A 121,896-nucleotide genomic window follows, 5' to 3' on the forward strand; every position below is an offset into this window, starting at 1 on the left:
AAAAAAAAAATCTTATGCTCTAGATAAAAAGTCACAGGAAGAATTCTGTGCCTTCCTGCTCCTCTCCATTTCCCCACCAGCATTTTTAAGTACCTGACCATAGCTTCCTAACCAAAAATCAGAACTCGTAGTAAGACAGCAGGTGGGAATATCTGAAATCGAGACAATTTTGAAAAAAAGCTGTGACTACGGTTACTGTAATACAGATCTCATTCAATGAATCTACTGAAGTCATTATGCCTATCAAATCAGGAAGTTTTAACTTGAAAAAAGGCCTTTCCTATTTTTTAATCCAGTAACCAATAATGGCAAAGTTAGTTCCTTGTGATCAGTTTCAGTGTTTTTAAGGGAGAGAGGAAATGGAGATTTACTGAATCAGGGGGCTGAAAAAGATGCTTGGGGGTCATCTGTTCCAAGCCCCTCGTTTTGCAGACAGGCGAGACTGGAGATGACAACATCGGGGGCTGAGAAACTCAGGGCCCCCCATTTCCAAGCTTGCTGTTATCTCAACCACCTTCTGCTGCCCATTGTATATCTGCTTTATGGGGGCCCATTCTGGTTCGAGGGGTTCTGCTCCCGGCCGTCCATCCTCTCCCATTTCTGTCTGTGATGGGAAGACAGTGAGCTTCTTCCTCGACTCCCAGACTCTTAGCGGCATTGCAGGTCAAGTGGGATCCCAAGGAAGGAAAATTCTGAGTGGGGTCTGGCCTTGGTACAAGTAGGCTAATCACGGCGAGTGGCCGGTAGGAGCTGGGAGAAAGACGTGAGCTCCCAGCAGTACCATTTTCCTCCCAGCCCCGAGCTTACCCTCCCAGTCTCCTTTAGGTCATCTATTTATTCCCCGACAAAAACATCTGGTTGTTTCCAAACTGAAATTTTTATGCATTTCAACTCATGTAGGAATGTCGAGAAGCTGTTCTGAAAAACACAGCTCCTCTCTGTGCCAAACCAGTTGGGCTGGAATGAACAACTGTTGTTATAAATCTCCACTCTGCCTCTTCGATGGCCCCAGAAGGTACAAAATAGAATGTTTCATGAGACTGGCCAGACGGTTCGAATGAGACCTGCCCAGAGGAGCCCTGTGCGTGAAGACTATGGAAACACCCCTTTTTCTCCTCTCTCCTCCGTCCTCAGACTCTCTCTTTCAGACAATTTCTGGAATGGCTGGCAAGAGGACAGCATGTCAGGGTTCTCTGTGTTCACCACAAATTCTTTTGTGTCCTTAAGTGGAAAAATATTTTATGACATGGCAGAACAGCTGCTTGTTCTATGAGTGATTCACAAAGAAAACTCAGCGACCTAATGATGTGTGTCCTCGCCAAGACCCAGACAGGGAAGGGGATAAAAAAAAAATTTTTTTTTAAAAAGTGGCTCAGAATCAAAGGCTGAGAGGTATTTTGGAAGTCACTGAGGCTACGAGGCCACCTTTCCACTGAGATTCCCACTGTGGGCTGTGCAGCCGCCCCACTGGCTGCCTGTCATTTCACACCAGTTCTAGAGGGATCCTCGTCCATGGTGTGACACACCTTCCCCCGAATTCCATGCACAAGACCTCCTGTCCACTTGGGCCTTGTTTGTGTGGTTTGCTCACCATTTCCTAGCAATGTGTGCTCTCATCAAGATGGTCTGTTGAGCTCTTAAGGGCTAGAAATTAAGGGTCCTCTCGATCCTAGAATCGGAAGGCATGGATCAGATGGAGGACACTCAAGGAATCATCTAGCTCCACTTACCACACACTGCAAAATATCTGTCTGCAAAGTATCTGTCTGCAGATGACTGACAGGGTCTCGCCCCCACAGGGAGCTTGCTACCCCACAAGACAGCCAGTGTCATTGCTAAAGGGCTGTATTGCCAAGAAGCGCTTCGTTCTCTTGTTGAACAAGGCTGTCTCCCTGTCCCTTGGGCTTCCTTCTGCAGCACGTCCTCCTCCTTTTGACAAATGGCCCTTTCAGCATTCGAAGAGAGCACTCACAGTTCTCCAGCTTTATTTTCCACGCGACATATCCTACTTTTGCAGCCGTTCCACGTGTTCTTCAGAACTCTGCTCAGTCTTCCATCTCTGCTTACCTTCTAGTCATTCTTAATTCTCTGATCTCTTTCCATAGGAAATCACGCCAGCACAAATCTCCTGCATTCTGTTCTTCTGTAATTTATTTTTGGAGACGAAATCTATGGCTTTACCTTCTTTACCTCCCCTAAGGTTCATGCCACCAGTTTCAGCCAATATTCAAGATGTTTGATGGTGTGTTGAATCCTGCATCCATTGTCTACGGCGCTGGCTATCTCTCTTGATTGGTTTTCACTTGCAACACTGAAATTGTCTTTCTTCATGAAGTCACTGATGAAAAGAGTGAACTTTCTAGATGCTGTCAGGCCGTTACTCACTCTTCAGATTCAATTGTTCACCAATTTCAGGTCCAGCCAGCATTTTGTTCTCATCCAGCCTCCATCTCACTGTCTTTTCTTTTCTTTTTTCTTAAAGGTTTTATTTATTTATTTGAAAGAAAGCACAGAAGTTGGAGGGGCAAAGGGAGAGGGAGAGAGAGAAACTCAAGCAGATCCCTCAGCGAGTGGGGAGTATGTCAAGAGGCTCAATCTCGGGACCTTGAGATCCTGACCTGAGCTGAAACCAAGAGTCGGATGTTTAACCGACTGCGCCACCCAGGCACCCCTTCACCATATTTTCTATACAAATCTTGCTGGGTGTTTTGTCACATGTTTTGCTGAAACCACACAGCATGTCCACTGCAGTTTCCTCTTCTATCAGCCCAGAGACACTGTCAAAAATGGAACTCAATCTAGCCCAGGAACCTGTCCCATCAATGCCGTAGAAGCTTTCCCTTCTAAACGCCTTTCTTGTGAGACTGTTTGGTTAGCTACCTTTGCTGCTGCTCTCCTCCTTGAATTCCTTTTGGGGACCCCTTTCTTCTGCATTGAGAGCACCAAGACGCCTTTTATGGACCATCAAAAGAATTCACCTAACCCATCCCCTAAATCCACAGTGGGGTTGCCTTCCAGGAAAACATCTGCATTTCAAGGGCAGCCCTCTGTGCCTCAACCCAAGAGAGAAAAAGGAAAATTTGTGGTGACACCCAGGACTGGTGTGATCATACCTGGAGTCTGCTGACTCTGTAAAGCTGGCCTTCACATCACAATCTCTTTGTGCCTCTGGCAACTCTCCCTGTACAACCCAACATGGCCAACAGGCACACTGGCCACACAATGGGAATCTTCCATGAGGCTCAGGACAGGTTTCTTTTAGCCAGTACTGAAAATGGCCTCAAGGGATTATTTCCCACCCGCCTCAGTTCTTTTCTAAATCATGCTAAGCCAAGTTAGGCCAGTAGGGTTTTAAAAATCTCCCCCTCTTTTTTTTTTTTTTTTCTTATCTTTTCCAACACTCTTTTTCGTTAGCTGCAAGCAGAGGGGTTGTTCATTCATTCATTCATTCATTCAATCAAAGAGTTGTTAAGCCCCTACTATGCGCCAGTCTGAGGTAGGCACTGGGGATTCAGAGGGGGCCATGCACAGTGAACCCTGCCCACGGGGAATTGCCAGTACGACCAGGAAGCAACCATGTGAGATGGGTTATGGGAAGGCTAGGGCTACCTCTCAGTCTAGAGGTCAGGGCAATGATGTGGGCCAGAATAGGATGGTGATGACCTGAGTGCATCTCAAAGCCCAAGAGAAGACAGCTATCCCTGGGAACCTGCCCAGAGTTATGTCCCTCAAAACACCTCCAAATTTTTCCAAAGTTGGGGGTCCTGTCTGTATTTTGGGAAAGGAATCTAATTGGATCTCATTGCATCCCCATCTCAGTTTAAGCCCCGGGGCTGTCACGGCCTCTGTTTAACTACAGAATATTTACCTCCCTGCGGGGTGGTTTATCTCTGTAGGGGATGGTGTGGACAGCGTTTCTCTCATTGCTGCAATTGCCAGTTTCCCCCCTTCCCGCCCACAAGTCTCCCCTTCCTCTTCAAAACACCAGCTATGCCTACAAGTGCCTCAAAGTTGCCTGTTGGAATTAGAATTCCTGGTTGTTCTATCCCAAGGGCTTTGGATTTGAGAAACTAGGGCCGGAAAATGTGCTTTCGACCTCCATAAGCAAAGCTCCATTCCCAAGGCCCAGCAGGACCGCCTTCCAACCCTGTTTTCTGGGGGGCGGCGAGGGGTCCGGGTCTGGCTGGCCTCCTGGCACATGGGCCTCTGGGACCTGCAGAGCCTGCACAGCCAGAAGAAAGGAAGGTGAAAAGCAGTACAATGAGCAGCGTGTTCTCAGTCTCGTCTGTCTTGGGCAGGGGGGCTGCACTCCTGAGGACGAGCCTCGGCCCTGTCCTGCCCCTGCCTCCATCCCTTCCTCCCCCTGCACAGGGTGCATTGCTGGCACAGCCCCTCTGTCTTCCTGTGGGGTGTCCCTTCATTCCCCCGTCCCAGGCCATGCCAGGGCTCCTTCCCTCCAGAAGCCCCTCGAACGGGAGTCAGAGGGTTTGCGGAGGTTTTGCACAGCAACTTGGAGCTGGAGCACGCCGGACCGCCTCTGCAAACGTGGAAAATTTCCCTGTTGCCTTCTCCCTAAACATTTGACAAGAATTAAAGCTTCCCCCGGGGGGACCCCATTTCACATATTGAAACCAAACTTTTTTCCTTCTTAGAGTCTCTCTCTCAGCCCCAGATTCAGAAGGAATGATTTCCTCGGAAAGAAAGCCACTGGTGCTCACGGGGCCGTGGTCAACCCCGCCTGCCCGGGCTGCCCGGTTTAAATTAGGGCGCCGCGGCCGGCGTTCACGTTCACTGTTCTGAGTGTGTTTCAGGGCTGTCACAACTCATATCCTACCGGGGCCAAACCTGTTTTCCCTGGAAAAATAATAAAACGTGGAGCCGGTTGCTTTTAAAATGGCTTCTGTTTCACAATTCAAGTTGAGTTTTCTGTCGGGAAATGATTAGACATTAAGGCTTTTAAGGTGGAGGAAGGGGGAGGGCAGGCGGGGGGGAGGGGGCAGGCGGAGAAGGCAGAATGGAAGGGGTCTGTTCAGTCCTCTGCCCCGAGTCAGGCTGGGCTGGACCGGGGCGGCAGGCCCTTCACGGGTTCCTCGGAGTCTGACAGCATGGAATCATCGAGGCATGGCCCAACCTCGGCTCAGGACAAAGAGGCCGCTCGCTATCCTACTGTTCTGTCTGCGGTAGGGTCATTTCTGCAGCTCTGGGCAGGACTCCTTCCAGAAGGGCAGCATAACCAGACGGAATATACATCTGTAATGAAGCCAAGCAGCCACTGGATGTCAGCAGCCGGTGTCATTTTAGGACCACGGGGATGGGTCCGTGAAAATCCCAGGCGGCCCTAGACGTGTGTTGGCTGCCAGGAAAACAAGAATGGAAATAGGGGGTATGGGACTGAGGAGGGGGGGCCCAGGCAGCCTGGAAAGGGGGCGCAGCCATAAATATGCATGTCTGGCCAGTGCGGAGTGCAAATTGAATGTTAACGGACGGACACAGGGTGCACTGGGGCATGTCTGTGAGCATCCCCTCAAGGGTGGGGAGCTCAAACACACACTTGGAATGTTCATTGGAAACACATGCACAATTAACAAAAATGAAAGCATAACTTAGCAAAAGTGAACTTGCACCTAGGCAATTAGCAACCTGGTTCATTTTGATTTGCTCCGTTGTGGGGCTCGAATCACCCACCCCTGATGCCACGGCAGGAGGGGCAGAAGTCTAGCAGGTTTTCAGATACATTTAGGCCTCCAGAAGGCTGTCCGGATTCATGCTGCGGCTGGAGGGTGGGATGAAGGCTGGGCTTTTCAGATTTAACACCTTGTGATTCCCAAGTTATTCAGTTTGGAAAAAGGATTGAGAAAATATTCATCATATTTTTAAACTTTTTATGATACACATACAGAGAAGCATGTCTCCCAGCTCAGCGAGTTTTCTCAAACTGAACACATCTGTGTAGCCAGCACCCAGCTTGCAGGAAGGCCCCCCAGCAGCCCCCCAGCAGCCCCCCAGGAGCCCCACTCAGCTCCCTTCCTGGCCCTGCCGTCTCCCTCTTAGTCATTGCAGTTTAAATGACACATTTCTTGTCAGCCCCTAGGATGATGATGATTTATCTTGTGCCCGAACTTCAGGGCAGAGCACGCCCAGGTCAGGGACAGGCCATGTACCCCAGAGCCCTCCTCACGCTCCCCTGGCTATGCCTCCACTTCCCTCCGACTCCCTAGTATTACCCAGAGTCTGGTTCAAACATCATCTCCCTCAAATCTCTCCAGATTTCTACCTCGTCGATTTCAGTGGCTCTGGGAATTGTGAAGTCACTCAGCTTAGATAGCGACTAAGTCCACTGGGGCTCCGGTATGGATGTCATAGACTGGGTGGCTTGTAAACAACAGAAATTTATTTCCCACGGTTCTGGGAGCTGGGAAGTCTGGGACCAAGGTGCCAGCATATCTGGTGTCCGGTGAGGACCTGACTCATGGTTCACAGATGGTTGTCTTCTCCCTGTTTCCCCGAGTGGAGGAAGGAGTGAAAGAGGTCTCTATTACAAGGCACTAATCCCATTCATAACGGTCCCAGTCACGTGACCTAATCACTTGCCAGAGGACCATCTCCTCATGCCATCCCCTTGGGGGTTAGGATTTTAACATATGAATTTGGGGAGGATACAAAAGTTCCGTCCCATCCAAACATATTGAGAGCCAACCAGTACCAGGGTCTCTGCTCCTGAAGAGCTTAGGAACCCGTGTGGGGGGAAGAAAGGCTCGTCATCAATGAGGTGTGGTCACTGCTAAGGCCATAGTCAGAACAGAGGGCGGAAGAGGATCCAAAAGGGAGCATTTAGCTTGGTCTTAAGAGGTCTAGGAAGGCTTCCTAGAAGAGGAGGAGCCGAAGCAGGGACCTGGAGGAGCTCAGAGCTTTCCCCGTGAAGGAGCAGGTGGTAAGGAGAATGACGCTCAAAGCAGTGAGAACACCGTGCAAAACGGGAGAAAGGGGGGAGGTGACGTGGGAGAGATGAGCCGGGATCGGCTCATGAAGGTCCTTTATGCTCTGGGTGACCTCATGTCCCAGTCTGTCCTCAGGTAATCGCTACCTACACGTGTCGCCCCAGCAGGAAGGCCCCTCGGCCCCTCCCTCACTCTCAGTAGTGATTGGCTTGGACGAAAATGTGAGATGGTCCCCCGATGAAGCCGCATCAAAGAATCCAAATTCCATCCTGAAGATCCAAGGAGTCAGCAACGGCCTCTGAGGAGGGCGGAAACATGACCCCATCTGCAGTTTAGAAATACTACTTTGGTGGCAGTAGAAGAATGTTTTGAGGGAAAAAAATACCGGAAGCAAGAGATGCTTTAGATTACTGCTTTAATCCAAGGTGGAGATGAGGGTGTCCAGGGTTAAGAGACTGATGGTGAAGAAGGATGAATCCATGATACATGAGAAGTGCAGAGAGGAAGGAATCACAAGGGCCGGGTAGTTTTATTTACTCTGTGCTCATTAGTCATTTATACGCTGCCTTCGGAGATTTAAAACTGGATTCTGTTGGCAGCCTGGTGCTTGGGTTCCAGGAACACAGAACCCTTTGGAAAAGCTGGAAGAAGCGAATGACCACCAGCCCAGCGTGGTGTTTTCCCTCTCTGGAATGCAAAGCTTTCTTGTGCTGAGCCGGGTCCCAGCAGTGGCCTGGGGTGAAGCCAAGGTCAGGGCTGGGGCAGAGCGGAGCTGGTTTGGGGTGGCACAGACAGCTTTGGTAGCAATGGGGTTCTCCGCAAAGACTTCGCAGGTTCTCTGCAGGTTCTCATCCATAGGGCTGAGGAATGTTACGGGCTTGTGCATTACATTTTAAAAAATATTTTATCAACACCTCTGACATAGAACAAACTTCAGTCAGTGCCACATGTGTTTTCCATGTGTTGCGACTGTAGGAAGTAACCAAACAACTCGGTATTGAACTTGTCAGAATATAATCAAAAATTCCGCTAATTACTTCAGCATGAAGCCTACTGAGCGCTCTCCCTTCATCATCAGAAGCAGGTCCTATTAGCGAGCACCGTGGCTCAGAAACACCACTTTATTGTGTTTCTTGGACAACTGCAAAAGTTATCTTTCACCGCAAGGTTTTCTCATTTTTGGAACCTCCGTCCCCATAACAGTCATCATTACTAACTACATCAAGAGTGTAGTTCTGGGAAAAGTACTGTGCAAAGAAATTCCTGAAATGGGAATGGACATTCATGTTGAAGTGGTGGTTTTGCCAGGAAGTTAAACTCTAGCAAATGAATTGATTTTTCTAGGCAGCTGGCTTCATTGCCCGAGAGAGCAGCAAACAAAACTCTGCAGTGCGCACATGCTAGTTAGAGCCTTGGTTTTATCTCTGAGAAGCCAATAATAACCACAGAACAAAGTTAAAGCTCAGAGCCCAGGCAGAAGAATTAAGAGGTTTGTTACTTTTACAAAGAAAAACATTGTCTCTTTAATCTTTCTTGTCGTTCAATTTCAGCTCCCTTTAAGCATCGTTGAGGTCTGAGGCTAGAAAGAAAGAGAAAGAAGGAGAGGCAAGTGAAACAGGAAAAAAGAAAAAGCGAGTTCTCAAATAGAGAGAATGCCTAATTGTGTCTGCGGATAGGAGAGCCTTAGTGCAGAGTCTGTAAATGTTTATATTTGGTTTTTAAATGAAATATGGTAAGCCCCATTTACTATTCAGAAATCCAAATTTATAAAACAGATTTTTTTGTTATTGTTGTTAGCAGGGAAAGGAGGTGGAAATGGGCTGGGATAGGAGTTTGTTCACATTGCATAAAAATTCTTTACTTTGCAAAATGATTCACTGAAAGCTTCCTTTAAATAACAACTCTGCTGGTGCATTTAATTTACCAAAAAAAAAAATCAATTTTAAGCAGAACTTTAGGAATAAAGTCTGTGTTATGTGGTGGAAATGTAGTAGGCATTTAAAAATAAAAACAGACTGGGGTGAATATTAAAATAAATTTGCATTCTTTGAATAAACTCTTACTAGGCAAGTATCAGGATGTGGCTTTAAAGCGTGATGGGAGGGTCAAGGTGGAGAGGGAGCGGAGAAGGTTGAGGGAGTGAATTAGGTAGGATTAGGAGAGAAAAGATGCATTTATATTTAAAAAGTGGACATGAAATCATATAAGGAATGAATTTTAAGAAGAGATTTTGCTTTAGTAAATTTAAACAAGTGTATTTCTAATTCAAGATGCAGGTAAGCTCCCCTCAATTTAAGCATGCTGGTGATTTCCCCTCCTCTGACAAATTCCCATTGAAATAAGCAAATAAATACACAACCAAGAAATCTGCCTCAGAGTTAACCTGGTTTCTACAAAAGCAGGAATGACAGAAAAGAGCAGTGATGGGAAGGGTGATGGACCCTAATATTTCTAGGTTGCTACTCCTGGTCAGACTGCTAGAAGTGACTTGAAAGGTCATGTACCTAACGTTAAAAAAAGAATTAAGATTAGTAATTTGAGGGCACCTGGGTGGTTCAGTCAGTTAAGCATCTGCCTTGGGCTCGGGTCATGATCTCAGGGTTTTGGGTTGGAGACCCACGTCAGCCTCCAGGCTCAGCGGTGAGTCTGTCTCACCCTCTCCCTCTGCCACTCCCCCGGCTCGTGCTCTCTCTCAAATAAATAAATAAAATCTGAAAAGAAATTCCTAATTTGGGTCTAAATTTTGCATTATTTCAACAGTAATGTGGATCTGGGGGATACAAAGTAATAGGCTGTTTCAGGTCCTGTTTTACATGAAGGACAGCAAAGACTTCTTGCCTGTTCGTGATCAAGAATTTAGGTTGAAATATTATTGAAAGGCAACCTCCTGTAAAATAAACAGGGACGTATGGAGAAAAAAACATTATAGCATAAGTCATGCCAAAAGGAAGAGAAGTCTTCATAACTGGTCCTTTCAATATAGGGAGACAATTTGGGAGAAAGACAAAATCTTAATATTACATGCAAACACTTTGATGCTGGTAATCATAGGATCAAGAAAACATATGCCCCTTTTCTAGCACACCATGTTAATGAGTTTTGGGAAGGCAGGCAGGCTTGAATAGGGGTGAGAAGCTAACATGTTACCCAGGCAGAAGTAAAGGTCCAGTGAGAGAAAGAAGTCAACTTTACATGTTGGAGAATAGTCACCTGTGGAGACAGGTGGCTCATAAGAAGTGTTGACTGTCATGATGATCACAGAACTCTTTTTTTTTTTTTTTTTAGGATTTTATTTATTTGTCAGAGAAAGAAAGAGCGCACAAGCAGGGGGAGCGGCAGGCAGAGGGAGAAGCAGGCTCCCCACTGATCAAGGAGCCTGATGTGGGACTCGATCCCAGGACCCTGGCTCATCAGTTAAGTGGCTACCTTCGGTTTCCATCATGATCAAAGAACTTTTAGGAAAAGGTTTGTCCCATCTGATACTATGTTTCTTAGGCTTCTGTAATTCACCATCCCTTCATCACCTAGAGCCTTCCGTAACCTTTGCAGAAGGTTTGGAAGTAATTAGAAGCTTGTGTAAGGTCTGGAGTGACAAGAACATTGAGGAGATTAAAGGCAAAGGGATGTGAGAATGCATCTGGGCCAGAATGAAGCTGTGGGTGTCACTCAGCTCCTGGAAGTGTTGCAAAAGGTTTTGAGGGTGGAAGACAGATGATCTGAGCACAATTCACCATGAGTATTTAAGTTCCTAGAAATCTGCCAACTGGGAAAGGATGTTCGACTTCTCACTGAATGTGGTAAAAAGGGTCCATGGCTTGTTTTTAGATATCAAGGAACCTGGTGCCAGCTGGGGTACACAGCGTCTATATTACTGAGGTTAAAAAGACACATCTATGAGAAATTAACATGAGAAACAGCCACAATGCATTAAATAAGATACAGAAGCTTGGATCAAATAAAGCAGTTACAATAACTTAACTTACTATGAAATGACAAAGACTCAGAGACTGGGCATCATGGCAGGAAATAGTAGGTCACAGAAGCCCGATGTCCTCCCTGCAAGAACTAGAAGTATCCAGAAAATTTCTAAGATTTTATGTTTTTTTTCAAAGATTTACTTATTTTTATTTAGAGACAGAAAGCAAGGAGAGGGGCAGAGGGAGAGAGAGAAGCTCAAGCAGACTCCCCATGAGCACGGAGCCCACCGCTGGGTTCAGTCTCACCACCCATGAGATCAGGACCTGAGCCGAAATCAAGAGTCAGACATTTAACTGACTGAGCCACCCAGATGCCCCTCCAAAATTATATGTTTAAAGACATAGCAGAGTTGTGGAAACAGAACTAGATGGGTTGAAATTCCACATCTGGGGTGATCTGGCAATTACCAGCTTTTCTCTTTGCTGAAACCATTTGCCAATTTGGCCAAAAATAAACCATGTGCCGTTTACAAGACACACACTTTAAACAAAATACCGTTTGGAAGAGACAATTTATAAGGACACAAGAAGATGGAAAAACAGGAAGAAAAAAAGATATGCCATACAAACACTAACCAAAACCTAGCTGTCATAGTTGCGTTACTAGCAAACAATAGGATATAAGACAAGATATGTTAAGAGACAGAGGGATTTCCAAAATGACACAACAGCCAGTTCATCAAGGAGATGTAATAATTTCAACTCTGTGTTTACCTCATAGTTATAAAAGATATAAAGCAAATATTGATAGAACTAAAAATAGTAATCAATAATCCATGATTTTTGTTGGAGATTTTAATACATTATTCTTGGCAACTGATCATAATTGGTAGTAATGTGTAGAGAAAAAAAAATGAATGAAAACATGGAAGAACTGAACCTAACTGACACATTAGAACATCACACACAACAACCACAGGACAAGCATTCTTTTCAAGGTTACATAACATTTACCAAAATAGACCATAGGCTGGATCACAGAGTAAGTCTCAAAAAATGTCAAGGGACAAGGAGACACAGAAAGCATTTTTGGACCACAGCAGAATTTAACTTGAGACGAATAATGGAAAGATAAGAAGAAAATCTCCAACTCTGAATAACACATGTATTGAAAAAGAAATCACAGTAGTAGTTATGAGATATTTTAAACTCAATAATAATAAACATGGCATATCAAAACTTGTGGAATATCATTTCTGACCAAAGAGAAACGTACAGTTTAAATGAATATATTAAAAAAGGAAAAGAGGAAAAAATCAATGATTTAAGCCTCTGATTTAGGAAATAAAGAGCAAATTAAACCCTCAGAATATGGAAGGAAAAATAATGGAAGGGGAGATGAACCATGAGAGATTATGGACTCTGAAAAACAAACTGAGGGTTTTGAAGGGGCGGGGGGTGGGAGGTTGGGGGAGCCAGGTGGTGGGTATTATGGAGAGCACGTATTGCATGGAGCACTGGGTGTGATGCATAAACAATGAATTCTGTTACGCTGAAAAGAAAAAAAAAAACTAAAGCAGAAATCAGTGATGGGAAGGAAAGATACAGTGGAAAGGAAATCAACAAATTGCAAGTACAAACTACTTAAAACGACTTAGCAATATCTGTTGAAGCTAACTGTGCATATACCCCAAGACCGTGATTCCACTCCTGGGACACATACCAAGACAAATGAGTTCTTGTGTCCTCCAAAACAGTATATATACAAAGCATGGAATAGGCAGGCATGCATAAGAATGGATCCCTTCCCTGACCTCACAGGGTCATGTCTCTACTTCTCCCTATTTTCAACAGAAGACTCGAGGTTTTCTCTTGGGAGAGGGTGAATCTGACAGGTTCTGGATTTGGGCACACCAAGCACAGCAAGAAAGTGAGAGTGAGGCACCATATTGAAAATAGAAGGTCACAGGAAAGTTGACAGTGGTGATGAGATTTCCGGTCCTCTTTCTTCATTTGGATCTCAGAAAACCAACAGCCGGTGTCAACTCTAACAGAAAATTAATTGATTCCTTCCTGAGAAAACCTCCAAGCTCAAATGAAAAGACTACTCTAATCTTTTCTTGCAAGAGCCCTGTGTTCTTAAAGCCTGAACAACTGGCTTTCATGGGGACCCCAATGAGTCGGTCAGTTGGAGTCTAGGCTAGTCTAGTCTAGGCTAGGCTAGTCTCAACATTCTGCAAGTCACCTGGGGGGCTCATAACCAGTATCCCAACCTGTCTTCGAGGGCTCACCTAATCTGGGGTTCCCTCTGCATTTGCGGGAGGAGTCAAGACAATTTAACTTGAAAGGTATAAAAATGAGGAGAGTGCAGTCGACATCTGGATTATATCCATATGAAGAAAACAGCAAAAAAAAAAAAAAAGGAATATTTAAAAAAATAAATAAAATTGCAATGACCTTAAGTGCACCCTAATTTAATAAATAAGTCCTAATACAGGTGTTTAACAAAATCAGTCCAATGGTTCTAAATTTCACTGAGTGGTCTCGTCACTACTGTCAACTTGCCTGTCACCTTCTATTGTCAATATGGTACCTCACAATAAATATAAAAGACCATGATTTTTAAAAGGGTAAGGAAAACAGACTTACTATATAAGATATAAAAATTAATCATAAATTTATAGGAAGTGGTATTTTACATCAGGAGGGAAAGAATTGATTGTCCAGTGAATTGTGTTGATGGCCACTAGAAAAAGAATAGAGTAATGATTGTAGGTCTTTTTCAATGGTTAATTAATGAAGAATTTATGAGGACCCTGGGCATCCCCAGTCGAAGTTGGTAACCATGACTGCTCCCAGTTCTCTTACTCATGAAGAACCTGGATTGAAATGGCTGCCTGGTAAGATCCCTCTCAGCTCAAATCTAAACTAAGATGGTTCTGCATTTGTTTGTCTTTTTCAAAGCTCAATTGAGCGGTGGCATTTGGTAAATCAAAATAGAAAGACAAAAGTAAAAATAAACTCGGTCTGGCTTTCTCTCTTGAAAGAAGAGGAAAGATGTCTGAGATGGCCCATTCCGGCCTCGGGGGCCTGAGGGACTCCTGGAGCTTTCTGACATGCACTGTTTGTTTTCAATGGGAAATTACTCAAAATGTAATAAGGAAATATTTTGCTGAGTAAATAGATTCGTTTACATCTTGTGGTGTGGACGGTTAAAAAGAATCCTGGCCTTTAAGCTCCCTTGGCTGAAATCCCTCGTGGAAGAGAGGGATTTCTCTTTTCACTAGTATTTCTGTCTTTCCAAGGGGTTCTTCCTCCTCCTTCTTTTGAAATCAGATATTTTAAGACACTTGAAATCCAGGGAGGGAAAAGAGACTTTACTCTACTGTAATGGGGAAGAAAATTATTAATGTTTTGTGGTCACAGCCCTTCCCGGACCTCCTGGGCCTCTCTTAAGAGAATTCTAGCTTTGTCAGCTCAGAGCCTGGGTTTAGGATGCAGAGTGGAGACAGAGACAGACACACAAGTAGACAAGGGAGGACAGGAGGTTGACGCTGGAATGGACAACATTATTCCTGAGAAAGAAAGTGGAGATGAAAGGGAGGAGGGGTGGACAGGGAAGATGAGGAGTAGCGGCCACTGGACCATGGAGAGTTGCTGAGAGGGAGGGAGCGGGGGGGGGGGCAGTTAGCTGCCATGGTCGGGGTGAGCACTGAGAGTGGGGCAGCTGCCTGGACGGGGCTCCAGGCTCCGCATGACCGGGCGCACTGAGAGTGTAAGCTCTCTCCACGTTTCTTGGCAATTTTTCTGTAAGTGAAAGTTGGAACTGATTTCATTTATATTTTTCAGCGGAGTGTGGTTCTTTGAATCAAAACGTATGTGCCGAAGTGGGGCCAAGTGGGTTCCAGTTATATTTGGGTTATGCCGCAAAAGCCAAAGGTTGGATCACTCTTGGCCCCTGCCGCTCACTTTTCTCTTGGCCTAGCCCCATCTTTTTGCCTCATGTAAGGGTTCTCCTGTTCCCTGCTCATGGGCCTTCTCTCTGCTTTGGGCTGCCCTTCCCTGATTCCTTTAATCCCAGGACAGGTAAAAATACGTTTAAAAAATTTAATCTCAAATACTACCCATGTCACCTCATCTTTGTCATCATTTGCAGTCTCTGAAGAAAATTTCTGTTTGGAAATGATTCGTCATTCCAAAGTGACATCAGGGTGCTCCCCACCAACTGGCTACCTATGGACAAAATGGTACTATTTTTGCATTGCAAAACCCAAGCCTCCAGTAGAAATGCACGAGGCTGGGTCCTTGCTTCCTCACATAGCCTCCCTCTGCTTTCAAACACACAAGCTCTCGCTTAAAGGTCCTGCCAAGTCCGTGCTATGTGCACGCATCCATGCAACAAATAATTACTGGATGCCTGGTGCCAGTTGTGAGGATACAGCCGTACAAAAAGACGTAACAAAATAGGCCCAAGGAATCCAGCTTTCCTGTGTTTACAATCCGGTGACTACATAGGAGACAGATGGTGGAGGCTGCTGAGACTTCCGGCTGAAGCAGGGGTAAGGCTAGAAGCTATCAGGATGGAGGACGGTAGTTGAAAAGTTCGATGGGGTGGCCAGGGGCGTTCTCACGGAGGAAGTGATATTTGAATAAAGACCTGAGGGAGGTGAGAAGGAGAGCATTTCTTCTTGGTGGGGGACGGGGGGAGTGGGGGAGGAAGGTGCCTGCCAGAGGAGCTGGAGGAGGCCCAGGGAATGGGGGTGGGGGGCAGGGAGGAGCGGCACAAGATGGTTTCTGAGAGGTTGTGGGGGGCAGGGAAGATCACCCAAGGCCCCGAAGGTCATAGTGAGGACTCGGGCTTTTAATTTATGCAGGAGGGGAACCCACTGGAGGAATCTGAGAAGGGACCTGATGTGGTAAATTGTAACAGGATGGTTTTGGCTTCTGTTTTGAACACAGAGTGAAGACGAGGGGAGGAGGAGACCAGCCATGGGGTTACTGGGGGAAAAAGAAAGAAAGAAAGAAAGAAAGAAAGAAAGAAAGAAAGAAAGAAAGAAAGAAAGAAATGCAACTGACTTTGTGTGTTAATTTTGTATTCTGCTGAATTTATTTATTTATTTTTAAAGATTTTATTTCTTTATTTGACAGAGAGAGAGAGGTCACAAGTAGGCAGAAGCAGGCAGAGAGAGAGGGGGAAGCAGGCTCCCTGCTGAGCAGAGAGCCGGATGTGGGGCTCGATCCCGGAACCCTGAGATCATGACCTGAGCTGAAGGCAAAGAGGCTTAACCCACTGAGCCACCCAGGCACCCCTCCTGCTGAATTTATTAATTCCAGCAGTTTCTTGTGGAATCTTTAGGGTTTTACATACATGATTATGTTTTCTGCAGAGATAATTTTATTTCTTCCTTTCCAGTTTGAATGCCTTCCCCTTTCCTTTTTTGCCTAATTGCTCTAGCCAGTAGTTCTAATACTAAGTTGGACAGAAGCCAAAAGCCAAAAGCAAACATCTCTGTCCTTGTCTTAGAGGGAAAGACTTCAGTCTTTTACCATTTAGCATGAGGTTAGCTGTGACTTTTTCATATATGGCCTTTATTATGTTGAAGTGGTTTCCTTCCATTTCTAGTTTGTTGAGCATTTTTGTCATTAAAGGGTTGAAGTTTTTCAATTTTTTTTTTCTGCCTCAGTGAAATGAACATGTGGATTTTGTCTTTCATTCTCTTAATATTTTATACGGATTGATTTTACTGTGTATTACACTGATTGATTTTTGTATGTTTAGCATCCTTATATCCCAGGAATAAATCCCACTTGGTCATGCTGTATAATCCTCTTAATATATTAAGGATCTGGTTGCTAGTACATTTTTGAGGATTTTTGTATCTGTATTTTTCAGGAATATAGGTATGTGGTTTGTTTCCCTTGTAGTGTCTGTCTGACTTTGGTATCAGAGTAATGCTGGCCTCCTAGAATGAATTAAGAAGTATTTTTCCCTCCTCAATTTTTTTTTTTAAAGATTTATTTATTTATTTATTTGTCAGAGAGAGAGAGAGAGAGGAGCGAGAGTGAGCACAAGCAGACAGAGTGGCAGGCAGAGGGAGAAGCAGGCTCCCTGCCGAGCAAGGAGCCCGATGTGGGACTCGATCCCAGGACGCTGGGATCATGACCTGAGCCAAAGGCAGCTGCCCAACCAACTGAGCCACCCAGGCGTCCCGTTCCCTCCTCAATTTTTTTAGGAGGACTTGAGAAAAATTGGTGTTAGTTCTTCTTTATGTTTGTTTTACTTCACTAGTGAAGACATCTGGTGCGGGGAATTTTTTATTACTGATTTTATTTTCAAGCTAATTATAGGTCTATTTGGCTTTTCTTTTCCTTATGAGTTAGTCTTGGTAGGTTTTATGTTTCTAAGAATTTGTCATTTCATCTAGGTTATCCAATTTGTTGTTATACAACTGCTCATAGTCCTCTCTTATAATCCTTTTTATTTCCATAGAATCAGCAGTAATGTTCTTGCTTTTCATCTGGATTTTAGAATTTCAGCCTTACCTCTTGTTGCTTAGTTGTCTAGTTAAAGTTTTATCCATTTTATTGATTGATTTTCTCTATTGTTTTTCTAATCTCTATCTTATCTTTCCCCATTTTTTGGTACAAAGGACTTTTTTTATTTCCAAATTTTCATTTAAATTCTAGTTAGTTAACATTAGTGTAATATTGGTTTCAAGAGAATTTAATGATTCATCATTTACATATGACATCATGTGCTCATTATAACAAGTGCCTCCTTAATACCCATCACCCATTTACCCCATTCCACCCAGTTCCCTTCATCAACCCTCTGTTTTCTATTGTTAAGAGTCTCTTACGGTTTTTTCTCTGTCTCCTTTTTTCCCTCTTCCCATATGTTCATCTGTTTTGTTTCCCAAATTCCACATATGAGTGAAATCATATTGTATCTGTCTTTCTCTGACTGACTTATTTCACTTAGCGTAATACACTAGCTCTAACCACATCATTACAAATGGCAAGATTTCATTCTTTTTGATGGCTGAGTAATATTCCATTTTACATGTATACCACATCTTCTTTATCCATTCATCAGTCAAGGGACATTTGGGCTCTTTCCATGGTTTCACCATTTTTGATAATCCTGCTGTAAACACTGGACAGCAATGTACCCCTTTGGAGCTGTATTTTTTTATCCTCTGGGTAAGTACCTAGTAGTGCAATTGTTAGGGCATACAGAAGTCCTTTTTTTTTTTTTTTAAGATTTTATTTATTCATTTGACAGAGAGATCACAAGCAGGCAGAGAGGCAGGCAGAGAGAGAGGAGGAAGCAGGCTCCCCGCTGAGCAGAGAGCCCGATGCGGGGCTCGATCCCAGGACCCTGAGATCATGACCCTAGCCGAAGGCAGAGGCTTTAACCCACTGAACCACTCAGGCACCCCAAGAAGTTCTATTTTTAACTTTTTAAGGACCCATATTATTTTCCACAATGGCTTCACCAGTTTGCATTCTCAACAGTGTAAGAGGGTTCCCTTTTCTCCACATCCTCACCAACATCTGTTGTTTCCGTGTTGTTAATTTTAGCCTTTGTGACAGATGTGAGGTGGTATCTCATTGTGGTTTTGATTTGCATTTCCATGATGATGAGTGATGGCAAGCATCCTCCCATGTGTCTGTTAGCCATCTGAACGTCTTTTTGGAAAAATGTCTGTTCATGTCCTCTGCCCATTGCTTAACTGGATTATTTGTGTATTTTGGGGGTGTTGAGTTTGATAAGTTCTTTATATATTTTGGATACTAACCCTTCACCCAATATGTCATTTGCAAATATCTTCTCCCATTCCATAGGCTGCCTTTTAGTTTTGTTGATTGTTTCCTTTACTGTGCAGAAGCTTTTTATTTCACGAAGTCACAACAGTTAATTTTTTATTTTGTTTTCCTTGCCTCCGGTGACGTTTCTAGTAAGAAGTTGCTCTGGTTTAGGTCAAAGAGGTTGCTGTCTGTATTCTCTAGAATTTTGATGGTTTTCTGTCTCACATTTAGGTCTTTCAACTACTTTGAATTTATTTTTGTGTGTGGTATAAGGAAATGGTCCAATTTCATTCTTCTGCATGTTGCTGTCCAGTTTCTCAACACCATGTGTTGAACAGACTGTTTTTTTCCCATTGGATATTCTTTCCTGCGTTGTTGATGATTAGTTAACCATAGAGTTGTGGGTCCATTTCTGGGTTTTCTATTCTGTACCATTGATCTGTCTATTTTTGTTCGAATACTGTACTGTCTTGATTACTACAGCTTTGTAATATAGCTTGAAGTCCAGAATTGTGATGCCTACAGTTTTTCTTTTTCAAGTTTGCTTTGGCTGTTTGGGGTCTCTTGTGGTTTTGTACAAATTTTAGAATTGTTTTTCTAGCTCTGTGAAAAATACAGGTGGTATTTTGATAGGATTTACACTAAATAAATGTGTAGATTGCTTTGGATAGTATAGACATTTTAACAGTGTTTATTCTTCCAATCCATGAGCATGGAATGTTTTCCCATTTCTTCATGCCCTCTTCAATTTCTTTAGTAAATGTTCTATAGTTTTCAGTGTACAGGTCTTGTTTATCTCTTTGGTTAGGTTTACTCCTAGGTATCTTATTGTTTTTGGCGCAGTTGTAATCAATTCCTTGATTTCTTTTCTGCTTCTTCCTTATTTGTGTATAGAAATGCAACAGATTTCCATACATTGATTTTATATCCTGCAACTTTGCTGAATTCATGTTCTAGCAATTAGTTCTAGCAATTTTTTGGTGGAGTCTGTCAGGTTTTCTACATGGAGCATCATGTCATCTATAATGGTGAAAGACTGACTTTTTCCTTTCAGATTTAGATGCTTTTTATTTCTTTTTGTTGTCTAATTGCTGAGGCTAAGACTTCCAGAACTATGTTAGATAGTAATGGTGAGAATGGACATCCCTGTCTTGTTCCTGACAGAGGAGGAAAAGCTCCCGGTTTTCCCCATTGAGGATGATATTAACTGTGGGTCTTACATATATGGCTTTTATGATGTCGAGGTATGTTCCCTCTATACCTACTTTGTTGAGGGTTTTTTTGTTTTGTTTTTTAATCAAGAATGAATGCTATACTTTGTCAAATGCTTTTTCAGCATCTATTGAGAGGATCATACAGTTCTATCTTTTCTTTTATTAATGTGGTATATCATATTGGTTTGCAAACACTGAACCACCCCTGCAGCCCAGGAATAAATTCCACTTGGTTGTGGTGACTAATCCTTTTAATGTACTGTTAGATTTGATTTGCTAGTATCTTGCTGAGGATTTTTACATCCTTGTTCATCAGGGATAATGGCCTGTAATTCTCTACTCTCTTTTAGTGGGGTCTTTGTCTTGTTTTGGAATCAAGGTAATGCTTGCTTCATATAAGGAGTTTGGAAGTTTTCCTTCTGTTTCTATTTTTTGGAAGAGTTTGAGAAGAATAGGTATTACCTCTTTTTTAAATGTCTTGTAAAATTCCCCTGGGAAGCCATCTGGTCTTTGACTTTTGTTAGCGGGGAGATTTTGATTACTGATTCAATTTCTTTCCTGGTACAGGTCTGTTCTTTCTTTTCAGTTTTGGTAGTTTGTATGTTTCTAGGAATTTGTCCGTTTCTTCCAGACTGCCCAGATTGTTGGCACGTAATTTTTCATAATATTCTCATATAATTGTATTTCTGTAGTGTCGGTTGGGATCTCTCCTCTTTCATTTGTGATTTTATTTATTTGGGTCCTTTCTCATTTCTGGCTAAGAGTTTATCAATGAATCTGGCTAAGGGTTTATCAATTTTATTGATTCTTCAAAAAACTGTTCTGTCCTACTGGGTTTTTTTGTTTCTATATTGTTTATTTCTGCTCTAATCTTTATTATTTCCCTTCTTCTGCTGGCTTTAGGTTTAGTTTGCTGTTCCCCTTCTAGCTCTTTTAAGTGTAAGGTTAGGTTGTACATCTGAGACATTTCTTGCTTCTTGAGGTAGGCCTGCATTATAAGATACTTCCCTCTTAGAACTGCTTTTGCTGTATCCCAAAGATTTTGGACTGTCATGTTTTCACTTTCATTTGCTTCCATGTATTTTTTAAATTTATTCTTTAATTTTCTGGTTAATCCATTCGTTCTTTAGTAGGATGTTCTTTAACTTCCAAGTATTTGTGACCTTACCAAATTTTCCCTTGTGGTTGACTTCAAGTTTCATTGTGTTGTGGTCTGAAAATATGCATGGTATATTCTCAATATTTTGTACTTGTTGAGGGCTGATTTGTGACCCAGTATGAGATCTATTCTGGGGAATGTTCCATGTGCACTTGCAAATGTGTATTCCACTGCTTTAGGATGAAATGTTCTGAATATATCTGTGAAGTTCATCTGGTCAAATGTCTCATTCAAAGCCACTGTTTCCTTGTTGATTTTATGCTTAGATGATCTGTCCATTGCTGTTAGTGTGGTGTTAAAGTCCCCACTATTATTGTATTATTATCAATGAAGTTTTTTAATGTTTGCTATTAATTGATTTGTATATTTGGGTGCTCCCAAGTTGGGGGCCTAAATATTTATAATTGTTAGATCTTATTGATGTATAGACCTCTTAATTATGAGGTAATGTCCTCCTTTATCTCTTGTTACAGTCTTTCACTTAAAATCTAGTTTGTCTGATAAAAGTATGGCTACTTCAGCTTTTTTTTGATGTTCATGGGCAAAATAGATGTTCTCTATCTCCTTACTTCAATTTGTAGATGCCTTTAAGTCTAAAATCAGTCTCTTATAGGCAGCATATGGATGGGTCTTGTTTTTTTTTTTAATCCATTCTGAACTCTATGTCTTCTTATTGGAATATTATATATAATAATTGTGTAGTTTTTAAAGAAACTATCTAACTTTTCCAGATTGGCTGTACCATTTAGTTCCCACCATAGATTTATGGGAAACTGAGTTTCTCTTCATTCTCACCAGCGTTTGGTATTACCTTTTGTTTTTATTTTTGAGGTTTCAAGCTGTTCTACAAGATGTGTATTATTAATTCATCATGGTCTTAGCATTTCCCTAATGGCTAGTGGTGTTGAACATCTCTTCATGAGCTTATTGCCACCTGTATATGTTCTCTAGTGAAATATCTGTTTTTTGTTCATTATGTTCTAATCAGATTACTTTATTAATGTTAAGTTCTGAGAGTTCTTTATTCTGGATATCCTTAATTGAATATGTAGTATGCAAGTATTTCCCCCTCTCTGTAAGTTGTTTCTTCATCCTTTTAGTAGGGTCTGTCATAGAAACAGGTTTTAATTTTGATGAGGTTCACTTTATCAATGTTTTCTTTTATGGGTTTTTGTTTTTTAAACTTTTTCCCCATATTTATTATATTTTTAATCTTATTTTTTCAGTGTTCCAAGATTCATTATTTATGTACCACACACCGTGTTCCTGTTTATTTTAGAGAGAGAGAGAGTGCACGGGGAAGGGAGGGGCAGAGGGAAAGGGAGAGAGTCTCAAGCAGACTCTGCGCTGAGTTTGGAGCCCAATGTGGGGCTCGATCCCATGACCCTGAGATCATGACTTGAGCCGAGACCAAGAGTTGGATGCTTAGTTGACTGAGCCACCCAGGTACCCCTTTATTTACTAGAGATGGATTTCTGGAGATTCCTACTCTACTCTCTTCTCTGACATCATTCCTCCACCATCAGGTTTTGTACCATTTCCAGCAATATCATCACAAAATCAGGCTTGATTACTGTATGACTGAGCAAAGAAATCACTCACATCATTAATGTTGGTTGATATTTTTATTTATTTTGGTTAAGAAGAAAGTGAAGGAACATAGAAGTATGGCAGAACTTCACTTGTTTGGTAACAATGTGAAAGATTTCTTTGTTGGATTGGATAATAGTTTCCAAATACTGCAAAAATATTTCCTCATTTTTTGTACTATTCATAATGTAACTCTAAGAGACACAACACTCTTAATTTTAATGTTTAAGAATCTGCATTCTTGGGATGCCTGGGTGGCTCAGTTGGTTAAGCCGCTGCCTTCGGCTCAGGTCATGATCCCAGGGTCCAGGGAAAGAGTCCCGCAATGGGCTCCTTGCTCGGCAGGGAGCCTGCTTCTCTCGCTGCCTCTGCCTGCCTCTCTGCCTGCTTGTGTGTACTCTCTCTCTCTCTCTGGCAAATAAATAAAATCTTTAAAAAAAAATTATAAAAAAAAAGAATCTGCATTCTTAACATTTCCTTCTCATTTTCCTAAATCTAGACCAGATCAGAAAACTATTTCTGTAAAGAACCACATAGTAAATATTTCTGCTTTGCAAGCCATACTCTCTCTGCTGCAATGACTCAACTTTGACAACATAGCACAAATTAGTGATAGACAATACATAAACATGGCTACATTCCAATACAACTTCATCTATGGGTGCTAAAATTTGAAATTTTTTGTAATTTTCGCATATCATGAATATCACTCTCTTCCATGAAATGTATGAAATAAACATTCCTGACTATTCTTCTAATTGCACTCCTTGCCCCAACTCCTAACATTCTTCCATAAACCCACTGTTCATAGTTCTTCATACTGCTCAGCACAAACTGAAATTATTTTGTTCATTTCTATGTTTTCTTGTTTACTCTCTTTCTGTCCACATAGAATGTGAGCTTGAGACAAAGACCTTATCATTTAGCTTCTCATCTCCAGCACCTGTAAAGGTGCCTGGTGTCTAGTAAGTCCTTATAATTCCCTTTTTTTTTTTTTTTTAAGAAAGAGTGAGATTCAATAGTAAATTCATGTTCACCTCACCATCACTTTTATTCTGGTATGTATTTTCATGTAACAGAGCCAAAGAATATTTCGCATTACAAATGATGTGGAGAATTCCCACTCTATTTTCCTCCTAGAAAAGCTGTAAAGAGCCATGCCCTGAGAGCATGCTCATCTCTGCAGGAGGTCCTATAGCTCCTCATAGAACGAAAGCAGTGTTTCAGTCAGGGCAGCTGTATAAGGCAATGCTCTGTTGGAAGTCGGTTAAAAAATATTTGTGAGAAATGTTTTCCTTAGTGTTCACAGCTTAATGGAAAGTTGTTATTTTAAAGGTGCTGTACGAAGCTAGTCATGTTCCTCGAACGGGTTCTCTCTGAACCAGTTCTAAATGAGTTTCAGGCTCTCTGGGGACTTTTTTGATAGAGACCAAATTTCACAGTTCCTGACTAGGCCGTGTTTGCTCAGGGAGACAGTCTTGTTTGTCCCGCTCAGTAATTGTGAGGCAGGCCTTCCTGAGAAACCAGCCAGTTTCACGAAGGACTACTGTGCGTGTGGCTGATGCTTCTGCCCTCCTCCTCTCAATGTGTTTTAAATCTGCCTTGGCTCGAGGTGGACCTGCTGACCTGTAGAAACTTTGAATAGGTGTCACTACAAGACACACACTCTAGTAAAAATTGCCATCTTTAAAACTGACCTGTCATGATCGTGGTGGAAACATCTGGAATCATATCCAAATGGCGTATTTTCAGTATTCTTTGCCATTTGTATCATACTTTGTAGAATTTATGGGGTAACAAAACCTTGTTAGTTGGAATGTTGATGTTTCCTAGATGAACAAGCATTCTTAAAATCTGTAGGTAGAAACTGCACCCCAGAACCATTCTAGCTTAAGCAGATTTTCCACAAGTGTTTCAGACTCGTCAGGTTAGAAGAAGAGGGAGGAGGGGGAGGGGAAGAGGAGGAGAAATCATCAGATCTTCCTTCCCAATCCTGCTGACCTGGTTTCCATTCAGTGTCTGCTACCACCTCTGTCTTCCTTTTATTCTTCCAGCCGCCCAAGTCAGCAGGGCCACAGTGCCGATCCAGTGACCCCCCTCTGACATTCCACATCCAATAAGCACTGACGGCTGTCATTTCTCTGGAACCATCCATCAGAAGGCTCCCCACACTGTTCAACTCTCTGCCCCTCTCCCCGCCCCACAGACCCGCCCTCACTCCGGCCTTTCTTCCACGTTCAGGCCCCTGTTCCTGCTCTGCCTTCGCCCTCCTTCCCCTGCGCCTCCCTACTAAGAAGTGCCCGGGCTACTGCCGCGATTTCCCTCAGGTCTCCCCTCCGCAGTCCCCACACGGGAACCGTCCCGCACCACCGCCACCCCAAGCCAGGCGAGGTGCCTCTCCTACCTGCACCTTCTGCAGCGCTGCCTGTCCCTGTTCAGCTCTTCCTCCTTGTTCTGTCCCCATTTTGTGTCCTTGGCGCTTCGCGGAGACCCTGGGTGTGGTGGCCTCGCAGAAAGTAAACAGAGAGGGTCTCAAACTCCATGAATACCGACGGAGTCCCAGGGCGAGGAGAGGCGGCCAGAGAAGGGGCAGGCTTGTCCCAGCACTTTCGGCCGGCATGAAGAAGTTCGGTCCCCAGGCCCCAGACAAAGGCAGCCATACTGGGGGGCCTGGGCACCTGGACAGCAGCACTGGGGGAGGAGGCCTCTGCGGAGGCAGTAAGGGTCTTCTGTCAACATGTACCTTTTAGGCGCTGGGTCAACGGCAAGGGTGCGGCCCTGGGAGCCCCGCCAGGCCTTGGTCCGTGGCGGGCGTTATTAGGTTTCTCAGGCAGCAGCAGCAAACACAAGGCCAAGCAAAGAGTTTGGGGGGCTGGGAGGCCGCGGGGGCGCCACAGCCCGGAGAGGCCGACCGAGGAGGAAGCTCCGCCTCTGGGAGCCTGGGGGAGCAGCTTCCCGGAAGCAGACGCGCGAACCTCGGCCAGGAGCGCCCCACATCCTGGCCGCAGCCCCCAGGGCCGTGGAGCGTAGCATGGAAGACGCCCTGCGAGACGAATGGCTTTGGCACAAATACTAGGCCTAGTATAGAAGGCTCCTGGTTCAAAAAACTGGACACAAAAGCAGCCCACGCGGTCCAGGTCCTTGCTCCCCGCTTGCTCTCAGATCCTTGCGCCAGGAGACCGCTCGGGTTCCACCGTGTTCTTGTCGCTGCGGGGCGGGAGGAAGGGAGAAGCCCGGCGGCTCCCCGGCGGCTTCACAGGGCTTCTCCGCAGTGGCCCCTGGGGCTCCAGTTCCCACCGGACAGGTCGTCCTGTCCCTCTGTGGCCCTCAGCTCCCGACGCAGCCGCTGCCAAGTAGCCTGGCTTCAGGCTCCGCCAGCGCCTGCCTTGGCTCCTCTAGTGCCTCACCCCTGCAGCCCGTTCCCTGTATGTAACTTCCCTGTTGAAAGGATCCAGGGTGTTCAGGCTTTCCGGCTTTCCAGATTGAACCCTGACTCATCCAGTCCTCGGAAGAAATTCTCCAGCACAAGGATAACATAGGACTCAAACGGTGGAGGGAACATAATTTTGTAAAAGATTTATTGCAGAAAAAGGAAGTATTTAGGCAGCATCTGCTATGGACTCAATCAAATTTAAGAAAACATGGACTTTCTGAAATGGGACTGAAATCAGTCATCCAGCTAAAATTTTCTTTTTAAAGATTTTGTTTATTTATTTGAAAGAAAGAGTGAGTGAGAGAGCACCAGCGGGAAGAAAGAACAGAGAGAGAGGGAGAAGCAGACACCTCGCTGAGCAAGGAGCCCCATGTGGGACTGGATTCCAGGACCCTGAGATCATGACCTGAGCCAAAGGCAAACGCTTAACAGACTGTAGGCCATCCAGGTGCCCCAAGATTTCCTTGAAAAGCTAAACTGGGGGGGGGGTGCTTGGGTGACTCAGTCGTTAATAAATAAATAAAATAAATAAATTTTTTTAAAGATTTTATTTATTTATTTGACAGATGGAGATCACAGAGAGGCAGGCAGAGAGAGAGGAGGAAGCAGGCTCCCTGCTGAGCAGAGAGCCCGATGTGGGGCTCAATCCCAGGACCCTGGGACCATGACGTGAGCAGAAGGCAGAGGCTTTAACCCACTGAGCCACCCAGGCGCCCCTAAAATATTTTTTTAAAAAAGAAAAGCTAAATGGGATAAGGAAGGAATGCAAAATGAAATAAAAGATCTGAATTGCTATCTTGGAATACCAACTTAGTAGTATGGAAAACAGGCTTTACAAAACACCCTCCCAAACTCAAGAGAAAAGAAGGAAAAAATATTCTGAGAGTAGGAAAGTTTTAGAAGCCATTTTTGTAAACTTATTAAAAGGTTTTATATTTTTGTAAATACGAGATGGATCATTTATTATAAAGCCAAGGGTTTTGGTTAAAATTTTTTAAAGTTGGATTTTGAACAAAATGTAAATGTGTGTCATAGTTTGTATCAGGAATTCTAAAAATCTGTTGTGAATCAGATTCACCTGAGAACTGTTAAACAAACAAACGATTTATGAACCCTGTCCTCAGAACTTTATTGAGTAGGTCTGGAACAGAGCCTGAGAATCTGCAATTTAAAAAATTATCTCAGTTCACTCTGACACATCTGGTCCTGACCAGGATTGTAAAATTACTGGTTTGAACAAAAAGTTACATTACGGTACCACCCAGCAGCAGTAAACCCTGATTGCAAATTTTGTGTTTTGGGAATGGTGGGGTGCTTCCTGGCTAGAATAGGACCTGATTTCCTCTTCTTCATCTTATATTTAAAGTTTGTTTGTTTGTTTGTTTGTTTGTTTTTAGTAACCTCTGCACCCAAGGTGGGGCTCAAACCCGTGACTCTGAGACCAAGAGCCCCACCCTCTTCCCACTCAGACAGCCAGGTGTGCCAGACCTGATTTGTTTTAACTGAATTAATTCTATTGAGCAAAATTTAGTAACTGGCTGTAACTGTGGGAAGGAAGAAGGACATTATTAAGGGAATTGGGCATGAATTCCCTTAAAAGGGAAGTACCAACTGCCATAATGAATTAAGGGAAAAATACTCTTCAGTTAGTGTTAGGATGGGACTCTGTTTTTTGAGAGAAGTTCTAAGCCTGTCCTTGCCACAGATTCTCCTGTGCAGGGGCATGCTGACCTCAGGGACTCACTGAATCCTTAAAACACTCAGACCTAAACAACATCAAAGAGGTGTTTTCTTGACTCCCTGAGAATAATTCTTTAATCATGGACAGGTAGAGTGTGCGGCCCAAAAGTCACAGCCGCTGGTGGCATACCTGACTACCAAATCCAGCCTTGTTTTGAGACTTTCTTTTGTCGGTGTCAGTTTGAAAAGGCCACATTTAACAACCACCATTCAGGAGTGGGCTCCCTGTCCCCCATAGACGTTAGACTCTGTGATGTCCAGACCAAGAAAAGCTGAACCCTATTTCACACCTACCTAGGTCCATGCTCTTGGTTCCAATTTCCTTTTTGAAGCTCAAGCTTCTTTCCTAAAAAAGCTGGCCAAGGAATGGCTTTATCTTTCCAGTGAGACTCACCTACACGAGGGTGCCATCCAGCCCTTGTAGAATCAGCAGTAAAACTGTGTTAAAACGCAATACGACCATGCATTTTCATTCGACAAGATACCCAAAAACCGTAAAGGGTTGTTTTCAGAAAGAAGTTTTCACAACAGGGGTGGTGGTGGTGGTGGTGGTGGTGTGTGTGTGTATTAGGTTTGTTTTTAGTGTCAGAACTCTCACTTCAATTCAGAGACACAAATTACCAAGTAGCTACATAAGGAAAAAAGAGGTGAGAGAAAGGGAAAAGAATGAATTAGAGAGGGGCTAGAAAGTTTTTAAAAAAAAGTAAAGTGTGAGGCCCAGTTAGAGAGAAATTGTGTTCTTGTCTCATATATTTCTGAGGACAACAATGGCAGAAGAGTGAAATGTAATTCCAGCTACACTTTGAGCTAAGCAGGCAGTGCAGGAAGCCAGCTCCGTTCTGGTTTAACATGATCAGGAGCCTTCCCTCTGGGATGAGATGCTAAATCCACTGGCTCCTTTCTGAAAGGTCTTAATGAGCCAGCTCCAAGCCGAGGCTGTGTCTCCATTGGTCAATAGCAGAAGTATGGAAAATTCCAGACAGTGGATAAACAAAGACCTTCCAATGTATTTGGCTTTTGGGGGTGCGTGATATAGGACGGTAGAGTTTTCGGTAGCAGATTTCCTTCCTAATGATGTTTTTCTTAGGCTAACAAGGCTGTCCGCCTCTATGCGCCAGCACATTCGCAGCCATACCAGCCTGCACGACATCAGAAGCTGTGCCACTCTGGTTTTTGCCTCTGTCACCTGCTCATGTGCAAGTTTGTCTGATGATTCTTAACACATATAAGCAGATCAGTGTAGTTAAGCTCTGCGTCTCATGTTCCCTGGAACCTGGACTTGTGTGTTGTGACTAAGTAAAATCACTTAAATATTTGGTGTATGTATTGGCGTGTTATCTTTCTCTCTTGCTTGTGTCTATGTGATGAGTACTCTATTTTCTGAGAAATCTGGAAACAAGCTTTATACGAACCAGCATCAGTTCTAACTGGGAGTCATTGGGTAGAGCCTCCCATGACCTGAAGGCAAATTCATTAAACATCCATTCACTTGGTGACCCATTTCCTCAACGAGTGAGGATTCTCCCCAAATTTGGTTTTGCTTTGGCTTCTCCACAGGTCTCTGACCCTGCCCACCTCTGTCCTAGTTCCTGCCATTTTTGTATATCAATGGGTGGCTTTCAGGTAACTACACAAGACTCTTTCTGTCTTCTACACCAATAGATTTTGCCCCCGGCCTGGTTTTTGCATTTTCAGCGGGATCTGTCCCTGCCTCTATGGTGTTTTAGAAAGAGAAGCGATCCTTCCCTGAACACGGTTTAGGGCCTTCTCCATTTTTGCTGACTTGGCCATGCAGCTAGCTGCTCCTGACGCCCTGCTCTTGCCAGGTGCCTGTCCCTGTCCCCTGCCTATGGCAGTGAACTGGTCACCTGGTGTGAGGGATGAGGGCAGGGCAGTGATGACATTGTCCAAAGCCTACTAGGTAATTTGGAACCCTGGTTCCATACTTCCTAGCCTGCCGCCTGCCTAGGCTGCTGCTTTTCCTGGTCACGGTTGCTCTGTGTAGCCCCTTTCAGAAGGGGCTACAGTGGAACATGAGCTCCTGCGGTGCCTGCCCAGGCCTTGGTGCCCGCACAGAACTGGGAGCGTGCTTTTGTTAAATCTCAGCTGGTGTTGGTGGGATTTGTCACACCCACCTTCCACCACAGGGAGGACTGCGGAAGGGGGTGTCACAGCTTGCAAGTCAGGCAGAGGGACCTGGGGTCAACTGTTCCGAGAGGGGGAGTGTGGGAGAGAGAAGGCAAGGTGGCCCCTCTGGGAGAGGCCCAAGACTGGAGGAACAAGGAGCTGGGTGGCAAGGGATCCTCTTGGACATAGTCAAAGGGCCTCCCAATCTGCATGAGTAGAGAGGATCCCAGGACAGGACCCTAAGGTTGTGCGTTTACTCAAGTTTGCTCAGAAGAGGTAAATGTGGAGAAGGTAGAAGGTCTGAGGTTACTTTCTGATCTCTTTTTTAAAAAGTAATATATCTTTTTTAAAAAGTACATATCTTTTTTAACAAGCCATGTAAATGTCATTTTTAAGGGTACAATTAAGCAGGATTAAGTACATTCACAATGTCGTACAATCATCATCCCCCCTAGATCCCGCATCTCATTACTCCCACAAAGAAACTGTACCCGTTAAGCAATAACTGTCCACTGACCCTTCCCCAGCCCCTTCTAACCTTTAATCTACTTTCTGTCTCTGTGAATTCATCTATTCTAGGTACCTCAGTTAGGTGGAGTCATACAATTTTTATCCTGGCGTTTGGCTTCTGTCACTTAACATAATGTCTTCAAGTTTCTATGTCTTCAAGCGTCTATGCTGTAGCATGTGTCAAAATTTCATTTGCTTTACAGCTAAATAATATTCGATGTCTCTTTTTTAAACACTGGATTTCTCCCACTTTGCAAAAACACAGTGTTCCATGGTATATATGAAGCCATGCATCTCACTGAAGGATTTATCTTAAAAAAAAGACACCAGGGCTGGTGGAGAAGTAGTCCCTAGAAGCTTAGGCTGGGTAAGAAAAGAGATGCCATCTTAATGAATCCACGCTTTCCTTCCACGGACGTCTCCTCCCCATCAAGAACTGACCACATTTGACCTTTCTGAGTTGGGCAGACTTGGAAGAATGACCCGGCAAGGAGTTAAATATATGGAGAAAGATGATTCAGAATCCATTTTAATCTTTGCCTACACCTTAAAGGAATAGAAATGTTCCTAATTTGTGGTTATTTACAGCACTGTAAATCAAGCAAATGCCATGAAGTGCCAATAAAAATTTTTAAAAATCAGCCTTAAATAGCTAAACTCTCAACAGCAGCTCATAAAGTGAGGCTTGGCAGTTGTTAGGTAGTTATGGTTAAATTGACAGTCCTTTGGGGAGTTAAGATATCCAAAAAGCAGAGGTAGTTAAGACTATAGTGATAAATGGTTGGGCTTGTTGGTTGAAGAGATTTTATAGCTCACATTTAAGCTTAACCACCTGTGAGAAGGTGAACAGGAAATCAAGGTTATCACTTCTTCATAGCTCCTCTGTTCATTGCGGACCTCAGGGGGTCTTGCGGCACAAAGGGAAAGGCAAGACGGAGGCTATTGAAAGGAGGAAATCACTTCTAGGTAATATGATCTTGTCAGGCAGAGAGAGATAGGGAGGGAGGGAGAGAGTGAGTGGTGCAAATCTAGTAAAGGTACCAAAAAAAAAAAAAAGGAAGTAAAAAAAAATCACAAAAGGAATTTTTAAGACCACAATAAAGAAAAAAACCAAGAATGTAATTTCCTCTGAGGCTTCTGACAGAAGAAGGTGGTACAAAGTTATACTCACTCCACTCCCCTTGCCAGAGCCTCCAAGTACCAACAAGAAGAGAAGCAGAGGGCAAAGTTCCATATTTGATGAAACTTGGCTTGGGCTCAACCACAGAATATGATGAATATCTAGTGTAGGCAGTGGCATTCTGACCAAAGGAGTTCTGCCTCTCAGGCAGGGTATAGATTGCTCTCAAAGTAAGTGAAACAAAATCTGAAAATAGCCAACCAACAATCCCTTACTTAGAAAGACAAAGACTTGGGTCATGAGCAGACCGCAGGAAAAGGGGTAAATCCAGACGGGCATTTATTTTCTTAACATAGAGCTAGAAGGGGGAGGGGGCTGCAAGACTTATTTTCTCCTATCCAGAAATGGATTAGAAGTGAGACAGACCTGGGAAAAAAAAAAAAGACGGAAAACATGATCTGGTTTGCAATTGCTGACCTGAGTCAGTTGAACAAAGAAGTCATCGGTGAGAGCTGCCGTATTTCACTCTGCGCCTTTTCAAGTCCTGCCTGGGAGACATGCTCATCCTGGAGAGGGGAGTTATGCCCTCACACAGATACAGAGCAGATTTGTTGAGAAACAGGAGCAGGGTGTTGTTTTGAAGCACACACCTGGACTGAAGTTGCCAGGGATGCTGTGCCTCCACTGTCCCACAACCATTTTTGAGCAAAGAGTAGCAGTAAATATAAAGGACAAAAGGTGGGACCTGAATGTTATTTTCAAAAAGGACAAGATCAAATACAAAAAGCAAAAAGCAAATGAAAAACCTATATGAAAAGGAAGTTTTCCAGGAAAAGAAGAATACTTATGACGAATACTACTCTATCGAGACACTAAAATGGAAATAGATTTTGAAATGCAGTCTCTAGGAGGACATAAATGATTTAACTATCACAGCAGAGAGAATAATAAAGACATGAAAAGTGAGCCTCCTAAGGGCAAGAAATGCAAGATAATTTAAAAAACAAAATAAAACACAGAGATGTGAAAACAACAAAATGAAAACCTGATGCCACTAAAGACCAACAGAGGAGATTTACTTGGAATTCTGCTCTACCCTGCTAGTACATGTTACTGAAGCCCAACACCTGGCAGAGTGTCTGGTGTAGGACAGGTTTATAATTGAATAAAGAAAATAAGATAAATGGCAATTCTGAAGAAGCAAACAGAAAAGGGAACTTAAGAAATAATTTAGACATAAGAATTTTTTTCCTGAAATAAATTAAATTTCAGTGTGTAGATCCAGAATACATGGAATGCTCCATAATGCTTCAAATACATTCTGAACATTAAGTATAAACAAAGACTTGTGTGGGCATTCAGGCAAAAAACAAAAACACATAGTGTACTGGGGGGGAATATAAGGCTGCATCAGAGTTTCCCACAACAATATCTAATTAGTTAATTCGTAGTGGAGGAGTAACAAGCGTTCCAAGCATGAAAGTAAGACCCAGATTTGTATGTTTTTCTAGATATTATGAATGTATGAAGGACAGCTTCAACCTCAGGGAATGCAACATTCATGGCTCATCTTAAAAACAAAAACAAAAACAATAATAACAAAGTCTGTTCAATCAAAAAGCAAACCAGAATAGAGAACTCAGAAAGGGGAAGCAGCAAATGAAAGGATTCACAGTAAGCATTAAACCCATTTCTGCAACAGTGGGTGTTAAGATTTCAGAGAATAATTTAAGTAGCACAAATACCGACAATGCAGAATTAATAAGAAAACTGTTTAAATGACATGTGAGAATGAAAGGAAATATACAAATTTTAGCATTCTTTCATATCAAGGATTCAACATCTTTCATACTGAAGACTCAGCAGTTAGTACTTAAAGTGTGTAGCTCGAGCAAGATATAGAGATGGGGAAATGGCAGTCCACATGTGCATCTCACCTGCCTGGACCGTCCCTGCCCATTCCTATTCAATGCCTCAAGAAGCTGCTCTTAAGTCATTAGGCAGAACCTGTGGAGTTAAGAGGACAGAGAGAGAGAGGGAGGGGGAGTCCAAGGAGGAGAGGAAGAGAAGAAAATCAAGAAAGAGTAGGAAGGGGAGTAGAGAAGGAAGGGTGGAGGGATATTATTTATTTGTTTCCTTTTGTGCAGACTAGAACCTGGAGAGCTGTAGAGAAGAGCCCCAAAGTGAGCACGGAGGTCTAAGTTCTTAAAGAAAATGTAACTTGTTAAAATAGATCTCTGAGAAGAAGGCACCTTAGCCAGGGTGCTGTCCTGACCCTCAAAGCGCTATGGGATTGCTAAGCAATTAGCCAAGGTCTTCCTACTTTTTGCAGTTCTGCAGGTCTGGAGAGAAGAAGAGATGACTATAGGCGCCTTAACAGGGGATTACAGCTTCCCAGCTGGTCTGTCTCCTGATCGTGAGGACTGATAGTGTCTGCTCCACCCTCTCCCTATTCATAAGCTTTTTACTGCCTAAGGTGAACTTGGGCTTCATGTTGAAGAAAATCTTGAGCACACAATGAAAATGGTGATTGAGCAGTCAGAGAAAGAATAACAAACACAATAAACGGAACAGGCAGTTTGTACTGAAATGATGGATAGGAGCACTATAATAAACAAACAGACAATACATTTAAAGAGATTCAAGCATAGTATTTACAAGATATTTTCTGGAAAATACATGCTACACACACACACACACACACACACACATGAGCACAGACATGTATGCATCTGATAAAGGATTCACATCCAGAATGTATTAGGAAATACTTTGAAATCAAGAAGAAAAGAACAGACAACCCAATACAACAATGGGCAAAAAAGTTGAACAGGATCTCCACAATATCCAAATGGTATATACATAACAAGACCACAAATTACATATTAATTAAATTTAATATTAAATAGCACTAATATTAAATAATATGAATACATTTACTATTATTTTGTTTTAATGTTAAAAACACAAATAAAAACCACAGGGAGATGCCTCTGTGAATCTACCATAATGGCTAAAACATTAAAAACTGCCAAGTTTGCATAGTGATTTGAAGGGGCACCTATACCCCAATGTCCACAATAACCAAATTATAGAAAGAGCCGAGGTGTCCATCGACAGATGAATGGATAAAGAAGATAGGTATATAGACTGGAATACTACTCAGCCATCAAAAGGAAAGAAATCTTGCCATTTGCAACATGACATGAATGGAACCAGAGGGTATTATGCTAAGTGAAATAAGTCAATCAGAAAAAGACAATCATCATATGATTTCACTCATATGTGGAATTTAAGAAACAAAGCAGATGATCATAGGGAAAGAGGGAAAAGTAAATTAAGACAAAATTAGAGAGGGACACAAACTGTAAGAAATTCTTAACCAAAGGGAACAAACTGAAGGTTTCTGGAGAGGAGGTGGGTGCAGGGATGAGGTAACTAGGTGATGGGCCTTATGGAGAACACTTAATGTAATGAGCACTGGGTGTTGTATGCAACTGATGAATCACTAAATGCTACCTCTGAAACCAATAATATACTATATGTTAATTAACTGAATTTAAATAAAATAATAATAATAAATATATAAAAAAATTTTTAGGGGCACTGGGTGGCTCAGTGGGTTAAAGCCTCTGCCTTTGGCTCCGGTCATGATTCCAGGGTCCTGGATCGAGCCCCGCATTGGGCTCTCTGCTCTGCAGGGAGCCTGCTTCCTCCTCTCTCTCTGCCTGCCTCTCTGCCTACTTGTGATCTCTGCCTGTCAAATAAATGAATAAAATCTTTAAAAAAAAATTTTTTTTTTAAAAGGATCTCATCCTGCTTGTGGAGATGTAAACTGGTATCACTGTGATGGAAAATTGTTTGATAATATTCACTAGAACTAAAATAAAACTCAAAAAGTCCACTTCTATCTAGTAGAAATACATACATAAATTTATCAAAAGAAATGCACAAGAATGTGTTTATAGTAGCATTATTTGTCATTGCTTCCCAAATGGGAAACAATCCAAATGTCCATCAAGAGTAGGATGTATTAATAACTTGTGATAATATCCATATAATGATGTAGTGGTATACAGCAATAAAAAAGAATGAAATGCTGCTGTATGCAATGAGATCGATGAATCTCACCAGTCTAGTATTGAGCAAAAGAAGACAAGAGTATAACTTTATAACTTCGTTTATTTAAATTTCAAAAGTAGGCAGAAGTCAGAAAAATGTTTACCTTTAGGGGGATTTCTGGAATACTTCTAATGCTTTTTATCTTTATCTCTATGTTGGTTATACAATTATATTGCCTTTGTAAAAGTTTAATTATACATCTGTGATTTGCAAAGTTTTCTGTTATAATTTAATTAAACTGTTTAGAAAAAATCAACATGTTTATAATAAAATCTTTAAATCAAGAATGAAAGAATATTGCTTTAAAATATAAAAAAGATAACACCTCAACTCAACACCTTTTATTATATATAATATTTAAATACTAGAGGTGAGACCATTAATTTAAGAAAAAAATACAAGAAATCACCTGTATCATTAAAAAATTATTCTGGAAATGTTAGTCAATGCCACAAGGTAAGAGAAATAGAGTATAAATATTGGAAAGGGGGCAGTAAATTTCATCATTTAGAAATAATATGATTGTATGACTAGAAATCCAAATTATACATTTGGAAAAATAATTTAAAGAATAGAATCCTAACTGAGGTGGTTGGCTAAGAAAAACATTCAAATATCGATAGTTTGCCTATAAAAATGATAATTAAGATTATAAAAAATGGAAAAATCCCATTCACAATGTAATGTAAAAATAAATACCAATGAATAAAAATTAAGATACATGAAGGAAAATAAAACTGTTGAGATCAAATGAAAGAAGAAAATTGGACAATAAAACTATTGCAACGCATCAATTGACCTATATATTCATGCAATCCACAAATGCCCACACAATTTTGGGGGCTGTGGGGGTCTGGTAAAATAATTTATCATGTATATCTTTACAAGTTAAGATGAGGAAAGAGCCAGGAAAATTACAAGAAGGAATAATAGAAATAAAGGACTCTATACTCACTGCCATAATTAGAAAAAAAGATTTTAAAAGATTTTTTTAAAAGATTTTATTCATTTATTTGAGAGAGAGTGAGAGAGAGCATGAGACGGGAGAAGGTCAGAGGGAGAAATAGAGTCCCCACAGGGCTGGGCTGGACTCGATCCCGGGACTCTGGGATCATGACCTGAGTGGAAGGCAGTGGCTTAACCAACAGAGCCACCCAGATGCCCCACTAGTTCACTTTTTAAAATTAAAAAATTTTTATTTGGACTCTTTATTTTTATTTATTTATTTTAAAGATTTTATTTATTTATTTGACAGTGAGAGAGACACAGAGAGAGAGAGAGAGCACAAGCAGCAGGGAGTGGCAGGCGGAGGAAGAAGGAGAAGCAGCTTCCCTGTGGGTCTCTATCCCAGGACCCTAGGATCATGACCAGCAGACGTTTAAATGACTGAGCCACCCAGGCGCCCCATAAACTTTATCTTAGACCAGTTTTAAGTCCACAGCAAAACTGAGGGGAAGGTATAGAGATTTCCCATTCGCTCCATGTCCCTATACATGAATAACCTCCTTCATGTTCAACAACCTCTACCAAAATGGTATAGTTGTTAACAACTGATGAACTGGCATTGAACCCATCATTACACCCAAAGTCCATAGTTTACACCACTCTGGGTTGGACAAATGGGCAATGACACCTGTCCATCATTATGGTATCATGCAGAGTGTATTAACTGCTCTAAAACTCTTCTGTGCACTGCCTATTCATCCCTCTTCAACCCCAACTCCTGAAAACCATGGATCATTCTGCTGTCGTAATTTCACCTATTCTAGAATATCATATTGCTGGAATCATACGGTATGTAGCCTTTTTTAGATTGGTTTCTTTCACTTAGTAATATGCATTTAAGTTTCCTCCATGTCTTTTCATGTCTTGATAGCTTGTTTCTTTTTAGCACCGAATCATTCCACTGTCTGTTTGTACCACAGGTTATTTATCCATTCACCTACTGAAGAATATTTTGGTTGCTTCCAAGTTTGGACAATTATGAATAAAGCTTCACCTTTATGTGTAAGTTTTTTGTGGACATAAGTTTTCAACTCCTTTAGGTAAATAATAAAGAGCATGATTACTGGTTCACATGGTATGCTTAGTTTTAAAAGAAACTGTCAAACTTCCTTCTGAATTGGCTATTACCATTTTACATTTCCACAAGCCATGAATGAGACTTCCTGTTGCTCACAGTCTTGCCAGCATTGGGTGTGGTCAACATTCTGGACATCAGCCATTCTAATAGGTGTATAGTGGTATCTATTGTTGTTTTAATCTGAACTTCCTGGTGAAATATGATGGGGTGCATGTTTTCCCATGTTTATTTGCCATGTGGGTATCTTCTTTGATGAGTTTTCTATGAAGGCCTTTGGCCCATTTAAAAACAGATCAAGTTTTCTCATTGTTAAGTTTTAAGAGTTCATTGTATACTTTGGATAACAGTCATTTTTCAGATGTGTCCTTTGCAAATATTTTCTTCCAGTCTGTGGTTTGTCTTCTTATTCTCTTGGCATTGTCTTTCCAAACTTTTTAATTTTAATGAAGTACAGTTTACCTTTTGTTTCATGTATCATGCCTTTGGTGTTGTATTTAAAATGCCATTGTCATCCCCAAGGTCATCTAGATTTCCTATGTTGTCCTCTAAGAGTTTTATAGTTTTGCATTTTACATTTAGGTCTGCGGTCCATTTTGAATTAATTTTTGTGAAAGATATAAAGTCTGTGTCTAGATTCATTTTTTTTTTTGCTTGTGGATGTCCAGTTGTTCCAGTAATTACATTTTTTGAATTTTATCTTTTCTTTCAAAAATTATTTTTAAATTTTACCATTTTATCTTTTCTCCATTGTATTGCCTTTGCTACTTTGTTAAATATTAGTTGTCTGTATTTGTTTGGGCCCATTTCTGGGCTCTGAATTCTGCTTCATGATTCAATTTGTATACTCCTTTACCAATACTATGCTGCTTTGATTACTGTAGCCTTAGAGTAGGTCTTGAAATTGCATATCAGTTCTCCAACTTTGTTGTTCTTCTTCATAGTTATATTGACTATTTCAGGTCTTTTGTCTCTCCATATAAACTTTAGAATCAGATTGTGGATATCCACAAAATAACTTGCTGGGATTTTGAGTGGGATTGCATTGAATCTATAGATGAAGTTGGGAAGAACTGACATCTCAGTAGTATTGAGTCTTTCCATCCATGAACATAGACTATCTCTCCATTTACTTAGTTTTTAATTTCATTAACCAGAGTTTTGTCATTTTCCTCATATGGATCTTGTGCATATTCTGTTAGGTTTATACACAAAGATTTCATTTTGGGGGGATGCCTAGCTCATTTTTTATGCAAAAACAAATTGAAAATGGATATAAGATTTAAACATGTAAAAATAAACCATAATACTAACAGCAGAAAAGATGGATTTTTTTTTTTTTACAATCTTGGCACTAAATACGAGGTAATATGATTATAAGTGCTTATTATATGATAACTAATTTAAGCCTCACAACACTACCAAGTAATTATTATAATCCATATTTTACAGATGAGGAAACTGAGACTAAATAGGTTAAATGTCTTGTTCAAGATTGTAGAACTAGTAAGCAGGAGAGATAAGATTTGAATCTCAGAAGTTAGCTCCAGAGTTTGTGTTCTGAACTACTATACTATAAATATACCCAGTACTCTCTTTGACATTCTATGCATATGTACAGATTACATTTAAGCTTCTGAATTTAAAAATACTACAAGTGAGGTAAAGTATATATAAAAACAGTCTTGGAAAATATTTACGGCATATATTGTAGACAGAATAGAAGAGAACTTTAAAATATACAAATAATGTACAAATCACTAACAAATGGATGAAAGGAAGGTAAGAAGGAAAAAGAAATGAAGAAACAACAACAAAAAAGACATGAACAAGCAGTTCATTGAAAACAAATACATGACCAATAAACTTATGTGTGCCACTCATCTTGAAAAAGTTGCAGTTAAAGCAATGACAAAATATCACTTTTGCCTACCACGTTGTTTAGTATGGAAAAGTTTAATAATACTCAAAGTTTTGAACAAGTTGAAGAAAAACAGACATTCACTTTCTACTGTTGACAGTGTAAATTAGTAGACCTTTTACTTGGTAATTTGGCAGCATCCATCAAAAAATTAAATTTACCTATCATTTGACCTATTAATTCCACTTTTAGGTATTTATTCCATAGACATACAAGTGGCTGAAGTCACATATATACAAGAATGTTCGCTGCATCAGTATTTATATCAGTGATGTTGAAATATGGTCTGTTTGATGATGACAATTCATCAATTGTTGGTTATTAGTCTGGGAGGAGATAAGGGGTCAGAATATAAATCAACTAAGAGCTCTGTGAGTTCAGGTGACAATTTTTATTCATAAAAGTTTTTCTTGCAGTATGCTAATTTATATTCTGGGGTAAGCTCCTTATCTCAATGTAAAACAGCACTTTGAGTAGCACTAGTTTATAATAACCAAAAACAGGAAATAATCCAGAAGTCCACCAAGGAGGTATTTGCTAAGTAAATTATAAAAGATCCAAAATAAAATCTTATGCATTCATTTAAATAATGAAATCTACATATATATAGATATGAAACATATATACACATACACATGATGGAATGGAAAAAATATTGCAGGATTGTATGAATATGGTAAGAAGTGCAAGATGAAAAAGTACAAGTTTGTATAAGCATAGAGTTTCTGGAAATAGACACAAGACATTGTTAACCATGGTTATCTTTGGGATGTGGGATTGGGATCATGGAGAGATAGGGTATGGGTTTTGTTTTTGTTTTTTTTTTAATTATGTCCTCCTACACTGCTTAAATGTTTCTACAGCTAGCATAAGTTATGTTTATACTTTTATAAAACATGAATTAAAATTTTAAATTTTGTTTAAAAGTCATGAATACAAGTCAGATTAGACTCACTACCGATCAAATTTCCAGAAGCTGGCTTTGGGCTGAAATTTATTTAAGAAGACTTACTGAGACAAACTTTACATGAATTTCCATGGAGTCATTCATGTAAAGACGTAAAAAGCACGTCAGCTTGTTTGTCCAAACTTAGAAACTGGTTTTTCTCACCTGAAAAAAAAAAAAGAGTTTATTATGGGCAATACATACACTTCTCCAACCAAATTTTTAGTCCATCTCTAAGATGTGCCTCCAGCCTAGGAAGTGATGAAGTTAGGATTCTGTCCCTGCAATGTGACAATCAGTCACCTAATTCTGACCATAACTGCTAAAAAAAAAGGTGAAAAATAAAAACAAAACAAAACAAACAAACAAACAAAAAGAAGTAGAGGACCAGAAGACTTTGCTCAAGACCGCCCAAAGATGGTAGATCACAATATGAACTTGACAAAATCTGGTGGTCTTATATGCTTCATGGAAACCACAGTTTATATTGCCAAAAATTATAGGATATTAAGTGTTTCAGAGTCATCTGGAACACATTAATAATCATTAACATTTGTACAGTACATGCAGTTTGCAAAGTACTTTTATATTCACTGCCTTATTTGATCTTCACAGTAGATCTTTAGAGTAGGTAAATTTCATAGATCAAATTTTATAGATGCAAACACTGGGTACACAAGGCTTATGCTTATTCCCCAAAGTCACCAAGCAGTGAGGAGGCAAAGCCAGGTTATGCCAGTCCAAGTCCTTACCACCACCCCACACTGCTTTCCAAGGCATGGCCGACCTAAGCCGCCCCAGACAGAAGAGTCTGGGCAGCTTGCTTACTCTCTGTGTTTATTTGCATGATGTTATGCTGTTGAGCTGGATGAGTTTAAAAGCAGACCATGGCTGTTGCCACTGTTTGTTAAACAGTGCTACTTAGAGCAGGCAGGGATACAGAGAGCAGCTTGAGTTCTTCGTCATCTTGAACAGGATCAAGCAGGATGAATAGAGGGAAAAGCAATTCTAGCTGTTATGGATGAAGGAAGCTCTCCACATGCTGTGTTTTGTATTGGCATCTCTGTTCTGTCCTATATTGGTTATACTTTATTCTTTACTCTGGGAAGTTCAAGGTAGTAATAATAAAATGATCTTTCTTGAAGGTCTCTCTAACTCTGATCCCAATTATTATTATTCCCCAGCAGTCTTTCATGTCAGACCTCTTTCCTTTCCCAATGCTCCTCATGAAACTCTCTGTATCTCATACACTGTGTGTATTGCTACTTTCTTGCACACAAACCCTATATAGAGGAATTATAATTATGTGATAATACCTTTCATTTATTAAGCACCTATTAAATTCCAGGCACTGTGGTAGGCATTTTATATACTTCATGTGATCTCTAAACCTTGTAGCCAGTCTACAAGCTATGACTCATTCCTCTCACTTTGCAGATGAAGAAAGCCAAATCCAGAATGACTGAGTCTGGATCTTATGTAGTGGGTGACGGAACTGAGATACATAGATCTGTCTAACTTCAAAGCCAAGATTCTCTCCAGTACATAGCACACTGTGATAATGCTTATTGTATTAGCTATTCAAAGAAGGTATTTAGTGCAAATGCTCATTTTAAATTTATGTATGTATTTTAACAGTTAGCATCATACTCTCTTTTCCTCGGCTCTTAAAAGGTAGGTTGGTGGTCTAAGGTGATGAAAAGCAAACCTAATACAGTGCAGTGCTCCCATATCATATCCCTTACCAACCTAAAGAGACTTACGGCATATAATGGACCCTTCTGTTCTACTTCTTTCTCCACCTGGTCAACTCTCAAAGGAAAACAAAATTCATATGATCATTGAAGTCTAGAAATTAACTTTTATTTTCAATCTGTCAAGAACTCCTGGCAGTTATTAATTTTATTAAAATGATTACATATGGCAAAACAAAGAATAGAGGTAATTCTATTTCTCTACAACATAAATTATGAGTTAGATTCTTAGCTGCTGGCTCAGCATTGTTCAAGATTCTTTTAAGGATTGGGGGGAACTTTAATTTTCAGAAAATGTTAAAGCAGCAAAAGAAAAAATAAATTAAAAGTAATTGCAATTGGAGATATTGCCAAGGATATGCTAATTATAAAATCTTCTTGATGTGTTTATAGGCCAGATTCCAAGCTTTGGTATTTAAAAATAAAAATCATGTGAAAGCTCTCCTATAATGCCTTGTCATCCATAGTTTATAACACAGAACGAATTTGCTGATTCTTTTTAAAAGGATGGCAAAAATGAATTATGACTAATTCAAATAAAAAACAACCAGCATCCATTCATCTAACTGAAATATGTCAAAACGAAGTCAATTTTATTAAAATATTTAATACTAGAATAACTTATAATAGTATGAAAAAGAGTGAAGTACTTGTCCTTAGTTTTCTTTGACATGATCACATTATGACAAAATTAATTTGTAAAGATTCGGAAGTTTTTGTCAAGGATCTGTAACTATTTAAGGATGTAAACCAAATGAACTCATACTTCATCTGATCATACAGTCATAACTTAACATATCCTGCTTTGCACTTACTGTTACTGCAAACAGCAATTTAGAAAACAAAGTAAAAATATATATATACAAAATATTTTTATATCAAATTATTTTCATTACACTAAATAAACCCAAACCCCAAATACTATCTTACATGAAAAAGTGTCCTACGATTTATATCAAGATTGATATTGTCCACATATCAACTAGAGCAGCCTTTGGTTTGAAAAATGTTTTGCAAAATAAAGAAAAATATCACCACATGGCTGCACTAATGGCTCTCATTCACACTCACAAAAAAGCTTTCCAGTTTAAAAAAAAAAAATTACAAAATAGATTACATACCCAGAAAAAACATCCCACCATAAAAGAGTCAAATCCTTTTTACTTCTCTGTAGCACATATTCTCTGTTATATTTGGCATCTCCACTGTTTATTCAAGTTTCAAGTCTCCCCCAGCTGATTAGAATATTATTGTTTGATTGAAAACTATATTCTTCTTTCTTGATACTGATTATTCTCACTCAATGATAGTCTAATTTAGAAACGAAACGTTCCTTCTTTTAATGCATGAGTTCACTTAATTTTTACTTTAATGTCCTACTTGGCAAAATTCAAAGACTGTCAATGTTTGTTTTCCATATGTTTTAAATTTAAGAACCAATTTTATGAGTGTATATGTATATTCACATAGAGATACATTTCTTTCATTGTCTTGTTCTCGTTGCAATACAAATTGTCCATCAGCAATTATAATTTGAAATGAACCAACTAAAAGGTTTTTTAACCATTCCACATGAAAAGCTTTCCATCACAAAAAGCACTGAACTTTAACGCAAACAGGATTATGTGTTAAAACTAAACTATAGGTTTAGTTCTACACGGGAACATTTTGAGTAATTTATATAATAAAATTTTTAAGAACTTCAGTGAAACTTAAGAAAAAGAAAATTCAAATTAATTCTAAAAGGGCATTGTGGTATTTTCCAGCAATGCTTGGAAAAAGTTCTTCAGATCACAATGTATTCACTGGGATTCTTCTTACGTGTACGTGTTATGTGATCGCCGCTCCTTTCCTTTTGGAACTTTGTAGTGTGTCTTATAGGCAGGCAAGATACATGCATGAAATTCTCACTGTCACTCTGAAAAGCATGCTGAACAATTTTAAATGCTGCAGAAGTTGTTTTTTTAAGAGGAACGTTTCATTTGGGCTGAATAGATGTCCAAGTTTTAGCACGTGAATTACTGAGTACATTGTGAGGCCTTTCAGCGCGTGTGGTTTCAGTCCTGGAATGGTCAGAGGCCCGTCTGGAGTGACACACAGACGAACAAGCATGGCGGTGTTGTCATTTGAGGCATAGCTGCTCCACTACGCCCACGTTGCTGCTGATTTTTGGGAAGCAAGGCACTTACTGTAACGGCAATGCAGACACCTGATGCATAGTTTGAGTAACATAAAATAAGTTACTATTTTTGATTAAAGTGAGGTTTTTATAATTTATATGTCTTTTATAGAAGCAACTAAATGATATAGTTAGGATAATTAAAAATAAAAAGAGGTTTGAAAGGGAGTCATTTCTACTTCTGCTTCGGCTCGTAGGAGGAGGCTTTATGGGAAAACACTGACGTGAAGAACAGCCATTGGTCTGAAAAGCGACAAACCCTTAAAACTGGTGGACCAGTGGCACTTTGACGGTCTTGACTTCTGCTATATGTGACGACTTCTGGATGATGCAGCTGGTGGTTCCCTGCAGTGTGTCTTTGCCCTGTGCAAGATTTGTTAAGGCCATAGCGGCATTAATCTCCTTCCAGTATGTGTCATCCTTGCTTGGTCCCTTCCTGTGGGCTGCACTGGATTTCAGCAAGAAAAGAAAGATAATGATCAAACCCACTGCAGTGTACATAGAAAATGCCATCAGTGAAAAGCACAAATGGCGGATAAAAACATATTTCTCACCTGTCACCCTTATTGGATCCATTTTCCAGAGCGTCTGTAAAGATAAGCAAAAACTCAATTATTTTTCTTTCCTTGTTTCTTTCTGTTTTAATCTCTGGAGTTGCCTCATTAACGACCAGGAATAGAAGCTCATCAGGAAATATGGTTGAAAATCAGTTAATTTTTTGTTTAACAAAGACAAAGTAGTTTAAGATACATAAGAAGAATTCATAAATATACAAAAATCTGACATTGATTTATTCCAAGAAATTGGATTTATAATGAGGAGGCAAACAGCAGAGGGACAAGAACCCTAACTCTTCCTGCAGCCAGGTTCTGATCTCACTCCCCCACTCACCTGTTGTACCTTTGGACAGGCTACGATGCTCCCACAAAGTCTGGGATGCAATTTCCTCAACTATAAAATAAGAGAGTTCTTAGAACTTCAGGGTGCCTCTGGTTCAACCTTCTATGACTTCATGGGAATCAAACTGTGATTGCAGAAAAAGGATTGACAAATAGTTCCCTCTGGCTAGCTAGCAAATGAGTGGCAGATTCAATGCAACGGCACAGGACTTCTGGCCCTATTAGAATAAGCAGGCACCAGTGTTCTAGCTGCAAAGGAATCCTTCCCACTGCAGGAAATGAGCATTATGGGGTGAGCTTTGCTTATGCACTCTCTCTTTTGGTGTACATTTCCTCCCTCTCTCAGGCACTAATGTCTACCAGTGCAAATATCAATATCAAGAAAGATGAAATGGGCTACTGATCTTGATTAATTCTCCCTAGGTAGCTTTTAGGCTAAAAGAATATGGTATTGGGGACCCAAAAATAGACATATTTTATAGAGGGAAAGATATACAGAGGGTAAAGAGGATCTGCTAGCACGGCATGGGAAGTGGGGACAAAGGAACAGGGTTGAGACTCCCCATCAGCCTATGAGACTCCAAAACTAAGTTAAGTTACCACCACCATCATCACCACCATCATCATCATCAATAACAGCAATAAATATTACCAAGTAGTTATGAAATGAGGCACTTTGCCCTATACAGGAAACATGAAAACCAGGGTATTACTCAAGACCTCCTTCCAGTTGTATGGCTTTGGAAAGCTGTATTTTACTGCCCTCCCCCCTCTCCCTTTGTTTTACCTCTCTCAACCCAATATTTTTGAAGACATTTTTTTCCCCTCTGCAAGGCTCAAGGCTAGTAAGGCGAGGCAGCGTAATTTTCCAGTTCTGGGCTCTAAGACAGTAATGGGACTTGAGAATAAGAGCATCAACACGACCATAATACAGTGTAACCAGGGTAAAATTTTCCAAGGAAGATATGTTCAGGAGAAAAATGATTATATGGTCACCGACTGTATCTTCTGGTCCCTACTAGGTTGGCCAGGATGGTTAGCTATATTTTGGCTGCTTTTGATATTTTTGGAACTATACAATTACTTATGTAATTGAAGAAAGAGAATGACAATTTTTAATTCACGGAACTCCAATAATCCTAGTTTACAGATCCCTTCCTCTGTGCCAGGCACTATTTTAAGCACTTTGTGTTTTAGCTTATTTTGTATTAGTGACTCTGTACGTGGATAGCATGTCTCTGTTATGTCTGTTAAGTCACTCTTTGTTTCATACTATTATCTGTAAATCTTTACTCAGGAATGACAGAGACAGCATACTACAAAAACAGAGAACAAGTCAAGGTCTTTGTTTAGGAGGAGGAAAGCCAGCAACACTGGATATTTTACAGAGGAAAAAAAAAAAAGAGTTAAGCCTTTGCTCAATTTTGCCCACAAATTGCAACAATTCTGTTGCCAAAGTGAAGCAATAGGTTATGGAGATATTTATTCAATGGAAAGACTTGGCAAAAGCAGAATAAGTTCCATGAAGCTTAAATAACATTAGGGAAATAACAAAACATAATTTAGAAAAGACCATGTAACTGATGCTCTGGCTTACAAACAAAGCAGTCTCACATATTCAAAGGGGACCAGAGGCGAATTCCCTACCTGAACGATCAACCCAAGAGTGATTACCGCACAGACGACAAGAAGGAAGCCTGTGGCCATCAAATATGTAAAGGGTTACAGAATCCAGAAATGCCATAAATGAGTGGAGTCTACATGTGAATTCACCGTTCAGGTCCATGGAGAGATTCTGTTTAAGAGGAAGAGTGAACGTGTATGTCCTGCAGTGCGGTCAGCGGCTGGATGCTGGTAGCACTGCGGCTAGTCTCCCTGAACTCCTTCCATTGAGAAACAAGTTTACTACAGCCAACTGCAAAATTATAAAATTTTCTGCTTACTCTTCGGGTGTATGAGTTTTACAGCTCAGTGCCTATGAAAATACCTTTGAGGTGTAAAACCTAGATTCCAATCCCTGTTCGGGTATTCTTAATTAGTTTCACGATTTCAACAATGTCCCCAGCAGCATTCAAAAGACTGCATCCTGCGTTTCATTTCTAAAGCTGACGGGTATGTTCAGTGTCATTAGGTATGGATTCAGGTTCTTTTCCTAGCAACAGAAGAAAGGTCTTCATGAAAAGTAATGAACAGAAGAGACATTTTGCTTCTCTATCAAGAGCAATGTGAAAACAGGGTGTAACAAAGCTCAGTGTCAAACATTTCAAACCAACAACAAAGAGGTGACTACTACCATTTGGGGTGGAGGGGGTTGGGGAGAGTCTCTGTGTCCAGGGTGCTTCTGGTTCAAAACATAAATTGGTGTTAGAAGGGCATGCTTTCCCTGTTGCTGTTATTGGTGGGTTGCCCAGTGTCACTAGGATATTATGCGTCCAAGAGCCACCTCCTGCAGAGTAGTGTGTTCTAGTTCCCAGAAGAGCTAGCAGAAGCAAGATAGCAAACAGGGGTCCTTTTACTCTGAAACATTTGTGCTCTTGCAGGAAAGCAAAGGGCAATAAAGATCTGCTGGTTTGGGAAGATTGTTTTTCCAGTCCTTATTCTGAGATGAAATCTGGGGAAATACCCCAGCTATTTTAGAGAACTGACATCATTGAGGGAGAAGAGGTACCCTCTACTCCTTACATTAAATAACTCCATTAATTGTGATGATGCTTTTTTCTTATGCTTTTTTCTTTTGAAGTGTAAACTAGCTAGCTTTTATCTGATTCAAGTGTTTTGCATCTTTTCAACCAATAGATAGGTGCTCGGTGGGGGGCTCAGGCCACTTCTACCCACAGCAGACAGGTGGTCTCCCTGGCTCCTGTCCAGAAGTGGCATCCAGTCACAATCTGCCAGGAGAGGGAAGGATTCTGAATGCCGCTGGAAAGAGAGAAATCTGAAGTCTGAGCCAGAGCAGACGTTTCCCTGCTGTTAATTAGCATGCACAGACTTAGGGTCTGACTGCCCTACATTCAGCTCAGCTGTATCTCTCACTCTGCAAGTAGCTTGGCTCGGCCTATCCGAAGTCTGGGCTAAAATGCCTTTTTAGATTCTAAGGTTCCAAAAATCAGCTACGCTGTCAATTACCATAAAAGCAACTGGTTGGCAGGAAAAACTTATTGAACCAGCCAAAAGAGCGTGTTTTAAGACCAAAAAAGAAAAGGAAAGAAAAAAAAAGAGGTGCGTAGTTAGGAAAATCTTGGATGCCGTAAAACCCAAACCATGCTGAAACTTAAAGTGGGGCTATCCTCAGTTTGGACATGTGTTTCCTTATAAAGTTATGTAGAGAAACAATTATACTGAAAACCACTTCTATTGCAATTCGAGATGTGGAAGCACCAAGCTCTGTGGGCAGAGTCCACTCGACTTTGATAAACGCAACCTAGAAACGTATTAATTCTGATATATATTCCTGAAGTAAGAGTTATGGTCATAAAAAGAGATAAAAATTGGCCAAATCTCTGAGATTTTTTTTTTCAAATTGAATCAATAAGCCCTAAGGTTAGGAATGTTTAAAAAGATTCCACAAATGTGGAGCAGAAACTCACATCATTAAGTGTAGATAAAAAATATGAGGATTTAAAAAAATTAAATAATCTAAAAATCATGCACTACATATTTCCCTAAATTGAGATGGAGTGATTCAGAGATGCAGATGCTTGACCACTGTGCCGCCTCGCAACTGTGTCCGTTTTGGGGCCATCACTGGGGACAGCTGATGTGGACAGCCAGGGTTTGGTGTGTTTCTGATCTCAGAGGTCTCAAGAGCCCCCAGGACACCAGATCAGTTTCTGGAGTTATTTACATACTTTGAACAGTTGAGATAAAGAGCAAGGCTCCGGCAAACCAGGCAGATGGAAAACCTTCCTGAAGATTACGAAATGCCGACGGCTCTAAGTCTGCAGGACCTTACCCCAAACGGATGGAGCGATCCCTGGGGCTCCCTGCTCCCACTTCCATAGTCTCTATCTTTACTTCCCCACATACTAGATCCAGGCGGGGGTCACACACACACCTAAAGATTGGTTCCACTATGACTCTATACTGTCCTTTAAAAAACAGCATGTGCTGTGTTTTTCTAATAAGAAAGTCATACAGGTTAACTGCACAAAATCTAGGAAAAAAGTATAAAAGAGAAAATACAGGTAGTTTAGGGATAACTAATATAATATTTGAATATATGGCTCTCCAAGCAAGTTTATATACATTTTTAAAAATGGGGTCATTCTGTACATGTTTGCTTTTTTCACTGAACTTCGACTTTTGCCTTATTAATAAGATGGTAATCTCTTTAATAAATAAGATAGTAATCTACCATGTAGCCTTCCCTGATGTGGCAGTGGTTTTGGCCTGTGATATAGCAACAGATTGAAAGAATTCAAAATCCATCTTCATCCAGTTCAAACTTGAATATCGAGAGACTCCAATGTTACGAGAAGGGGTTATCTTTAAAATAACAATTACTAACATTGATTGGATGGTTATTCTTGTGCCAGGCGCTATGCCAGGGACTCTAAAATGTTATCTGGCTAAATGCTGATAATAACCCTGTGAAATAGCACCATGGGCCTTACTTCCAAATGACACTGGAGCTTAGAAGGATCCAGACACTCGCAAAGGACTCATTTTGGCAACGGGGATGGTGAGTCTCAGCTCCACGTCAGCCGACTCTGAAGGTCATGTTTTTAACTACTGCATTCAATTACTCGAGTGGTCTCCACGGATAAAGCCACCTTCGAAGACCGTGACAAGGCTTAATGCACTGTTTACACAGAAAGCCTGTCGAATGACAACTTATTAAAAATCGGTTAAACACCTTTCCTGTTCTTTTTTTTAAAAAGTATTTTAGACCACAGAGATGCAAAAAGAGACTTTTTTCTGCTTATGATTTAATCTAAAATATTAAAAAAAAATCTGTCCAAATCACAGAATAGGGACTCTGAGCTCTCTCGAGTTCTCTCCCAGGCTTTAATTGGATTGACGTTTTAATAGACGTGATATCCTTATAATCACTCTTCTATTGCCCAGAGTGAATTACTGCTAAATAACTCCTAGACAGCTGTGGCTGCATCACTTTTAGAGGAAATTTTTGTGGTTAGCCTCTCTTTGGGGTAGTCAGAGCTTCCGAATGAGTAACGATAAATCATTCTAAGTGATGTTTGCCCCAGCAGGAAGGAAAAAATACCCAACACAGTGCAACACGTATCTGGATGACGGAGCTGCTTCTTCCAGGCCCACTACAACCGGAAGGGAGTTCTTTAAAACTCCAGCATGGCGGGAAGAGACTGCCATGGTGAGACTGTTCTGGTGAGTACCAAGGACGCTGCTCGCAGAAGAGCACTGGAGCCCGAGTTTTGGGGGCCTTGAGAGGGGTGGTGGTGCAAGAGTTTGGCAACCTTTCTGAATAGTTGAGAATTATAAATGAAACCCACCTCTTCTTCATGGATAGCGTTTAGAATTTTTTTTTTCCCTTTTTGCAATATACTAGCACAATTATTTATCCTGAGGCCTTAAAGAATGAGTGGCTTCCAAAATCACTTCAGGGTTTGAAGAAAAATCTTTTCCAAAAATTAAGCCAGTGTTTCCTCCAGCCATGACTTCGAACATCTGGCCAAAGATTCTTTTCCTTCCTGCTGCCTCTCATGTGGGCTGGCCCCTCACGATGGCTAATGATGCCCAGATGTCCTGGATCCTCAGGATCCCCACCTTCGGCTGCCTCTCTGTCAATGCATCGTCTCCTCTAACTCCGGCCGGGAAATAAAAATGAGAAACCACACCCCTCTCTTCTGGACCAATAGCAAAGAGCTCCTCCATCTGGGTGGGGGTAAGCTGACGTCGCAAAACTTTCGGGTTAAGTTATATCTCCATTAACAACAACAACATCTTCATTATTCCAGCAGTACCCATGTGTGTGTGCAAACCCGGGAAAGTGTTGCTTGGCTCCTTATCAGTCAGGGAGTGGTGGCCTTGTGGCTTTCCTTATTGGGCAGAGCATAAGAACTTGAGACTACTGGCTCCTTATCAATTCCAAGTGGAACTGTTACTGTAATATGCACCGGTTTTCTGACTTCAATCTAGGCCAGAGGACTGAAGTTGTAGGAAGCGGGATTTAACAATTTGAAAGTAACTTTTCAAATAAGCCGAGTACGACCCAGTTATAATGCCTCCACTTCACTTTCAATCTTTTTCGCTAAATACATTAAATATTCTTGATGCTAAGTTGTTCTGCATGAGCCCATCTACCAAGATTGCTCCTTGGTGATCTCAAAGCCTCCACCTTTCCAAAGCCGAAAACTTTCAGCCTGAAACTTCACTTTGAAAATCAGAATGCAATCTGTGGGGAGGAAATTGTTGGTGAATGACCAGAAAGGGGGTCTGGAAATGTTAAATATTCTCATTTCTGTTCTGAGCTCATCGTTATTAACTACGAGGGTGGTCTGGAATGAGGCACAGAGGCAGCCTAGTGCAGTGGTTGGAGCCCAGATCCTGGAACCAGACAGCAGGAGCTGGACCCCTGCTCTACCGCCTACTGTCTGTCTGACAGCGGACCAGCTGCTCAACTTCAACTTTCTCACCTATATAATGGGGCTAACAGTACTATGATAATATGCTTCTTCTGAGGACCACATGATTGAATATTTTCTAAAACAGGAGAGCGCTTGATCATGTATACCAAGCACCAAAGCTACCCTCGTAAAATGGAAAAAAAAAATTAACCTCCTCTCTCTCTTTACTTTTTACATCTAGAATATGGGGTTGGATGTAGACACCAGAAAAATTGGTATTGTTCAGAGATTTAATAAGAAAGCCATTATGTAAGAACAGAATGTTTTAACTCTGGGCAAAGCCCATCAGCTCAGATTAATGGATTAAGTGTGCAGAATCTATCATCTTCAGGGACAAAATGGTTTTTCTGATGCTATTTTGTGCCAAGCTATCACAACATGCCAAGACAAAGAATACTGGATCCACATGAAACAAGAGCTGCGAACTTTAAGTGTCTAATGGATTTCGTTACTTCATTTTTCTCAAGGGGAATATTGGAGATGTTACCCAAAATGTTTCATCCATGAAAGCTAGGTTTCTAGCCAAAGTCTCAGAAAATGACTTCCTAACTATGCATGAATAACTTCTGTGTGTGTCTGTGTGTTGCAAGGAGCATTAATTGTTTATAAAAGCACTCCTTTTGCATGCCAGTTGGGCTACTAGTTTTGGAAACTGGATGGACTTACCAGTTCTTAGCTAAATCTTAATTTTGGCCCAAAGTTGATATTGATATTCATCCTCTAAGTTCTTCAACAGCACCAGCACTCTTTCTCCCAAGTTCAATTTTATAGCTGCTACCCTGCAATTCTAGAAGGTTGACTTAACGAACATATATCTATATGATGTCAGGTTATGAAGTATTAATATGTCTTTCTTCAGCAAAAAGAAATGGAAGACTATGCATTTGTAATAGTCTAGAAACTGGCTAGAGAGTCTGGCTCTGTCTATGTATTTTCAAGTTCTTGAGTATCTCTGAAAAACCATCGAAAAGTATTTTTGCTTTGATATATGAACCGTAGTGTATCTTTGAATTGGCTCACATTTTTGCCATGCTTTGCAAATTCTTCAAATTACCATCTCCAGAAATGGCACTTGAGACAAGGAGATCTAGCTGTTAAACCTGTCTGACTGCATTAACACCAGAAATGACACAAGAAGGGAGATGACGCTCGTAAACTTCTTGGATCTTTCCGAGGAGTGGCAAATGACAGCTTCTTTACTCACAGTTCATCTGCTGTATTTATTAATAGAAAAGAAACATATTTTAGACATAAGATGAACAGGATTACCAGGCCTTCTACTTTTCAAATACATCTCAATGTTCTTAATAAACTTAAAATGTTACAACTGTACTTGGCATGTCAGTGTTCTAAGTTCACACATTTCTACATTTAAAGGTTCTGTGATTTTCTGCTTTTCATTTCAGACACAGTCATTTGAAGTCTAAAGTAGGGTGGGGAGGGGCTTTGAAATGAAGACTCGGAAGATTTTTGCTGATGATACTGAACGGCATTCGAATTTAAACAAGGAACTAGGTGTAAAGGGAGATAAAATGCCTTCTGGGGGTCAGAAGGGCCCCAGAGTACTCCTAGTATAAAGGTCTTCTGATGACCCATTTGATCAAGGGCATACCAAATCCCACCTCCTCCCCACCCCCCATTTAAATCTTGCCAGGAGTATCCACTCAAGATTTTGTCTAGGCATCTATATCCCACAGCATTTATTAAATTCCAATAGTATACAGATCCTAATACACTATTATCATTAAATTTAGAATACAAGAGATTTCTAGGAAGAAAAATGGAGAACAAATTGCTGAATAGTAACAAGTTGATTTGTTGGGAGGGAAAGCAAAAACATTTTATAGATCAAAAACCATCTTTTGTACCATAATTTGTAGAAGTGCAGGAAGTGTGGAAAAGAGCTGACTCGCTAGGTATGCGACCTTGGGCAAGTTATTTATGCACATGGTGTCTAAGTGTCTTCCCCTACAGAATGGGGACAGCAGTAATGCCCACTTCTCTGGGTTGCTGGCAGGGTTAAACGAGGTCAGGAGTGTTGAACTTCTGGAACGATGCCTGGCCCATAGCAAAGGCTAAGGCATCACGATTCCTGAAGTAGAGAAACAATGCTGTCAGTCACCCTTCACCAGTCACAGGGGTTGCTCCAAGTGCCACCGAGCAGTCAGCCTCATGTGCGGTTTCCACTATCACACCCTAACCTCTAACCCGTCTTCTTCTTTTACTTTTTAAAATTTTAAATTTTTTTTCTTTTTTTATTATTAACATATATTATTTGCTTCAGGGGTACAGTTCTGTGAATCATCAGTCTTACACAATTCACAGCACTCAGCATAGCACATACCCTCCCCAATGTCCATCACCCAGCCACCCCATCCCTCCCCCCACCTCCCCTCCAGCAGCCCTCAGTTTGTTTCCTGAGAATAAGAGTCTCTTATGGTTTGTGTCCCTCTCTGGTTTTGCTTTGTTTCATTTTTCCCTCCCTTCCCCCATGATTCTCTTTTTTCTCAAATTCCTCATATCAGTGAGATCATACAATACTTGTCTTTCTCTGATTGACTTATGTCACTTAGCGTAATACCGTCTAGTTCCATCCACGTCATTGCAAATGGCAAGATTTCATATTTTTTGGTGGCTGCATAATATTCCATTGTGTGTGTGTGTGTGTGTGTGTGTGTGTGTGTGTGTGTATCACATTTTCTTTATCCATCAACTGTTGATGGACATCTGGGCTCTTTCCATAGTTTGGCTATTGTGGACATTGCTTCCATAAACATTGGGGTGCACGTACCCCTTCAGATCACTACATTTGTATCTTTAGGGTAAATACCCAGTAGTGTGATTGCTGGGTCATAGGGCAGCTCTATTTTCAACTTTTTGAGGAACCTCCATACTGTTTTCCTGAGTGACTGCCAGCTTGCATTCCCACCAACAGTGTAGGAGGGTTCCCTTTTCTCTGAACCCTCACCAACACCTGTTGTTTCCTGACTTGTTAACTTCAGCCATTCTGACTGGTGTGAGGTGGCATCTCACTGTTCTAACCCATCTTCTTGAAATGCTGTAGAGGGGAGAATAACATACACAGGGGAACTTCTCAAAAGGGCAGGCTCCTGGATCCCATCTTAGACTATGTTTCTATAGGTCACAGAGATGCTAAGGAACATGCCTTTGAATGAGCTCCCCAGGTGCTCTAATGTAGATGGGAAAGGGCAGCCTCCCTGGGAGAAAAAGTGCTGTGGAGCATAAGAAGTGGCTGTGTTTAGTGCTGGAATTCCTGGGGATTCTCTCCAGGGTAGCAGCATAAGGCAGCGTTTCTTTAGTATTTTTCAAAAATCATTAAGGATTCTTAGTATTCCAACAAGGGTCAAATAACAAGGCTGTATTTAACAAACCAAGTTCTTGAGTCTACCTTCATGTGAATAGGAGATATAACATTATTGTTGGAAAACACTGTTCAGAAATGGGCTTCAGAGATACTTTTCATTGTGTCTGTTTTTGCTGAAACATGAATATAATACTGCTAAAAATGTTTTTTTTTTGGGGGGGGTGATAACACATTTCACTTTACTTGTATTGCTTTTCCCCCAGTTATTATAATTTCTAATATACTATGGCATATAATTCAGGGACAGTCATTACAAATACAAACTGGAGAATAAAGAAACCCAAGATTTTCACTATAATATATTACAGAATACTTCAGAATAATCAAATCATCTTCCTTCTTCTAATTGGAACAGTGATGGAAATAATATACTGTTACAAGATCTGTGTTTTCTGTTTTGAAAATAAACATGTTGGCCCAGCTCTATATTGCTGTGATGGTGGGGCTTTTATTTTTGAAACTCTTGTATTTTTTTAATCTTTCCTTTGGGAAAATAGGGGACAGACAGTAATCCACATGGGGTCATCAAAAACTAATTATTCAACCTAACATAGAATTTTTTCTTTCTAGGGTAGGATAACAAGCTTTTTCAAACTAAAGTAAACTTAGTTTCTGCTGCCCTTAGTAGAATGTTTTATTCAGGCCTGCCTCAAAAAGAACAGAGCATTGTTTTATTATACATCAACATAGTGATGAGGTTTTACAAACAGTTTTTGGTTATTTTTAATGTTATTTTTACCACAGCCCTGAGACGTAGCTGGAGCTATATGATCTCTAAAGAGGAACAAGGATAAGGAGTACAGAACAACTATGCAAAAAGCAGGCCACCACTGAGGTCAAAATCACTAAAATTGAATGTAGTGGTCATGATGTTGAATATGGTTGTGAAGAAGGATCGAGAGGATCCTGTCGAGGCCTGCCAATGGCTTTGCTCTTAAACAATGGCAGAATGTCAGAGCACCCTGGACCAAAGGACTGAAGAGAACCAAAGTTCTAATAATGGTGGTCATTTCAAATCCATGTAATGGTGGATAGGCAGGCTGAAAACTGAGAACAGCTCTTGGCTGGGTGTCCACAGGAGGGCGAGCTGAGAATGTTCTTTCCCTAGAGCACACAGAATCACCCTACGCTGAGACCACCATTGCCAATGGCCTACCAAAATTCGACGTAGCAAGTCTAAAATAATAAGGTTCCACACCAAGGCTTAAGAAATGTAATGTTCAGGAAGGGTACTTCTGTAAGCATCACAAGGTATTAAAAATATAGTACTCACGCATGGAAACAAAGAAATGATAAAGAGAAAGCAAGCACCCTTATGATCACATACATTAAACAAAACAAAGCAAAACAAAATGAAACACCAGAGCTCAATGACTACCAGGAAAGAGGGAGAGAACAAGTATAGTACAGAGAAAAATTCTTGCAAAGCCATTTCATGAAAATGTAAATACAAAAGAAGGGCAGGTTTTCATGATTTAAATATATTTAAATGCAAGCAGCTGCCATAAATATTGTCTTACAAAGGTCACATGCTGTTATAAGTGAATATGGAACCTTTAAAATAAAAAAGAAAACATTTATTTTAGTCATTAAAAATTATTTGATTTAGAGAGAGGAACAATGAACTTAATACTTTCTCCGGGCTAAAAGTAATCCTCTCCTATTCCTTATATTTTCTACCTTTTCCTGTACTTTTTGAGACTCTAGAGAGAAAGGTGTATTTTGACAATCAATAATATAAACCAACTTTAAACAAAAGAGAGAAAGGGAGAGAAAAGGCAGAGGGCTGTGCAAAAGGGAAAAGAAAGCAAAAGGTACATTTCCAGAACAAACTAGATCCACTTATCCACATTTTTGTTTCTGGTGATGGAATACACTATACATTCTCAAAAATATTTTAAAAATTAAATTCTCTAATTCTAAATTCTCTCCAGACATCCAGAAATATGGTGAATCAGCAAAGAGAAAAAAGAGTTATTATTGCCTTGAATCAAAGGATTATATGATAGAACTTGGCTCACATATATAAGAGAAAACAAACTATATATTTTCATCATGAAGGCACCAAAAATTACCCTTTTGGGGGGTGTGGGTAGGGAAGGCTAGTAACAGCCATTCCTTGTAAGATTCCCAAGATCTTCTAGGTAAGTCACTCTCTCTCCTTCCTAATAGGATGTGGTAGTTCTAGTCACTTTTCCACACTCAGGAGACGGAAGCCAGAGGGGTTTGTATTCAAAGGCAGACTAGTTTTTCACAGGAAACCAAGAGTCGTGAAGGCCCCTGACCCTAGAAAAGTGCCACAGGACCACTGTTCATGACATCTTCTATTATTTCAGATGTCTGTCTACTTGGAAGCACACCCAGTTAATGCCCAGCACTAGTGTACCACTCTCTGTTATGCATAGAGATCACACGTGGGTCCAAAGCCAAAGGAGCTTAGGATATCTACTGAGCATAGGAGGAACAACCATGCTTCTCAGGCCACCTGGAAAGGGAGCTGAACACAAGACATTACAGAACACACATGAAGAAGTGAGCCATTGTTTCAGGCTTCAGTTCAGTGGTTAATTATACAGCCCTTAGCATAAGGTGAGAACAGGAGGGAAGAAGGTGGAGTTGGCCAGCAAGACTTTTTAGAAAAAGTATTTCTCTTCTTTTCCAAACTTGAAGTGGCTGGATACTTTATCCAGTTGATTTTCAGCCTACATTAGGAGGTTTATAAAAGCCATTCTATAAGATAGTTTATTAGACAACATAATATATTGATCTTATTTAGACAAGAAGATGGCCAATCATATTCTCAAAGTGAAAGAAGCAAGAAATCTGTATTTGAGTTGACTTATAGGAGGTCCTGGGAGAAGAATAACGAAATGAAAGATGAGCAGTGATAACGAGCCCTAGGTGAAAAGGCACTTAGTTAATTATTCACACACGAATCCTTGTAATAATAAAAATTGGCAGGGCTAGAAAAGCAGAAAGTGGGCCCAGAAATAGAAAAGAGATTGTTTTTACACTGAAGAAAAGAGGAAGTAATGGGAGTTGCATGGGGCAAGTGTTGGAAACATCTATCAAAAGGTTGCTTTAGAAATGGGAGCCAGAGTTTATGATTAATTGAAGAATTTTTCAAATGGAATTCCAAGCTAATTTTAGCACTCTTTGAGGCACAGAGAGAATAAACAATTAGTTACTCAATTTCTCCAGCTGCTTTTAATGGGATTTGTGTCTTTGTTTTGGTTTACCATGAATTGAGTACACCTGTTCTCTGATAATCAGTGCAAATTTTGAAGGGTACATTCACTTAACCACACTTGATTCCCCCAACAGTAAGGTACAGTGGAAAGGGAGTAGATTTGGAAGCAAAGAGCTTGGGGTCTGAATCCCAGTTCTGCTACATATTAGCATAGTGGTGATGAGCAGGCTACCTAATCTCTCTGAGCCTCATTTTTTTCCCTCTGTAAACTAGATACAAGAAATATTGAACAATGAGGACTATTGTAGAAATTAGAAATAATCACTGTAAGACACAAGGCTCCCAGTAATACGCAATACACAACAGCTACAATTATTCCACAATTGGAAATACTCTGTAGTGGCAGCAACCCTTTGATGAATGTGGAAGTTTTACCTTGAAGTGCAGCAGATAAAGTAACACAACAATTCAAAACAGCTTCTGTATTCGAATTATCTAAGCTAGGTCAAGGGCAGCCATGTTATGTCTATGATGCTTGAGTGTGGAGAATTCTCACAGGAGCAGGACCGCATATTATGAAGGCTTCGGTGTTGCAAGGGCTTGGAGAATATTGCTTCAGTTGCTTGGTAGCCATAATATGCAAAACATGAGGATGGAATCTTTGGTGAGAGCGAGAATGAGCATACCAAGGCAAATTCCAGGATTATGTCAGCGACTGGTCTTTTGCTGCTCATTTTGGGGCTGGCACATGTAACTGCTACGGGACCAATGGCTTACACGTGTTACCCATGTAATCATATAGGTATGTTGTAGTGTTTACTCTTAAATGCCAGGAGAAAGTTTTACATGGGAAGGCCCTTACTTATGATAGAATATAGCACTTGAATTTGGGGAAACAGCTTTGGAAATTCCCTATTTTTATAAGCTACTTCTCCAGTATTTGTTATTAAGCATTTTCTATGATGATCTAACTAACTGGTATATCTGTCCTTTTCACAAGGAATAAAATAACAACTTAAATCTTATTTAAAAGACCTTAATTATATCAGGGCTTCATCTTAAACAACCGTACCTGATATTCTTAAATTCCTGATTGACTGAAGGAAGAATGTATAGAGTATTTTAAATATTCCTGATATTTTACAAAGAGACTGAAAATTATTAAACGGTTCTTCCCGGTGCACAACAGAATGGGAGAAGTACTTGGTTTCTCTTGAAAAAAATCTTTCCCCTCTTCGGATGGCTGGCACTTTGATAGAGAATGTACCACTACATTACAGTGAATCTGAACTTATCAAGTAAAAACCAAATTATCTTTTTGTATCAAATGGAAAATTATACTTTATACATATCATTTCATCCCCCCAAATCCTCTCTGCCTTTTTGGGGTATCATCAAGGGCTAGGTCAAGTTAACACAATTCAGGTGATGATAATATTTATTGAACACTTACAAGTCATAAGTGTGCAACTGATCTCATTTCTGTGTACACTTATCATTTCCCCCATTTTACAGTATGGAAATTGAGACTGAGAAAAAATGAGAGGTCCAAGGTCAAATTGTTAGTAAACAATAGAGCCAGGACTAGAAGCCAGATCTTTTAATTTTCAGTGCAACAGAATTTACTCTTCTCCAAGTTGTCTTTATTTACTTATTCATGAGTCCATGGGTCCCACAGCAAACATTTACTGAATGCATGTTATAGACCAGACACTGTGGTAGGGCCTAGAAATACAAATCACAAATGGATCTCATCCCTAAGTAACTCACACTTTGAGAGAGAAAGGACAACAGCTCCTTGTGGGAAGTGCTGTGGGAGCAAAGGCAAAGGCAGGAAGCGGGGGTCCTGAAAGGAGAAGAAAACCTTGGGCAGCAGGCAGGGGCCCTGGGGCAGTTGCTTGCAGCTGCAAGGAGCCTCCTGCATTCATGCCAGCATGCCCAGCCAATGTCATCACTATCTGAGTGCCTAGTCCTGGAAAAGATGGGGAAGCACAGGCCTGGGATAAAGAGGAGCAGGAGTGACTCAGATGAAGACGACGGGGAGAAGCATTCCAAGGAAGGGGAAGGGCTGACTGTGTCCTGACATGGTACAGCAACTTTGGGAAACTCTTTTTGGCATTGCTGAAATGAATGAGGTGTGTGACAGGGCAGCAGGGAACTAAGCCAAGAGAGATTTGCAGAAGCTAGGCGCTGAGGGGTTTATGGTTTTGTGTGCAAGATAAGGAGTGTGAACATGATCCTGAAAGGTATGGGAAGTGAGTAAAGATATTGAGCAGTGGTATGATCAGAAGTGGATCTTAGAAAGCTCCCTCTTGCCCTACTGGAAGACCAGATTGGAGGAGCCAGGCGGGATCACGGCAGGGACCTAAGGCATAAGTGAGGAGTCCTAGGATTAAGGAGCGAACAGTGGGGATGGCGAGCCAAGATTTGAGCGATACGGGGGCAGACATGTTCAATGACTAGATGGGTGTAGGGATGGGAGGCAGGAGTCTGAGATGCCCCTTAAATTTCTGCCTGGGATGATCGGGGGGGACAGTGATGACATTCTCTAAGTGAGGGAAGAACGGAAGAAAAGCAATTTCCCTCTGGAGCAGGCAGGCCACAGAGAGCGATTCTGACATACTAAGAGTATGAGGTGCTTTGAGGATCTTCAAGTGTGCATGTTGATGTACTGTTAGGGATGTATGCTGCCACCCTTAACACAAAGAGAAAGCTGTTTCTGGATTACTTCTAGAAATTTTTTGATATTTGCTACTGAAAGCAATTTATTTTAACATGGAATTTCATCAGCATATAGGAAAAGCAGGCATACAAATAAATAAGGTTAGATCTTACATGAATCTAACTACAGAATATTATTTTAGCACACAGATCTAAATATTTTCCCATATGCTCTGTTAATATTATTCAACATGTGATTTAAAAAAAAAGTGTAAAATACCAAAGTGCTGAAAGATGAATTATTTAAAAATCTTTATTAGTCGCAGACCCTTAATACATACTGCATTTGCTCTGAGAAGGAAATGCACACCCAAAGGGTGAAGGGGAAAAAATAGTTTCCTTAAGTGAAGGAACAGGAAGAGCAGAGGATCCATCTGGCCGTTTGCCAGTCTGAGAATATTGAAAAACTAGATGTTTCAAGACAAATCTCCACTAATCCATCTTTTACCAAAGTTCTTGCTTAAAGTCCACTTTTTGACATGAAATATTTAATAGGAACTTATTTTAGCCACAAAGTGCCCTTAAAAAAATGTAATATTGGCCCCCATACAGGCTAAAAGAAGAAGGTATTAGGTGACTGAAAAGAAACTTGCATTTAAAAAATGGGGGGTGGGGAGGGGACTTGTGGAAGGCCTAAAGCAGTTAATGAGAGTTTCTACTGAAAACTGAAAGCTAATGACAACACAAAGGTTCTTTGCTATTGAGGACAGATGCTTTTTAAAGAATGGATAAATCAATAAAATTCATTTTCTAGTGGCATCTGGAACCACAACTTTAATCTGTTGAAATGGCAGAAGGACAATGAACAAAATACAAATAAACACAAAAGGGTTTTCTTTTAGAGAAGCACCATTTAATTGGCTTCCACCCTCGCTGTTTATATGCAGCTCCCTGACGGGGGTAACTCTCCCACTGCCCAAGGTAGCTTTTTGTTGGGTGCATGCATGATGTTCTTTCGTCTGGCATCTAAAAATTAGAACATAACAAGCTTCTAATCATCACTTGTTAATTCAAAACAAAAAGAATTCTTTTTTTTCCACTGAAAGCAGATTGTATTAAAAAAAAAAAAAAAGGCAGCCTTCTCCAAGGTCATATGCTGTTGGCAAAGCTCAAAAAAACCCTGTAGTCCAACTTGCTTATGTTCAGCTGTGTTTACTTAGACTTAACATGACAAAGTCTGCCTCTGATTATGCTGTGCAGTCATCTGCCCACAGATAAATAGATATTACACAAACTTTTGGAGAGAATGACATTTGGCCTCCATAATTTTGGAATAATTTACTATGTACCTTCAACTTAAAACACCAAAATGATCCACAATATGTTTTTGGGAATGAAACATAAATATTTCATTTTGCAAAGGGAGCAGTCTCCATGACCTTTATGGATTTTAGGTGATTTACTAACAGAGTATGGTACTGGTTTGGAAGGTGTGGGATAGCTCTGCAACAGGCAGTTTGAGGCAACATTTATTTCAGTCTTTTCAATAACCATCAAGATTTCAAGGAATTTCTGTAAACAAACTGTCACTTAAAGAAAATAACTTTCCATCAATTTTTGCAACAAGTCTCGAGAACAGAACATGCATATAAAAATAAGAGTTAACTAAATTATTTCCAGACACTGCATCTTGGAGAAATGTTTACACTATTGGTAGAAAGCAAAAGCTCAATGTTTTACCACCATATCTTACACTAAATGCAAAATTTTGCTTTTGGAGTAATGTAAACCATTTCCACAGCATACAGTCTGTTCCTGATTACCTAAGAATTGATTCTGGCCCATCATATTTACTTTGCTTGCTGTTGTATTTACATAATAAAAGATATACATACTTTCCTCTCCAAACAGAGGTTGTTTCAAAGGTGGAAGTACTTATTCTATTCCCCAGCTATCAATCAATAAACCAATCAATCAACAGATCTTTACTGCATTTTGCTAACAGCTGGTAACACAGTAGTGAACAAGAGGAAGATGATTCTGTCTTCTGAAAGTTATCTAATGAGAAAAATGACAAGTGGAACACATGCTGTCACTTTCTGGGTTGCTCAGCTTAATTTACAGAGTTACGAAGAGTTTTCCTCCACGGAAATGAATATATTTTCAACCCCGAGTCTGGCTTTATTATTGAATTAACTTAGGGGTGGGCCCCCGCACTTGGGGTGGTGGTGGTCTGTCAAGGGAACCATGAATGTTCTGCCGTGCCAGCTCCCTTTGCCAATTCATGCACGTCTGTAAAAGGGTTAGTCTTTGATTCATTTAATGCTTTCTAGGGTGGCCTTTATTCTAATTTACTAAATTTGCTTGGATAGGTGCTCCGTAAAGTGGACTAACATACAGGATGGCACTGCTGCTGTTCTAGCAACTGCCGCTTATATTCAATAAGCAAAGATTTCCAAAAGCCTTTCCCTCTAAAGAACTGAATCGATCGCGTATCTTATACCATATTCCCCCACTGTTTTCTCTTACTGACTTTGAGATTCACAAAAGATGGTTTTAGGCATATATATATATTTATATGTATATATGAATAAGTTTTCAAATGTGAATGCCTTTAAGGTCAGCAAACAAATCCATAACATATGCTGGAGATTAACATCCTGCTCATACCAGTCTCTGCAAGAGCATACATGTAGGTCTCATTAGCTTTTATTTATTTTATTAGTATTATTATTATTTTTAAAGATTTTATTTATTTATTTGACAGAGAGAGGGAGATCACAAGTAGGTAGAGAGGCAGGCAGGGGCGGGGTTGGGGGGAGCAGGCTCCCTGCTGAGCAGAGAGCCCGATGCAGGACTCTATCCCTGGACCCTGAGATCATGACGTGAGCTGAAAGGCAGAGGCTTAACCCACTGAACCACCCAGGTGTCCCATTTTATTTTTTTAAGATTTCGTTTTTATTTATTTGACAGAGAGAGACACAGGGAGAAAAGGAACACAAGTAGCGGGAGTGGGAGAGGGAGAAGCAGACTTCCCACTGAGCAGGGAGCCTGATGTGGGGCTGGAGCCCAATGCGGGACTCAATCCCAGGACCCCAGGATAATGACCTGAGCTGAAGGCAGACGCTTAATGACTGAGCCACCCAGGTGTGCCTTTTTATTTTTTACTTTTTTTTTTAAATTAGGTTACGTTAGTCACCATACAGTGCATCATTAGGTTTTTTTTTTTTTTTGCATCATTAGTTTTTGACGTAGTGTTCCATGATTCTTGTTTGTGTATAACACCCATGCTCCATGCAATACGTGCCCTCCTCAGTACCCATAACCAGGCTCACCCATCCCCCCCACCCCTCCCCTCTAAAACCCTCAGTTTGTTTCTCGGAGTCCATAGTCTCTCATGGTTTGTCTTCCTCTCTGATCACCTCCCCCCTTCATTTTTCCCATCCTTCTCCTAATGTCTTCTGTGCTATTCCTTATATTCCTTAAATAAGCGAAACGACACTCATGAAAGAAATTGAAGGTACAAAAAGATGGAAAAACATTCCATGCTTATGGATCAAATGAATAAATATTATTAAAATGTCTATACTGCCCAGAACAATCTATACGTTCAACATCACCCTGATCAAAATACCAAGGGCATTTTTCAAAGAGCTGAAACAAACAATCTCAAAACTTGTATGGAACCAGAAAAGACCCTGAATCACCAAGGAAATGTTGAAAAGGAAAAACAAAGCTGGGGCCATCACGTTGCCCGACTTCAAGCTATATTACAAAGCTGTGATCACCAAGACAGCATGGTACTGGCACAAAAACAGACACATAGATCAATGGAACAGAATAGAGAGCCCAGATACAGATTTTTGACTCTATGGTCAAATAATTTTTGACAAAGCAGGAAAAAAAAATCCAATGAAAAAAAGACAGTCTCTTCAATAAAAGGTGCTGGGAAAATTGGACAGCTATATACAGAAGAATGAAATGTGACCATTCTCTTACACCATACCCAAAGATAAAAAAATGGATGAAAGACCTCAACGCGAGACAGGAAACCATCAAAATTCTAGAGGAGAACATAGGCAGTAACCTCTTTGACACTGGTCACAGCAACTTCTTTCAAGACTTGTCTCCAAAGGCAGGGGAAACAAAGGTGAAAATCAAGTTTTGGACTTCATCAAGGTAAAAATCTTTGGCACAGCAAAGGAAATAGTCAATGAAATGAAGAGGCGACTCACGGAATGGGAGAAGATATTTGCAAATGACATTACAGACAAAGGGCTGATATCTAAGATCTATAAAGAACTTCTCAAACTCATTAGCTTTCAATGCAAAACTGCATTTGCAGTCATTCTAGAAAGGGCAGATTCCTTAGATTAAAAGTGTCATCAGAGAACTGAATCCAGGAAAATGAGGGAGTATGAAATTCTCTTCTGAAGCCCAGCCACACAACCAAGCCACTGATGAAACAGCGAGCCCAGTGAGGAAGGCTGTTGCTGCTCAAAAGAAATTACTTTCACAGCTTGATTCCGCTACGAGAGCTGCCTCAAAGAGGAAGGTAAATGGTGTTAGAAAACATGGGGGACACAGATTACCATGTGGTTTACTTTCCGAGCATGGGGGCTGTGGGGCCAGTTGATATATTAAAGTAACGAAAACCCTTTTAAGTTATAGAGCCACTTGCTGGGGGATTTCTTACAAAGGGAAAGTGATTTGCCAATCTTACTAGATTGGACCAAAACATAACGCCGCACAAAAATTAGTACAGAAGCTCATTTTTAAAAAAAGAATAAGGAAATCCTATATGCACAAATTATCTGACAGGGCTATTCAGGCGGCAATGTTGTGTCTAAGAAAGGAATGACAGCCATCAGTATCTCCAGGCACGCAGTTCATGCTCTAAAACACAGAATTTAACACAGAGGAAAATGTTAGTTAGCAGATCACTTGACAGGAATTAGTTTGCAGAAGATGTGTAGTTGAATTGAACTTACATGGCTTTCTCAATGTTAACCAAAGTTGGAAGAAAAAAAGAAAAGAAAGCTTTCACAACCAACAATCTTGAAAAATTTCCTCTATTTTTTGGTTTCATTTTTCCCAGAACTGAAACACCACAAAATAACACCATCTCAGTGCACTCAATTCCAGCTCAGTCAGGAAGTGCTGAGGTACATAAACATTTTTTATTTCACCTTTTTACAAGAAGGTGACCAACATTTTCTTAGCCTTCCAAAAAGCTTCAGGTTTGGAATACATTTTGGTTAAATGTCAGCAAAGGAATTTGCTCATCGTTCAAAAAGCACTTTTTCTTTCCAACCTTGGAATATATGTAGAAACTGTGTTGTGAATGGAATTACAAAAAAGGCTTGGAGCCACAAAGGGAAATCCAGTTTTATAATTCCAAAAAGAGTTGCGGAGGGAAGCATTCTGAACAGGAGGAAACAGGAATAACAAGGGACATGCACATTGCACAGCTTGCCACCTGCTTTCACGACCATTAGCAACAGCGCTGGGAGGTAGGTGATTTTCTTTCCCTCATTTTACAGATACGGAAATAAATCAGAGAAGTTAGATGACTTATCTAACGTTTTTCAGTTAGTTAGTGGTAGAGAAAAAAAAAAAATCAGAACCCAGATCTTCAAGGTCTAAAGCCATAATTGGAAGGCATGGATTGAAAACCAAAAGCCAGCATCATGCATAATGGGAAAGAACTGAAAGTGTTGCCATAAAGGTCAGAAGCAAGATAAGAATGTGCACCATCACTATTATTTAACACTGTATGTGGAGGTGCAAGTCAATGCAATAAGCCAGGAAAGAACTCATGGCAAAAATTTCAGCAGGAGGTAAAACCATCAACGTTTGCATGTCATGTAATTGTATTACTAGAAAACACAAGGAAGTCAACTAACAAACTGCCCATAATAAGCTAATTTATGGTGGTAGCAGAGTATAACATTAACATACAGAAATCAATGGCATTCTCATATAAAAAACAACCACCAGTTAGAAAAATGTGATGGAAGAAAGGATTCTACCTACAGAAATAAAACAGCAAAAAGATAAAATACCTATGAATAAATTTAACAAGAAATATTTAAGACCCATTTAAAACATTTTAGAACCCTACTAACGGCCACAATGGAAGACATGGACAGACTTACCAAGTTTTTGTATAAGATGATTCTACAACCTAAAAATATCATTTTTCTGTAATTAATTTGTAAACATAATATAATTCCAATAAAACTAACAAAATGGTTTCTTTTAGTAGACAAAATTAACGTTGAAAAATAATCAAGCAATAATAGCTAGAAAAAGTATGAAAAAAGAAGAATGAGAATAAACACAGCCAGATATTAAATATATTCTAAAGGCTCACTAATTAAAACAGTGTGGGACTGTAACAAGAGGAAAAACAGGAGTCAGTAGAGAATAGAGAGATAAGATAGGCTCAGTTTAAAATGTGGTATATTTCCAGCAGGGAAGGAGAAAGACCGACTGATGCTAAATGGCATTAGGATAACGGAGTAGCTATATGGACAAAAAAAAGTGAATATTTTTTTCACATAATATGATACCATATGTCAAACTCAAACGCATTCCAAATAGAGAAAAGATTTAAGGTAAAAATTGAGACCCACAGAAATATCAGAGGAAAACTTGTGACACCCTTTTTATAGTTGTGAAGTAAGGGGGTTCTATCACTTAAAATCTAGAAGCCATACAGAGAAAAATATTAAACATAATTACAGTTTTTTTTAAAGACTACCTGGGGAAATAAATCAAAAGGAAAATAAGAATATACACAGTTAATCGGGACAAAATATTTGTTATTCACAAGGATCTCTCTACTCCATAAAATGTTCTTCAACTTAATAACATTGTCTACAAGAGAGTCCCACAGCAAAAAGAATATGAATATATATACACAGAGAATGAAATTTTGCGATTGTCTCATTTCACTTAAAATAATGTGTTCAAGGTTCATGCATTTTGTAGCGTGTGTCAGAGTTTCCTTCCTTCTTAAGGCTGAATACTATTCCGTTGTATGTATATACCACACTTTCTTTATCCGCTCATCTGTCAGCAGGCACTGACTTGTTTCCAACTTTTGGCCATTGCGAACAATGCTACTATGAATGTCGGCGTTACAAACAGCTGCTTCAGTCCCTGTTTTCAGTTCTTTTGCATATATACCCAGGAGTGAAATTGCTGAATCATATGGTAATTCTATTTTTGCTTTTCTGAGGAACTAGCATACTGTTTGCTATAGCGGCTGGACTATTTTATATTCCTACGCGCAGTGTACAAGGGTTCCAATTTTGCCACATCTTTGCCAACACTTGTTAATTTCTATTCTTTTTTTTTAAATAGCCATCTAAATGGGTGTGAAGCAGTATCTCATTCTGGTTTTGATTTGCATTTCTCTAATGATTAGTAACGTTGAGCATCTCTTCATGTGTTTAACGGCCATTTGTGTATCTTCTATGGAGAAATATCTATATAAGTCCTTTGCCTATTTATTAGTTGAGTTTTTTGTTGTTGTTGTTGTTGAGTTGAATAGTCCAACTTTTACATAAAATAAGGAAAATAATGTACATATGCATTTGCTTTTAAATATTAAGGACTCTGTAGGGATACATTCAAAGTTAAATATTTAAAAATGTATACTTAGATGGTATTCCTCTGTTACATATTTATAGGACTCTGTATTTCTTTGTAGTATTTGGCATGCTTTGTTCAGTGCCTGTCTCCCACAATATGTTGCCTGCTGTGTTCATTGTTTTAGCTCCGATTCATTGCAGAAAGGATTCTCGATGATTATTTGTTAACAGACTCACTACCGATGAAGAGAGAGTAATTTATCAAGTTAGAACATTTTATGTTATTAGGAGGCTAGACTGTCAGATTACAAAATAGTAGTCATGCTTGAAAGCAGAAAGAAGGACCTGAGGAAAATAAGTAGTAGGCTGAGGGTTGCATTATGACTTCTGTGTACTCTAGGTACTTCTGTCTTTGCACACTCTTTCCTACATTAAAAAATGTTAAAATTATATTTTATGACTACATCAACATATAGGTGTACATAATCCCTGTTTGCTATGTATTCATTGCTATTATGTTCATTTTTCTTTCGATTTTAAAAGAAATTAAGATGGAAGTATTTCCATGGGTCCTGGGAATTGTGCCACTAAGGGGAGTTGGCCCTCAGAGAGGGAACCAAAGAAAAAGTAGTGGATGTGAGGTATTTCTTAACGAAGGCAGGCCTTGATGCCAAAGACCCGGTCCTGGGGGATGGAGAGGCAACACGAACATGCATGAACCCAGCATGCATGAAGAGAAGTAAAAGAAACATCCAAATTCAACCATTTTGAGGCTCATCTTCTCCGCTTCCACACCACTGTTCCTCTGCCCTCTCTGACAATTACTTGCCACAGTATTTGGCATCCACTGGCATTAAATAGGGGCTAATTCTGCAAAACTAACTATATTTTGAATTTCAAAGACAATGAAAGATAAAGTAGAACTTTCTTCCAGCCCTACCCTAAAATGTTCCTCTAGTTAGTTCACTTGAAATTTCAAAAGAAATGTATTAAGAAAAAAACGAACATTGGGGAGGGTATGTGCTATGGTGAATGCTGTGAATTGTGTAAGACTGATGATTCACAGACCTGTATCATACCCCTGAAACAAATAATACCTTCTATGTTAATAAAAAAAAAAAACAACAAACCTCTGCTTTTCTAAATGGAAGTTTACAGTCTATTAAAAAAATTCTATTTGAAAGCACAGTGACTCATGTCATACATGTGCAGATTAAGTCAAACTGGCCTGTGCATTATTCTATCAGAAATAAGCAGCAATAAACCAAAGCCAACTTTGTACCCTTAGAAGAAATGGAAAAGTGGATAATGCTAGCTTTTGCAAATTTTCTAAATAATTTTCTCCTACAATCTATCCATGAAGAGGGAAACTAACTCTCTTCATTGATTTAAAGAATTTTTTTAACCTAATTCTTCCAACCAGAGAGTATTGAAGTATTTAACAGCTGGGATGGCATGTACACCAACCACTTAGAAAACAGCCTGGCTATAACAATAGGGATCCCTGTGCACACTTTGTTGTAGAAAAACACTTTGCTTCCAACTTCACATGCTTTTTCTCTGGTTTGGCCCATTGACCATGGCAAGGTCTTTGATCCTTTTCTTGGACCTATATTTTTCTTATGCACCATTCATTTATTTAGTAATTCATTTGTCTATGCATTTTCTTTATACCTTAACACACACAAAATCAACTACAGACCAGCTTTTGGGCGTGGGGATGAATGGCTGCACCTTCAGAATCTGTATTTTAAGGAAGTTGTACCCTAATGAGGGCAACAAACTAGTTCTTTCCTTCACACTGATTCCTGGCAGCTCTGGTGACAATAACAAAACAAAGGTGAGCTGATACAGATGTGGCTCTACGCCATAAGCATGAAGGACCATGAAGATGGCAGGGTTTCCTTAAGAGTAGGATTCATTGCTCTTCCAGAATGGGACTGAGGGAATATCAGCCAGTTTTCAGCTGAATAGAACTTTGACTTCCTTCTCCCTGATGCCTCTTCCTTGACATCAGCACGTTGTAATAAGAAGCTCTTTCCCTAACTTGTCTCTTACTACCACCACTAAGGCACTCTTGTTCAAAAGAATCACAATGTGAGCCACAGATGCAAACCACATAAGCGATTTTAAATTTTCTAGTAGACACAATTAAGAAAGTAAAAAGTAAAAGATAAGATTATATATATACACATATATGTATGTGTGTGTGTGTGTGTGTGTGTGTGTGTATATATAAAATTTTTGAGAGAGTGCATGCATGCAAGTCGGGTGGGGTCAGGGGAGGTTCAGAAGGAAAGGGAGAGAGAATCCCAAGCAAGGCTTCATACCCATTGGGGAGCCAGACATTGGGCTGGATCCATCTCAAGACATTGAGATCATGACCTGAGCTGAAATCAAGTCAGACGCTTAACTGACTAAGCCACCCAGGTGCCCTATTTTATTTTATTTTTATTTTTTAAAAGATTTTATTTATTTATTTGATAGAGATCACAAGTAGGCAGAGAGGCAGGCAGAGAAAGGGTGGGGGAAGCAGGCTCCCTGCCGAGCAGAGAGCCTGATGTGGGGCTTGAAACCAGGACCCTGGGATCATGACCTGAGCCGAAGGCAGAGGCTTTAGCCCACTGAGCCACCCAGACACCCCCAAATGAAATAATTTTAATAAAATATTTTATCTCAATATAGCCAAAAATATTATCATTTCAACATCTAATCAATATAAAAATTGACAATATATTTTCCATACTTTTCTCCCCACACATTTAAACACATCTCAATTGGGACTAATCACATTTTCAGTGTTCATGACCTTATGGGACTAGAGGCTACCATATTGGATGGCACAGTTCTGAATGGCTCTAGATAAAATGCTCACATGACCACTCTATGAGCCATTCCTTAACTCTCACAGTGATATAGTGAATTCTGAAGAATCTGTGAAAGTACTGAAAATATCCATAGTTTCCCACAGCATTCCTGTGAAAGCAGAAACTTCAAGAATTGACTATAATGAAAAAGTTGAAGATAAAACAGGGCATGACTGTGGCCATGTATTTTGTTTTTCCTTCTTAATCTCTGGTTACAGAAACCTCTTATTCCAGATTCACTACTAATCCGTCACGATGACCATTTCCCCCTTTTACCAGCTCATCTCCAGTTTCTGCATTAGCAAGAGAAGGAAAGAATCCTTGATGTTGCTGAATCTGTGCATACTTTGACACAGTTTTTCTCCCTTAACAGTACCTTTTTATCTTATTTATGGGACACTGGGAGAAGACTGAATGAGGCTTACAAAAAGCTTACATATAAGTCCCACGGTACTCAATAAATAAAAATGCCAGCTTAAAGACTCACCCCTTACTACTCAATACAGAATCCATAAATTCCTTCAAGAGCCCATTCAGGCCTAACTTGTCAATAATCCCTGTTTGGTTTTTTTTTTTTTAATTCTCTGATCCTTTAGTGTGCAAACCCTGATCTGAAAAATCTGGAAGTAAGAGTCATTCCTCTGTTCTATTCTGATTTTCCTTTCTTCCTCTAGCTCTCCTTTCTCAATCCAAATAATCTTTCAAATGTTCTTTTCCCCACATTACTAAAAAGTGGACTTTTTTTTTAAATGTTTCTCCTCTAGTTTTTCTTTCCTATTACACATTTCTCTATTTCTGATATCATTATTTCTTACACCTGGCATGTAATCATAGTTATTATTTCTCTTTCTAGATGATTCTCTCTTAAAGTCAGATTCTCTAGCTCTTTATCAAGACAGAACTAGCTCACCCACAGTCAAATATTAAAACAGTCCTTCCTTCCCAGGAAAGAAATTTATATATAATTTACCCCAAGTGCCTAAGTTTAAATGATCAGTGGTTGAAAGAGAGGTCAGTGAAGTTACTTTTGGCCCTGCCTGACTCTTTTTATGATGGCAGAAAGGACTTGAAAAGAACAATTTAATCATGATGAGCGGGTTAAAGAAGGCAAAATATCTCTAAAGTTGCTCCTTTGATTTAATATCCTCCTAGCTTTCCTCTGGTTGATAAATCAGAGTGAGCTAAGGACCAGGGACCACAGAAGGAACTCCAGTGCTGGAGGGAAGCATGGACAGGGCCTAATTTCCACTTTGAGGATTTCTACCACTTCAATACAACTTCAGAACTCTAGGGGTTATAATGACATTTCTGGTCTATCCCTAACTCCATACCTCTGCCAGGTTTTACCACTGTTTACAAGGGATATTTCTAAGTCATATAATGGGACTGGATGGGAGGCTTCCTTCAGAAATATGATAAACTATAGCCCAACCCTGTCACTGCTTTCAAGTGAGATGAAAATCTTTTTGTCCTGCTCAATCACTGGTAAGAACCAAACTCTACATGCTAGAATGCCCTGGAAATGGAAATAGAATGAAAGCAGCAGTGCCTTGAAATCACGGACCACCAAAGAGGGAAACTCTATCACCTATCTCTCAGAATAATGTAGTTGCAAATTTAAATCAAATGAAGAAATTACCTAATCAACTCTTTTCCTAAAATCACTATCCACTTTTTTATACCAATTTCTATTCCTATATCATGTTCTTCACTTTTTCCAATAATACATGTATCATTTTCTTAATAGAACATAAACATGAATAGAAGTGTTTTCTGTTAGATTAATTGATTTGTTGTCTTTTTCCCCAGAAGCTTCAATGCGACCCTCAGTTTCCAGACTGGCCAGGAAGATGGAATGGGCAAATCCATTAGTATGGGCTCCTCAGCCCAGAAATGACTTCCACACCAGCTGTCCTGACATAGATTCTGCCCTACAGAGGTTATCAGAGCACATTGTGCCTAGCCACCAACAAAGAAGAACCCCAAGAAAGTTCTAAATTCACAGTCCCAAGAAGACTAGAAACTCCAGAACTATCTCCAAACCTAGGGGGAATGATGGTTGGGTTTTAGGGAATCCTTGAAACCCCTAAAATTTCAAACACACATAACTGAAGAAAATAAGTTGCAATTTAATAGCATAAGTATCTTATAAGGAAAATGAAGGTAATGAACCCCAAGGCCCCATAGGTTTGCTTAGCATCTTGGTGGGTGGGTTTGAGCATGCAAAGGTAGGCCTGGGGCAGACTGTGGGAGCTGACACTGGAGACAGCTGGATTCTACTACACTGAGTAAAAAGAAGTTGGAGATTTTGAGACAACTGGGGAGTTTGGGGGTGAATAAGAAAGGGTGGAAGGTGGAAACATGGAACTAGTGAGATGTTGTGAGTCTGGGGGCCATGTCAGTCATAGCAGGAAGAGTCCCACGTGGGATGTCTAAAAGACACGTAAGAACAGAGAAAAATAGTGTTCCCTATGAAGCTATGTGAACTGCTATGATATAAGGCCCTCCTCCGGCTCCTCCAAATTTTCCATAGTCTACTACACGTCTGCATCTTCTGAGTGGAAGGACACGCTGGTATTTGAGGAGGGACTCATGTCATATCTGAATCAATGTGATGCAGACCAGGGACCACATATGTGAGATGGCAATGCAACCCATAAGCTGAACACACTTTTGAAAGTACACAGTGACATATGCTTTTAAGATAGAACCCTCAGGCAGAGTCAGGAATCCTCAGAAGGGTCCAACCTTCCACAGCATGAATAAAGTGTCCAAGACAATCCTATTTAGATCTGAAGAATCAAAGATACCCCTTCTGCCATCTGGGTTACGCTAAAGCGTGGGGTGGGGAGAATGCATGGCTGTTCCTCTGGACAGGGATCCGAAGCTTTTTACCCAGTTTTCAAAGCAGCCCATGTACAAAAGGAGGAACAGCTCCAAATAAGTTAAGAGTCACTGTTTTGGAGAGTTCTACTCCATAAATGATTTTTTTTATTTTGAGTATACTTAACCAGGATGGAAAACACCGTAAAATCGAGTGGAAAAAGCCTGAACGAGGGAGCTGAGAGACTCAATTTCTCTTTCTGGCTCAGCCATTAAGTAGCTGTACATCAGTGGGTCACTCCCTCCTGCCCTGCGAGAAAGCAGGAATAATTATCCTTATTTTTACCTCCTAGAGTTGTAATGACGATCAAATAAAATAACAGCTGTTCATGGACTTTCTAAAGTACGTAGAGCAACACAATATATTATTAGATCTAATCTGGCATTAGACTTGCTAACCTAATACCAGAATAGTAAGTACAAAAATGACCTTAGTAAAAATATTTTTACAATTCAATCATGGATATTATCCCCTTTTCTTGCCATAATAAACAATGGCATTCTGCTTAAAAGGATATTTTTATCGGCCATCCAACTTTTGGAGGCTCACTGTGTTCTAGCCTCACTATACGCCTTCTGTTTTGTGATTCTTCCTACCTACTGCCTGCTCCTCTGCAGGTGAGCAAGTCAAACCTGTGGGGGGGGGGGTGGTGGGAAGGGACTTTGCCTGCTTCTATGCACGGAAATGGGCATGACATTTGATCTTAACACAAGGATTAAGTCATTCATGAGTACAGCCCAAAGAGGGGGGAACAGCTCCAAAAAAACCACGAGCCTTGCTGGTACTACAACATCCAGAAATTCACAGTCGCTTCTGCTACAGTTACAATTTGTAGTCTGTCTGGCACTGAGAAATCCAACTGTAGTCTCTGTGGTTTAAATAAAATGTATCTACAGCAGCTTGGAGCCATGTTTTAAAATGTTCCATGTTATTTTAGTTCAAGGACAAGCTTTTAAAATTAAAAGAAAACTTTGGCTTTAATTATAGATTAAAAGTGAGGCTTTTTTTTTTTTTTAAGGAATGCTATTGAGTCCAACTTTTGGAGAAAGCACTTAAAATAAAAAAAAAAATTAATTCTTCCCCTAAAGTAACAATCTTCATTAATATAGGAAGATCAAAAAATGGAGAGTATACACTCACACATAAAGACAACATTTTTGTGGTTTTAAAACTATGATAGTCACAGTTCATCTATTCGGTATGATATTTTCCGGTAATTTTATGACCAGGATGCAATGCTTTAATAGGCATTACTGCTGACACAATGACAGGCCTAATAAAAGGCAGTTAATACTGCTGTTTAACCATAAATGTAAAAAAAAAACTCCAATATCTTAGAATATAAACTTATGAAACACAGAAGTTGAGTTACATTGTTCACATAACCAAAAGATTCAATGCAGGGGTATTTGAAGACACCAAGTGCCTACACTGTCGTTAAAACCTGATTTAATTTAAATCTAATGTTCGTGGAATGTATCTATTCTGCAATTCAAGGCACGACCGTGTTTCCTGTGGATGTCTACAGAGTGGCTTGAAGCAGAAGCCTGAAGTCAAATACACTAGCGGGGGCCGTGCATGAAGCCTTAGACTCAGGCTCCAGGAAATGCCGGCTCCTGGCCGGCCCTCAGTGCTCTGGGGCCGCTGAGGATGCTACAGGAAGGAATCTCACTATAGTCCTGCCTTTTGTCTCAGTAGATTTGCTGCCCCTTCCAAGGGAACAGCTCTCCCTAATAAAGGGGCTCACCACCCCTGTTCCATGTGGCTGCTTTATCTAAGCTCTCCCCATGTTTGGACTCCACAGCTGTCAGAAAGATTGCTTGCCTCCCTCTGGCCACTGTTGTGCCCCTGGATTCCGTCTCCCTACAGAGATGCTCTATGCTTCCTCCTGAAGTCTATGGCTTGTGTGCCATTGCCTGTCCTACAGAGAAAGCTCTGTCCTAATGGCATCATCTCCAGCCTTGAGTGCTCATACTGGGACTCTGAAAGAAAGAGCCTGCATTACGACAAAGGAAGTGATGAAATAAATTCTGGACTGAAGATTGTAATCAAAGATGGAGGAGTCACAAGGCTGAGAACAATCTTCTGGAATGGGGAAACGATCAGGTTGGCCCAGAGTAGCCAAGGAGGCTCCTTTCATATTCTCGCAGATTCAGTCATTTACAGACTTGCAAGTTCTGCTTTCAAAATACCATGTGGGAAATGGGGATGATAATGGTACCTGCCTCACGGGGTTGTTATGAGGATTAAGTAAGAAAATGAGTGTTAAGTATTTGACAGAATGCCGGGCACTTGATAAATGTTCAATAATCACCAGCTACTATTACTGCCATTAATGTGCCCTAAACTACCTTGACCACACTGCTTTTGTCCCCTCACAGGTACCAGCTGTCCTGAGATAAAAGGCCTGCAGCTCTGGATCGAGAACCATTTACTCGGAGGACTGAAGGGGTAGACAGCGTACTTCCTATGACAGGTGGGGAACTGAGCACAGTGCAAGGACACAGGCTCCTTAGAAGCAAGAAGGGGGAAGAAGGCTCAGAAAAGGGGGTGGTAGGATCTCTCAAAGATAAACTACCATCTTTGTAACTTTTCCCACGTTTGGGAAGAAGTAAAAGATAGTGGTCCAGAGCAAGGTTTTAGAGTCAAACAGATCTGAGCTTGAATCCTGGCTCTGCAACATCACAGCTAATGTGGGCAAATGCGACAGACCTCTGTTCTCTCACCCTCCAAAGAAGGGCAGTAAGACACAGCATGGAGTTATTGCAGGCGCTAAATAAATTAGCATGTGAGGGTAAAGCACAGTGCCACACATGCAGTAAGTGTTCAATATATGGCAACCGCTGTTTCTACGTGTAGCGAGTGTTCATCATCCCACAGCGAACCATTTAGGAATCTACATTAGAAATAACTTGTCAGTTCTCTGATGATTGCCTGCATGTTAAAATGCCAGCTTCAGGGCACCCAGATGGCTGGTAGATGAATGTCCAACTCGCGGTTTTGGCTCAGGTCATGATCTCAGGGCGTCTGCCTGGGATTCTCTCTCTCTCTCTCTCACTCTGCTCTCCTCCAGCTTGCATTCTCTCTTTCTCTCAAAATAAATAAATAAAATCTCTTTAAAAATGCCAGCCTCGTGTTATGAGACAGAATGTATATCGTTAAGGAAAGCAAGACTAACCAAATGTATAAAGAGAATATATAATGTGTGATTTTTGTGCTCATATGTAACTAATTATGCAAATGTCATCTAATTTATTTAGATAAGATTTGATTTCCCAGTTTAAAGCCTATCCATATCAAAGCAATATATTTTTTATACTTTATAATTAAAAGATCACACTAATGATAATGCTTATTTTCTAAACTTTTGAGATTGAATGGGTAAAACCTTATCTAAATCCCCCAAGTGATCTCTGCTGGATTAGGCAGAATTTTGCCCTCCTGACTTTTTCCCCATTTTTTGTGCATATGTTATGTTATATGTTTCAAATGGCATTGCAGGGGTAATTAAGGTTGCCAATCAGTTGGTCTTAAGATATAGAGATTATCCTGGATTATGAGTGGGCACAATTTAATCATATCTGCCTTTAAAGTCAGAGTTTTCTCCTGTAGGGGTGCAGGACAGAGAGATTCAAGTGTTAGAGGGAATCAGTGCACTATTGCTGGTTTGAAAATACAGGGGACAAATGGGGCAGCCTCTAGAAGCTGAGAGGCAAGGAAGTGGGGACTTCAGTTCTACAATCATGAGGAAATGAGTTGTGCCAATGGCGTAAATAAACTTGTGAGTGGGCTCTTTTCCAGTGCCCCCAGATAAGAGCCCAGTGTGACTGACACCTTGATGTCAGCCTAGTGAGACTCTGAGCAGGGAGTCCAGTCATGAGTGCCAGACTTCTGGCTTACAAAACTCAGAGATAATAATGGTGTTAGGTTGTTATTTGTGGTAATTCGTTATACACCAATATAAAACAAATACATTGGCGTAAGAACTGTTCTTCACATTATAACCACAGCTGTCTCGTTCAGATCTGTCATGGTTAAGTAATTAAAAAATGCTCCTTTGCGACTGTGGTATACAAGCTCTCTGTCCCTAGCAACCTATCTCAAGCTGGCTTTCTGGCATTTCTCTTCTCCTTCTTAGTTCAAGGCCTTCAGTTATCATTTTCTTAGAATCAGTTCTTGGATATACTGCTGCCCATTAGCATCTCCAACAGAGGGTCTGCAGGTTCACTGGAAAAGAAAGCCCTTTAAATCCCTATATTCCTGGGGCGCCTGGGTGGCTCAGTGGATTAAAGCCTCTGCCTTCCGGCTCAGGTCATGATCTCAGGGTCCTGGGATCAAGCCCCGCATCCCATCCGGCTCTCTCCCCAGTGGGGAGCCTGCTTCCTCCTCTCTCTCTGCCTGCCTCTCTGCCTACTTGTGATCTCTGTCTGTCAAATAAATAAATATATAAAATCTTAAAAAAAAAAATAAATCCCTATATTCCAGGAAAACCCTTGTGAAGGGAGCTGCTGCAATGTCTGCCTAAGAATTAGTTCTGATATTTACTGTTTATTCATTTTGCCCAACACCAGATCAACCAGTAATAATATGTAAAGCCCTTGGCCTCATCGGAATGATTCTAGCACTTCAAAGGATATACCATAGCATTTGATACATAATCCAGGGAAAGACCCACCCAGTATAACAGATACTGCGTTACACAATGACAATAAAGTCACCACAAGCAAAAGACTCTGGAAATTTAGGTGCTCCAAATAAAAGAAGGTGCTACTCTAGGAGAGATATTAGGAACAGTGACCTATTTTAAATTAATTACTGTATAAATAGCACAGTTTCCACATGTTGACAGCTGGACAATCAAGCATATCCCTGAGGGATGAAAGAAAATTCATAGAAAAGGATTCTGTGGTCAGTCCACTACTGCCCAGAGACATGGGAATGTGGCGAAATACTCAGTCAGCTTAGCCACAGTTGAACAAACTGAGGAAGAATCTGGGTAGCAGAGCCCTGAACAAAGACCATGCACTTTAGTGTTTAAAAAAGACAGAGAGAGAGGGAGAGGAGAGAGGAAGGGAAGAAGGAGGGGAAGGGAAAGGAAGGAAGGAGGAAGGGAAGGGAAGGGAGGAAGGAAGGAAGGAACAAAGAAAGATACCAGAGAAAGCAAAGATATTCTGACATTTTCAAAATAAATCAACTATGCAAATTTTAATATGCAATTTATTAATGTGATATTCTTGAAACGTGACAATCCTTTCCCTCCCATGGTATCTCTTTATTTTGATGTATAACTTTAATCAGCTACATTTATAGCACTAGCTAAAAATTATTAAAGTGATCCAAGTACAAAAGGGTAAAAAGTACAAAAAGGGTAAAAGTACAAAAGGGTAAAAAAAAAAAAAACCCTAACCCTATTTAATGTCCCATTAATTGATAATTTTGCTTGAAGGAAAGATTGGAAAAAAAGGAATGGAATTCTTAGCTCCTTGTGTTTACTTAAAAATTCCCAATAGTAACCACTCAAACAAAGAACTTAAGTTTTCCACTGGAAGGGTGAAAAGAAAAGTCAGTTCTAGCATGCCCTGCCACATGCTTAACTACAGGGTAAAATAGTATGGATTCAGATTCTAATCACGTTTCAAAAGTGCAGTATTTATTAAGTCTATGACTGCCAAGCACTACTATATCATAATATAATTACAGGCATTTTTTAATTTAAATTATATTTAGCTCTTTATTTCAAGCACTGCAGTATGGAAAGTCTTACCATTGTAATGTGTCATGTTTACGTACATGACACCCAGCAAAATTTTCCAGGAGTTCCCATATTTCATTCTGTGTATAATTATTCTTTATTTATTATTCCTTTGATGTTCAGAATCTGTATGTAATTCTGAATGTGTGCAAATTCCCACTAAAAACTATCAGCAACAAACATCTTTTATGAGAAAATCATTTACTAACAACAGTCTATATTGCAGAGTTCCCTTTAAGACAGTACACTGAATAAGCTTTATTTATTTCTCTCTCAAAAGCCCATTAAAATTACAGAATGTAAATTTAAAAACAAATCAGTGCCTAGCAATGTTCAAAAACAATAAAGGGCACCATGGTCAAATCAAAAAAGTCGAGAAATTCATGAAAGTTTAAATGCATGTGGCGTTAAATTGACGAGGAAATCTAAACAGAGAACCACAACTCAAAACAGGTGGAGATCAACACCATGGCAGTATGTGAGCTGCTTCTCCCACCAAGGAAGACACGGTAAGTCAGCAGTCCACAGAGAATAAAGCAGGCCATGGGAAGAATCATGAAGGTTACCAGTTAAAAACAAGACATTGTAAGAGCTAGGCCATGCTTTTCCTTCCTGAGCCTACAGAGCACCTCTAGGTCACCTGAACCCAGGGCACAGTTTCTATAAATATTCTTTCTTTTTTTTTTTCAAAAGATTTTATTTCTTTATTTGACAGAGAGAGAAAAAGAGAGAGAGATAGATCACAAGTAGGCAGGCAGAGAGAGAGGCAGAAGCAGGCTCCCTGCAGAGCAGAGAGCCTGATGCGGGGCTCGATCCCAGGACCCTGAGATCATGACCTGAGCCGAAGGCAGAGGCTTAACCCACTGAGCCACCCAGGCGCCCCTCTATAAATGTTCTTTAAACAAAGTTAGGGGACTTTCACAAAGACACTCCTAGCAAAGGCATTAGGCCCTGAAGAGAGGCAGAGTAGAGATTCAGGTAACTTCTGATCTCTATAGGGTCGTGACTGTTATGAAAAAGGAGCAATAAGAAAAAAAAATGATGTTCTTGGAAAATGAAAACAAGATACCAAAATTGAAAGACTACGGTAGAAAGGTTGATCAATAGAATGGATAGGGCAAAGCTGAAGACTAAATGAGTTACTTGGAAAAGAAAGTTGAGATAACTGTTCACCACATGGAAGGGAAAGATGAAGAATGTGAAAGGGAAAGTACAGAACCAAGGGATCCCAGGCCAAGATGATTTTAGAGGTGAACTCTTTCCAGTCCTCAAGATACAGAGAAAAGCCAATCCTTACATTGTTTAAACCTTTCCAGGGCAGAAAAAGATGGAGCATATTCTAGCTCATTCCACACGACTGGCATAACACTAATATCAAAATTGTGCAAGGAGAGCATTAGGAAAAAAGAAAATTATAGACAAATCTCACTTGAGAATTTTGATATAAAATGGTTAAATAAAATGTTAATAAATCAAATCCAGAAATATGTTAAAATAATGATATACTGTGATAGAGTAGAATTTTCCCCAAGAATTCAAGGAAAGTTAAACACTATGAAATTTACTCTGTACAAGTAAATTAAAGGAGGACAAAATTGTCTTAAAAATTGTGGAATTAGCATATGATAATTATAATAACCTATTTAATTATGTGTGTATTTTGGGAGTAGGGAGAATCTTTTATTAAATAATCTAGGAATGGAAAGAGAATCCCTTACCTTGATAAAGTGATTATATCAGAAATTTTCTGCAAACATTATACTTAATAGTAAAATATAAGCAAAATTCTTCCCCCCTTTTAAAAAGATATTTTATTTATTTATTTGCCAGAGAGAGAAAGCACAAGCAGGGGAATGGCAGGCAGAGGCAGAGGGAGAGTGAGAAGCAGGCTTCCCACTGAAGAGGGAGCCGGATGCAGGACTTGATCCCAAGACCCTGGGATCATGACCTGAGCTGAAGGCAGATGCTTAATGACTGAGCCACCCAGGCACCCCAAGAAAAATTCCCTTTAACGCCTGCCATCACTACCATTATTCAACATTGTTTTGGAAAATTTGGTCAATGGAATGTAGTAACTAGAGAGAGGGAGGAAAAGAAAGAGAGAAAAGAGGAGAATAAACACATAAAACTCTTACTATGTGAAGGTTGTATGTTTGTGTGTACTCTGGCAATCCAACTTGAGAAAATACAAGACAATATAAGAAAAATACAGAAAACCCAACAGATTTCCTATTTATCAGTGATAACTATTATCATATCTAGTAAATAGGAACTCATCCACAATGGGAACAATAAGAATGACAAAATGAAACATCTAATAATCTAATGAGAAGTATGCAAACCTTATGTAAAGAAAACTAAAAAATTCATTGAATGTCCTGAAAAATAATCAGAATAAATGGAAAAATATACTATATTCCTGGATGTAAAGACTTGATATAAGCAGGATAAAAATATTCCCCAAATTAACATATAAATTCAGTGCCATCCCAAATGAATTTCCAAGGAAATTTTTAAAATGACACTTGTCAATCTCATCCAAAGTTCAACTGGAAAAGCAAATTCAAGCCTTGATGAGAATATTTAGAAAAAATTGAGAGTAGACATACCTTACCATATGTCAAAATGCACAATAAAGCTACAGTCATGAAAAAAGTGTGCTACTGATGTAGGAGTATTTTAAAAGTTTGGTGGAATACATTAGGGTCTAGGAATAGACATACAGAAAGGAAGGTAGAGTACAATAAAGGTAGCATTTCAAGTCAGTAAGGAAATGTGGAAGCACTCGATAAACTGTGTTGGGACAAACTGTGTTGGGGAAAAAACAGAAGTCAGATCATTACTTCATATAATTTACAAAAAAAAAATCTTAGGTCCATTGTCAGTATATAAATGTACAATTAAAATAAGAGCAGTACTAGAGGAAAAAGTAAAAGTGAACTTTTCTAATCTTGGAATAGGTCTTCCTAAACATGACAAAAGACATAAAGAACAGATCGATATATTTAATCATAAGCCCTCTCCCCTCCTGGCCTCCTAACCTCTCCTCAGGGCCCAACACTCTCCCTGGGCAAAGTCATTTACCTGCCACCATGGGGGGCTTTCTGTTGCCATATTTGCTGAAGCTCCTTTGAAATGTTCCTGAGCTCAGAGCCCAAGTTGGGAGTGATAAAATGGTAGGCACTTAACTATGACTTTCTGTCAACTGCAGGCTTCCTTTTCTCCCTATACTTATGCACACCCATTTTACAGGTGAAGGAACCAAGGCCCTGGTTAATAAAGGGACTTGCCTTGGAACACAGACCTAACTGTTAGTACTTCCAGCTGAATATGGCACTTCTGGTTTCAAAGGCAATGCTTTCTGCCCTTCCCACCTTATAACTTCGTGTGGTCTAATCTGCAAGGGGGTAATTTCAGTTCAGGTAAGGAGGCTCACTATAGGGAAAATGTGAACCCAGCAAAGTGATTTTCCAAACCACACTTGAAACAGTAGGAATTTAACTATAGTCAAAATAAAGATCAAACTCGTATTGCTTCCATAGAGTCTCTACTTAGACCCTTACACCATCATTTTAGTTAAAGCACCTGAGAGACAGCATGAAGTCAAATAGAATATAGATAGATCATTTGCCTTTATCTTTCTGTTCTGAGCTTCCTATTAGCATTTCACTGAGTGTGTATGTCAGGGGGTGGGGATTAGGGATGGTATTTGGGGGTTGGTAATATGTCATGAAATCATAAAGTTGAGGTTTTTTATATTTTCCTAATGAGAGGAAAGTTATTGTAACCATAAACTAAATTTTACTGCTTCAATCATAGTAACTGTGAAATAGTCCTCAAACACCTTTCAAGATAGTTGAAAATTACTGTTTCAGATGATTTATATTTATACTTTTAAAAACACATCTTAAGAAAAAAATATAAGTAAAAAAGTCTTCTGAAGGAAAAAAGTACACAGGTTAGACAAACTGGAGGCCCTGTGGGTTATGAGTAAAACTGAATTGGTGCCATATTTCTGAAAAGGTCTAAAGTAAAGGAACCCAGGAGACCCAGTAAAAAGTAAGACAAGACCAATTGCACTTCTGACAAGGTTGTGAAAAAACTCCTTGATCCAGCTGGATAGACTTAGCAGCTCAGAAAAAATTAAAGGGGGGGGAGGGGAACAAAAACAACAACAACAACAACAAAAAAAACAAGACAGAAAAAATGTGGATAAGACAAGGATAAAAGAAAATGCGAAACAACAATGGCACTCGAGCTCAGCTGCAAACTAGCAAAAGCTGTGTGGGTTCTCAAGCAGCCACAATATTGCAACCATCTAACACTGAACTCGGGGAAGACATCACACCAAAGGCACTTGGCACCAAGTAACTTCTGGCCAGGGATTTTTTACATTTAGAAATGTAAGACCCAGTAACATTTAAGGAATTCTCCCTCTTGCCAGATAGCCATCCTCTGGCCCTGAAGCCATGTGACAAATGATCCTGAATACCACGTTGCCTTTTATGCATCTGTTGTCTAAATCAGTGTAGAAACTGGAAGGAGAGACTGAATTCTGGCCCTTAGCAAAAGGGTACATTTTAGTGTCATAATGACAGTCTTGGCAGAACAGGGCATTCTTACTTGAAATGTCTCTGCCATACTGAGAGATTTGTCCACCATAACCTGAGTCTGGCTCAGCTGAAGGGACTATCAGTTCTAAGTTTTAAATACACAAGCAACTATGTGAAAATTTCAAGAGCAAATTGTTTCTTGGAAATCCCACTTCATGAATGATTATCTCTGACCACCTTTCAACACTTGAAAAGGTTTCATTTTCATTTGTGTTATTTTCTGTTTTAATTTTATATTATCAAAATATTCCTCTCAAAATCACCATTTAAAACTTTTCTGTTCTCTTTATTTAATGACACATGATCAAAGGCAAAATTGCTTTTGTGTACTATGTGGTGGGTGGTGTGTGTGTATATAATGGCACCAAAAAGGGAACACATTCTTTTTATCAAAGATGTTCACCTTGGTCACTGTATCCAAGATACTCTAAAGGACAGAAGTGGGTGGGCAAGAGACTGTTTGTAACCTTATGTGCAGGTCAGGGATAGTGGCAGACACAACATGCGCTTGCGAGTGTCCTGGCCACAGAGCCATCACTACGGGCTGCCCCGATCTGTGAGACAACTTTAGTTTTGTTTTTTCTAGGTACATCTAGCAGTGTGCCTGGCTCGAGGAAATGCTGAAGGTGAATTCAACTCTGCAGGGCCTCAGCATATCTCGTACCACGGCGTTCTACTTGCCTGAGAAAAAGAATTCATGGCTTGCTTTTCAGACTGGGAAGACCTAAAATTGTTGGAAGTGGATGAGCAATGTTACTTCTTAAACCTGAGACTAGTCTATCTTCCCCAATGATTTTCCGTTTGGGTTGTTATTATCACTCAAGTTTTTTTTTTTCTTTTTCTGTTTCTTTTTTAAAGATTGTATTTATTTATTTGGCAGAGGGCAAGACAGCAAGAGAGAGAGCTCAAGCAGCAGAAGTGGCAGAAAGAGGGAGAAGCGGGCTTCCCACTGAGCAGAGAGCCTGATGCAGGGCTCGATCCCAGGATCCTGGGATCATGACCTGAGCCGAAGGCAGGCCCTTAACGACTGAGCCACCCAGACATCCCTTAAGCTTTTTTCTGACCACTAGCAGGAAAGGAATCAATGTCTCCAGTGTTCACACAAGGAAGAGGGAAGATACCACTGGTCAGTTTCAAAAGCCACCTTATTTTCCTAACTACACTCAATTTCTATTAGGACTATGACTACACACACATGTAGAGACACACACAAACCAGCAGTATTAACCTTTAGACATTTTCTGGAAACGATTCATGTTTCCCTTAGTAACCAAAGGATGACCCCTAGGTAACGATGCCTGTTACAACCTGTAGTCCATAAACCTACATGGGGATCTTTCCACTGCAGCCACTGAAATACAGAGAATTTTTAAAATGCACACATACCTAGCCTAAGTTCTCAAAAGTTTAACCTAATGGTTTAAGTATGTACTTTCATTTTAGAGTGAAAGTCAATTAAGTACCTGAAATTGCCCAAAGCAATTAGACTTATTGTGCCAAGGATCTGGATCATATCTCCAAGCAACCAAGCAACACGTATCCAAAAAAACTAACAATTTCAATGCCTAGGATACAGCCTAAAGCAATTTTCTAACCTGTTAGAGGATCCTTTAAAGTTCACTGTTGGATTTATAAAAATCCTTGACTATTTCCTTCTTTAGTACAATGGAAATGAGAGAAATTGGGTGACAAAGTTGTTAAAGGAAAAAAGGCACATTATGCCGCTGTACCTTAAACGTGCCATCCTTCACCTAAACTGAAAACTAAGAGAAAACTCAGATTTTGCAAAAGAACTATTTCTTTTGTGAGTGAACAAAATTGTTAACCGTTTTTGCTTCCTCAAAACTCACAATTATAAATGATATAATTTCTGGTGGAAAACAAGTACAGAAGCTTCCAAAATTTAAAAGTACCCAAATTCTGGTCTGGAAGAAAACACGTATTTATTCTGAGTAAAAATTCTGTTACATCAACAAGACACATTTTGACATAGAAAAATACCTGTTTAATTTTAGAAACAACGTAGGGAGGCAGAAGGGAAAAACTCACTGCAGCTAACCAAAAAAGAAAGAAAGAAAAGAAACCACTTCCATATTCATTAAATAGAATGTCTTGTTATTTTCACAGACAGTAAAAACTTTTTGACATCCTTTTTCGTCCCAGACTGGAGAGGTGTCAATGGATCTTTTTTGGTCTCTTCAGTGCGTAAAGAGTTTACAAACCTAACCAAATTTAGAATTAGTGGGAGTTATGCACTTATGTTCCTTATACATAAGAGAAGAAAAAAAGGCTCCTTTATGCCAGCTTTGAGTTAGGCTTGAATTTTTATGACTTATTTAGAAGCCCTAGGGAATGAAAAAAAAAAAAAAGTCTCTTAATGGAAATACTGACACAGGCTTAAATATAGTGACATGAACAAGCACTTCTATGAAACAGTACCAGGATGTGACTGACCACACCAGTAAGTCTGAAATGCAGACAGTTTCAGACAATCAATGACAACTCACTGAATGCCAGGAAAAAAGTAATAGCAAGCTAGAGAATCAAAATTTCAGGTTGATAAACTTGTTTACAACAGGAAAAGATGTAAAAATGAATGGGATCTTTACTCCAATATATGGAAGAAAAAGAAAATGCAAAATGTAAAATTTCTGCTAGACTTTCTCCAATTTTGTTACAGGATTTAAAAAAGTCATTCTTAAAAAGTCAGAGCTGTCCTATCAATCCTGAGAGATGTGGCAGAAGAGTTGAAATCAGTGGATCTAAATCTGTGCTTTGTTCCTCAGATCTTACTCACAAGGCTATGTGCTGGATAGAGACAACAAATACTTGTTTTTATCTGTCTATCTGCTACAGTTTTTATTCTTTGGCAGATTTTTAAAAACTAGCTAACCCTTTCCATGTACCATCCTTGCATTTTCCTGAAAGTCGCTTTTCTTACTTGAAAATCGGGTTAGTTTCATTTTATACTTTCTAAGTTATTATTTTGAATCTCTTAAACATCTCATAGTTTTCAGCTACATCTTGTTTAATATTTTCCTCTGGCTTTAACTTTTTCGCAATTGCCTTTTTTTAAAGCCGTTTAAACTGATCCGAGATCATTTTCTTTCTCTTGTCATGTTCACGGACACAGACCAACATATATCTGTGTACATTAAAATGTCTTTTACGGTTTGGAAGGCAAGCAGACCAAATCATTAAAACACTAACTCATTTAAGAAACAGTTATGGGGCCAATATGGGAAAGACACTGTACTAAGTGCTAAGGGGGCTATAAAATGCATGCAACACCACTTCAGGGCCTGAAAGAACTTTTAATACACGTAAGGCAGTGAGCAGCAGCACAAAAGAGGGACAGAATGTAGCTGTAGTTCAGAAAAACAGCGTGTCTAACCGTCACACACAAAGACTACTAGTGTTGTAATCATTCTTAGGTACCACGTGGAAGAAACACAATGTGAAAGGACGGAAAACATTAGGACCAAACACAGTCCTAAAAAATGTGTACATTTTCTAAACCAAGCTTCCATATACTTTCGATTTGTTTGTGAGCCGGGCTGTAGGTCTCAGGATTTATATTCACGTTTTTCAGACTGATACCAAATAACAAAGAAAAATGAAGGAAAAGCTACCCCTGAAGGAGGCAGCAAACCACTCATGCCAACAGTTGTTCTTTTTTTCTATTTTTGTTTGCCATTATTCTCCCAGTTTCTAACAGTAGATGGAACACTTAGGCAATTTCATTTAAATTTTGCAAGTGAATCCATAAAGGAAATTCAATTTTAACAATCGAACAACTTTTAAATAGTCCTTATGAATGTGTTTGGTCTTCATCACCACTGACAAACATTAAAAAATCTATGGTGTTTAGAATATCATGCTTAAGTTTTAATAATTCTAGAGTAACCCCACGCCTATCCAAAAGTCAGAACTTCCGTAGATCTCATTTGTAAGATTGCCACTTTGGAATCAGTAATTAGGAAAGAATCCCTTCCAACATGCTATCAGAAAGACACCATTCTTTATTCAAAGGTGTGAGGGGCAGATTTGGGATTATGGTTAATCCTAAAATTACTGATTTGAAAGGGTGGAATATCATATAAAAAGCAACAGGAGGAGGTAGTTTAGAGAAGAGACGATATTGAAACACACCCCACATGCTGCGTTTAATATCCTAAGCTTAGGAGAGCAGAAAATTCTCTATTTCTAAAATCAGTACTTAACTTTCTATCTGGAAATTTCACTTACGTGGAATACCTCATTCCCAGATGGTGTTTGATAGGTAAGGTATTATTGTACTAAGGATACAAGACAAGGAATTGGATAACCTTTCAAGTAGCCTTTAAATGTCACTAACTGGGCTGGTTGATAGAGGGTTTTATTATTCTCTGTTGGAGTACACAGCAGTCATTTGCATGCCAGGAAAAGGATGTCTGGAATAATCCAAAAGGGCAAAGCTTAGTTCTTTCACTAAAAACAAGGAAGTGACCGGCACAAAAAGGGAAATAAAAGAAGATAAAAGTATCCAAAGCAGACTTACTGGTCAACAAAATCCCATAGAGAAACTAGCACGTACACAGAAACACACACTATTGTAACAGCTGGCGCCTGACAAAGCCTTCTCTTGACTACCAGGAGGCTTTCTTGAAGCTACCCACAAACACAAAACCTAAAACTGATGAAACATATAAATTAGTAGTGATTATCCACTATTCAAAAAATTCTTCCAAGACAGCCCTTTAAATCTTTCTTCTGCTTCATTTAACTGTGGTTTCTTTGATGAGCAGCCTAACACAAAACACAGGGCTCCGGTGAGCCTAGAACAGAGCCTGGCTCTTAATAGACATTTCTGTATGTGGAGTGAATGCGTGAAAGGGTACTGCTTATATGAGTGGACTGTATCCCAGAGATGTACCTGTGAAGTCAGCTCTTAGAACGGAGAGTGCACTTCTCCCAAGAAGTCATGCTGTAAATTAAGGTTAAATCCCAGGCTAATCCAGGGCTTTATGGAACTCATGGGCATACCTGGGTTTTACCACTGATAATGCCAGTTTAGATTCTATAGTACATGCGTATGCAGGGAGAGAAAAAAGAACATCTCTCTTCTGAGGGGGCATCGTTAGCCAAGAAAAAATGTTTGGAAATGGCATTTAGCCTCTGGCATCCTCCCAAACTTACTTTCTACTTCCTAGTTCCTCTTTCCTTAGTAACCAAAATCCCTAGTTCTGTCATTTTGCTCCAACGGCGGCAGGCCATCCAAATGGACTCTGCGTTCCAAAGAATTCCATGCACCAAATAAGTGACTTCTTTCTTCTCTCAATCAAAATCTCCATTTCTTCAGGGATAGTCACCTCAGTCAAGTGGAGGGGAAGCTAAACTAATTAATTCACACTAACATAGAAAAGAGTTCTATCCGCCTATATGTTTTTGCCCCACCAGATGTGTCTAATTAAGAGGGATTTTAGACAGTTTAACAAGATGAAGTTTAAACATTCAGCCTGTGGGAGCTGGTTAAATTTATGAATTATATGCTAGCAGAGCAATGGGGCTCAGAGAATAACCATTCGAATGTACTAGCCATTTATAAGTTGATCATTTGTGAGCTGCAAAAAGAAAGAACATAACAGGGACTTGTCCTCAAGCCAAGCAAAAGAAGGAGGGGAAGTCCACACATTTTATTTCAAGACTTGCCCGATTTTCCCCTAGTCAGTATACTTCTTAGAACCTCCCCCCTCTCTCCTTCGGTAAAGAAGGAAATGTGATAGGCTTTTGAGGGTAAATCAAACTTGAATGCAAGTTAGGAAAGGCTCCAGTGAGGACTCTCTCTGTAAGGTGGCCCAGATGGCAGATGGCTCCTTCACAGCCATCTGGAGAATATCGGTACTGATTGAACAGAAATGGAGGTAGATATTAAAGCTAGAGTCCTCATCCTGGTACCTCAGAGAGCAGACCCACCCAAGACTACAGGACTTGAGGTCAGTTTATAATGGGAATTCGTTCCATCAAATATCTGAAAATTGTCATCCATTAACTTAACATGATGAAAAGTACTGTAATTTTAATTTAGACAGCTTAATTCAACAGACAACACTGAGTGACTAACTTTTCTCGAGTATTATTTAATTGCATTTAGAAGCAATAACCTTAAAAATTCTAATTAATTTTAATATTATAATTTCTGTTGTCAGAAATGCTTTAGCCAATATTTATTGAAAGTCTAGTATGCCCCCTGAAAAGAGAGCTTTTTTTTTTTCTTTCTGCATGATGGGGAGACTGCAGATTACAGAGAAATATTTAATGTCTACATAAAATCAATAAAAATATGTTTGTATCTACTTTGATGTCATCAATCAAGTGGAGAGGAAGCTAATATGATTAATTCATACTAACATAGGAAAGAGTTCTATTGCCTATATGGTTCAGTTAGGAGCACGACTTTATAATCTAGCAGGCTTCGCCATCCTAGAATTTAACAAGAACAAGTGAAATGAAATTCAGTGATACATTACCCTTCCACACACCAACTCTTTCATTTGGTATTTGATTCCATATCATTAATGAAACGCATCGTAAGATAGCAAAAACAGGTGGAAAAACAGATACAGTTGTTTTTAGCATAGATGAACTAATAAATTACATTTAAAGGTGATCTATTCTTGAAAAAGAATTTAAAAGATGAAATCTTTGTGCTACTATAAAACTGGGGTGGGGGAGGGGAGTGGTGTTTAAAAGTAGATTTAGAGGATTTCTATTTAGGTGAAGAAAGAAAGATATAACCAGAAGGAATTGAAGGAATTCAGCATAAGCCTGTATGCCAGAGAAAACCATAGCAGTTGCTCAGAAAGTATTTATTGAAATCCCCTGTTCTACTATTTATGCATGAGCGGTAACCCAGCTAAAACTGTAGCAACGTTGTCGCTCGGTTCCCCCAGAAGACAGCCCTTTATTGTTTCAGGCTGAGATTTAGCAGACCAGTTTCAGACCACCAGTCTTTCTCAATTCTTTATCCACAAAACCAAAAAAATTTATTCTGTTCTTTTTAAAGTTTATACACATGCATGCAAAACCAGAAGTTTACGTGTCTAGGCTGCTTTCTCATCGCTTGCATAACTAAAAAATAGGTTTTTATTTAAAAATAGAACTTGGCACATGAATGGGCCATTGGATATTTTAATAAAAATAAATGGCCAAGATACTTAACTTCAAGAAGCATCAACTACCCAGGCATGCTATTCCCTCTTCGGTTTTCTATTTTATCACCTTTGAAAAGAGCATGAATTTTCAGGAGACTCATCACATTGGGTAAATTTCAAATTTGTTTTTACTGTGCAGCATAAAGAAATTTATAAGAAATTTTTAAAAATAATAGACCTTCAATTATTCCATCTATTCAAAATTAATTTTCATTGTTTCCAAAAATCTTGTTTTTGTCTATACATACTTGTACTGTCATAACTGCATTCAGTGTCTCCAGTTTTAAATTGTTTTTCACTTAACCTTCTGTTACCAATATTTCTCATGCTATTTCAAAGTCAGCATCAGTATCGTAAATAAAAGTGTTGATTTTTATGCTATTCTAATCCGGTTTTGGATTAGGGTAACATTTACATTTTTAAAACCTGACATACTTCCCATATTTTTACATGTTCCAGAAAAATGCATAAAGCATGAGAGTTAATTATTTCTTCAAGGTTTGGAAAAAAATCCAATGACTCTATCAAATCATGTGTTTTGGGAATGGAGTTTACTAAAAACCTTGACTTTTCCTGAATTAGTGGTGTTTACAACTTTTCTCATTATAATTTTATAATTTAATTTGTGTGGGATAATACTAATTCATTTCATCTACACATTCGCATATAGTATATTGTCAAACAACTGTAGTACAGTACCATTTAAAAATATTTTTAATGACTTGTATTGATTGCTGTACCTCTTTCTCACTACCAATGTTAATCTGTGCCAATTTTTGCTTGTTTCTTTTAGTATTGCTTTCAAAGAGTCAACTCTTTATTTTTCAGCTTTCCATTGTAACTTTTTTGTTTTTATTCTTTTTCAAATTCTCTGTACTTGAATGACTTGATTTCCTGTCCTTACCTATCTCTGTAAATAAAATTCATGAAGCTCTGAATTATCTCCAAGTTCTGCTCTGGTCACATTAGCTAGATGTTAGTGTGTAGTTTTAAAATTTTGTTATTAGCTAAATAGTCTTTTATTTTATATTTTACTTCTCCCTCGACCCAATTATTATTTATAAGACTAATTTTGTATCTCAGAGCGTTTGGAGTTTTTTTCATAATTGAAGTTGGAAATGCAAACAGAAAATAAGCTTAAGTCTTTAAAACTAGATTTTCTCTGAATCCTCACAGATAATATATCTTATAACCATTTGTGGACAGAAAAGTAAGATTTCTAATTAAATAATCTGGAATGTGTATTAAACAGACCAAATTTAAACTCTTTTATAAAGCTCTACTGTTCACATATCAAGCTTCCTACAAGGACTACTTATAATGTCATTTGTGTAGTGTTTAGCAAAGGGTCAGCATATTGTAACTACTCCATGAATGAGTGGTGGCAGTATATGTAATCATTAAGAGTCATCACAGGCTAGTAGTAGTTATATTCCCCCTACCTCTTATGCAGGCTAAGCTGCACTACTGATCTAGGAAGAGTAAATAGCTATGTGTTCTTGGTCTGAGTTTTCTTATCCATGATATAACATGGCTGGACTAGATACTTTCTGAAGTTTTTTCCAGCTCTAACATTTATAAATTTCCTTTGTTGGCATTTTCAGGACCTGGACTCTATCTACACCAGATGTAGGTCACACATATTCTTTGTTCTGAAGCAACTTGCTCAAAACTCTCTGAAAACTGAAGTGAAGATAGAAATTTTACCAAACTTACTATTCCATCAGAAGGTTTTGGACAGGCAGAAATCGATTCATTATTTTTGGAATAAAAGTAAAAAATTCAAAGCTATTTATCAGCCCTACTTGTGCTTTCCAGGAATAAAAGTAAAATTTCCAAAACAATTTAAGCCAGACCTACACTTTCCCTTCACAAGAGCCTTGGCACCCAGGTTAATTTGTGTTCATTTTCCACCACTATTAGCAATCAAAGAATTTAAGAGAAAAGATGAAATACAAAGTGTTTGCATGGCTGGCTATAATTCAGGGCATTCCTCCTCCAAGAATGTATATCATTGAGATTAAAAATGAGTATTAAGGATGAAAATTCTCATCTTTATTTTTAAGGGTGAAAATCCCCAGTAGACCATCATCTACTAACAAGCACATCTGGTAATTAAAAACAAAAGCTTTCAATTAAATTTTACGGGCTATCTGTGGATAATCTCATACAAAAGCAATAAAAAGTATGTCTTTATACCTGTTGAAATAGACCCCTTGCTGGGATTTTAGTTCTATTTCAAATAAGGTGTTATGAAAAGCACAGACTTACCTGTACGGTAGACAAAGTTGCCTTCGGTTTCTGATGATGAGGGAGACACCAATTCTTCCTCGAATTCATTGGAACTAAAAGATCCCGAATGGTTTCTTTGCCTTGTCTTTCCCATCATGGCAGCATTTGTGGCCATGACATGTCTCAAAGAGTCGTTAAGGTAACGATTCAATAAGCTGCTCTTGTATTTGGGGGGTGATACGTAGTCCTCACTGGCCCGTGACTCAGGCCTGATCACTCCAGCTTTTATGACCGAGCTCTCACTTTTAATCACAGGATGGTGAACTGGATTATTATAGCCCCCTTCATTTATGTGGTTTCTTGGAGGATTTTCTCCATCTAAGGGAGAAAAATATCAGTAGGTAGTACTTACATATACTTTTCCCCAGCCACCAAACTGTTATAGTTAATCATTAAATATATACATAAAGAAGGAATATTTAAAAGTATATAAAATTATCTTTGATACCCAAGATTAATTTTTAGGCAAGGAAGCAGGAATCTATATAATCTCTCCCTATGGTATTTTATTTTTAATGAATTTCACAGAAAATGTTATTCTGACACATGATAAATCTATAAACAAGAGGAAATAGCCATAATTCTGTTGGTCATTTATAGTATTGTAAAAGTGAAGTTACCTCATGCAGTAAAAAAGAACCATTATGGCACCATGATGTTTTTGTGGAGTCAACCTTAAAAATAGCAATTGAGGTGAACTTCTTATTAACAGAGGTAAAGCAAAATAAAAATATTAACAAACCTTCAGAACATGAATCATCGCTGCTTACACTAAGCCGCTCAGCGTTTCCTTGAACATACTTGTTGTACAATTTTATTCTTAAAGCCCAGCTTAAATCTGGCTGTCGAACAGTGTTCTTAAGCCGACGTCGTGCATTAGCAAACCAATTTGACACCTAAAAAAGTTTTATTTTTCAATTAACAAAACATAAAATATTACCCGTCACATAATTACTTTCCCACAAGAACCTAAGCCTCTCTCAGTATCTCTGATCATTAAATATTCTCAGAATGTAATAGTACTAGATGTTCATTCCAGTCATTCACTCATTCATTCAACAAACATGTGCACACTTATTACAGAGACTGAGCATATACTGTATTCTGGGAATAAAAAAAAAGAACTTTTGCCATCAAATGCTCAGTCTAGTTAGAGAGGAAGGAGAATGTACAAATAACTTTAATATAGGAAATAACGTGATGAATGGTTTAAGAGGCATTAAAATAAAATGATGCAGGAATCCAAAGGAAGAAAGGGTTACTTTCAAGACTTCATGAGGAATTAAGTGAAGCACTGAAAAATGTGTCCAGTATAATGGGTAGGGAAGTGTGTTCACAATAAAGACGACATGGCAAAAAATATAAGTCAAATTCGAGAGACACCGTGGTGAGTGAGGAAAAGGGAAAAGTTAAAGATGACCTTGAATCATCCCTGTGTAACTAAGAGAAGGATAGTGCCATTTTGAGAAAGAAAGTAGAACTGTTTAAGGGTGAAATAATGTGCTTGGTTTGGGGAGTGATTAATTTGAGGTACTAGAAAAGCATGCAGGTGAGATGTGCAGCAAGAAAATAAAACTTGTTATCTGAGACTCAAGGGAGAGGAAGAGCAGATGTGGGTCAAACACACAGAGGTGACAGTGGCAGCTTTGAGTAGGTAGAAAGAGAGATGATTGAAGACCAAACCCTGGAAACCTCCAGACATCAAAGGGGCAGGATTATAAAAGAGGAGCTAGCAGAACAATCCGACATAGAGCAATCAGACAAGTAGAGGGAGAAAAATGCCAATAACACCCGGCTTCCCGGCTTTAAGTTGAAAGTCAAGTGCTTCCAAAGCAAATAGTTGAAGGCAAAGAAACAAACACTGCAAAACAAAGGGAAGTTACTTCATTGTTTTTAAAAGATGTTATTGGATTTCCAGAAGTTAAAATGGTACTTGAGATTTCCTTTAAAATATCAGGCTATCATCAGAAAAGAAATATGTAAATAACCTGAGGGGCCAATATTTGCTTTTAAAAGAAATGAAATATGGAAATGAAATGAAATATGGAAAGAGAATTAATTATATCTTTCTGCCAGTTTATTCTAGAACATGACTCCACATTACTGTAATGGTTTATGTAGCAATGCTTGCATTGGAAATTTCTTTTTTTCTTCATTTAGGTTGATAACATAAATATACAGTTTTTACACATTGCTCAAGAGCTAATTATTGAGTGGACCTATGGTGAATCCTACTTTTTAAGGAAACAAAACCACAATTCTTTTCCTCTTTGTCTCCATGGGTTTTTAAAACATGGTAGTTTCCCCCAGTTTATATATATATACAAACACACACACACACTCACACACACATACACAGAAAATATATCATGTATTATATATATATTTTTTTTTCAGTATTCATTACCTCCTAGTGCCTTAATAACTGTTCTCTTAAATTTATGTGCATTGATATAGTAACTCACCATGACATTGCAGAAAACTTAGTCTTCAACAATATCCTCTTCCTATCAAGTTGTGCTATTATAACTATGATTTTAATCTGGGTCCAAATTTTAAGTCTTCTCCAGCCTCTATACACAGACAACCTCTGGGGCTATTCATTCAATAAACATACATTGAGTAGCTCGTGTGCTCTAGCCATGACATGACGGTCAGTGCTAAAAATCTTTAAGTGTTAGGATAAACTTTGTCCCTGCCCGCAAGGAAGGATTAGCACAGAACTATGTATTAACTGTGATACACTGGTGAACATTCAGTTTGGAAGCACGAAATGCCTGGTCCAGTCCTCAAACCTCCCTCTATTCTCCAAGTCATGGCTGAAGTATTCATCCACGTCCTGGATAGTAGTAACTGGGAATTTTAGAACATTCTTTTTCTGAACTTCCTTGTCTTCCATTCTATGCACTTGAATGAATCTTAACCACCACCATCATCAAATTCAAGTGTTGATATACCATTATGATTTAATTGCTTAACTTCTTCCAATCCTCATTAGTGTCCTATTACCTATAACTGGTATAATGGAAAGAGATCTGGTTTCCTGTTCTCAATTTGAGAAAAATGCGTGAATTTAGAGAAGTCACTCAACTTTTCTGAACTTCAAGCCCTTCATCTATAAAATGTATTAGATGGTATCTAATAACCTTGCCAACTCTAAAAACTAAGATCTGTGAATATAGTGTATGCTCTCCTACAGAATTACTAATTTATTCTCTTTATATAGCTGGTGCTAACCTACCTTCTGCTTTCGAGCAATCAAACGTGTGTTTATGTCCCCTGACGTGCAACTTCTCCTATGCCTACGTCACTTATATTTTTAGAATTCAACTTCAAAATATATTACTTTCTTTACTAAATATCATGTAATTCAGAGTACCCTTACATCATAACTAACCATTAGCACAACCATCACATAGTACAGTGTAAAATTCAATTCTTATGGAACTCTTCATATTTTATTAAAATGCAATAGCTTTCAAATTTCCAAAAACATTAACATACCATAATTGTAACTACAAAAATGGGGACCTTTAAGTGTCATGGTAGGATTACAGTTTTACATATACAGGGGTTATATCCTTTTTCATGTTTTATATACTCAGTTCTTACCACAGTATATTAACTACAAATTAGAAAATTTTCCAGAAAGCTTTGCTGATATCTAACATGGACTTTCTCTGACCTGATTTCATAAGTTTGACTGGCAAACAATCTGCTAATAGATTTACTCTGCCAGTATTTTATCACCAGAAACTTTCTGTACAATTTAAGGGCTGGATATAGTCTAAGGTGTTTATATCTGCTTGCATTAAGTCATGTAAACAGCAAAGAGTTGGTTAACAAATTTGCATAAATACTATTTTGCAATTTTTTTTTTATCCTGATGTGATGAACTAATGCAAACTCCATCTGTCTCACAGAAGGTAAAAATACCAGTTCAGATTTTCTACCTTTAACTTACTATGGATTCCTTCAGGTTGTCATGCAAATCTCATTAAATTCTACTTTACATGAAACAGGCCTCCTTAGCATGGTTAGGTTCTGCAACAGCATTTTGATGTCAAACTCAGAGCTCAAGAAACACTATATTTTATAGTGAAAACTTGGAGAACCAAATATCTAGAAGCTGGAAGAGAAAACTAAGTAATTTTCATCCCTACTCTAGCCGAGGTGTTTACATTCATCGTATTGACAGAGCAATCATTATAGTAAACCCAAAGGGATAAGCTGGCATCTGTCCACCTTTGAACATACAGAATTAACAAACTTATTCTGAGTTATTCAACTGAAATATTGAGAATCTCATTTCTATGCCATGTAGTATAACACTTGGAATAACATAGAAAGACCAATCTGAGATTTTGTTAAATATTTAATGGTTGCTATAATCCTTGGAGTTGATAACTACATACCTATCTCAGCAGAAGCACTCACCCGGCAAAAACAGAGCTATGTTAATAGAAGGGGTAAAACTAGCAGTTTTACCAGCGGTACATGGGCATTATCACAGGAATGTGAAACTTCTACAAGTAAAGGAAGCATTAACATCCAATCATTAAATGTAATCTCAAACTCCATACGCATTGCGCTCTGCGTTGTGATCATGAAAGAAATCACCCCAAGGAGACATTTCACTCTTTTAATCCAGAAAAATTGAAATATGTTAAAAAATATATACATGTGAACAATGGGGATCACTGGACCAGATATAACACCCATCTGCCCTTCTCTGGAAAACTTCTTCCAAGGCAATTATTCTGCAGTAAGCTCTCTATATCCTACAATAATACAAAACCTCAATTGCATACCACCCTATGTTATTCCACAATAAAGCTGTTCACATTTTGATAATACCAGAGTCTATTTTTTATAATGTTTAAGCAATGATCACCCATAGAAATTAAGCACAGTGGAATATTCTGGTTGGTTAAAGTACACACACACACGTCATTACCTGTTAATTTTAGGAAAATGTTTATATCTCATTAGGAAATTAATAATAAATAACTCTTTCTGCTCCATTTCTCAGGGATAAATAAAATGTAGGTGTGGATTAATGTCCTTAGAACTTCTATTTATCAGAAAAAATTACCTTTTCTGGTCCTAAAAATATCTCCTCCAGTAAAATTTCAGTTCCTTCCTTCTAGGTTTAATGGAGATTGCAGACCAGGTTTTATGTCTTTCCTTATCAATTCAAGAGTAACAAAACAAGGCAAAAGTACATTTTATGAAAAGTTTAACAGTTTGACACACGGCCAAAAGGAAAATGTTAAGTGTTAAAGAAATTCTCAAAATACAAGATACTCTCATAGTTAAGGAATAAAAGTTATGATAGCTGCTTATTAACATCAGTTACAAGAAAGATAGGAGGTACTGCAATAAACAGGAAATAGGACTTTAGAACCAGAAATGAGGGCAACACTCCATATTCGTCCACAGACATAAAAATATGTCACATTTCCAGCTATACTGAAGGTAATAAAATGAGTTATATTCATGCTGTGCTATAGAACCATCATATAGCATTAAGGATAATGAGCTGTCCTCTGTGTATTCAATGGAATGGATTTTAAAACCAGAATATCTTAGTCAGATTTCAAGACATTCTCAAGTTTTCAGGACGGTGTTTTGGAAAGCTGCATGGTGATTATAATGGTATTCCCAATCAGAACCTGTTCACTTTGCAGACATGTACAAACAGTTTATGGAAAGCACGGTGCTGGGATATGGGGGTATGAAGATGAAAAGGACATGATCACACTTCTCAAGAAGCCTGACTCCACAGGAGAAATTTGTTCACTGGGAGAACTTGACTCATTAAATAGGGGTCTAATTTGCAGGGATCAAAAGTTTTATTCAGCTCCTAGCTTTATATTTTTTCCTCCAGAAGTGTAAAGTATTTACACAACTCATTTGGCTTCCTATAGAGCCAGAATTTGCTTAGATGTTTAAGGTATGTCTGACTTTCACAAACTCTCCCCTATATATCAACATAAGTGCAGCTGACTCTTGAATAACACAAGTTTAAAGTGCATGGGACCACTTATACGTGGATTTTTTTCACCAAATACAGTACAATACTGTGAATGTATTTCTCTTCCTTATAATTTTCTTAATAACAAACATTTTCATTTCTGTAGCTTACTTTATTGTAAGAGTATAGCATATAATACGTATAATATACAAAATATGTGTTAATCGACTGTTCGTGTTATGGGTGAGGCTTCCAGTCAACAATAGGCTATTAGTAGTTAAGTTTTGGGGAAAGTCAAAGTTCTATGTGGATTTTTGACTTGCAGGGAGGGTTGGCACCTCTAACCCTGTGTCGTTTGAGGGTCAGCTGTAGATAGATACGTATGCATACATATATACACACACCCATACACATATATATTTATATCCTACATCGATATCCTACTATGCCGAACTGAAAGTAAGTGGAGACAAACTGGATTACTATGTTTAAAGTTCCTTGGCTATTCTATACATTTTGATTTTTTTCCATTTATCACTATAACATTCCAGAAACCAACTTCATTCACCATAAAAATTTGGAAATCATTAAGCAGGTATCTTATTATTACAAATAATTATCTTTACTCCATTTAAAAATTAAATAAATCTGTGCATTTTTATTTTCTGAGGACTAGAGTAAGAGAAAGAAAATATAATGAGAATATAAGACATAATTAGAAAATTGTAATAGTATTACCAAGATCTTAATGCAGAAAGAATGGTTATTTGTATTTGAACTATCATTGTAGGTAGGAAATGATTTGGTTCTGTATTAAAACTACAACTACTTGTATTGCATCTCAATAAAACTACTATACCCCAAAATTTAAGTATCTCTGCTAATAACAATGTTACTTTTCATAATTAAAAAATGTTCTAAATATTTCATTTTTTTTGCTTCCTGTATGAAAGAATGGCAAGCATTAAGCATGCAACTGTATGATATACCAAAATTAATCTAATGTTTTATTGCTGACATCACAGTGAAACACTCAAATAGTTCTATAAACTAGGGTATTTTCAAAATAAATAGCATACCTGTTTAAACTGAAATCTGAACATATGCATTTATTTTCATAAGTCAAGTGTTTCTGACTGAAATCACTGAAAATTCATAGTTTTATGTTAAACAGATATTAAGCCAAGAACACTAAATAAATTTTCCCCTCCAGTGCTGCAGCAAATCACTATTAATACTATTGCCTGTTAACATGAAGCAAAACAGATGTTTTTCTCTACAATTGTATTCTGAATATAAGCAGACAAATGCATATTATAGTTTTAATAAACTTGAATACAAGTCAACTTTCATGCTTTGTCAAACTTTCCAGCAATTCCTAAAATGTCAACCTTAAATACTCTGGAAAGCAAGTTTTATTTTATCTAGTAGTTAAATATTATCTTTTATTTGGGGCCTCCCTCGCTATTAAATTTAATGGAATGACCAAAACGTCACAAATGTAGTAATGTTGTGCTACTATATGAAACTTCTCAGCTTATTTAGCTCCTCCTCCTCTTTCTGAATAAATTTGTTTGCACATATAAAAGTTCATGTCACCAAATTTATTAAAGAAGTCTGTGGTGTGTTGGAAAGAGCGTTTGATCTGGAATTACATTATTTCCAGGCCTACCTCTACAGCTCTTACTAATACTTAACTGCCACAGTGCCTTGGTCACATCATCTATAAAATGCTCACTGCTGCTCTGCCTCACCACGTTTTTGTGAATACCAAATAAGACTGTGTAAGGAAAAAGCCAGTCAGATATGAAGAAGAGGAAACGGACTTGCACCCTCTCTCTGCACCTAACAAAATAAACTAACCACTTGAACCCGGCCTCTTCTTAGACCCAGTAGAAAGATACCAGCAGCAAAATAGTGTGGATTCCAGCTAATGCTCAGGATGCCTCTTACTTAAAAATAAAAATAAAATCAAAACCCACTTCTTGCCCTTCCACCCTATGTCCTAGCTCTCTCAGGAAATATAATTTTTAAGTTACCCTGTACTTGATCTTTAATATGGGTGCCCAATGTAGAGTGCCTTTCTGCATGGTTCTCGAAGTTTCATCCAGGGCCAGCGGCTGTAGGGCCATCCCGAGAACTTGTTAGAAATGCAGATTATGGACCCCACCCAAACCTACGACCGAATCAGGATTCCGGCGCGGGGCCCAGCTGTGTGAGTTCGAACCCGGCCTCCAGGTGATTCTGATGCACACTCAAGGCTGAGGATCAGCGCAGGGGGTCCCACCTGTACCCACCAATACAGACTCCCAGACACCTTTTCATGACTCGAAGTTGACTTTCACTGGCCTCCCTCACAAAACACCACGCCATCCCTCCTGAGCCGAGAGCCCCGAATCCATAGATACGACTGAGAGGAAACCCAGAAACTCCCTACAACCCCTCAGCATCCTCTGAGGCAGCGGCCGGAGCACCGGGACCTGCCTCGAAGGGCCCCATCCCTGCCCAGCGGAAGGCGCCGGGCGCAGATCCGCGCGCACACCACGCGGGCCGGCTCCTCCCTCCGCCGCGGTTACCTGCACCAGCGTCATCTGCGAGCCGAGCGCCAGGAGGATCTTCTCGGTCTTGGTGGGGTACGGGTTGTCACGGTGCTTGTAAAGCCACTGCTTGAGGGGCCGCGCCATGTCTTGCAGAGCCTGCCGCTTGTGCCTCACCTTCCCGCCGTTCTGCCTGGCCCTGGACACCGGGAGAGGAGGAGACCCGGGTGAGCGGCGCGGCCCAGCCGCCGCCCCCGGGACCCCCTGCGGCTGGGGACCTTCGCGCCCGCAGCCCCACGCCCCCGCCCCCCCCAGCGAAGGGCCGCCGCGCGCGCGTCCGGCTGCGCAGGACTTCCGGCTCGGACGCACTAGCCAGCCCCGCGCCTCCAGGCTGAGGTGAGGCGGGGGCCGGGGCCACACGAGTTCTGGGCGCGAATATCCTTCCCTGGGCGTCTCTCTTTGAAATGGTTGTCGCAGGGGGTCATGTGGCAGTAGCCAGGGGTTAGAGGTTTAAGTGACGACGGTGAAGTGATCTGAGGGGAAATGTGATTCAGGCTATATAGTTCGGCGCAGCAGGGCGGCCGCCCTCTCCACGCCCGCCCGCACCCGCGCCCTTGAACGGCTCTGGCCTCCTGGGCAGGGTCAGGCTGCCGCCAGCTCTCGAACGTTCTTTTAGGGAATTCGTGCGTGCCGCTTGGGGCTTCCCGTCGGCCGTGGTCAAAGGAAAGGTCGCCCACCGGACGGCGGGCATAAAGCAAGGGATGATGGCCGTCCCGCCGCCCTGGTTCTTTCTCTTGGAGCTATTTCCTTTGATCCTCTGGAAAAAGGGGAACTTTCCAAGCAAGTGTTTGTGGAGTAAGGACGCAGAACCTTAAAAGAAAAAACCCACTCTAGGGGCCTTTTCCCGACCGAAGGAGAGTTTTAAAAGTGTGGAAAACTCCGTCGGTGAGGAAAAGCACACTCAAAGGGGGAAGGGGCTGAAGTAGCCTGGAGCCGGACGCTACGCGCTGCGCTCCCGGGCGGCTCCGAGAGGTGTCGCCGCGCGGCCGCCCGCGCGCCCCGCCACTCGGGGAGGCTCGCGCGCCTGCGCCGCAGCCTCCAGGACTTTTGCCTCTTTAAACACTTTGAAATGCAACTCCATCCGAAAGGACTGGTAGTAACATTTTGACGAAACCTAATCTCTATTTTACTAACCAACAACGCCGCAGAACAAGCAGCTGATGCAATCGCTCAGGTGGAGACGGCCAAGGACGGCCGCCCCTCCCCCCGCGGGGCGCTCAGGGAGCCGCCGCGACGCCTCTGCAGCCGGAGCTGCTGGCCCACCCGCGCGTTCTCGCTCCCCAGCAGCCCCTCACCCGGCTAAACCGAAACCCGGCCCGGGAGACCCGCGGCCTCCCCCTCCGGGCTCGCAGCGGGCCCAGCGGAGCCGCGCGCGCGTCCAGGGCGCCCTGCGAAGAGCCGACCTTGCCAACACCTTGGCGCGGGAGGTTCGAGGCCATGGAGAGGCCCTGTCGTGACATAAGAGGGGAAGCCCCGACTGCTTGCCCTGCCCCGTTGCTAGGCATCCCGCTCAGTCCTTTCGGCCGCGCGTCTGCACCCGTGCTCCGGGGAGGGGCAGGTAGCCCCCTGTCCTGAGGTCCAACTATCAGGGGACTGAGGGGCCGTTCCAGGTGTCCTCAGTTTCCAGCAAACCTCTTTCGAACTGTGCTGATGAACTGATTCCCCTATATTTTGAGAAACTAATGCCTTAAAAGGACAATGCGCGAGACCAGGGGCGGAGACCTGCCCTCGCGGGAACTCTGGGCCCCTAACCCACGGGCCCGGGGTGCCACTTGCACGCCTGCGCCGCACCGCTCCCACCCCTCCGGGCTGCAGGCGGGCAGGGGTCCCGGGAAGGTGAGCGTACCCTGTTCTCCGGTGTCTCAGGCCGAGGTTGTCCTTGAGGGGCGGGCCGTCCGGAATGCCCACCTCAGGGCGGGCGTGGGTACTGTCCAGGACGGCACCATAGGGCCGGCTGCCCCGTTCCCGTTCCGGAGCGCCGCGGTCCTCAAAAAGCACGGCGCCGCTGAGCTTGTTGAAGACGATGGTGTTCATGGTGCCGGCTGGCTGGGGCTTGCAGCGCGGCCGCAGCGCCTCGAGGCCTGGCCGCCGGGAGCTCCGCAGGGCTCGGGTTCTAGGAGAAAGTGATGCATTACGTTACTCGCTCAACGCTCACATCTCTATAGGTCCTGAGCCCCGGACGTGGCCAAGGCTCTGGGCTGGGGAGCCGAGGGGAGCAGCGACACCAACGCACCTGGACACTGGAACCCTTGCCTCTCCCCACCTGATTACGCCGTCCCCCCCACCCCCGTCCCCGCACGCTCCCGGGACAGGTCCCTACCCTCCTCCTTGCCCTGGCGATCGAGTTCCCAAGGAACCTCAACTAAGAATAATTTACCTGCGTGGGCAAAGGAAAGTAATTTCTAAACGAGTTCTTTTCTTGGTTTAAATCTGGAAGTACTGCACTCGGGTTAGCGGAGCAGGATAGGCGCGGAGGGCGGCGCGGGGGGGGCGGGTTGTTCTTCAGTCACAACGGAAGTCTAAGCATCTCCGAGCTCCCACTCGGGATTTAAGGAGGGGTTGGAAGGAAGGGAAATTTTGGGGCAATACGAACAAATGCATCTGCAAGTCCGGTTAATGAGTCCCAGGCCACACCGGGATTCCTGGGATTTTCATGTTTTCTAGATTCTGGATGGTTTGGCTGAAACCCCGTGCGTTCTAACTCCGGTTAGGGCCCCTGGGGGTAGGGGTGAGGGCAGGGAAAGTTAGCTGACTCTGGAGCTAGAAAGTTAGGTGGCGTCAGGGACAAATGCACCACATTGTCTCCCTCCCCCGGAGTCTTCTACCATCCCCCAGCCTGCTCCAGGATGCGCTGGGTCCGGGCAGGTCAAAGGCGCCGGAGTCCCGGGCCTCCCGGGGCCCACTGTTAGTGCTGTCCTCTTCCAAAGCGCGGGTGTGAGCCTTAGCTCGGAGCCCTTTCTCACCCGCCCCTTTCTGGGGTGTCGGGGAACCATTTGAGTTTGCATAGGTGTTAGTAGCGGAAGGAGGCATCACGGTCCGCGCACCACCGAGCCTGCGGCTGCCATCCTTTTACAAAGCTTTTCAGCTCACCTCCCGGGTCGCGGCGGCCGGGAGCCTCAGGCCGCAGAGCGTGGGCCTCAGGTTCAAGTCCGCACCGCCGCCTAGCAGTCGAGTTACCGCCCCCATCACCCCGCCTCGCGCCTCGGGTAGCTCCAGTTTCTTCCCCGCCGCTCCGCACTGCTGCCAGCGCCCCCTCACCCCGCCCCGCCCCGGCGCAGGCTGCCACACTAACACGTACAGATCTTCTGCCTCGAAGAGCGCCCACACTTGCCAACGCCCCTTGCCCCGCCCTCCAGCCACCGCAGCAGCGGCCACGCGCGACATTTAGGGCCGTGACCATAGCGATTAAGTGACAGGTACCGTCAGTATTCGTGGGGAGGTGAAGTCAGACTTCTGCTGGCTGCCCCGTGTGCCGTAAGGCTGAGTCCTCCCACGCAGACAGGTACGTGTCTGGAGTGTGCACACAGCCTCGGCGAAAAGTGTCAAAGCAAATTTCCGTGCTCGAAGCCCCTGTTCTAAGGTCAGGACTAGCCTTGGTTTGTTTTTTTTTGTTGTTGTTGTTTTTTTTTAAATCAGTGCGCTTAGTGTTTTGTGTTCCTGCTGCATTAATTGTAAAACACACGCTTTTTCAGTCCCACAGTGTTTCCCCACCCCAGTCCGGTCCTCCCATATTCAACGGCGAGTTTTTCTTAGCGACTCCGCTGAAAAGTGCCTTCCCGGTTGTCCCAAGCCCACACAGAGACCGCAACCACAGACACCCGGCGCGATCTGGGTCTGCAGGCATGCCGCAGGCGAGGTGGGAGAGGGCTGCAAAGGTCCTAGAGCTGAGTCCTGACCGGAAGGGTTGGGGGGGGGGTGCGTGTGAAGCGCGGTTCCTGGCCCTCATCCGGGGCCCAGGCGCAGTCCCCAGCGCTTCTTCTCTGCTCCTGTACTTCCCACTTACCCTTACCCTGTCTCGCTCTAAACTGTCGCTTGGGGAGCTCCCTCCTTGCGGAACTACCCCGCCCAACGCCCGCGAACAATTTTAAAGCCAAGGAGGAGCGGCTAGGTGGGCTCCCAGGCTCCTCGCAGACCCTCGGGCCAGCCTCGGCCACCACCGGGGCGCGTGCCCACTGGACCTTGGAGGGGGGTGGGGGAAGGGCGGGGAGAGCGCCGGGGGCAGAGGGAACCAGCCGCTCGGGAGCCAGAGCCAAGTCTTGCATCCCGAGGCCCGGAGCAGGGACGCTGAGACCCGAGGGCTGTACCTGTGGCGGTGGGGCCGGCGGCCGGCGGCAGGGCGGCTGGCTCTCCCGCGTCGAGGCTAGGCGCACTCCCATCCCCGCCGCATGTTCTCGGCGCGGGCTCCAGCGCGCTCACCGCAGCCACCGCCGTCGTCTCGGCTTTATTTACCCAGACGGGCGCGCGCCGCCCGGGAACAGGAATACCGAGGCCTTCTCATGTTTCTTGACTGCCCGGCCCAGCCGGCGAACATCCTGCGGGCGCGGTATCCACGTTCCCGGGCCGGCGAGAGGAAGCCTCAGCACCCTCCCGGCCGCGGGGACTTCTGTTAACCCTCGCAGACGAGCCGCCGATGCAAGCGCCGCCGGGGAGCCCCCGGCCAGCCCCCGTCCCGCCGAGTCCTCCCCAGCGGGGCCCGGCCCTCAGATCCGCCGGCCTCGCAGGAGCAGAGCAAAAGGGGTTATCTCCTTCGCACTTAGGGGAGAAATCCGAGAAGCCGCAAGTAGCGCCCGGCTCCGGCTCTGGGAGCTGAGAAGCTGCGGTGCAAATCCCGCGTCTTAGCTGGCCCGAGAGCCGGAAATTTAACCATGCGTGGCTAGGCACGAGAGAGCATTGCCAGGCTCCCTTTATTTTCATCGTGATTAGAGGGAGTGAAGTTAGAGCTCGGGTTTGTGCCTATAACGCGCGAGCACATTACAGGAGATGCTTGCATCCCGGGGCTTCTTTTCTGGTGTCCCCGGGCTTCTGAGGTCCCGGCTGTCTCAAATCCAGGCGCACGTTCGCCGGCCGAGGCCAGCGCTGGAGAGGCTGCGCTCGCCGCGGGCCGTAAGGGTGGTGGGAGGCAAGGCTGGGGCGAGGCGAGCCCAGGTGCCCAACCCACTGTGACCCAGGTAGGGAAGAGAAGGCGAGCCCTGGGCCAGGAAGCTGCATGGAGTAAGGAGGATGGAACTTGGAAGAATCCTGAGCTGGGACACAGTGCAAGGAGAGAGAATGCCTCTCAGATTCTCTTACTGATGATCGTTCCCTTTCCACCGTCACCCCAAAGAGGAGAGTAGCGAAAGCTGTGATTTAGGTGCAAGCGGAAGCCCAGTGCTCCTGGCAGCCTTGGAGATCCTCAAGGAGCCGAGCACCAAGCCGCCCGCGCTCTTGCCGTGGGCCTTGCCGCCGCAGCGACACCTTCATCTTTTTATAAGAGCGAAAGCAGATTTTCCCATACCTGAAAGCTATGGCATCATTTGTTCTTTTCTCCTTCAAGGTGGCTGGCCAGCTCGGAGGCAGGGGCCCACCTAAGAATCTTCCTTTTATGTGGCCTGGAAGTGGTTAAATATTTACATATATTAAAGCTATTATTTCCAAGACTAATCACACCTTCGAATTTTTCCCTTATGTTATCTTCCAAAATACGCGACGGTAAACCGGGCAGTGGCACAATCTAAAACAGAAAAGGGCGAAGGTTTAAGTTTTTGCGCATTAGGCAGATAAATATAATTTGAACACATTTCCCAATGTCCTTGTTTTCTTTTATGGTATAATTTGCGGTTGGAGCGTTCGCATTTTGTCATTGACGCTGCACTTGCTTTAGTGTGAATTCAACATACACATCGGTCTACAGTCCTCGCTGTGGGATTTAAAGTCAGGGACACATCATAAAATCTGAGTGACAGACTTGCAGCCACTAAGTTTCACAACAACTGATAATTGATAATTCAGAGGAAGAAAGACGGATTCTCTCCTATGGTCTCTATAACTGATGGTAGTCACCAGACATTATAATGAAATCAGCTGTAAAACGCCCCTCTGACATATATTTTGATCAGCTGTGCTGGATAAAACCTACAGGCATGTATGTAGTTGCTTGCAATTTCCTAGTACAATACTGACTCATGGAGCAGTATGCTGTAATAGAAGCTAGCTTAGAAGCTGCATTTACACAATTTTAAAGAACATTTTAAATTTTAAAAGAGCTTTTAAATTTTAAAAGCTTACCTGCATTTACACAATTTTAAAGAGCATTTGGGGAACTCTGACTTAAGATATAATTACATGTAAGATTTGTCTTCTTGAAATCTGATATAAAATACACAGCAAAAAAATCTTTCTGTAAAACTTCTTAAAAATTTGATATAGGAATAATATACACCTTAGTTTTAAGTCACTGAAAAAGTCATGCAGAATTACTTTATAGTTTATTAAAATCCATTTTAAAATGAAAAAAAAAACAGTGAAGGGTTAATTTTAAAATGAAGTAGTATGGAGAATCCCTATGTAATATACAAATGGGCATGTATTTTGTGATAGACCAAAATTTTATTTTTCCAAGTTTCATCCTCTCTGCAAGAGTGAAGTTTCTTCTTTATTTTAATCCACAGTTCAGATACAGTTATCATTATCTTAAATTTCACCTTTTCTGAAGATGAATTTTACTGAGCTTCTAATGTTATATTCTAATCTCAGTATGTGAAATGCTGTATTATAATCCTCAGAAATAAACCTTGAAGTTTTAGAAAACTTATCAGAAGATTTAAGAGAGTGTGTAGTTTGTGGGAGATAGCCATATACAGGGAAAAGAAAAAACAGCTATAGGCCAGAAGTCAGAAAATTTGAGTCCTAATCTGAATTCTGGTTAATTTGATCTTGGTTTAGCCTGAATTTACTCAACTATCAAATGAAGATATTAAGTTTTCCACAAATTTGCCATATGCTATTATTAAGATTTTTTTTTTAATGTGAAAGTAACGTGTTGCTGTTGCTAAAGCTAGAAAAAATGTTAAGTAAGAACATTTGGCAGAAATCTTAATTCATTCTATTAGACCTGGAGTGTAGTTATAAATATAAGTAATTTTTACTTCCTAATAAAAAGCCTTCATTTTAAGCATTTTGGTATTTTACCAGGGAGCCTGACATTTCAGAACAAATATTGGTTAAAGTTTTTGAAAATAAGGGTTGCTGTTAAACTCTCTTTTCTAGTTATTACTTATAGGCAATGAAATAAATTACAAAGCCAGGGAATGACTGTCACTTTCCATCCAAATGTTATAAAATAGTAAATTTATGAACAAATAGAAGGTTCACCTCACACTTGGCCAGTGTGACTTGTAGAGATACATGTCGAAATGCGTAAGTGGAACAACCAGACAAGTAGTGAAAGTCACAGCTGCAGAAACATTGTGGGCAAACCAGGAGAATCGGGGGGCCTCCCAATTTCTCACAAAACACTTGTGGTTTGATTGTAATTTAGCTTTAATTGCATGAATAATGCAGGATAAATCCTCTCAGAGAGGGTCTTCTCCATCAATTCACTCACAATCAAAGGACAGAGTCTAAGTGAAAGTTCCTCTTCTGCCAGCTTCGCCCAATCACGTTCCTGGGAGGCAACCACCAAGAGGTGGCCACTGCTGGTTTGATGTGTAGACTTTGACTCTTGTTTCGGTGCGTTCACATATGCGAATGCAAACAAAACATTATAGTTTTGTTTTATGACCTTCTGAAATAGATGAGACCATACCTTGTACCCTTATATAGATGTACACACTCACAGACAGCCAGAATTAAACTAAAGCTTGCTTTGTCATTCAATTTCATAGAGAACTTTCATATTAGGACATATAGATGTAATACCATATTTTTAACTGTTACATAATGCTCCAATAATCCATTTAGCCTTTCCCCATCCTCCTTGCTGCCTTTTCAGTTTTCACTATTATAAACATTAAACACCTTGTTTAGGATTATTTCTGCGCATGTGTAAACATTTTTCCAGGAATAGCTGCACAGACGTAAAATTGCTGGGTTGGAGACGTGATTTTAAAATTTTGATGGATATTTCCAAATTTCCTTCCAACTTGTACCCCCATTCGCTGACATGCTACACCGCATTTCTTATGTTTGGATTTCATAATGTCTGCCAGTCTGATGAGTAAAATAATGTCTTATTTTTATTTGTTTCACTTGTTTTCCTTTGTTTATGAGTCATTTGTATTTCTTAACTGAAGAAACTTTTATCTTTATCAGATGCCTTCTTAATTTTATAAAGGTCCTTTATAAATCATTTGTCCATTATATATACGCTTTATATATTGCAAATATGTTACCTGGTCTGACGTCTGCCTTTAGCCTATTTTGTTTTTGTTTTACAGAAGGTTTAAACTTGAATATAGGTCAATAGGTCTGCATTTTCCTTTATGAATTCTTGGTTTTGTGTCTTCCTTACAATGGCTTTTTTAAAAAAATTTTCTTCCAATTCTTTTAAAAAAATTATTTTCACTTGGCTCTTTAATTCTCCTGGAATTAACCTGTATATCTTGTGAGGTAGAAGTGTAATTTGATTTTTTTCTTCTTCTTCAGTTGAATAGCCAGTTATTCCTATGGTGTCTAATAAAGAGTTTTTCTCCGTTGATTTGAAATTACTTTTCTGGTACACATGGCAAATTCCTTTCCATGTGTAGGTTGGTCTAAGAAGGCTGTAAGAGATGTTGCAAAACACCCAATAGACTGTAATAAATTTAATCTTCAAATTTTAAAACCATCTTGCACGCCAAAGACTTCCAATATTATTCTGTTTCTAATTTCAGAGCATGTCAAGTATCAAAATAGTAATACGCATGGCCTGGTTATGGTTCTAATTTAGAAGGCTAATTCAGTACTGTTCTAGGTCGAAGTTGCCGTTTATTTTGTCGCCGTCCTGCTCGAAGCAGGAGAGCAGTTTCAGGCAGCCATATTCTCCAGAGTGGAGTACGGGCTGCACAGAGCTTTGCAAACACATCACCTAACCAAGTGGTAACTGGCCACGAGCAATATAAGGTTATTTGTCAAAGTGATGAGTGCCTGCCATCCATGATTTGAAAAGTAAAATGCATCGTCTTTTTCTTGCTCAATTCTTTATGGAATGTGAATTACTTTTTTTCATAAAGTAACCAGTCAAGATGAGAACCTTTGATCTGATTGCATATTAGCCAATTTCACTCTGGACAAAAATGCAAATGTTTTGTTGCCACCATTTCCTCAAAACATTAGCTGCATAAAAGTACAGAACTTCAAATCATAAACAGTTAGTAGAGCTGAGATCGGGGGTGCAGTTAATGTTTTTTTCTACTTCACAGAGCTGGACACAGGACCTGAAGTAACCTTGGGACACTAGTATGTCATCTTTTTGCTTATTCCAAAATATCTCCAGTAGCCACCAATGATCCTGGAGTCTCTACTCCATTACACACATGAAAATATACTATGTACTGGGGTCCAGAGGGGAATCTGGAGAACATTTTGTCCTCAAGTGGTACGTTGAAATACAAGAATTTCTCCCAGGAGACTATTCTATCTTGAAAATCAATTTGCTTGCACATCAAAACATGACCATTTAAATTAATACAGTGAAGGCTTTTGATCACAAGCTAGTATGTATGACTCGCTGTTTGGAACCTACTGGACTTCAAGTGCTCAACAGAGTTTTAAGATTTAATTACTAATTGGACTTCATGGTGTATCAAGCGTTCGGCTGACCTCCCACCCCATCCATCCTTTCTGCTTTCATTTTTATCCTGTTTTCATCTATGTGTAGGATATTTGAATAAGTTCATCAAAGGAATGCCTGTGAGCAAAAGTGATGTGTTCAACTTCTGCTTAATGTGCTTAAAAAGAAATCACTTTAACTCTTCCCTGTTACCAAGGACTGGAACACGGATGTGGCAGTGACCCACATCCATTGATCAGATAACAACTCAAAGAACAGCAGAGTCACAAGATGAAAGGAACCTGGGGCCTCGAATGGACCACACGGGCAAGAGCTTCTGGGCTTGGGCTCAGCTAACTCTTTCTAGAAAGGGCTGCACAGTAAATATTTTAGGTTTTGTGGGTCATAAGGTCTCTGTTCATTTCTGACACTGCAGTGCGAAAGCAGTCATAGATGATGCTTGACGATGAATGAGCCAATGCTGTGTTTCAGTCAAACTATTTAATGGACACTGAAGATTGAATTTTATGTAATTTTCATGTGCCACACAATGTGCTTCCTCTGACTTTTTTTCAGCCATTTAAATATGTACAAACTGTTCTTACCTCAGAAACAGAAACAGACAGCGGGCTAGATTTGTCTGGAAGTTGTATCTCCTGGCCCCCTGGACCTGGGCTACTCAGCTTTGGACTCTTATGAAAGAAAAGAGACTTCCCCTTCTTGAAGTCACTGAATTTGGGGGTTTCCTGGCCAAGGGAATTAGCCTGTACCCTCCATAATGCACACCTGTATGAAGTTACCACAAATGGGCTTAAGCAAAGTGCTTTTTAGATGACCAGAGACTTTCACAAACAAAGAGAACTGGAAAGGGAATGTAAAGAAAGTGTGCTTTCTCTCCTCTTTTCCTGACAATGCATTACATGTGTTTAGAGAATTAGCCTAATTATTTTTACAATAGTTTTGATGCTGTTCTTTTTTTTATTTTAACCCCTTTTAAAAAAAGGTATTGACATGCCTTTGGGCATGGTATTGGTGTTTGGGTTTTGATGCTTATGTTTTTTTATGTCACGGAAAACAGTGTTTAACGTATAAGGATTACTGTTTTCTGGCTCACTTCCTCCTGCCTCTCCCCGAAACCCCACAAAGTTCATACTATTTTCTCATTGTTTTTTTTTTTTAAATAATCAACAGTAAATATTTATGGGACACCTGCATACAAACCGCAGTGCCAAGATCTGCATCGAATGTGATTTAAAAGACATGATCCTTGCCTAGCTTACAAACTTATTAAGAAAGCCCCAGAAAACAAACATACCTCATCTAAAATGTTCAAAGGTGTCTGATATAAAGATTGCTTGAATCCAGTAAATCTGTAAATCATCTGTAGAAATGCATGAGGGAGCTTGAAGACGATAGAAGGGCCGTTTTATGTGTCTGCTAAAAATTTTGTAACCATATTACCAACATCCTTCCCGAAAACATGCAAAAAGATCATTATTTCAGAAATTTGAGCCTGATTGAAAAACAGCATTTTCACCTCTTACATCAGACTTTTTCAGGTTTTATGCCAAAAACTTCTGCGTTTCAAGAGAGATTTTTAGGGCTTCCATTGAAAAACTATATGGGAAGGGTAAACACACGGGTCAACTCATGATCTTTCCTTCCTCCTTCCCTTGTCCAGGACTTCCTGCAACCTGCCTCTGGCCCTCCACCTTTACATGCCTTTGGAAAACTGTTGAAGGGAGAGGGGGATTGGAGGAGAGAAGTTTTGTGAATAAACTTGTTGTATGTGGCAGTGAGGTAATTCTTGAGGCTTAGAGAGAGAAGCCCCCACTGCTCCTTAGCTTGAGGAGACTAATTCTTGCCCAAGTATCTGGGCCCCAAAGCCCCCCCTCGCCCAAGAAACTGTTTTTGGGACGCAGTCAGGTCTACATCTAGAACCATGCAGTGATCCTAAGTAATTGATTAGCCATCCGTTTGTTTTGATATTCATTGATCTTTGCTAAGTGTACTTTGATGCTGTCGGCTACCACAAATCCTGTTAAGAAGGGAGTGTGGACTACACAAGAAAGGGAAAAGGAAAAAAAAAAGGTGTGTATGCCAGTGAATTGTGCAATTTAAATAGCCCAAAGTCTAGGATAAGAGAAGCCTTGCAATATCCAAATGTCACATTTTTTTCCTTGGACGTGCGGTAGCAGTCAGCTCAAAACAGACTGTCCTAATACAGCTCTTCTGGACTCTTGTAACTGGGGACATAATTATGGATTTTTAAAAAAATTACATAATGTGCATACAACACTTGGTACACGCCTATACTATTCTAGGCACTTAACTTATGTAATTCTCACAGGCACCCTTTGCAGTAGGCACCCATTGGTGCCCATTTGGTAGCAAAGGACAGGTAGGGATAGAATTGCCCTAAGTCTCTGGTTGATCTCTGGTAGAGTCCGGATTTGAATGCAGTCAGACAGGGGCCAGAGCCTCTTTGCTGAATCACCTAACTATAACCAACTGCCTCTTTGCTGGTACATGGGGAAGGTAGAGAGAAAGCACTTTCAGTACTTGACTGCATAATTGTAGGCACAACTAAACACGTGGTTGCACGCTTTTGGCTCCAGCAGGAAATTGATTGCCAATGTGTTTGCTTTTCTTTCTGTATGTGACTTTCTTCCTAGGTGAGGGGCAGGTGGGCTCTCAATGTCACCTAGGCTGTGACGACTTCTCGTGGCTCTGACATCATGGTAAAAGGCTGTACTTCCCGTTCGTCTTCATGTGTGGGTTCATACTCAAAAGCCGTAAGTGCTGACTCTTCTGTGGGTTCTCTAAATCTGGAGAACATCCTTCCTACTAGGCAGGAAAGTGATTCAGCAATGAAAAAAAAAATGCTTTGGAATAGCCCCAGCAATTGGAAATGTTGCTTTGTTACAGGAGTAGACACAGCACGATTATAAGTGGTGTATCTCAAATGGGGTCAAAACCAGTAGCTTTGACTGCGAAGCCTACAGAGATGATAGTGGCTCCTATGACGTCATGAGCTTCTTGTTGTTTTGTCTCTGTTTTGTTTTGTTTTGTCTTGTTTTCATTTGTGACAGTTTTTAGGCCTGCCTCTAACGTTTGTGTAGTCCAAGGCAAGAGTACAAATGAACGCCTACACACCATATGTCTAAATATTTAGAAGTTACAAATCAAGCTAAACCACTGTTAACTAAAATACGTCACATCCCTCTGCCTTGACAACTATACTATCATAAGGAAAAATTGGAAACCATGTAAAGTTATGATTTTTGTTGGGAAAATATCAAAGGCAAGTTGGTTTAATTGTTACTGCACTTGACTGGATGTTTTGTTGTTGGACTTGCAATGTTGGATGAGTAATAAAATGAAAGAGACATAATTCGTAATTTATTGTGTATTTATTTAATCAAATTTATTTTTCTGGCCTTCATTTCAATCAAAATCACTGTGTTATTATAATCAATATTCTCTCAAAATTTGTGCCCTGAAAGAATTCAAATAAAATGTAATTTTATGAAAAGTGTCCAAAATATATCGAATATATGAAACATAGGAATATATTTTCATCAAGAATGTACATTAAAACAAATATAGACAATTTTAAGTTTATTCTAATATATATCATTATGAAGTGCTATTTTTGTTCTAAACTACCTTGTATATAACATCCAAATAGAAAAGAAAAATTCATAATTAATATAGGATTTTAAATAAAGCTGAAATTTTATTTAACATTTTGAAAAATTAAGAACATTTTATATAAATAAATTATTTGTTTATGTTAGTGTACAAGGCATAGCTGGCTGTCAGTGTAAAGCATTGGTATCCGATTTTGTGAATGGTTTGTGTAGATCTACACACTTACCAATCTTTGAGTGATATGAATTGTTTAATATTGCAAAATGTCCTTTTCCAGGTTGCAATCACTGAAGAGATTGGATAACATTGAATACCTACGGAAGCATGTATTGGAGAAGCAAGAAAATGATGGCCAGCCTTCCTGGAAAACAAGTACCGCGTGAGGTAAGTCTAGATTGCATTCGTGGGATTTGCTGCGGTGATCAATTTGTCTTTTCTCCCTGCTCTTGGAAACAATGCTCACCTCCAGTATTCTTAGCAGGATAACCCAAACCTTTACAGTTTTTGGATGGGATCACTTTTTCTTTGAGGACATACAGCAAAGGGGGTGTAGAAGCACTTCTATGGGCCCCAAATTGTGTTGTTCACAACGGCAGATTTTGGGCTTAAAGTTGCGCTTTTCAGTTTTTACGTATTTGTTTAGTTACATACTTATTTATTGATCTTTTTCTACTTTATTAAACTCGGGCCCTCTGATGAATTCAAAAGAAATCACACTTACCAAAACCTTTCCCTCCGTGTATCCTCTGATGATCCTACAATGATTAACCCATATCACAACACCTGAAATGACATTTTTAGGATCGTAAATGGATGCCAGGGAAACATACATTTTTTAATGGCAATTATTACAGAGCTGTCCTTTGAGACATAATGTCATCCCCGAGGATCGGAGGATTATACACTTGAGCGAAGTCAGCTTTGCAAAGTATTCCCCTTAAGATGAACGAGGAGACAGCTGATTATGGGCACTGCATCTGGCTACCACTTACTTGCCTTATTCATAGGCAATCATGAGCTCCACAAAATGCTTTTTATTTCCTTCAACACCGTGTTTTTCAACATGTAGACTATGAACTGCCTTCAGCAAGGGTACTGGTTAAAAATGCACATTCCAGATCCCAACTATACTTGATGAAAGTCAGGTTTTCTGGGCTTAGGCCCCATGGTGATGCTGACAACGGTGTTTCTCAAACCATGCTTTGAGGAAAAAAATTGATCTAAGACAACGGCACTTTAGCTTTTTAAATTATATACACTGATTAGTAAAAATATTGTGGGCTGGTATCTCTAATATATAATCATTTATTTGTAAATTGTGTATGTGCACTATTGTGCTATTATATCATGTAAACTATAAAACCCAAAGAAACAGAAATTTTTTTAAAAGGCAAAGTAAACAGTATTTTAAAATAACTGTTTTATCTCTCGGTGATACAAAAATATTTTTTGTTTCCAGCAAAATATAATTGTTAGTGAAAAATATATATTAATGTGATCACCAGGCTATTTTTAGTGAAAGGAATATAATTTGAATTGCTTCATACTTTAAAAAATCTTGGCTTGGGGCACTTGGGTGGCTCAGTTGTTGAGCATTTACCTTCTGCACAGGTCATGATCCCAGGGTCCTGGGATTGAGCCCCGCATCGGGTTCCCTGCTCAGCAGGAACCTGCTTCTTCCTCTCCCACTCCTTTTGCTTGTGTTCTCTCTCTCACTGTGTCTCTATCTGTCAAATAAATAAATAAAATCTTTAAAAAAATTTAAAAAAAATCTTGGCTTGATTATAATTTAAAGGTTGGGACTCAAGCTTGGGTTAATCGGAGCCTTGTTTTTCATGTCATCTCTAAAAAAGATACTTCAAGACAAGACAGGTTCACACAGGACAGGTTGATTTCTGGCTATATTTACCGTTTGTTTTCAGCCCATCCACAAATTACAGAAGGAGTTTGCTTAAAATTATGCTTAAGGTCTTCCCTGATATCAACCTGTTCTTGCAAATTAATCACAACGTGTTACATTTTAATTTTAAAAAACTTTTAATAATTCACTGAAACTCTGAGAGATTTTAAAATAGATATGAAAATTCTGTTTCCAACTTTTTAAAGTATGATAGGAGTTTCAGTAGGCAATACAAGTCGCTTTTAGGAACAAAAATCACACACTGATGGGTACATTTCTAAATCATGAGTGTCTTTTGGAAAGCAGTTACTTTCTCACTTATTGTTAAATGTCATCTTTACCTGAAGGGGGCAGAGGAAGAGTGTTTTATGTATTTTTTTGTTTTTAAATAACAGTAAGGTAGATTCCCTGAAAGTCACATCCTCAAGAAGATAAACAAATGACCATGGCTTAAAGCTAAAGTTTCGGAAGTGTAAAGGAAATCGTGAAAATCATGAGCCTGCCAAGAAGTGGGCAGAGGCTAGATATTGGGACGCCTGTATTTTATGCCCACTGCTTTCATTTGTATTCCCTAAAAATGGAGCAGTCATAAATGCTAATTGTGGACGTGGCCAATTTCCTGTGGGAGGGGCAGGGAGGCCTCTGGGATGAACCTCAGCCTTGAGTAACTAGGGGCGTAGTGGTACCCTTCACTGAGAGAAAGAATAGTAACAAGAGCTGATAATTACAGAAATTTGGGTGCCAGGCACTGTGCAGGGTGAACCACTTTATTTCTTACTCACACGATGTCCTGGGCACAGTCCTAGTATCGGGCTTTTATGGATGAGGAATCTGCATTCAAGGTTGTATACCTACTAAATAACGGAGCCAAGAATCTGGCAAGTTTAGGGACTTTGTTTGCAGACCTGAGGAGTTGAATTGAAGGTCTGGCCCCGGACCTACGATTATGACTCAACTCTGGCTTCCCAGTAAGATGGAAGAGATACTAGAGGGGGTCTGGGGGCTGCATGCCACACACCCAGGAAGCAGACCTCCCTCCCACCGCAGGTGCCATCTGCAATCTTAAGTCTGCAAACAGAGCAGAGGCTACAATATCTGAAATCATCTGCTGATCCCGTGGAACACTGATTTTCTGACATCTCCAACCTTCTTGGCAGGAATTCTCTCTCTGGTTGTTTTGGATATCATCAACTTCAGAATGTGTTTCTTTAATTTCTGTGATGTATAGAGATGTAGTAGTAGTGGCTATAGGGCACTTTCTAATATTATAAATATTAGCTTGTGTTTTCTTGGAGCGTTTCTTCTGAATGAGTTGACATATATGCATCCATTCTATTCCAGGGGTTGTGCTAGATTCTTGAGTTTCGGTGGTTTCAAAAACCAGCCCCTTACTCTCAGTCTAGGGAGTAAGAGGTGAGTGGGTAGGTAATTGAAATTGTTTATAGGGCTAAAACAGCTGTGATCAGACCTGGGAAGACAGAAGTTAGCAGGTGGAGGGGTACGGACTGCTGACGAGGCTCCATTCATGGGTGTATCATAGTACTTGAAAACAGATACCATGTGTTTCCTCTTTCATTTCTCATGTCTGTCCTTCTCCATTCCCTTCTTCACAAATTTCCTTTCATCGCCTTTCTGTTTTTTCTTTAAAAAAAAAAAAAAGATTTTATTTATTTGAGAGAGAGAGAGAGAGAGCATGAGAGGAGAGAGGTCAGTGGGAGAAGCAGACTCCCTGCCGAGCAGGGAGCCCGATGTGGGACTCACCCCCAGGACTCCAGGATCATGACCTGAGCCGAAGGCAGTCGCTTAACCAACTAAGCCACCCAGGCACCCTGCCTTTCTGTTTTTTTCTTAATTCTTTCCTTCCTTTAAAACAGAATCACTGTCTTATGTTTAGAAGACGTATTATTAGCAATAAACAAAAGGAGGATGAGCAAGTCTTCTCTAATAAACCTTACCAGGGATTAAAAGTTCTCTGTTTGAAGTCATCAAAAATTGTTGCAGTAATCACTGCTAGGTACCAGAAGGGTCTAAAACTCTAAGGACATTGAATCATGACAATCCCACCCTCACTGTGTAATTCTTACAGTTTTTTAATAAAGAAATGTCTTATTATTCCAAATACTGTAAAAGCACCTTGAGAAAGCTAGAAAATTAGATAAGCAAAAATTAAGAGAAGAAAAGCTCTATATTCCTACTAGAGGAGATTATCTTTAATATCTTTTTGTTTGCTTTCAGATACTTTATACTTATGGATGTATTTTTGTTAAAATGAGATAATACTTTGCAAGTTGTTTTGTATCCTGGGTTTCTAATGGTCTTTCCCTTTATGAGTCAAAATTTTAATCTTATGTAATAGTCTATCCCCAATCAGATTTCTCAGTTATCCTCATAATACCCTTTAGAGTTAGTGAGTCCTTCATATTGAATCTAGTTTTTATGGTTCTCAGATTTCTTTTACTCTAACATCATCCTTAATTTTTTTCCCATTATACACTGACTTGTTGAATAGACCAGACCAAGGATCTTAGCAGAATGATTCATCTTAATTTTGTCTGGCTGCCTTCTGGTGCTATCACTGAACTTCCTCCATTCACACTATTTTCTTATGCTGAAAGTTAGGTCTAAACTTTGGCTGGGCTCATGTTAAACATTTTGGCTAGGAGATGCCATAGGTGATGGTTTGTAGCTCATTGTGTCACATCAGGAGATTTGATGGCTCCACCATTCATGGGGCTAAATTTGCACACCGGATTTGGGTGATGAAAATCCGTACACTTATGTTTTTCTCCTGTGACTAGAAAGAAATCTTTGTGGTATTACTTTGGCGCTCTGCGAAAGTCAGATTCCCCATAAATCATGCACTTAATGCTTTTAACACTACTTGACAGTCCTTGCCTGGGTCAATAATTTCATTAGGGATCAACAATGATTAAAATCTAATTCAGTCCTTCCTTTTCTCTTAGTCGATAACATTCTTCTATGAGATAAAGCTTTCCTCATCAAGTGGGGTTGTTTTGGTTACTCTGTAATACAGTCTAACTGGAGTGGCGGAATAAATATTTAATATTCCCTCTTAGATACATGTTTTCAAAGGAAAAAGTTTACTTAGTAACTGCCTCAAATGATGGCATCTGGTTGGGGGGGCCAGGGGGAGAGGGCTTTTTCTTTTTTAAGTATTATTCTCGATTCATCGATTTTCATTGATTCAATCAATGTTTCTATACCCTCGAAACATTTTTTTTGGTCTAAAAATTTTAAGTTGAGTAATTTAGCATCAGTTGCTTTATACTGCCATGCTATTTAAAAGAAACAGATACAGCCAATTCTACCATTTTATGAATATTTTGAAAAAATGAGATTGACAAGATGGTGAAAATCCCTTTCATTACACATGACGAGCCACCTGGCTCAGAGTATGCCCTCCGCCCATTGCAGTGTGTGAATTTCAGTCTGTCAGCCTTGCAAGATGAAAATGAATTCACTCTTGGAAAAATGGATTTACCAAGGCCAAAAGGGAAGCACCATTTCAATAACTGT

The 121,896-nt window shown here is 40.4% G+C and overlaps 1 protein-coding gene across 2 annotated transcripts; it reads right to left on the reverse strand.

Moving 5' to 3' along the window:
* Nucleotides 1-42,970: 42,970 nt before the first annotated feature.
* Nucleotides 42,971-105,112, reverse strand: MKX (mohawk homeobox; the record flags this gene model as incomplete). 2 transcript variants are annotated; one of them, XM_080812155.1, is made up of 6 exons in its annotated part: nucleotides 42,971-45,010; nucleotides 45,117-45,150; nucleotides 94,484-94,822; nucleotides 95,247-95,400; nucleotides 103,058-103,217; nucleotides 104,925-105,112. In XM_080812155.1, the coding sequence occupies 6 exons, from the start codon at nucleotides 105,110-105,112 to the stop codon at nucleotides 44,824-44,826; spliced, it is 1,062 nt and encodes a 353-aa protein (XP_080668281.1). In that variant the 3' UTR covers nucleotides 42,971-44,823. The 2 variants fall into 2 exon arrangements, with proteins under 2 accessions (XP_080668281.1, XP_080668282.1); XM_080812156.1 differs by lacking the exons at nucleotides 42,971-45,010; nucleotides 45,117-45,150 and adding an exon at nucleotides 47,484-47,613.
* Between the last annotated feature and the right edge of the window lie 16,784 nt (nucleotides 105,113-121,896).

Source organism: Martes martes (assembly GCF_963455335.1).
Source record: "Martes martes genome assembly, chromosome: 8".
In the NCBI taxonomy this organism is placed as follows: domain Eukaryota; kingdom Metazoa; phylum Chordata; class Mammalia; order Carnivora; family Mustelidae; genus Martes; species Martes martes.